Here is a 144,179-nt window from a genome sequence, read left to right as displayed (position 1 = left end):
CACAGCAATTTTTTCCTTCACAGCAGCAGTATTAACATTATTAAGTTTCTATTTACACATGGAAACAGGAAAATATCGCTTTTTACACTGACAAACAAAAATTGAATTTTTACGAATTTTTTGCTCGGCAAAAAATCAACCACAAACCATTTAAGGTCACAAATACTGCCTGAATGTTTTGTGGTTGATTTTTCAACCACAATCTTTAGACTCATGTATTTAACTCATATATTAATAAAATGTCATGTTTTGAAGTAGGTAAACAATTTTATTCCTGGGTTTGACATTAAAACAAAAACTTTGAACGATATCTACCTTTCAAAATTATTTTGATGACTAAGCAAAGTGCATCCAGTAACACTCAGTCATTTCATACTGTGAAATGGTGCAAAGCATTACTTGTAAAGTGCTACCTTGCAGGAACTTCTTTTCGGTTTGGCTCGGGTACTGCACATTGCGCACTTCCTTGAAGTACCTTTCATAGACATGTGTGCTGCAGTAGTGGAAGACAAACTGACCTTGGAAGTGATGTGTGATTTATTCTTACTAATAAGGACTCTTGGGTGTGGTACAGTTGCCATCCTTGATTTGAAACGAGAACTACCTATTAGATCATTCATCAGTATGCTCTGGATTGTTAAATATAACTGCTGTTTGCTGTGCATGGCTGGTTTGCTGGTTTCTTTGTGCAGAACATAGGCATTCACTATTGCTGCATCTATAAACTAACAAAAAATTTTCATTCATCCCTGTCTGGACTTCTCTGCTACATTGTAGAATGCGTGATGCTGGTCAAATCTGTCTACACCACCCATATAGCAGTTGTAAATCAGTAATGGCTCGAGGGCAAGGGATCATTTGCTTCCTCCCCTTCTTGTCACGACATGTAACAAATGTTTTCTCTGTAGGACTGTGCATACTGCTTGCAACAATTACTGATTTAGTACCCTGTCTTTCCATTTTGTTACACATCTCCTAAGATTGGTTGAAAGACTTCCCTTTGGGATATACCTCCTCGAAGATAAAATCGTTCCAAACTCGAAAATACCTTTCTGCAACAATTTAGATAGGAGACGGAAGCTGGAGAAAAAAAAGATCGTAAAACAAACAGTATCCATGATGTTGGAATGATGATGAAAGTGACAATACAACTTTTTCACCCAAGGGTGTATCATGTTCATAAGTCTTTCCTTCATAAATCTGAATGTTCAACACGTATCCTGTTACAGAGCAGCATTAAGCAAAAACTTTGTAGCCATGCTTTATTAGTTTGAGTGGCATGTACTGGTTGAGAGGGGTCCTGCCTTTGAATGCTACCATACTTTCATCTACTGAAAGGAATCTATTTGGACTGAATGATGCTCTGAAAACTTCATTCACATGATTCAAAAGTGGTCTTACTTTATAAAGTTTGTCACAGCCTGGAGTGCCTTTACTGGCCATCTTTTCACTGTCATTCAGATGCAAATAACAAACAATTTTTGGAAATTTTCATTGACATTACATTTGCAATTCTTGGTACATGAAAGTTTTGGTCAGTTGACCAATACTGGCGGATGCTCAGAAGAGAATGGAATCCCATTATAATTAGTATACCAATAAAGGTTTTCAGCTCCTCTAAGTTCAGACTAAGAATTGCTCTTCTCTGAATAGCATACATGTTGGACTGAGCAACTATGAAATTGGAAAAAGTGTCAGGGGGGGAAAAACGGTGAAAATATCTCAGATGGGGAACTTAAATTTACTGGAACATTTGGCCCAAAATATTCACTATAAACACTGCCACTGAATTTTCTTGGTTCACTTCCACATTTAGTGAACTGATAGTGCCCCTGTGTTACTGCTGTGCCATCAGTCTCTGAGTCACTATCCGAATGAGTTGCAGAACTTGTCAAGGAATGTGGAGGGTGAGTAATAACTACAGGTTCTTCATGTTCATCACAGATACTGTCATTGAAGTCTAATTCCTCTGTCGAACTGCCACCCTGCACAGGATGAACTGTATCAGGGAGGCACTGACTGGCCCTGGGTTCAGGATGAATCTGTGAATCTTCTGCATTTGTCTCACCCCCCATACTCAGAATCATCTGAAGAAACATCAGAACATGAATCTTCAAGAATGTGCAGTATCTCTGCTTCATTCAGTCTTTGTCTAGCCGTTTCACTACAAAAGAAATTATGCTGATGTACCCATTATTGACCACAAAAGAAAATAATAACCATAAAAAACATTGAATGCTCTTATAGTACATAGTACAAACAGCTACGATAGATATTTAGTAAATAAGAATTACTTCAAAGCAAATCGTCTTGACGCCAAGCAGAAGAAAATGTAGGATGTCCAACTCTGTACTGCAGCATGCCAAATGTGCATACAACCTGAAAATAACATCTCAGCAGAAAAGTTACTGGCTGTATGTCAAGTTCTGTGTTGTTCTTTCAACATTTCACTTATCAATAAGCATGTGTGAAAATGACTACACCTTCCTGGGTCACAGTTTACAAAAGCAGACAGCCCTGTATTTCGGCAGAATAGCTTGCTCAACAATGTAATTGCAGATCGTTTATTTGAAGATTAATAACTTTAGATTTCAAGGCACTATTGATGCTTTTCCAAAGATAGCACTTCAGAGGATGACTACAATGGGTAAAATGCATGTAACAATAATAATATGCTTGCCTCTAAAGTAACAAAGGTGATAAATGCCTCTGATGTGGTTGGCAGCATTATGTGGTCGATTTTTCAACCACAAGCAAATGTGCCCCTGCCATCTGTTGAGAACTTAGTGAACTGCATTGTGGCTATTTTTCCAACCACAAAACGTTCTCACTGATGTGCCAGAACCATAAGGTTTAAATCACAACGTAAATCAGTGAGAAAATGTGCCCTACGTGACTTCGAAAAATCGCCACAAACCTATAAAGGGCTAAATCCCATTAGGCATGTGTAAGATGCATTTGGGAGTCAATCTGCATAATATACTCGTTCACCAACGATCATCCAGCAGTTGTCAATTGTGCTGGTGGAGGAATGGAATGCCATACCACAATAGCTCCTTACTAACTTCATAGCCAGTATGAGCGCACATTGCAGAGCACCCTATTGAGAAATATGTCTTTTGTAATGTTCAGGGAACCATCATAAATTGCGGTGGCTGCAGTGTAATTATTGTCTCTGAATAAAAGTGTCATTTCTTCCACTTACTTTCTATACTGTACAGTACTGTGGCAATGGTTAAAGTTTTACTGAGCTGAGGTACCTGAGAGAGACAAATTAAGCAAAAGTTATTTTCAATACTAATGTAGTTTGGAGGTGAATTATTTTCATTTTGAAGTTTTAGTGGCAGATTTCTGTATGCAGAAGAAAAGTTGCAGCTGACACAGTGAAGACGTTCTTATATGGTGCGTAGCAGTTTTCTTCTTCAAATTGACTTGTCAGCAGTATAATGACTAGCATTGTTGCTGAATTCCTGATAAGGAAAGCTCACTGAATAGTGAAGGATACATTGGCAGAGGTGTTGATGACTCACTATAGAGGTTTTCATGCAGACACACAAACTAGTAACGAACCGTCGGAAGGCTATAATAGTGATTACTAGTGATGAAACCTTGCTTCATCATTGCAAGTCATAAAAGAACCCTTATACTCAATTATTACGTCTGTATTACTTTGAAAAGCTTTCAGTGTAAAGTCCCTCCTGCATAGGAAACTTGCCATTGCATATCACAAACAAGTGCTTGCTTAACTCATCTGAGAAAAGTCCATAGAGCTTTATCCATTTGTCGGGTTCCTACAATATGAAAATCGACAGACTTACATTGCTGCCTGTTGTTGGTCCACAGTTAACCAGAAACAACACTGAATGTGCCATACCCTTACACAAAGCTTTGTGCAAGTTTTTTCTTTCATTTGAAGAATCTGCTTCATAAAGGTAGTACTGTCAGGGGCAAAGCTGGAAAACAAGTGTGGTGCAGAAAGTTGTACCCAAGTACTTGTACACTCATTGGATGTAATAAGTGAACTTCCATCTTACTTCTTGCTTGATAAGTTTCTGTGTACGGCTTCCAGCATATTGCTGATTTGCTGATGAGAACACATTTGTCTCTCTCTCTCTCTCTCTCTCTCTCTCTCTCTCTCTCTCTCACACACACACACACACACACACACACACACACACACACACACACAGAGAGAGAGAGAGAGAGAGAGAGAGAGAGAGAGAGAGAGAGAGAGTTTATGAATTGCCTCTTTCATTGTTAGATTTGTTAATTTTCTGCCTCCCTCCTTTCCCAGTCTCTTCACATCAGTATGGGTCACATCTTATCCTACCTCCGTAATTACTTTTATCCTTGCTATACTTATTTTCTTGTGCTTATTTATATTGCCCCTGCCCCCTCCCCCCTGAATAACGTGCACACGCTTCTTTGTCTTTGTCTTTAGATATGCTCATCAATCACAAGACATACAGTGTTTAGTCTGGCAAAATCTTCCTGTAGTGGCACCTCTTTTTTTCTTTAAGTGTAGTAGGCGTGTTTTGGTTGCAGTCTATTGCTTCATTAACATTTATCATTATAAATTGTGCATAACTTTAGAGTCATTATTTTCACAATGTGTAAACTGAGTGGTTAGATATTTTATTAATCTAAAATAGTTTGTTTCCATAATATTTAAACCTTCCATAAGCTTGCATTATGTACTAAGCTTTCTAAAAACACCTGTCCCCCATTTCTGCTTGTAAAATATTATTCTTCTTCCATTGTAAATTCCTTCAGAAATTAGTATGTTTTTATAGTCATGGTTTGTTTACCTGTCAAGTTACTAATGTAATGTATATCTAAAAACAAAGATGATGTAACTTACCAAACGAAAGCGTTGGTATTTTGATAGACACACAAATAAACACAAACACACACAAAATTCAAGCTTTCGCAACCCACAGTTGCTTCATCAGGAAAGAGGGAAGGAGAGGGAAAGACGAAAGGATGTGGGCTTTAAGGGAGAGGGTAAGGAGTCATTCCAATCCCGGGAGCGGAAAGACATACTTTAGGGGGGAAAAAAGGACAGGTATACACTTGCGCACGCGCACACTAACACATATCCATCTGCATATATACAGACACAAGCAGACATTTGTAAAGGCAAAGAGTTTGGGCAGAGATGTCAGTCGAGGCGGAAGTACAGAGGCAAAGATGTTGTTGACAGGTGAGGTATGAGCGGCGGCAACTTGAAATTAGCGGAGATTGAGGCCTGGTGGGTAACGGGAAGAGAGGATATACTGAAGGGCAAGTTCCCATCTCCGGAGTTGTGATAGGTTGGGAAGTATCCAGATAACCCGGATGGTGTAACAATGTGCCAAGATGTGCTGGCCGTGCACCAAGGCATGTTTAGCCACAGAGGGATCCTCATTACCAACAAACACTGTCTGCCTCTGTCCATTCATGCGAATGGACAGCTTGTTGCTGGTCATTCCCACATAGAAAGCTTCACAGTGTAGGCAGGTCAGTTGGTAAATCACGTGGGTGCTTTCACACGTGGCTCTGCCTTTGATCGTGTACACCTTCCGGGTTACAGGACTGGAGTAGGTGGTGGAGGGAGGGTGCATGGGACAGGTTTTACACCGGGGGCGGTTACAAGGGTAGGAGCCAGAGGGTAGGGAAGGTGGTTTGGGGATTTCATAGGGATGAACCAAGAGGTTACGAAGGTTAGGTGGACGGCGGAAAGACACTCTTCGTGGAGTGGGGAGGATTTCATGAAGGATGGATCTCATTTCAGGGCAGAATTTGAGCAAGTCATATCCCTACTGGAGAGCCACATTCAGAGTCTGATCCAATCCCGGAAAGCGCGTGAGTGTATACCTGTCCTTTTTTCCCCCTAAGGTAAGTCTTTCTGCTCCCGGGATTGGAGTGACTCCTTACCCTCTCCCTTAAAACCCACATCCTTTCGTCTTTCCCTCTCCTTCCCTCTTTCCTGATGAAGCAACCGTTGGTTGCGAAAGCTTGAATTTTGTGTGTGCGTTTGTGTTTGTGTGTCTATCGACATACCAACGCTTTCGTTTGGTAAGTTACATCATCTTTGTTTTTAGATATATTTTTCCCATGTGGAATGTTCCCCTCTATTATATTTACTAATGTAATGATTTATATAAATGTAATGTGTATGTGTAATTTTCAGTGTTATTTAATGTGCATTATTTCTTAATGTAGTGTTGTGTATTGCAGACATTGCAATTTTTTTGTTTGTGATAATTTGATTACTTTAAAATGCCCATATACATCCATTTCTTTATACTCATTTGCAAATTGTGATATTCAGAGTAGTGTAATGAGCTGCCCGGATTTCGTAGGATAGTTCTTCCAGCTCCAGCCGATCTGAAGTGGGCCAAACAAGATGTGTGCAGCGCGATAGTGACTGTAGTGGGACCCATTCACAGGATGGCTCTTGCCCACCCATGCCTCCAGCTCCTGCTTCAGCCCCCCCTGTGGTATCTTTACTCAAACTGCAGCAACAGCACCATCACCACAATCATCACCATCAGCAACAACAACAACAACAGCAGCAGCAGCAGCAGCCACAACCAGTAGTGCCTCTTCAGACATGTGATGATAGTAGTTTAGGCCCACAGTTTCGACAGTTACCAACCCCTTCAGCACATGTGATGTATGGAACACCTGTCTTCTTTAACCATCCTCACCACCATCAGCAACAACGTACACAGCCAGCCCCACCTGTACCCTATAGGCAACCCCGTATGCGCCGCCCCCAGTATCGTCGAGAACCTCCGTCACTACCATCTACACCAATACGCCCAAACAGTGTTGCAGCAGGAGCTGGGCCACCTGGACCCCGGTATGGGTTTCCAGCTGGTAGGCGTGGGCCAGGTGCAAGTTCATCTGCACATCGCCGGGCTCAGTCCCCACCCTCTGCTCATACTCCACCACCCTTGCCATATTCACCTCTCATTCGTTCCCGGGCTCCCTTCCCTCAGCCTGTTCCTACCCCTTCAAACCAGTTCCAGGGTGCGCCTCCTCGTCCAGCGACAACATACTTCCAGTCAACTACGTCAGCATCTGGCACTGATGGTCCACGCCGCTACGGGCCTCGCAAGTCTGGTCCGAATAATGGTGGACGTTATGCCGGGGGAGGAGGTGGTCCAAAACCAGCAGCAACGGTGGCGGGAGCAGCCACAGCTCGTTTACCTGCTCCAGCAAATTCATCAAGCCCTGATGATAGAGCTGGAGGTGATGGTCCAGCAGTTGTATCATTACCACCCTCGTGCACTGCTGTCAGGGCCTCGTCACCTTGTGAATCTGAGACAACTGTAATTACAGCTGCTGCAGCTGTGGCAGCTGACTCAACTCATGAAGTCTGCCGTGAACTACAAGCTCTTACAGTCTAGGATATAAATATTAGTTGCCTTTTCTGTGAACAATTTCTAATATAGGATCCTGTGCTGGATAATATAGATTAGTATATAGCTTAAGGAATAAGATTACTGGGGATATTGCTATAAAGTCATACAAGGTGAATTTGCTGAAGCTCAGTGAATTAACATCACTGAGCTGCTGTGCTCTTCAGCACTATGAGCAACCAGTAAAAGTGATATTGTACAGCAAGGCACATGAATTAGCATATTAGTTTTGATAATTGTGTGTTTGTTTGATAAGTTTACTTATGTATGTATTTCTCTGGGTGATTGTTGTTTAGTAGTATGTTTGGAAAATTTCAAAGAGAAGAGAACTTTATTTGAAACAAACAAGTAATAGCAAAATTGTTCATTCTGTTATATTTGTGAGCCTGTGTGTGGTGTGTGTTGGTGGCCAGAACTGTGTTCAGCTGGATAGTGCCAGCAAAAATGAATATATGTAGTTAATATTCAAGATATAATAATATATTATATTAATGTAAATGTATATGTATATACATAATTGTACGTATGTATATATGTAGAATGTAAAGGCATTGTGTGTACATGTGGAAGTAGATTTATATTTAAATTATAAGAGGATATACAAACAGTTTAATTAAAATAGCTTTTTTAAAATAAAATATGTTGCCTGAATGTGTTTAACTTGCAATAGAAATTTGCAAGTTAATCTTCTGGAAAGTGAAACATATTGTATGCCAAACAATTTTTGTTGAGTAATGTTATCTGGCCTTGAGATGTTGTCCCTATAGTTTCCCAAGCTCACTGTAATATACAAGACATAAGTCACATACAGACAATAGTGACATGCAAGACACCACGTATTCTGCTAAGTCGTTTTTCTTTTGAAAATATGTGCTTCCACTGGGAAACTACATTCGAAGACTGGAAAACAATAAACAATTACATTAGAGTCCAAAACATTAAACTAATATTTTCGCTAATATCCGTTTAAAAATGAAAGCAGAGTAACAGAACAATTATCAGTGTTACGTTATTATGTGATTTATCGACTGACGTTGGGTCTAAGACAGTGTTAGTGTATCATAAAGATTTGTTTATAATGTGAGAAGTGTAGAGATTGTACTCAGAATCTTGAGGAACTGCGTTGTTGAAACTAGTAAGAGCTTGTGTGTCAAATGCTAATAGTCTTGTATTTGTCTCGGTGGCAGCATGTCAACACAAAGCAGTTTTGAGTTGCACAGTGAGAGAAATGTGAAAAATATTTTAGTGGAATTTTTGTTTTATGTTGAGCTGCCCTTGCGTATAGAGACTGGTGTGCAGATAATTTGCTCATGACTGAAAGCATGTGTTCTGTGTTCGCAGATTTTTCCCTTTCTTTAAGGAGAAAACATCCAGCATTGCTCAAATGTCATTGCCAAATTATTCTTTATATTTATTATATTTGCATATTTCAAGATAATATTCAGCAGGTTCTGGAAGTTCCTATTGATATACTGTTGAAATTAACAAATTCGTTTACGGCATCTGCACATTTTGTGCCTCCAGCCTAATACTAAGTCTTAGGTGAAGTTTAAATGAATAATCGTTATTTCCTTCACAGTACTGCTGTCCTCAGTTTTAACTACAATTATTCAGTTTCCCCAGTTCTGACTCAGTTTTAGCATGATTTTAATTGGCACTAACACTAATGGCAATTAAGTTAGTTGGCTATTAACAGTGCACCTGTGACAGACTTACTGAAATGGAAAAAAAGCAAAGCAAACTGTAAAAAATTAAATTGTTTTATAAAAATGATTTTATTACTGTTGTGTAAGAATACTTCTAACATCTAAATATTTTATGTGATGGACAGTGGTAGACTGGTGCCAAAAGTTTAATAGTAATGTATGTAGGTGCCAAAAGTTTCAGAGAAAAGTGTGCAGCATTGTGCTTCTGCAATATGACATCCAATTTACACATTAAGCTTTTGTATTAGAAATATTTGGCTCCTCACATTACTTTTCGGCCTAAATTATTATGATGGGACAGAAATTCTCAGGATTATTTTAATGATACCTAGTCATGCAATATTGCCATTGTTGTGCTGACAATAATGATGTGTGTTCTGATACACATTATAAGAACTTGATCAGGGCTGAGGTGATCATAGAGACAGCACTGTTGAAATTTTAACTTTGTTTTTCATCTTATTCCCTACCAAAATAGTGTTTCACTACCCACATTAAGCTTGTGAGGCTATTGCCTCTTAATAACTGTACATTATTAAAGTTAAACCACTACTATGATCTTCTCAGCCCTATCTTACCTTAAGTAAGGCTGTGAGTATCCTATAAAAGAAGAAATAACTAGATGGATTAAAACTAGTGCCTTTTGTATGTTATGAAAAGCCTAAATGCTAAGACAGAGTTAATGTTAAGGTTAACTTATTTAAAATCTGAACTGCAAAGTGTGAGTGAATCAACATGTTTTTGTCATTGTGTATGTGTGAGTATTGTCATTACGAGTACCTGTGTAAAGTATATTGTGTGTGTCCTGAAATGTCGTCATTGATGTTACTATGTATAGTAGAATAAATAAAATTTTGTGATGTAAAAAAGTCAAATCTGTGAAGCCCATGACAGAAAAATTTTTGAGCCAGCTCCCCAGCCTTCCAGTAATGGTGCTGTTGTTAGGTGTGTGGAATTTAGCTAAGAAAAGAGCTTAAGTCATTTATGAAGATTGTTGAAAATTTCATCTGTGAAAGTATACAACAAATGGATATTAATGAAAGTGATAAACCTAACTAGTGCCTGTGAGTCACTAAGCATATTGGAGCAATTTAGTAGTACCTTACGATAATTGTCGCAAAATGTTCAGCTGAATGTATTGAGTATAAAATGCCATTTCTGTGTCATTTATAGTACAAATGTGTGCAATAAATTCATGCTCTTTGCATAGTAAAAACATAGAGCACAATAAAAGAGCTCATATGCAGACATTGTCATGGTACTAAATTGTCTGTGATTGTTTATTTATTTTTTTAAGCATACCTCCAGTTGTACCTCAAAATTTGAGATGTTAAATTACAGTTGCAAGTAATGTAGCAGCTGATTGATCAGAATGTGTAATACTTGTTTCTGTAAGAAATAAAACTAATTTTTTTCATTGTACTATATGTAAAATATATGGTTATTTATATGTGTAAACTGATGGTAAAATAAAGCTCACAGGGAAAAAAAATTTGTTTTTGTTTTTAGCTGTAGTGTGTTTGACTTCTGAATGATATCCTGCTTAATTTCAGTGGTGATGTTAATGAAAATGCCACTCTTGTAATTAATCTCTTGGAAATGTAGAAAAGATTGGAGGATACTATAGCTGTGACTATAAAATCTGGTTAAATATATTTTTGGAAGATCAAATATCAGTGAAGAAAATTGCAAATAATTATAGAGTACAATATTTTTTTTTTTAGATAACTCTTTAAGTTGATCAAAAATGTTGCCTATAAGCAATGGGACCAATAAAAGTACTCTCAACAATGGTAAATATACATGACCCTTGCTTTGAAGGGTTGAGGGTCAATATTGTATGTCTGGAAGGTATTTGATGAGTAAAAATGATATTTGGTAATTCAGTATGAAGAAGGAAACACTGCTTTCCCATTTAATCAATACGATTGTAAAGGACCAGGAATGAAATGTCGCTGATTAGTTTAGTCCTTGTTTCACATGAAGAAAGGGATTTTATTGAACTCTATGAACAAACAGGCACCAAACATGGGGATAAGTGAAAAAGCTTTTTCAGAATATAATAAATGAAGCTCATCAAGTCTTGTCTCTATGATCTCACTGTTCTAACTGACTATGTTGTTTGTATTAGTGAGCATTATGCTAACAGGTAAAAACGTTTGTTCTGAAATAATGCAACTGTATTGCTGGAAGTTTAATTACTTACAGTGCATTTAAAATTAGTTGTGACTTTCGACGTTTGGCTCGCCAGAGGGGACGTGACGCCATTGTCCAGGTAACACTAATGGCGAGACGGCTTTCCCTCCCGAATTTCGCTTGGTGAAGTGCCGCAGTTGCCACACCATGCATAAACTACCACAATATGTCAAACGTTGGATGCAACTATGTTCTTCAGCTCTCGTTGTGAAATAGCATTTTATGGCATTGAAATTTTCTGCAGCTATTGTGAAAAAGCGTTTTGTGTTTACATTGCACCAATAACGACAGTCCAGTACGTCTGAATACCCCCGCAATAAAATTTTTGGCCGAGAATACGTTCACCGGCTGTGAAGATAATGTTCTGCTGCAAAATATTGCTGTAAATTTGGCAATAGTAATGGTCAATAAGCCATACCATTCTGTTGTGATGGATAAAGCTCCAACAGTGCAATGGAAGACCGCAGGTAGTTTCCTCTGGGTACAAAGATATGTTCTACGAGATAAAAGTTGAACGTAGCATTTATGAGGCCAAGTTACTGGAACTTGTAGTGCTGTACAAGCCAAAAACTCCACGCTACAAAGTCAACGAAAACTTAACGTGTTCATTTAAATCTGGCTGAGAAAGTGTAAGACTAGTTGAAAAGTAATGTGGCAGAGAACAAGTAGTAGTTTACACTCACTAAGGTTGAAATGCTGACAAGAGAAACCATTGCAAATGTTACACCACAGGACTATGCTCAAGTTGTCAGCCATAGCATGAAGGTAGTTGAGGAGGCATGGATTCATGAAGGACTGTGGTGAGTTTTGAGGACTACGTAACTTCACTTGTTGTCATGTTAAAATATGTTTCTTTCGCCAAAACACACCAACGTTTAAAAATATTCATCTCGCTAACATTCTAATGCAGTTGAAATTGAGAAAGAATGCTGAAATTGTGTATTATTAAACTAGCAAGAGAGGGCAAGACAGGTGAATAGTTCATGAAAAAGTTCATTGTCAGTATATAAACAAAATTGTAACTCATTAACTATGTTGTTGCAAAACCCACAGCAATTCTCGTTTCACAAGCTATTGCTGGACCTTAAAAACTACATTACTTCATGGGAAACTGTAGCTGCTTGAATATCGCAGTAGATGTGGATGTTTCGCATATTAATCATATGGAAAAATACTCTTCTCTTTGTGTGCTGTTATTTGCCAAAATCTTGTTTTGATCTCTTAGACCGTTTATGAGATAAGAGATTTATAAGTATTTTACTCTGGCTTTTTTACTGATGCACGAGTTTGCCATGGAGCGCTTTACACACACACACACATTTCATTTTCTAGAGAGAGAGAGAGAGAGAGAGAGAGAGAGAGAGAGAGAGAGAGAGAGAGAGAGAGAGATCACTCCACGTTAGAACGACAATTTAATACATTATCTACATTTTATACGCAGCAAAGCAACATATGACTTAACATACACCAAACGCTAATTCATTGCGACCCCTACTTTCCACTGAAAATTTTAAGAATGTCTTGTAGTAGTTGACCTTATATTGAAATATCACAATAACTATGACAATTAATGCAATGATAGGCAGTTTGTCATGAAGTTGACGAATGAAGCTATAAAATGTGCGACAATCAAACTTTATTAGTGAGTAGTTTCTTTAAAATCGTTTGATAAAGACTGCAGATCAGCCGGCTTGTGCGACTTGCATTTCGTGCAGTCAAGCTAGCTTGCCAGGTAGGCGTGGCATTATCATCACCTGCTGACGCGCCCAGTGCACACTGGCAACTGCAGTTACCTCCACTAGTGCTCTGCACTGAACTGTCAAATGTTGCAACTAATTTTAAACACACTGTAGTGAGCTGTTTTTAGGATGGGTGGGGATAAGTAGTGATTTGTGTGACAGAGAAATATTACTGTTGCTCGTGTCTGAGGTAAATTATTGGAAGAGACTGGTGCACAGTTGGGCTGCTGGTTTAAAAGAGATTTGTATTGGAGAACACATTTTACTCAAGACACAAACCATCAAGCAAAAGAAATTCAGACGTTATGTGTTTCGGGGAAATAGACAGATCTCTGCAAATGTTAGCAACTAGCTGTCACAACTGCACTGAAATATCAGCAGTTTTGTTATGTCCTCATGCCTGTTTGTGTAAGCATAACTGCCCCCTCCCCCAACCTGAGCTGCCCAATACTATACAACATGCATCTTACCTTATGCAACAAATAGTGTGGAAGTACAGATTACACACACTGAAAATAGTATAAGCATTGTCTTCATTACCTTGAATCATATTGCATAGCACATATCAATTAATAAAAGCATTTTCACATATATGTTAAAGAAAAAAAACTCAAAGAGTAAATATTTTCCCCAATTCATGTAATATTCTTAAAAGCAACAAATATCTTTGCATTACACACTGTCTAAAGTAGCCTGTGTTGTTCTTCAGGGTTCAAGCTATGTCCCCACCAAATTTAAATGAAATTGGTTCAGCAGATTAGTTGTCAAAATGTAACAGTCAGTTTCTTTTGCATTTATATTATTAGTATGGATAAAACTTCCAATTATGATATATGTCTTTTCTGTGGTTAGATTTTGATGAGTTAAAGCCTATACGGTACTCCAAGTTATGCACATGCTAAAACCACCATGAAATTTTGGCTAGCAGTATTGGAGAAGCGTGTTCAGACACGACAGTTTTACACATTTAATGTTAGTATAAGTATCCATTATGAAACAAAATGGTCATTAATAATGTATAATTGTATAGCAGTTTAAATAACTATGTATTGTCTGGAGAGTCAGGCTCAAATGTTGTCAGTACATTTTGCCCCACCCCCACCCTGCTCTTCTTCATGACATACTTTTTTCCCTTCAATTGCTTCCCACTTTTGGTCAGTTTATGTTGTATTATCTCTCTCATATTTTTTCAAATTACCATTGAAGGAAGTAGTCCCTTTATTTTCATTCTATATTCACACAGCATACATTTACCTGAGTATTTGTAGTACAGATAAGGCCATTTGAAAAGTAGCATGTCAGTTACAAGGAAGAACAGTTCTTTAAGCCAGCAATCGGTTTTCTGTTCACATAAATATTATGATAGTATCTGGTCCTCAGTCTGACATCTTTGTTGTATTTGACAATTGGTAGCAGTTTTGAGATGGTTCGCAAACTTGAATTTGGCAATTGTGCCATAAGATCATGAAATTCTGTGGAAATGTAACTAACCTCTCATCTATCTTTCCATTTTCCAATAACTGTGTCTTGCATATAGCAAGTTTTTGTATTTCATTTTCAAAGTTATGTTCCTAAGGGGTCTTCTGTCTATTTAACCTTACTCTGTCAGAGCACTCCATTTGAGATTAAATAAGGTTTTAGCTACTGCAAAGCTGCTGTAATAATTGTCCATGTAAATATGATACCCAACATTCAGCTTTTCCTCAACATCCTTTCAGCATGTGATTTTCCGTCCTATTGTGAAGCATCCCAGTGCATTTGATTATAAAACTATCCGCATATCCATCTCCAAAGAATTTGTCAAAAGGTAGACATCATTGTGTTGATACATTTGTCACATTCTGTTTCAAATAATCTAGTACAGGTTATTTTAGCAAAAGTAATGTGTCAGATGATGATATATCTGCATCTTCATAATCACTTTTCATCTATTTTGAAACAGAGAATCTTTCTTCCAGTAGTTTTGTAAGTGGATTGATATCTAACAAAATACCTATCATCTGTATTTTAATTCAGAAATATATTCAGTGGTGTCATCCATCTCATCCGCTATACTGTGAAGTATGGCAACTGTAAGTATTAGCCTAAAGAAATCCATTTGTGTACTTAGTAGGATGAACAAGTAAATGTTCTTGTTTTGTAAGTGAATGATACTGCAAGTCATGTGGTACGTTACGCTATGTCCCACCTCATTTATTAAATTCTGCAATTGTGGGATCATCATCGATGTCATCAGTATCTTCAGATTCTGCACGGTCACAAAACTGTCCACACTATCAGCACTATGGTACATTTCCTCAAGAAACTAGACTGTGAAATTGATCTAATCTTTGCAATAATACATATTTTCAGATGCAGTGTGGCATATCTCCTAGTTTTTTGTTCATTAGTACATCCCCCAAAAGTTTCAACTTGTATGTGTCAAATGTATATATTTTAAGAACTACAACTTGTGGATAAAGTGCCCAACTCACCAAAAACTACCTGTCGGTCCCATTTTGAACTATGCCAACTACACAGCTTTGCTCAGACAAACATGCATGCTAAATTTGCATCAAAAGCAATTCAAGGATGAGTATCTGCTGATCAATGAATGGCTAGGTGTAAATAAAGGACATCCATTAGACAGCTACTTTTTGTGTATGCTTCTCCATAAAACCCTGGGGCCTGGTGCCATTTGCAGAAGCGAGAGCAATAGTGTAGTACACCCTATACTCCAATTTGCATGCAAATCTTCACAGTTGCTTGATGATAAACAATAATAATAATAATAATAATAATGGATGTTTCTCTGCCAGACATTAGGGATGAGGTTATGCTGTAGTCACCGGTGAGCACATGGCATCAGGCAACAGGCCTTGCTGTAGCTGATGGCAGCCTTGTAGAAGTCACTACGGTAATAATGCAAGAGTGTTTTATAGTTATGTTTTATCAAGTATCAGATCTAGTAAGGCTGTGGAGTAGAACAAAAAACTCGGACAGTTTTGTGTGTAAGGCCCAGTGACAGGTAGGTGGTAATTTTAATAGGTGAGGTATTTGATAAATGCCTCACAAACTGAGGAAGTTATCTTAGTATTAGTGCACATTTTCTGAGATAGTATGGCTTGACAGAACTATACAAGCCGGACGATGCATAAAACAAAATACATGTTCAAAGTTAACTGCAGCATTAGTGTCACACAGGTTATTGACTTAATAGTAAATAACAGAAGAGGAAGATGTATATATGCAGACTGCAGCGATGAGTGAAAATTTGTACCACAGCTGGGATTTGAACACTAGTCTTCTGCTCAGTAGGCAAATGCACTAACCTCTATGCAACCCTGGCAAGGCGACTGCACTGAACTGCCATAGCACACATCCCTCCTCAATCCAAATTCCCATTCCCACCTCAGCTCGTTTGGTATTCCCACTAAACTTGAACAGCATCCTGCTAGGCTCTCCAACTGTATTGGAATAGCACCTAGGCATCGAACAAAACTGCATCAGGATCCAGTCATGCAAAGCCACTGTACCAGGGTAGGGTAGTTGTTAGTGCATCTGCCTAGTGGGCAGGAGAGACAAGTTTGAATCCTGGTCTTGGTACAAATTGTCGCTTGAGTCTGCACATGTATACATCACAGATGTTTGAAAGTTGAAAATACCTCTGGAAGCTAATAGTTTCATTTGATCAGAAGAGCAAGAGTTGGTATTTGATAAAGCAAAAACAAGTTTAAAAGGAAATGGACAAACTTTCTTCTTAGACGTTGCAGTTGGTCCCAAAATGCCTTACCTCCAGTTTGGACTTGGCAAAAGTACAATGGCTACCTTTAAAGTTTTTACAAAAACAATGAAAGAAGAAAATTTTGGGTACAGGCCAGGCCAATCACATGGCATTAGGCAAGAGTATTATTATTATTCGCATTTACACCCTGTGGGGACGATGCATAGCATTCTGCCTCATTTGTGCATTCTTTCTGATCTTCCACGATGCTCACATTTTTACTCCATAACATCTCTTTCTGTCCTCAGTCCTCTTTGTCCCTGGTTTCTTTGGGACTGCATTCTCTGACCTAACATTCCATTTGTATATATTGTCTCTGTATATGTTTATGTCTTGAACTATTGGATCAAGTTGTGCTTTTTCTATGTCAAGTTTGACTTGTGTGATCAACGGTATTGTTGTCTTGACCCCTTGTATGTACTTCAGAATTCTGTCATTGAATCTTGTTGGTGGTAGCCTCCTGATGTGCCCATAAAACTTAAACCTTCTTTTTCTGACACCTGCTGCTAGGTTTGACATCATCTTCTCTGTGGTTCTCCCTGTAGTGTAATTTGTATCCCTCTTCTGTCAGTTCTGGGCCGAGAATGTTTCTCATGATTTTACATTCTTCTTTCAGTATATTTTCCATGTCACTTTTCATATGGAATGTTAGTGTCTCACTCGAATACAGTATTTTGGGCTTGATTACTGTGTTGTAGTGTCAGATCTTTGTTTGAATGTATAGCAGTTCCACCTGCTTAATTTTATTTCGTTTGTTGTCCTTGGTGTCGACCTATTGCGTTGCTACACTGGCTGAAAAATGGAGTTTGTAATGTGGACACTGACTACTGTAAATAATGTAGCCGACAGATCCACAGTTGCGTTTCACTATCTTTTACTTTCACTTTTCACAACCACAAACCCCCTCCCCCCCCCCCCCCCCACAGATATTACACAATTATATGGCCAGTGCACTATTATTTAACTTTTGATAAGCCTCACTGCATAAGCAGTAAAGGAAACAAAAGAAAAATTTGGAGTAGGTATTAAAATTCATGTAGGAGAATTAAAACCTTGAGGTTCGCCGATGACATTGTAATTCTGTCAGAGACGGCAAAGGACTTGGAAGAGCAGTTGAACGGAATGGACAGTGTCTTGAAAGGAGGATATAAGATGAACATCAACAAAAGCAAAACAAGGATAATGGAATGTCGTCAAATTAAGTCGGGTGATGCTGAGGGAATTAGATTAGGAAATGAGACACTTAAAGTAGTAAAGGAGTTTTGCTATTTTGGGAGTAAAATAACTGATGATGGTCGAAGTAGAGAGGATATAAAATGTAGACTGGCAATGGCAAGGAAAGCGTTTCTCAAGAAGAGAAATTTGTTAACATCGAGTATAGATTTAAGTGTCAGGAAGTCGTTTCTGAAAGTATTTGTATGGAGTGTAGCCATGTATGGAAGTGAAACATGGACGATAACTAGTTTGGACAAGAAGAGAATAGAAGCTTTCGAAATGTGGTGCTACAGAAGAATGCTGAAGATAAGGTGGGTAGATCACGTAACTAATGAGGAGGTATTGAATAGGATTGGGGAGAAGAGAAGTTTGTGGCACAACTTGACTAGAAGAAGGGATCGGTTGGTAGGACATGTTTTGAGGCATCAAGGGATCACAAATTTAGCATTGGAGGGCACCGTGGAGGGTAAAAATCCTAGAGGGAGACCAAGAGATGAATACACTAAGCAGATTCAGAAGGATGTAGGTTGCAGTAGGTACTGGGAGATGAAGAAGCTTGCACAGGATAGAGTAGCATGGAGAGCTGCATCAAACCAGTCTCAGGACTGAAGACCACAACAACAACAACATCAACAAGCCTCATTAATAGTTAGCAGGCAAACCTCCACATACTGCTACAATAGTTTACTATTGAACATCTACAACAAATAAAAAACAACCACACAGTTCACAGTTCTTGAAGAATAGAAAGGTACGTATAGAGCATACACTGTCATTGTTTTTGCACACGGTCTAATTGTTTAGCACACACATATATTTATTGTTGTGGCGTAACAAGCTAGTTACGCCACACTGTGAAGGGAGCCGAAAGGCACGCGTACACACACGCCGACTGGCGTCAAGTCTGGAACAGGATACGTTATGACTGCTATAAAGAAAATACGTAGCTTTGGAATATACTTAACTTTTAATCTTTGTTGGTTTACAACGTTCTTCTTGAGACATTTATTCGATAACTCTCAAACTAGGTAAGGCTAATGGCGCCTTGCTAGGTCGTAGCCATGGACTTAGCAGAAGGCTATTCTAACTGTCTCTCGGCAAATGAGAGGAAGGCTTCGTCCGTATTGTCGCTAGCAATGTCGTCCGTACAACTGGGACGAGTGCTAGCCCGTATCTCGAGACCTGCCTTGTGGTGGCGCTCGGTCTGCGATCACTCAGTGGCGACACGCGAGTCCGACATGTACTAGTGGACCGCGGCCGATTTAAGCTACCACCTAGCAAGTGTGGTGTCTGACGGTGACACCACATTTATTTATTTTACACACAAATGTTGGCTGGTGGGAATGATTCTTGGTGAGTGGAGATGCAGTTCTGTGTTGGGAATATTGTTTCAGATTCAGGGCAGTTAAGGAGATCAGAGAATAATGTGGCAGTCCTTGAAACTTCCTGGCAGATTAAAACTGTGTGCCGGACTGAGACTCGAACTCAGGACCTTTGCCTTTCGCGGGCAAGTGCTCTACCAACTGAGCTACCCAAAAGAAGTAAAGCTGTGAGGATGGGGCGTGGGTCGTGCTGGGGTAGCTCAGTTGGTAGAGCACTTGCCCACGAAAGGCCAAGGTCCCGAGTTCGAGTCTCGGTCTGGCACACAGTTTTAATCAGGTACTTGTATTTTGAATTTAAATACTTTTAATAAACTATTTTGGACATCTCTGTATACAGGTTTTTAACAAGGTCGGACAAGAACTTTTTCTATGAGTACTTAGAAGTTGCCATTCATCTTCCAAAATATTAAAAACACTCCATACTCCCAGGTCTTGGTTCTCTCGTCCCCTCCCCCCAAATACACAAACTATTGTATGGGTGAGATTTGTCAACTTCAACCAAAAAAATCCCCCCCTTCCAACTATTGGGTTTGGCAAATTTTTTACAACATGTGAAACCAGGAAACACTACCAAGAAGAAGGAACAAGATAATGGGGATTAACTTGCGTGGTATTAGTAGTAGCTGTAGTGGACAAAAAATGTAGGGGAAGACAGAGATTGGAATATATCCACCAAATAATGTAGGATATTGGATGCAACTGCTACTCTGAGATGAAGTAGTTGGCCCAGGAGATAGTTATAGTGGGTTTAGTTATAGTGGATTGCACCAAACCAGTCAGAAGACTGAAGGTGGGGGAATAAATAAGTAAGGCAGATCTCCCATCTATTAGAAAGGTAGCAGAAATAATAAATAAAACTACCACCCAATTTCACTGGTGTTCACCTGTTGTAGAATCTTTTAACATAGTTTGAGCTCAAAACACAATAAGGTATCTTGAACATAAGACCTCCTTCGTACCAACCAGTATGGATTTAAAAAAGATCACTCATGCAAAACCAAACTTGCACTGTTCTCACATGACATCCTGAAACCCATGGACCAAGGTAATCAAGTGGTTCAGTATTTCTTGATCTCCAGGAAGTATGTGACTTACTGTCATGGCAACGTTTATCCTCTTCAGAAATACACGTATTTTCTGAATTTTTTTCAGTGATGCTTAAACATTTGATACACATATTAATGGGAATGTTATTTTTTCAGAATTTTTTTCAAAATTTGATGTGTCATGTATGACACACTGGTCTCGAAGGTACACAAGTTCCAAAATTAAATATGCCACTATATACAATTAATTCAATTATTTTTATGGTATGACTTGAAAGTAGATACAGCGATATTGGTCTTTGGATTTAAACACATTTGGGGGGCGGGGGGAAGAGAGAGAGAAAAAACAATTTTTTTATAGATTCTCATGAAAATTATATTGTAAAAAGGAATTATTTACATCATATGATAGGCTTTAAGCAATTTTTGTCCTTTACAAGACACAAATGGATATTACAAAGAGTGCAGAACACCCTTGCCCTCACACTTTTACATCCAGGCATTCTGCATCTGCGAGTTTTATCATCACATAGGATCTCTGACATGTGCATTGGTCCTGCTGTCCTCTTTAGTGTGCTTGGATGTGGTGTTGGAATTTTCTTCCTTTTGCTTGGAGGGTTGTCCATTGTTTCTTCATCTTCTTCTGCTGATTCTTCCATATTATGTGACCCTTTTCCTGCAGCAACCATTCTGATATCTCAGTCTTGAATTTGAGATAATCCATAATATTTTTACTCTTCAAATTCAGGGCTGCGCAGTCCCTCTTGTATTCCACCCATGAAGCAGCACAGGCAAAGTCAAAAAAATGCAGTATTGTACATTTTCATGTCTTTGCTGTTTGCCTGTATGCAGCAATGATATGGTCTAACAGATCCACACCGCCCATTTCCTCTTTGTAATTTCTGATGATAAGAGGTCTATCGACGTAAATGTACTTTCTGTCCTGCTTTGACCAACACTTGCACTGTGTCACAGGTAGTTTTCCTTCTACAGAAGATACAAGGAGTACTGGTTTATTATCAAACCATTTCACAATACTGATCTGTCCATCTCCGCGCACTGACTGAACAATGGAACCACGACCTCTCTTCCCAATTTCTGTATCTGATACCATTTTGCTTTCACTTGGAATTCTGTTACTTTGTATTGTGCCAGATGCCTGACAATATCGCTCTGAATGGAGGCAGTCTAGCAACTGAATTGACGTAAAAAAACAGTCCATGTAAATAATGGAACCTGGAGGTAATGTTGCTGTCAGCCTCATTACCACTTTGCCACCAATATTTAATGTATCATATTCTTCCAGGATAGTGTCACCTTTCCCTTCATTAAAAGAAAAAAAAAAAAAAATAAATAAATAAAAAATAAAGACAAACCATCAGGTGACGTGCAAATGAAGTTTTTTAGACCACATGGGTTTGGTTTGCCACCGATGTATTGCCTCATACATTTTGACCCCAGAAGGGCACAATTTTGTTCATCAACATACACTTTTTGTGTCCTGGGATTGTTCAAACAACCTGCTCATACAGTATCCAATAATGCACGTATCTTCCAGAACTTGTCACTAGAGCGAACACTATCTGGAACATCACTGTCAATTACAACTTTCAAGTTGCTTCTTAACGAGAAGAAACGCTTTCTTGACATTTTTTCTACTATGCCCTGAACTCTGGTACCCACAGAGCAATACATACCCTGGGATAACCAAGATAAAACGTCTTCATACTTATTCCAAAAAATATTTTTATTTCTTCTGCTGAAGTGCTCAAAGATTTTCCAGAGCGAGTAAATGACATGTGGTTGGTACATTTGGCCATAAGCTCAAACATCTCTGGTGGAACATAGTTCAGAAAATATTCTTGAGGTTGAATGCCTTTGCCTTTCCAAACGCCTACTTCAAATGCTGGGGCAGGAGACAATGGCTCAAATACATCTGTATGGCACCATGGAGGCACACTTCTTTGTTATGCTGGGATGTCTTCTGTGTCAGCCTCACTTGACACTTCAGACGAAGACAAATCTTCCACAGTATCAGCTGCTGGTGCTACAAAAATCATATCATCTTCTTCATCACTTGACAATTCTTCGAGTTCTGACAAATTTCCATCCAATTCGAATGGCTTCTCCAATTCTTGAATAATCTTCGCTTCTGACACTAAATCAAGAATATTTATTTATGTTAGTATCTACTAAAAGTCTATTATTACTTTTACTATTATTATTATTTTATGCTGTTACTTCACCTTTTAACATTCAACACTGATAGTAAAATCACAGCTGGTAAGAAACACCCAGAAAATAATTCTGAACATCGTGATCATTTTACAAGATGAAAGTCCGGTGTGTCATATTTGACACACATACGAAAATTACTCTGTAAATCAGTCCGAACTATAGCACGGATGGTATAAAACATATATATTATTTCAACAATCTAACATTAGTATCAGACCTATCAGAAATGTTTACAACACTAAAAACAATACTTACAACCCCTCGGCATCATTTTTTTTGTACTTTCAGCGCAGAGCCTTAGTAAACAATGGTTGCTTACCACCCCTGTTGTGAGAGCGCACTGAAAAGAGCCACAGTAGTTGCTGACGCCTAGTGGAACATGCAAGAAATACTCAGAGCTCATATCCTTGACAATACATAGGTTTTAAATGCAGTAAAGTATAGTGGATTTTGTGTGTCGTATGAAACAAACGGCACCCAAAGAGGTTATCATCAAAAGTATGACCATATGAGGTATCAAATAAAATTTGTTACTGGAACGAGGACTTACTAGTAGGTGGAACAAATCTATCTCAGATGGAGAATCATTGACAGAAGTAAATAAATGGTAATGAGGGTTGTAGACTTCGTTTCATTGGTAGGATACTGACCAGGAGAAGTTTGTGCTCAACATTTTGAAACCAGCTGTATGTTGATATAGTTTAAGGTCCCATGTATCACAATTTGCAGCCATTCATTCTGGTGGGCTCTCATTTGCAAGTAATCGATGAAATGAAAAAAAAAAAAAAAAAAAAATTGGAATCTCATTTGACACTCAGCAGCTATAAAAAGTATTGTAGTGTAGATTATGTTGCAAAGTGTAACAGCTAGGTTTAGGGCCTCACATGCAGAAGCTTGCGGGCTCAGACCTCATCAGCTGCATAAAATTTTTTTAAAATCTTTATCAAAATGACTTTTATCGTTATTCTTATTCAATTAATTGGTTTAAATATAATTTTTAAAAATTTCTATTAATCACATTTTGCTCACCTTATGAACTCTTTCATTGTTCTCATTTTTCTTTATATAATTCTTTTCCCCCTCAGAATTTTCATGAATGTGAAGTTTATTATATTTATTTATCTATAATAATCTTCAAACATTTGAAAATGCTGACTTATCAGTTAAAAAACAACAGATGGTACTGACTGTGCAATAGAGTTGAAAATGTATTTTTCATTACAAGATGTGCATTTAGATGGTAATCTTCATATAAACATTTAAAACATAAATTCCTATAGCACTGTGGAAAAACACAGAGTCCGAAGTGGGTCACCCGTGTTGAATGTCACGGCAGCTGGTGGCTGCTGCAGCAGTAATGGTTGTGACTGGGCGTCTTGGTCAGGAAAGTGCTGATGTATCTGTTGGGTACTGTACGGTGATGCCTCTTGAAAAATCTACAGGGGTTTGACTCTGTTTAGAGAAATTCTTGTCGACTTGCCGTTCACCAAGCTGCCCATTGTGTGCCATACTTCCCAAGGTATGTCTCAGTGTATGGAGGTTGTAAGGGTGGTTTTACGCCACCAGTATGGAGCATGATGTGTGTGCAATGATCCAGGTCCTGCGTAACAAAACGGTATGCCATGACGTAAAGCCTGTAATGAGGCATCCTCCTCTAGCATTACTTTTCCTTAACAGTAGTCAATTTTGGACAGGTCAGTATTATCTCAGATGTTTTTCTGAAAACTTTTGTATAATTTTATACACAATATGTCATATTTCAAGCTCAAATTTATGAAAAGGAATTACTTTATTTTCGATGTTACAATCGATAAGTACTAGCTCTGAATGTACAGTTGATTTTTTTAAAAACATTTGAAATTGCAAACTATGTGGCACACTTAAAATTTCTATTATTAATTATACAATCTAGTACTGTTTACAACATTTATTTCTGGATTCATTGATGAAATAATCGAAATTAATTTGTCAAGAAAAATTGTAAACTCTTTGGAATATGGTTATTAGTGCAGAGGGCTCTGGCTCTGAGCACTATGGGACTTAACATCTATGGTCATCAGTCTTAGTGCAGAGGGAAGTAGCAGTAGTAGTAGTAGTAGTAGTAGTAAGCATGCCTCTGGTGTGATTGGATGCATTTTTGTATTTTAGGCGAACAATGTAATTTTGGCTTTGTCAATGTGAAAATTCAAAAGACTGTAATATACTAAAATGTGACAAAATATATTAACGTAACAACAAAAATTCTGCAACAACAATCTTCAAATTTATTTATATCAATTCAATCATGAGGAACTAAAATGTGAGATCTTCATCTTCAAGAATCAAACCCCTAGACAAGAAGAACTGGATCTGACTCTACACGAAAAGCTAAGTAAACTAGAAAGTTGGGTGTAATCTTCACTCCTCTCAAATTTTTCGTAAAAGACTTTGCTTATTATGGACAATAACTGGAGTTAGGAAGGAGGGGGGAGATTACAAGCCTTTGGAAGATGAAACTGTGCAACATGGTTCCACAGGTGATTTAAGAAATATGACTGGTCTTGGGAGGAAGTTTGCAGTGTATTGGTGTCGACAAATTTTCCAGGCAACTCTGTGACTGAAGAATTGATGTCAGGTTTATAAGTTGTTCATAGGCCAAGTAGAACTAGTGGAAGAGCCAAGTAGAACCAGTGAAAGAGCCGAAGTCCATGTGTTTTTATGGCACATGAGGGCCGCCTTCAAAGAACGATGCCAGTATTCGTTCAACCATGCCAATGCTAGAGCGATGGTAACTGGTGGTCTAGTGGTGGACATACCCGCAAAACTTGGCAATCTGTATGAACAGGTCTGACTCAAGCTGCCATCCACAATTGGTGGTGGCAAGCTGTGGGCACCCAAACCTCACTAGCCAAGCCGACACAAAGGTAGAGGCTGTTTCAGTGATAATATTATCAACTGGCACTCCCTCTGATCTCCAGGTAAAACAATTGATCATAGTGAAAAGGTAGCATTGCCCATTAAATGGAGGAAGTGGTCCTACAGCATCCAGATGTACAAGGTCGAAACATACAGTTATACATGGAAAGTCGCCGATCGAGGCATGTACATGGTGTTGCAAACATGTCCTTGTCCATTCTCGACAGTCCTTTTCATTCCCAAACACAAAATGTTGGGAGATGAGTCAAAAAGTGGGATGTACTCCTGGATCGCACAAGTTATCCACTTTCTTTGAGATGATGACAATTTTTGAGAAAAGTATGCCAATGGTTGCCATGAACCATCTGACCATTGCTGTAGCGCTGCACCAATATCTGTCTGTTTTGCATCCACCACTAATGCAAGAGGTGCTTTGAGCTAAGGATGAGCTAGAAGTGCTACATCAGCTATGCTCTGTTTTGTGGCCTCAAATGTGGAACACACAGCTTCAGTCCACTGCGCTGGGGAGTTGCCTTTCATCTTAGGACTAAGTGCCACAGTCAATGGTTCCCGCATTTCTGCTGAGTGAGGCAGGAGGGATGATAAACATTTAGCATACCAGGAATCAATGCATTTCCTTGACTGTGAGTGGCCTCGGTAACTGCAAAATCATGTCAACCTTCTTTGTCAGAGATAGAGAGCTTGAAGCTGAGATTCTATGTACCAAGAGTTATTTCAGATTGTCCGAAAACACACTTGGCGACATTTGACATGACTCCACAATGCTCCAAACACTTGAACACCTCCTGTAGTTGGTGTCAGTGTTGTTCCTCTGTCTCCGAGAACACAAGCAGGTCATACAACTATGCAAAACAGAATGGGAGGTCTTGAAAAAACAGAGTCAATGAATCTCTGACATACCTGCACTACGTTTTGTAATCCGAAGGTCTTATACATACTCTCAAACAGGACAAATGGTGTCATAATTTTGGTCTTTGGAATGTCCTTTTTAATCACAGGTATCTGAGTATAGGCTATAGTACAGTTTAAGACGGTGAATATCTTCGCACCATGTAATGCATAGTTTTAGTCTCTTAGTCAACAGAACAGGGTACTGGTCCAGCACTGTTCTTGTGTTCAGTGCTTGATAATCTCCATATGGGTGCCAGGCCTACTTTTTTTTGGCACCAGATGTAAGGCAGAGGACCATAGACTGTTCGATGGTATTATAATGCCCTCTTCCAGCAGGGTGTCAAATTCATGGCGTTAAACATCTAGGTCACTATGATGCTGGTGCTCCATCCATAGTCCTAATGTGATCCACTGTATTGTGTGGAATCTGTTTGTGTGCACCGGGTGGTCTGGTCAAACTCGGAACTGCTTTAACAGCAAGGCAAATTCACCCTCAGGTGCCTACAACAAGCTTTGCATTGTGGATGGTTGTGTAATGAAAACCAGTAACAGTTAGACCAGTAATGCTGTCCACCAATCAGGTGTTTGCCACATCCGGAAAGAGGTTGTAATGTGCCAGGAGACTGCACCGAAGATCGCTTCTGTGACATCTGCAACAGTGACATTCTATGTGAACCAACAACACAGATCTAAGTTCAGCTCCAGTCACTGGGTTCCGCAAGTCACAATGGTTGTATTATTGGCAGTTGGTGGCCTACAGTGGTGCAACAAGTACCCTGGCAGGATATCGATGTCTGAAACAGTGTTTATGAGAAATTTCAGGCCAGAACCTCTGTCGCTGATGAACAGCTGACCAGATGGTAACAGGCAGTCAGTTGCGCCTACGATCAACTGCTGGCAGCGTTTGGGTGGAAGCACAGTGACACATTTTCACACACACTCACCAAATCTGCAGTTGTTCCAACACACAGGCTGCTCATCTTTTGAAGATGCAGCATTGCTCGAAGACCAGCTCCTCAAATGTCTGCAGTAATGCCCTCTGCCTCTGTTGTTTCTGGCACTGCCTTGCAATGACAGTGTGCCAACCTGTGTGTATAACATGCCTATTTTTTATGCGGGTGAGTTGTAATCAGTGTGTGTGGTGTACCTGAAGCTGTTGTACTGCTGCTTTGTGCTGCGACCATGCAATTTTGGGCAGGAGTGTGAGCTTCCTGTGTATGGTCTGCCAACTCTGCCACTGCATCCAATGACACGTCAGTTTTTAATGCCACTACTGCCTTAATCTGTGGGGGTAATCTACTGCTCCACAGTGTACACAATACATTGTCTTGCACAACGACAGTACTTACTTTACTGCTTGTGATAGCTTACAATCACTGATGTTTTCCTGTCAGTATCTGTCTGATCCACACTTCATGCAACACAGTTATTCTCTCTATCAATTCAGATTTGAGCTTTTCATATGAATTTTCATGCAGTGGTGCCATGATCACATCTTGTACCTCTCCAGCATAGCAGTGGTCAAGTTAGCTCACGACAAGGATGAATTTTGTGGAGTCGGCCATAATTGCAGTACCTAAAATTGGTTTCAACTTAGCAAACCATAAGATTGGAATGATCTGCCAGAACGGATGTAAATGGACCACTAGTCTAGACACTGTTAGGATGTCTGTATCTTGCATTATATTTAAATTCCGTAGCAGTTGCTCAACCTTCTTCTTTGGCCCAGAACACATTGGGTCACCAGTTGTTAGAATCAATGGAATTAGAACCGATCAACCTAATATTACTGATAAAATAGATGCCAAAGGATTTTGCTTAGTGGGAAACTGTTTGTTCAATGAGAGCAAGAGGCTAATTGAATTGTAACCCAGAGTGACAGTACAGAACATGAAACACTACAAAATATTGAACATAAAACATAGGAATAAACATCGCGCACGGACAGTGCACACACACACACATTAAAAATAAAAATTCTGCACCACTGGTGGCCAGGCGCATAACTCTTTGACACAGAGATTCCCTTATTGCACATGAAATACAGCACCTACAGAACTACCTTGACAGCTGCAGTTCAGCAGTTACAGCACACGACACTACATGTACACACACAACAGGAATACTTCACTTCTCTGCACTAGTGCGTAACAGCTGTCGTGTTGCATGTTATAGGATAATAAGCAAAATGAAAGTCGAGCAAAATGAGGAACAGAAATAATGAATGCAATAACATGGACAAAAATTTAGTATGATAAAAGAAATGCATTCTAAATTAATATATAAAATTAATTAAAATCACATGAAGAGAGATTCCAAGTGGAAAAAGAATGACAGAAAGAAAAATCAAAAGCAAAAATTGATGTTGTTGTTGTTGTTGTGGTCTTCAAAAAAATGGCTCTGAGCACTATGGGACTTAACATCTATGGTCATCAGTCCCCTAGAACTTAGAACTACTTAAACCTAACTAACCTAAGGACATCACACACATCCATGCCCGAGGCAGGATTCGAACCTGCGACCGGAGCGGTCACGCGGTTCCAGACTGAAGCGCCTAGAACCGCACGGCCACACCGGCCGGCTTGTGGTCTTCAGTCCTGAGACTGGTTTGATGCAGCTCTCCATGCTACTCTATCCTGTGCAAGCTTTTTCATCTCCCAGTACCTACTGCAACCTACATCCTTCTGAATCTGCTTTGTGTATTCATCTCTTGGTCTCCCTCTACGATTTTTACCCTCCACGCTGCCCTCCAATACTAAATTGGTGATCCCTTGATGCCTCAGAACATGTCCTACCAACCGATCCCTTCTTCTGGTCAAGTTGTGCCACAAACTTCTCTTCTCCCCAATCCTATTCAATACTTCCTCATTAGTTATGTGATCTACCCATCTAATCTTCAGCATTCTTCTGTAGCACCACATTTCGAAAGCTTCTAGTCTCTTCTTGTCCAAACTATTTATCGTCCATGTTTCACTTCCATACGTAGCTACACTCCATACGAATACTTTCAGAAATGACTTCCTGACACTTAAATCAATACTGGATGTTAACAAATTTCTCTTCTTCAGAAACGCTTTCCTTGCCATTGCCAGCCTACATTTTATATCCTCTCTACTTTGACCATCATCAGTTATTTTGCTCCCCAAATAGCAAAACTCCTTTACTACTTTGAGTGCCTCATTTCCTAATCTAATTCCCTCAGCATCACCCGACTTAATTAGACTACACTCCATTAGCCTTGTTTTGCTTTTGTTGATGTTCATCTTATATCCTCCTTTCAAGACACTGTCCATTCCATTCAACTGCTCTTCCAAGTCCTTTGCTGTCTCTGACAGAATTACAATGTCATCGGCGAACCTCAAAGTTTTTATTTCTTCTCCATGAATTTTAATACCTACTCCGAATTTTTCTTTTGTTTCCTTTACTGCTTGCTCAATATACAGATTGAACAACATCGGGGAGAGGCTACAACCCTGTCTTACTCCATTCCCAACCACTGCTTCCCTTTCATGTCCCTCGACACTTATAACTGCCATCTGGTTTCTGTACAAATTGTAAATAGCCTTTCGCTCCCTGTATTTTACCCCTGCCACCTTTAGAATTTGAAAGAGAGTATTCCAGTCAACATTGTCAAAAGCTTTCTCTAAGTCTACAAATGCTAGAAACGTAGGTTTGCCTTTCCTTAATCTTTCTTCTAAGATAAGTCGTAAGGTCAGTATTGCCTCACGTGTTCCAGTGTTTCTACGGAATCCAAACTGATCTTCCCCGAGGTTGGCTTCTACTAGTTTTTCCATTCGTCTGTAAAGAATTCGTGTTAGTATTTTGCAGCTGTGACTTATTAAGCTGATAGTTCGGTAATTTTCACATCTGTCAACACCTGCTTTCTTTGGGATTGGAATTATTATATTCTTCTTGAAGTCTGAGGGTATTTCGCCTGTCTCATACATCTTCCTCACCAGATGGTAGAGTTTTGTCAGGACTGGCTCTCCCACGGCCGTCAGTAGTTCCAATGGGATATTGTCTACTCCGGGGGCTTTGTTTCGACTCAGGTCTTTCAGTGCTCTGTCAAACTCTTCACGCAGTATCATATCTCCCATTTCATCTTCATCTACATCCTCTTCCATTTCCATAATATTGTCCTCAAGTACATCGCCCTTGTATAGACCCTCTATATACTCCTTCCACCTTTCTGCTTTCCCTTCTTTGCTTAGAACTGCGTTTCCATCTGAGCTCTTGATATTCATACAAGTCGTTCTCTTATCTCCAAAGGTCTCTTTAATTTTGCTGTAGGCGGTATCTATCTTACCCCTAGTGAGATAGGCCTCTACATCCTTACATTTGTCCTCTAGCCATCCCTGCTTAGCCATTTTGCACTTCCTGTCAATCTCATTTTTGAGACGTTTGTATTCCTTTTTGCCTGCTTCATTTACTGCATTTTTATATTTTCTCCTTTCATCAATTAAATTCAATATTTATATATAAAAACAAAGATGAGGTGACTTACCGAACAAAAGCGCTGGCAGGTCGATAGACACACAAACAAACACAAACATACACACAAAACTCAAGCTTTCGCAACAAACTGTTGCCTCATCAGGAAAGAGGGAAGGAGAGGGGAAGACGAAAGGAAGTGGGTTTTAAGGGAGAGGGTAAGGAGTCATTCCAATCCCGGGAGCGGAAAGACTTACCTTAGGGGGAAAAAAGGACAGGTATACACTCGCACACACGCACATATCCATCCACACATACAGACACAAGCAGACAATATTTCTTCTGTTACCCAAGGATTTCTACTAGCCCTCGTCTTTTTACCTACTTGATCCTCTGCTGCCTTCACTACTTCATCCCTCAAAGCTACCCATTCTTCTTCTACTGTATTTATTTCCCCCATTCCTGTCAATTGCGCCCTTATGCTCTCCCTGAATCTCTGTACAACCTCTGGTTCTTTTAGTTTACCCAGGTCCCATCTCCTTAAATTCCCACCTTTTTGCAGTTTCTTCAGTTTTAATCTACAGGTCATAACCAATAGATTGTGGTCAGAGTCCACATCTGCCCCTGGAAACGTCTTACAATTTAAAACCTGGTTCCTAAATCTCTGTCTTACCATTATATAATCTATCTGATACCTTTTAGTATCTCCAGGGTTCTTCCATGTATACAACCTTCTTTCATGATTCTTAAACCAAGTTTTAGTTATGATTATATTGTGCTCTGTGCAAAATTCTACCAGGCGGCTTCCTCTTTCATTTCTGTCCCCCAATCCATATTCACCTACTATGTTTCCTTCTCTCCCTTTTCCTACACTCGAATTCCAGTCACGCATGACTATTAAATTTTCGTCTCCCTTCACAATCTGAATAATTTCTTTTATTTCATCATACATTTCTTCAATTTCTTCGTCATCAGCAGAGCTAGTTGGCATATAAACTTGTACTACTGTAGTAGGTGTGGGCTTCGTATCTATCTTGCCCACAATAATGCGTTCACTATGCTGTTTGTAGTAGCTTACCCGCATTCCTATTTTCCTATTCATTATTAAACCTACTCCTGCATTACCCCTATTTGATTCTGTGTTTATAACCCTGTAGTCACCTGACCAGAAGTCTTGTTCCTGCTGCCACCAAACTTCACTAATTCCCACTATATCTAACTTCAACCTATCCATTTCCCTTTTTAAATTTTCTAACCTACCTGCCCGATTAAGGGATCTGACATTCCACGCTCCGATCCGTAGAACGCCAGTTTTCTTTCTCCTGATAACGACATCCTCTTGAGTAGTCCCCGCCCGGAGATCCGAATGGGGGACTATTTTACCTCCGGAATATTTTACCCAAGAGGACGCCATCATCATGTAATCATACAGTAAAGCTGCATGCCCTCGGGAAAAATTACGGCTGTAGTTTCCCCTTGCTTTCAGCCGTTCGCAGTACCGGCACGGCAAGGCCGTTTTGGTTATTGTTACAAGGCCAGATCAGTCAATCATCCAGACTGTTGCCCTTGCAACTACTGAAAAGGCTGCTGCCCCTCTTCAGGAACCACACGTTTGTCTGGCCTCTCAACAGATACCCCTCCGTTGTGGTTGCACCTACGGTACGGCTATCTGTATCGCTGAGGCACGCAAGCCTCCCCACCAACGACAAGGTCCATGGTTCATGGGGGGGGGCAAAAATTGATATGATGACTAAAATGATGTGACAAAGGAATAGAAGTAAAAAAAAAATTCCATCTAAACCATTTAACTTAATTGAAAATAATGATCAAAATCATTATGATAATGATTTTAAAATAAAAAAATTAATTCATCTGGCAATATTCAAACTCACAAGCTTCTGCTTGTAAGGCCTTCATCCTATATATTATGCTACGCAACCAGTCTACACAACACCACTTTTTTACAGTGATTAAATGCCATGAAAACTTCCAAATTATTTATTTGCTGATTACTCGCAAATGGGGGCCCACCAGTGTTAATGGCTGCAGGATGTGATACCTGGGATCTTAACCTATACCAGCGTATAGTAGTGTACAATCGTGGTATCACGAGACAACCGAGGAGCCATCACCACCAGCCATAGGGGGCCAAAAATTCTGAAGATGGCATTTATATATGCCGAAACGACTTCTTACTAAACGCTTGTATGTCACATCACTCGCAAATGGGGGCGAATACTGTTCAAGTGTGTGGGACCTATACCAAATAGGATTAACAGGGGCCATTGGAGGTGTACAAAGAAATGGGCACAGGTTGGTTTAACTCATGGGAGAGCATCACAGAAATGTTGAAAAACCTAAATTGCCAGACACTAGAAGGTAAATGCCAATTATCCTGGAAAAGTCAACTTACAAAGCTTCATGAACCAGTATTAAGTGAAAAATGTACAAATGTACTTCACCTCCTTACACGTCATTCTTGCAGGGTTCAGGAGGACAAGATTAAACAAATTGCAGTGCACACAAAGGGATTTTAGCAGTTTTATGCATATGTGAATGAAACAGGAAGAAAACTTAGCAGTAGTACAATGGGAAGTACCTTCTGCCATGCACTTAAAAGTGGTGTGATGAGTATGTATATAGAAGTAGATATGTACTGAACAGAATGCTATGATTCTACCTAGCAATAACGAATAAGTGAGCAAGCTGTTGTCTTGACATTCATAGCACAATATAATACACCTAAAAAATTTACTCTGCAGTTCCATCTCACGCATCAGTTTCTCAAGAAAGAGACTTTAGGTATTTTCTTAGTATACTGGTCCAAAAACAATTAAGAGCCAGAAATATTGAAGATTCTCCTACAGATAGAGTTACATTCACAGTCTGCCAAATTCTCAGGTAATGCTACCTTCAAGGCCAAGCTCTCTGTAGGCAACACACCACGTAAAGCGTATCACATGGGTCGTACCTGTCAAGAGACATGACACGAGTATCAGCCAATCAAAGCAATGAACCACTTGGTCATGTGAGCGTGTCCAATTAATGTCCCATAAACATTGATTAGCTGCAGTCTTGAACTTTTAACTTAATTATGCAAACAGGAATTTATTGCATTGTGTTGGTAACAGTAATTGGCTATTACTACAATCTGCATGGAATTCTGACCAACAAGAGTTTGTTCTTAATCCACACAACCTAGAAGATCATGGTTGTCTTCTCAGCTGATACTGGTTTACTTTTACTGTGATTTTGACACTCTGCAAATAAAGCATAGCACCTGTATGACAGACGGAAAACTTATCTGCAGTGAGGATAAAATATGAAAATCTCTTCACTATTGCTAGTATCTTCATCTGTAGCAGAGTTTTGTATAGCAGTGGTCACAGTTCTCCATATGACACTATAAAAAAGTCTAGCTTTTGTAAAATCATGTGTTCAACCACCACCATTCTAGGAGACGCTGCTAATTTTACAGTATAGCCCACAGCAAGACTGAATGAAATATTGAACAGGACTGAAAGAATGTAAATAGGTTGAAGGGACAAGGGTTGTAATGGATAGTAGACTTATTCAAACATTTTATGGAAACTCAAACACACATCGTGTTTACAACCTGGTGCATATTCACATCAGTTATTTTAAAACAATATGTCACACTGAACTCAATCTCACTATGTACACTGATCTGTAGTCACTTCTGATGACTATTTCATCTATTTTAATGAAAGTTTAATCTTTATTAATAAATATGCAACTGAAAAATAAACACCAGTACAAAAATAGATACTTATGAAAGTCACAAAGACTTAACAAATTTGTGATCAGCTGCATCCACTTTCGTGTACTGCACAGCCACTCGGAACTACTGATCACTATATTAGGCCTATGAAATAAGTAAATGTGGGCACAGAATTTACAGAAAACAGCCAACATGGACAGTCCAGAAAAACATCATTTTTTTCCACCAGCCGACTTAATCTTGTTGATATGCTCCTCTAACTCATGATCAGACTCCAAATCATCCATGGTGAATGTTGTTCTGATAGGGCACCCTACCACTGGACACCTATAAAGGCACATATTTGTAATATTAGGCTGAGTCTATAATGTTATTACAAATTAAAAGTACTAATTTCTTAAGCATCAGAAGAGTCATATTATTAAAAAGACAGATTTTTTATACAAATTAAAAGTACTAATTTCTTAAGCATCAGAAGAGTCATATTATTAAAGAGACACATTTTTTAAAAGTATAAGTCATCATTTTTAAAGTATAAGTCATCATCATATTTATTACACTACCAGACATGTTAATTCACTAATTCTTATGCCAAGAATGTTAACCTAACACCGAAAATTAAACATCACAAATAAAACAAACACCAGAGCTATTGCAATAATTCTGATGGACATGAACAAAAATAGCCAATCACAAAGTGGCACTTGCTAGAAATCTTCAAAAATGAAGATGCAGAAAATTTTGTGAACAGGCAAATGTAATTTTTACGTAAGGCCACATAAGTTATAATGCACATGAGAGTGAATCAAAAAGCATTTCCAGGACACAGACAGCCACTACTGTTCATTGTCGTATTGCTGGGATATGAGCTGTTGCACTATAAACAGCAAATTCAGGTAGACCCAGACTGATTATGTCCCTGACCAAGAAGAATGCATTTTGTAGACCGCCGAGAAAATCCACATTGTTGTAGCACGTGATACATCTCATACTACCATATGGAGAGTACTTTATAAAAAGTTCTTGTATTTATATAATCTTCAACTACTGCGGGCCTTTCACTGGCCAATAACAAGCCATGGAATAATATTTCCCAATGGTTTGTTGCACAAATTGCCAAAGGATAGTTTGTATCTTCAGTCTTGCTTACACAAAAGACGTCATTTTCTCAAACATTCTGTGTGGGTGAGCTAGTCCTCATGCTGCCAGATTGAAAAGATGTTGGGTAGCCCTACCAGTGTGTTGCAGAATGTTTTAATTCCATATCAACATACTGAGCAGTGTAGCTACCACTTTTGAATTGGAGAATATCAACTTCTACTGCAGGGAATGACATGTTTAACATCTGAAACGTGCCACAGATGAAAGTAAGATTGTTTCATAAAATGAAACTTTCAGCATGTGCCAAAATAGCTCTGCCGCGTAAAACAAATCTATAGTCTGATTTAAAGTAGTTGTCACTTGACGTCTGCGCTGCGAAGTTGCGGCGTTGTCACGTCAAGCACTGGCTGGAGGCAGCCGCCTCAGCGCATCGCTACCCCCGGCGATAGAAAATAGTTTTAAAGCCTGTATCTTCTACAAAAAATCAGTAAAAAATTTCAAACCCACATACGATGTATATCTCTACAATGTCTCTCAATCTGTCAAATATCTATTCTTAATTTTAATTAGGACAAGGGTTACGTTAATTTGTTTGAAACCATTTAAATTCTCGATTTCACAAACAGCTTCTAACTTATCACGTCATTACTGAAAAACTATTGGTGTCACAGCAAAATATTTTTTTCCATTCATTACCAAAATAATACACTCGGCAAAGAATCCTTAAAAGTTTTCGTAGTGCATCACGTTTCCTGTATATAAATTTCTAAAAACAGCGTTTTTAAGCAACCCTGTCAGTACTGAACTCGAAACAAGTATGACGTTTAAAATCTCTATCTCCTATAAATATTATGTAAATATTTTGAAATTTACGTACAGTATCGGTATCAGTGGTATCTATAAGCATATCAAATATATTTTCTTAATTTTAATTTGGGCTGTTAATACATTAACTATTGAAGTGTGAGAAATTTTCGCGTCCGGAAAAGTTTTCTTCTTTAGATTGCAAATCTCGAAAAGTATTACACACATTGAATAACATCTTGGTGTATATACAAAATGAAATAGAATTAAAATTCAGTCTAACTTACCGTAAGGAGATGACGAGAGCTGGCCAAACAGTGTTTCTTAGTCTCACAACAAAAATAAGAATTAATCGAAATAAATTCACAAACACAATATTTAATGGCAGTAAGTACACTACACACTAATCAGACAATGCGAAAACACCGCTTAATTCAGAGTCAGAGTCAGTGGAACTGTCCATCTCGCTGCTCGTATTGACAGATATAATCAAGTCTTCGACACTTTGTTGTAAGATAACTTCATTGTTCCATGCATCCTGTATCACTCCTTTCACGTGATGTACTGCCTTCTGCCAGTCTTCCGAGGTCACAATTTCAACTGCCTCTTTTAAAAGGCGTTCCACTTCGGTTAAGGTGAATTTCTTATTTTCTGCAGCAATATGCCGTTTAACCTTAGCCCAAATCAGCTCTATTGCGCTGAAATGGCAATGGTAAGGAGGCAATCTGAGCACTTGATGCCCATATTTTTTTGCTACTTCATCCACAATGTAAATCGGGTTCTTTGGCTTGTGTTGCGATACAAGTTCTAATAATTCTTCCCTTGTAAAATTACTGTCGAACTGCACCTTATGTTTCTGTAACCAGCTAACAATGTCGTTTTTCCTCGTTGCCTTTGTGGGTGCTTTGTCTTGTATTACTGAATGATAAGGAGCGTATCCATAACAATGATAGAGTTTTTTGTTAGGTTCTGGAGCACACAGTCTTCAAACCATTTCACAAAAGTATTGTGGTTCATCTCTTCGTGGTAGTCGGAGGTCTTATTTGAACTGAATAGCAGCAGACAATTTGGAATGAAACATTTTGAATTTCCGGCATGTGCTACAATTATCCTTTTTCCTCTGCCGATCGGAGCTGCCATACTTCTGCTGATGGTACCGTCTGTCCAGCCTTTTTTTAAACTGTGTCCTGCATTCACCCATGTTTCATCAACCCAAACGATATCATCAAAATTTGTCCCCACTAATTCTCTAAGAAAGCGGCATCGCCAGGCTGCAATATCTTGGCGTTCCATTAGTAACTTTCTGCCAGAGATGGATTTATAGCGGAATCCTAACATTTTCACGACACGTAACAAAGACGATTTACTACCCTGAAACAGGTCAGTTGCTGTGAGGGTAGCATGTAGTTTTTCGAGTGTTGGATACTCCTTCCTCGAATAAAATGCGTATATTTGACGATGAATGGCATCTTCCTGAAAAGAGTCAAGTTTTGTGACCCTCTTCTCTAGTCGCCTCTTTTTCCCAGGTGTATCCAATTTAGATGATTCACTTGACCCTTCTTTCGTAAATTTCTCCTTGCAGATTCTTATTACTGATCGCTCGCTAACTTGTAGAGCAGCTGCGGTTCGCTCCACCACCTTATCCAAAGGAACGAGAGGCCCTCCTGCATCCCTCTCTCTCTCTCTCAAAATACTCCCTTAAGGAACACACGTATTCACGCGCCTAACTGCGTATAACGACGCCATGTCTGCCACTTTTTGGAGCTTTCCGAGGAGTGTGCAGCCTCGGCCTCCCTCTCTTGTGACCGCTTTCATCAGACATCGTAAACACGTGAAGCTACAAGTCACTCAAATCTCTCACCCGCACGTCTACAACGGCTCGCTGAGGACTGGCTGGCACAATGCCTTAGTCGGCTCAGCAGAGCGAAGTGGCAACGCAGTGGCAGCCGACAGCGCCGGCTGCCATTGGTTTATTGGTGGCGGGAGCCCCGCAGCCCGTTGCCTGTCAAGTGACAACTACTTTAAATCAGACTATAGTCTCAAGCAAGCTGCAACACATCTAAGAAAGTGTATGGACAAAAGTTAAACTGCTGCGCTGATTAGCAGGTGCAGAATGGGGGGTGTGGGTGCCCTTTTAAGGGATATGGCAGTGGATATCATTGACCTATACTACGGCCATACTTATGTTGGGCTGTTGAGGAAAGAGAGAGGTCTGAAGGGAATTGGTGACTATTTTCAGGAGCCAGCTTGATAAGGCCATGTAAAAGGCAGTGACAGAGCAGTTCACACCTGGCTTCACTCTAGGGCGGCACTGACATCACTGTTAAGCCAAAGGAAACGGCAGAGTTTGCACGGACTTCAAGACCAGTAACAAACTTTCAATGACTACAAAGAACACTATATTTTCCAATCACTGCGAGTATACCCTAAAGCTGCAGTATTATTTAATTATATGAATATAATAGAGGGAAACATTCCACGTGGGAAAAATATATCCAAAAAGAAAGATGATGAAACTTACCAAACAAAAGCGCTGGCAGGCCGATAGACACACAAACAAACACAAACATACACACAAAATTCTGCTTTCGCAACCAATGGTTGCCTCGTCAGGAAAGAGGGAAGGAGCCTCTTTCCTGACGAGGCAACCATTAGAATTTTGTGTGTATGTTTGTGTTTGTTTGTGTGTCTATCGGCCTGCCAGCGCTTTTGTTTGGTAAGTTTCATCATCTTTCTTTTTGGATGTATTATTTAATTAGATAGATAAAAAAATCTATTCACCAAGTGGTGGCAGAACACACACCTACAACACTGTTGTGATAGGCAAGCTTTCGGAGCCAGTGGCTCCTTCTTCAGGTAGAAGGGTTGAAGGGGAAAGAAGAAGGGTGAAGGAAAAGGACTGAAGAGGTCTAGGAAAAGGGTTAGATTTTGTGAAAGTCACCCAGAACCATGAACCACGGACCTTGCCGTTGGTGGGGAGGCTTGCGTGCCTCAGCGATACAGATAGCCGTACCGTAGGTGCAACCACAACGGAGGGGTATCTGTTGAGAGGCCAGACAAACATGTGGTTCCTGAAGAGGGGCAGCAGCCTTTTCAGTAGTTGCAAGGGCAACAGTCTGGATGATTGACTGATCTGGCCTTGTAACAATAACCAAAACGGCCTTGCTGTGCTGGTACTGCGTGAAAGCAAGGGGAAACTACAGCCGTAATTTTTCCCGAGGGCATGCAGCTTTACTGTATGATTACATGATGATGGCGTCCTCTTGGGTAAAATATTCCGGAGGTAAAATAGTCCCCCATTCGGATCTCCGGGCGGGGACTACTCAAGAGGATGTCATTATCAGGAGAAAGAAAACTGGCGTTCTACGGATCGGAGCGTGGAATGTCAGATCCCTTAATCGGGCAGGTAGGTTAGAAAATTTAAAAAGGGAAATGGATAGGTTGAAGTTAGATAGTGGGAATTAGTGAAGTTCGGTGGCAGCAGGAACGAGACTTCTGGTCAGGTGACTACAGGGTTATAAACACAAAATCAAATAGGGGTAATGCAGGAGTAGGTTTAATAATGAATAGGAAAATAGGAATGCGGGTAAGCTACTACAAACAGCATAGTGAACGCATTATTGTGGCCAAGATAGATACGAAGCCCACACCTACTACAGTAGTACACGTTTATATGCCAACTAGCTCTGCAGATGACGAAGAAATTGAAGAAATGTATGATGAAATAAAAGAAGTTATTCAGGTAGTGAAGGGAGACGAAAATTTAATAGTCATGGGTGACTGGAATTCGAGTGTAGGAAAAGGGAGAGAAGGAAACATAGTAGGTGAATATGGATTGGGGCTAAGAAATGAAAGAGGAAGCCGCCTGGTAGAATTTTGCACAGAGCACAACATAATCATAACTAACACTTGGTTTAAGAATCATGAAAGAAGGTTGTATACATGGAAGAACCCTGGAGATACTAAAAGGTATCAGATAGATTATATAATGGTAAGACAGAGATTTAGGAACCAGGTTTTAAATTGTAAGACATTTCCAGGGGCAGATGTGGACTCTGACCACAATCTATTGGTTATGACCTGTAGATTAAAACTGAAGAAACTGCAAAAAGGTGGGAATTTAAGGAGATGGGACCTGGGTAAACTAAAAGAACCAGAGGTTGTACAGAGATTCAGGGAGAGCATAAGGGAGCAATTGACAGGAATGGGGGAAATAAATACAGTAGAAGAAGAATGGGTAGCTTTGAGGGATGAAGTAGTGAAGGCAGCAGAGGATCAAGTAGGTAAAAAGACGAGGGCTAGTAGAAATCCTTGGGTAACAGAAGAAATATTGAATTTAATTGATGAAAGGAGAAAATATAAAAATGCAGTAAGTGAAGCAGGCAAAAAGGAATACAAACGTCTCAAAAATGAGATCGACAGGAAATGCAAAATGGCTAAGCAGGGATGGCTAGAGAACAAATGTAAGGATGTAGAGGCCTATCTCACTAGGGGTAAGATAGATACCGCCTACAGCAAAATTAAAGAAACCTTTGGAGATAAGAGAATGACTTGTATGAATATCAAGAGCTCAGATGGAAACGCAGTTCTAAGCAAAGAAGGGAAAGCAGAAAGGTGGAAGGAGTATATAGAGGGTCTATACAAGGGCGATGTACTTGAGGACAATATTATGGAAATGGAAGAGGATGTAGATGAAGATGAAATGGCAGATATGATACTGCGTGAAGAGTTTGACAGAGCACTGAAAGACCCGAGTCGAAACAAGGCCCCCGGAGTAGACAATATTCCATTGGAACTACTGACGGCCGTGGGAGAGCCAGTCCTGACAAAACTCTACCATCTGGTGAGGAAGATGTATGAGACAGGCGAAATACCCTCAGACTTCAAGAAGAATATAATAATTCCAATCCCGAAGAAAGCAGGTGTTGACAGATGTGAAAATTACCGAACTATCAGTTTAATAGGTCACAGCTGCAAAATACTAACACGAATTCTTTACAGACGAATGGAAAAACTAGTAGAAGCCAACCTCGGGGAAGATCAGTTTGGATTCCGTAGAAACACTGGAACACGTGAGGCAATACTGACCTTACGACTTATCTTAGAAGAAAGATTAAGGAAAGGCAAACCTACGTTTCTAGCATTTGTAGACTTAGAGAAAGCTTTTGACAATGTTGACTGGAATACTCTCTTTCAAATTCTGAAGGTGGCAGGGGTAAAATACAGGGAGCGACAGGCTATTTACAATTTGTACAGAAACCAGATGGCAGTTATAAGAGTCGAGGGACATGAAAGGGAAGCAGTGGTTGGGAAGGGAGTAAGACAGGGTTGTAGCCTCTCCCCGATGTTGTTCAATCTGTATATGGAGCAAGCAGTAAAGGAAACAAAAGAAAAATTCGGAGTAGGTATTAAAATTCATGGAGAAGAAATAAAAACTTTAAGGTTCGCCGATGACATTGTAATTCTGTCAGAGACAGCAAAGGACTTGGAAGAGCAGTTGAATGGAATGGACAGTGTCTTGAAAGGAGGATATAAGATGAACATCAACAAAAGCAAAACAAGGCTAATGGAATGTAGTCTAATTAAGTCGGGTGATGCTGAGGGAATTAGATTAGGAAATGAGGCACTCAAAGTAGTAAAGGAGTTTTGCTATTTGGGGAGCAAAATAACTGATGATGGTCAAAGTAGAGAGGATATAAAATGTAGGCTGGCAATGGCAAGGAAAGCGTTTCTGAAGAAGAGAAATTTGTTAACATCCAGTATTGATTTAAGTGTCAGGAAGTCATTTCTGAAAGTATTCGTATGGAGTGTAGCTACGTATGGAAGTGAAACATGGACGATAAATAGTTTGGACAAGAAGAGACTAGAAGCTTTCGAAATGTGGTGCTACAGAAGAATGCTGAAGATTAGATGGGTAGATCACATAACTAATGAGGAAGTATTGAATAGGATTGGGGAGAAGAGAAGTTTGTGGCACAACTTGACCAGAAGAAGGGATCGGTTGGTAGGACATGTTCTGAGGCATCAAGGGATCACCAATTTAGTATTGGAGGGCAGCGTGGAGGGTAAAAATCGTAGAGGGAGACCAAGAGATGAATACACTAAGCAGATTCAGAAGGATGTAGGTTGCAGTAGGTACTGGGAGATGAAAAAACTTGCACAGGATAGAGTAGCATGGAGAGCTGCATCAGACCAGTCTCAGGACTGAAGACCACAACAACAACAACAACAACAACACCCAGAACCGCGGATAAGGGGAGTCTTACTGTACGGGATGAGAAGGAAAGACTCTTTCCGCTTAGTGGGTAGATTTTTTTATCCATACAATTAAATAATTTTATCAATAATTGATTGGTTTTGTTGTTACCTGAAGTATGGTAGAATCACAGATCATCATTTCAACAATTTTATTCTATAAATGAATCAAAAGTGTATGTTCCATTCTATGTGCACAGATACTTATGTGTATTATCCAACTTGCATGACACAAAAGTACTAATACAACTGCAACCTAGTAAGAGTACAAACTTGCGATTGTTTCTCTTCTCAGATAGTGTTTTGCATCAATGTGAGCTCATTTGCAGTGGACCACAAGATCAGTTGCACAAAGACTACAAAAGAAACTGCGTATGATTTTGTTGAAAAAATCTTGGCACCTGGTTCACAAGTGGTGCTGAAAACATGCATCAAATCTAATAAAAACAGCCAGTCAGAGATTTAAATTCCATCTTTCCCAAATAAACTGGGAGCTGATTCCATTAATCCTCACTAACATGTGATTTGGGGCTCTCTCCTAGTTCTTAGTAGTCATCTTATTACTAATACAGGGCGTATACATGGACAAGGAAAAAAAATTCCTGGATTTCCCGGTTAAAAAAAAAAATACAATTTCTCCTGGGTGAAAATACGCAAAAAAAAAAGAGGTTTTGGAAGGATCTTTGATTTGCAGCAACATGTACACTGCATATTTTCATATTACAAAAGTATATAGTCGAACCACCAAACAAAGAACGTTAAATTTCTGAAGCATTGAAATCATGATCATCATGCGCTTTTGTAAGCCTAGTCATAGCTCATGTCATGTTATATCGCGAGCCGATGATAGCAGGTATTCATTGTGTTTACATGGGGCTCCCAAAACCGGATTCTGTAAGCCGATGTCTCAATACCTCTCCTGGGTGGTCACGTAAACACTTCAAAATCGATTCTGGAAATACGTTTCTGGTTGCCAGTTTTCCAGTCCCTCAATCGATTTTCACTGCATGTAAACACAGCTGGTGCTTGGGCTGTCATGTTTCGTCTTGTTTTTAAAAATTTTAGCTAGTACTGACGGAGTGGCTTTTTGTACAGTGAAGGATACGTAGAAATATTAGACTGAAGCTGTCTGCACCTCGTCTAACTACAGAGAAATAGCGACTGTCCTGACTAAATCAAATTACATCTGCTGTTTTCCAGGCTCAAATTACATCTGCTGTTTTCCAGGCGCCGTAGTTAACTGGGCTAGCAAATCCGCTTCAGACCTTGACCTGTAAACATGACAGCGAAAAACTTTTTCAGAAATTCAGTTTCCGTCTTTCGGAAAGATGTGTCGCATGTAAAAGTAGTGATTCAGAGCATAGGGCACATGATGTAGTCAGCCTATAATAACATCACTGTTATGTAGCACAAACACACAAATAGGAAAATTAATGTATGAGGGTCACTCCAAAAGAAATGCACACTTTTTTTAAAAATCCGTCTTTTATTCTACATGTTTGAAAGTTTTACAGTGTGTAGATACATCCTTTAGGAACAATATTTTCATTTCTCCACATAATTTCCATCCCTCTCAACTGTCTTACGCCATCTTGGAGCTATGAGTACAGGGCGTGAGTCATGCTTGGGTAGCTCAGTTGATAGAGCACTTGCCCGCGAAAGGCAAAGGTCCCGAATTCGAGTCTCGGTCCGGCACACAGTTTTAATCTGCCAGGAAGTTTCATATCAGCACACACTCCACTGCAGAATGAAAATCTCATTCTGGTATTCAAAACTTGTTTGGCTCATCTTTTTACCCATCCCCCAATGACTTTTAAACAACAAATGTTGAAATCAGTGGGCACATCTACCACGGCAGTGGCACTCATAATGTTCTTGAGCACCTACAGCACCGTTCCTGTTCAGACTGCTGCCTGGCAGAGCTCCTCCGTGAGCAACAGCCATGTACGCTCCTCCACCTCCTGGTACCACCACAGCCCTTGGAACGTAGGATCCGACATGCTGGAAAATACTCCCCAGGCTCAGTGGTCCGGGCATGTTCCTATGGAGCAAAACTTTCATGGATGCTGGCTATGATGGTGGCCACCCATGGGCGGCATCTTATGACAGTTGATACTCCTCGGAGTTTGTAGCATCAACACACCTATCAACTCCGCTCGTATCTACTGACAGGAGTGCCGACCCTTGCAAACCCCTCAACCACATGGGAGGGGGAGGGGGGGGGGGGAATCTGGTATACCCTGCTCCAACAAGTTCAAAAGCCATCGGGATGCATGGGCCTGGATGACAGCTGCTAGGCAGTGCTACCAATACTTGCAAATGCTGTTATCACTGCCTCAGCACTATGCGTGGGCCATACCCCAATCGCCATCTGATCGGTGCCCGCAGCCACACTGTAAAACTAGCACTGCAGAGGTGCAAACCTCAGTCGTGTTTCTACTACACTCTCATATCATTCCTTGTACAAATTAGTATCAGATTTCAGCCAGATTTCTGCCTTAATATTATGTGCGCATTGTTAATGTTTATAAGTGAGACTAGTTCTGGGACATTTCCTGCAGTTAACTAATACTGTATAAACATTTTCTTTCTCTGATCTACTATGATGAATGCTACCCTGTCTGTAATCAGGAAGTATCTTATCAGGCTTGTGGGGAGATGTCTGTATTCTAACACACACACACATGAACACCACATGTACTCCGCGACCCTAGTAGATACTTCCTGTGTGAAGTGCATTTGTGACCTATTAACGGTGGGGAGGAGTCCTACATTTCTCCACCCGATAGCGGAGATAGAGAAATCTGTGTCCAAGATCATCACAGAATCATCTGAGCTTCCAGTTTAATGCTTCCACTCAGCTCCAAATTAGAGGACTGTGATCGATTCTGGGAACAATGTTTCAAGATACTAGTTCTGGTTCCACCCTGTGAACACAGCTAGCAGTCTTCACCAAATCAGCCAGTTGCTTACAGGATGTGAGAGTGGCATCTGTAACCAGGTAGCAGGCATCATCTGTGCCAACATGAGCTATGATTTTCAGCTAGATGCAGCCAGTGTGCTCAATCGCTGCCGAAAGAGCCCCCTCCACATCTCAGATGAGATGCCCCTGACAAGCAAACGGAGTGGACATTGCCCTTCTTTCCCGACCTACCCGCCATTTCCCTGTGGGGTTGCATAACTTGCCTAATTTTGGAGGTCCTAATGTCAAGTAATCATATCCTCTGTGTTCGGCTGGCCTTCTCACACGATCAGCCACAGCTCCCAAAGGAGAGTCTGGCTCGTGTGAACTATCAGCAGTATGTAATACCTCAAACCTGTTTTTGAGGAGTAAGGAGGAGCCATGTGGTTGATACCCACCTTTGCCTACTACCCAGAGATCCACGAACCCACCACTGTTCCCCAATCACAATCAGGTAAGTGTCAATCGACCGAGTACTGATGGACTAAAAATGTCACAAAAAACTTAAAAGTAAGTTAGTAAACACTAGACTACATAGAAAAATACATAGGTACAATTCACTTCTTTGCATTACATGAAAACAAATTAAACTGAATTATTGCGTATAAAAAGAAACTGCTACAGCTCCAGATGTATCCACTAGGCTATGTAACAGGTGCCATGCATATACAGTAATATGCAGTGCAATTCTTAGTTAGTTATTAACATTTAAACCCCAGAACCATTTAAAAATCTATCTCAGAAGTAATGTAGATGATGATGAAACAATTAATTTAATGAAAGACACATGGGGCCATAAATGTTGGGAAATACTCCAATAGTGGATGATGAATACTGAACATGTGACATCACCAGATGACATACCTTTCCACATGTGCAGCAGTTGGACTTGTTGATCCTTTCGTGCCAGTAGGGGAAGTAATGCACATTGCTTCTGTTAGGTTGTAGTGCTCATGGTAGTGGCAATACAAGACTATGATGAATCTGTTTACATTTGCAAAAGCGGAGTAGCTAGCAGAGCGATGTGTAGCTTCTACCCCTTACCAGCGAGAGTAGGATCGACAAGCCCAGCAGCTGCATGCGCAACGAGGTACGTCATCTGCTGATGTCACAGGTTCAACATTTGTCATTCACTTTTGCAGTATCTCCCAACATTTGTGGCCCCATGTATCTTATATTAAAATTACATGTCTCAGTGTCATCTACATCACTTTGGAGATTTTTTAAAAAATGTTAATAAGAATCATCCTGTAGATTACAACCCACAAATATGAAAAAGGGTGATGCCACAATGTAGAGTTTTGTGAAAGTAGGGCAAAGAAAATATAGCAGATGCAGATGATTGTCACCAAGAGAGAAAGACACTTGTCGACATCCATGTCCAGGTATGGTTCGATCAAGTAATGACAAAATAAAGTTCATCAAAATACGGCTTTGAAACTCATTTTGCGAAATACACATTCTCGTCAAGAACAGTTGAGTTTTTCAGGTGTGTCATACAGTGTGATAAAAGCCTTTCAAAACTTTCCAGAACAAATTTACTACACCCATACAAAGTTTCCTAGGGTACTTTAACAAGCTTATATTATATTACTCTACAATTACAAAACTAAGTGATTAACTGAGGGATAATCAGGAGCATAAATTTGAAGAAGTGCAGAAGCAAAACTTCAAGATCTACAAATATATCTCTTCCTCAGATCCTGTTTTAAAAACCTAGCATAAAAGACAGAAGGCTGAATTAACACAAAGATGCAAGCAAAGAGAGCTTTGAAACTGTGTTATTACAAAAATCATCAGATGATGGCAAGTTACATCCAGTCTGTTACATGGGTAAAGAAATAACATCTCAAGAAGAAAACTGCAGTAGCTTCAACTGATGTTGGAGGAAGGCTTTCATGTACACAGATGATGATCTTGAGGCAATAAAATGAACACAAACTGAATCAAAATTAAAGCTGAAGACCAAGAATCTTGGTCTCTACCAAGTTTGAAAGTTAAAACTAATGATATGTATGACATTTACTGAGAAGGTGATAAACATGAGGATCCCAGAACTATGAGAATGTGTTCCAAATTTATGCAATCCTTGCCAAGTGACTACGCCTACTCATCATTCAAGCTAGATGATTGTCAGGACAGCTGGATGTGGGATTTGGAGGGCGGATTTGAATGTTTTTCTGTCAAAAAGAATAGTGAGACACCAGAGAAGCCAAATACTGCTGAGTAGTTTTGTACATGCTTAAAAAAGTTATGTTAATGGAGAAGAGACAAGCTGTATTGTTATATACTGGTATTACATACAAAATTCTGACACGTTTCCTGCATTTGCATTGAAGTAATGGAAAGTGGACCTGCAAGCCCAAAAACCACTACGCAATGATGAAGAATTCCAAGGTTGACTAGTGTGCTGCAGGCATTCCCTTGTGTGATGACTTACAAATAGTTGTTCTCCAAAGCAGAATTTTGTGGAGTGAACTGTAACAAAATAACTCAATACATACCAATCTTACCCATCAAACAATTGAAAATCCCATGCAGACTTTTAGACGTCTCTGAGACTTCCTAGCCATTTCAAGTAACTTACATTTCTCAACACTGTTGAAAGATTTTTCACAGGAATAAATGAAGATAGAAGTGAACAGATGAAAGATAGAATGCAAGATAAATTGTTACGAAACATCATGACCACTGTTGCCCCCAATAAGGATTATAGTGATGCTCTAAGAGAAGAAAGAATAAATATGTATACTGAAGTTCATGGTGGAAATTTCTTGTGAACTGTTTAAAACTGGTAACTGCTGTAAATATAATGCACAGATTTCAAAAAGTATTATGAACTGCTCTGAATTTGAAATATGTCAAAGAATTAGTAACAACATACAAACCTATGTGAGAAAATAAATTCATAATGACATTACACACCTGCAAATGCTTATCTATCTAATCATTAGAAACTCCAGGTAGGAATATCAACAATGTAGGAAACACAGAGTGCTACTTACTGTAAAGAAAACAAATTATGTTGCAGGAAGGCACAATTTAGGCATGTTTTTGCTTCAATCAACAATTTTTATAATTTCCTACAATAATGATCTTTCTTTCAATAGCTATTTTAAAAATTGAATGGACCAATGCAGTAAGAAACACAGATGTGCTAGAAAGAATAAGGATGACCTACAATCTATGGAAAAGCATTACCAGAAGAAGGGCTAAATTAGTGGAAGATCTTCTGCAGCTTCCAGAAACCACAAACCTGAATTAGCAAATCGTAGAGAGGAAAGGAGAAAGCATTGCAAGAGCAGAAATGGATTAAAATAAGCAAATAGATTATGCAGAATCTTGGGTGTAATCGATATGCACAGATGAAAAGATCAGCACAGAATAGAAGAGATGAAGGATTGCACCCACTCATTTTGAAGTAGCAGAAATAATATTTCATCCACTTGTAGAATAAGTACTTCTAGTGACAATATAAATGAGCTGTGCAGCACACTTACTTGAGTTGTTTGGGTTTTTTCAACAAACTTTGGATGCTCTTCTTACTATATACATGATTACACAGACGGTTGCGAACTGGATTCTCAAGCACTGTCATTGTTATAGGATCTATGATGTTGATCTGTGCATCTGTCATGACTATATCATCCTTTTCACTCACTGAAAGGAAAAAAAGAAAGGAAATTTAACAGTGATAAGAATTCCTAACTGCAGTGTGATATACTATATCAATCATGAAATAGTCCATACATAGTGTACAATCTACTGCTGAGCATTTAGAAGTTTGGTGATATCTTGTGGTAAGAACAACCTACTAACTACAATTTACATAAAATTTCACATTTGACGCTTTCAGATCATCATCCAGGAAAAAAACACAGATGTGGTCAGTCTTTCTGGAAGTTCACTGCAACGTGATTTCACAGGCCATTACCTTAATGTTTATTCTGTGTGTATTATAATGCTTCAAACACAACAGTGACTCTTAGTAGACACTGTATCGCAAGTATAGATCACTGGACGGTGCGAGCACGTTTAAGAGATGCATGTATTTTTTCTTTTTGTGGATCTTTGGAGTGCACTGTTTCTGTCATGAAATTAATCAGAGTCATATCTTGATTTAGAGTATTCTGCCACTGATTTTTCAGAATATGATGTTGTAGACGACTCTGGGGATGATGTGAACTATAAAGAAATTCCAGAGAGTTGTTGCAAAGAATGTTTGGAATGAAGCACATGGCATGCTTTTTCAGATTTCAGTTAAAGGTACTTTCAGAATGTAATTCCAACATGGTATTATTTATAAATGAGGATTTTTGTGGTAGAATCATTTGATAAAGATGGACATCATGCCACATCAAGGGTAAGCGGTGGCATTATTCCCCTGGATATCATACCTCAAGAGAGCAGAAGACAAAAGTGAGGACAGGATATGAAGAAATTTGGAAACTGCCACTGATTCAGGACAATAAGGACAGCGTAAAATAAAGATTTTTTTGTGAATTCTAATAAATGCTTTGGCAAAACAGGAAGAAACCAACTAATTTGCATGCCCCACAGAGTGCAAGGAAGTTATAAAACATGAACTCCTTTTCTTCTTTCAGTGTGCTATCAAAATAGAAGTGTGTGATCTGAGGTTTTCCCAGCATACAGAAATTTTGAAAATTTCTCAGGTATTCAGCCGGGGTAGCGTCGTCCAAAAGGCCCGATATTTCGGCAAGCCGACTTCTTGCCATCTTCAGGCATTCTCGGTGTCTGATTGATCTCTGATGGATGCCGACTTTATATAACCTCCACCCCTCTCCCGCAGCCTCCGTCTGGGCAGTTCCGACTGGTCCGCAGCTGGTGGTGGGGGAAGGGTGGCACTGGGTGGTGGGGGAAATGCGGTGCCCCACGACAGATTATGGGCCGCAGTGCTTCCCCGGCTGCGGCCACTTGCAGAACTCTGCCGTCGTGGTGACAATGCTGCTGCTGCTGCTGCTGCTTCTGCTTCTTCTTCTTCTTCTTCTTCTTCAGGTGTCCTGACAGGAGCGCATTTCCATGTAGACTGTCATTGTGTTTTAATCATACTCAGAGCTGGATCCCAGGCTTTTTTTAAACTAGAAATCACTGTCTTTATTTATTAATTCGTCATGCAGGCGGATCTTTAATGCCTCTTTGAGGAGACAATCCCAGAAGGTGTTCAACTGCTGTAACTGCAGTTCATGTCATGTCCATGTGAGATGCAGTGCTCTGCCACAGCAGATTTGGTCGGCTGTGTGATTTTTTTTTTTTTTTTTAAGTGGCGTTTTAGCGCGCAGAACATCTAAGGTCATAACGCCCAGTACAGAACCATAGAACGCTGGGACTGCGAGGGCAAAAAGCCTTTTCGAGGTCCAATACAGAAAGGAAGAAAAAACAAATCTAAAATGGCAATGTTGTAACCGCGACTGGGATGGTCGCGGGACTGAAATGACGGAAAGCGCGGCGGGACCCGTGGAGAGGCCCGCGAACAACAAGACAACGGGAGAGGATGGACACAACCAACGAACGACAGAACAAACAACAACAAGTTTGAACAATGGAGTCACAGGAAACCTAACAAACACGTCCACTCGTACAGAACAAGTAAGTAAGCTGTCTAACACAAGGCGATGTGTCCACAGACGTACACAAGATTAGACTGACTGGCTGAGCGAGAGGCAGGCGCTTAAGTACTCTATTGGGGGCGCCACTATTGGCCGCTGGAACCACGTGTTCCACTGTGGCGCCCTCACACTAAAAGCGGGCCAGGAGGTGCACGTCACCACAGCTTACGGCGCAATGAGACCTCTAGGGTCTTCGACGTCCGTGACGTCTGGCGCGGATTCAAATTCCGCGGTACGTGGTACCAGAGGCAAGACATTAAGAAAGAGTATCTAAAAGACAGCGACAAGACACTGGAGTCACCAGGTAGAAATCAAATCTCTTTGTCATATTACTGCTTTTAAAAAAACTTAAAACGCGAGCCACAGCTCTCACGTCATCTGCTAAAATGTCAAAGCGGGTGGCAGCCCTGAGACATAAGTGGCTAAAATAGGGGCAGAGGATCAGGAAATGCCTGACTGTTCATGGCTGGCTACAGTAAGAACAGCTGGGTGCAGGGTTACCATTCAACAAGTGGCGGTGACTGAAGCGTCAGTGCCCTATTCGCAAACGAGCTAACATTACTTCCTCACGGTGAGACGGCTGGGAGGAAGTCGACCAGGCTGTGGGGAGAGGTTTGACTTCTCTGAGTTTGTTCCCATGAAGGGAGTACCAATCGTCACGCCAAAGTGATGTAATATGATGATAGAGAAAAGTACGAATATCTTGCAAGGGAATAGAAGACTGAGATGGACTGCGGCCTTGGCTGCAGCATCATTCCCAGGCACACCAACATGGCCAGGAACCCACATGAACATCACTTGGGCTCCCCCATCCATGAACAAATGGAGGCAGTCCTGGATCTGTCAAATGATGGGGTGGACTGGATCTGGATCATTCAGACGTTGAAGGGCACTGAGGGAGTCAGAGCTTATCACACAGCGAGTGAGCTGGTGCCTCCGGATGTAGTGAACAGCCTGATAGAGTGCATAAAGCCCTGCGGTAAAAAGTGTGCACTGGTCGAAAAGCCGGTATTGAAACTTATCATCCCCGACGACAAAAGCACAGCCAACACTGTGGGTGGACTTGGAACCATCAGTTTACAAAAATATGCTATCGGCAAGTTGTGAGCAAAGTTCGAGAAATTTGCAGTGATAGGTCAGCTCGGGAGTCAAATCCTTCAGGAACGAGCTGAGGTCAAAATGAACACAAACCTTTGCCTGAAGCCAAGGTGGTGAAGGGCTTTCACTCATTCGGAAAGTGGCAGGAAGTGTGAACTGCAGCTGCTGAAGCAGGTGACGAAAGCGGATGCTGGGAGGCCACAGAGAAGAGACGTACATCTCGTATTGGCAGTCAAGAATGTCATCAAGAAAAGGGTGGCCTGGCATGGAAGAATGCCGTCATGCATACCTACTGAGTAGGATGTCGTGCCAGTATGACAGTCGTAGTTCACCGGTTTCTGTGTAGAGACTCTGAACTGGGCTAGTATGGAAGGCACCAGTGGCGAGACGGATCCCCAAATGGTGTATTGAATTTAGACAGCATAAGATAGACCGCTGTGCAGAGGAGTAGACAATTCAGCTTGGGGCATACAAGAGATAGATAGAGGCAGAGGACAGTCCAGTCAGACCCCAAGAGGTACCACTCAATACTCGAAGGACATTGAGGAACCGGGTGCAGCGTGCAGCCGGGTAGGACACGTGGGGAGACCAACTGAGTTTCCTATCGAACGTAAGCTCTAAAAACTTCGTTGTATCCACGAATGGGAGAGCATTTTGGCTCAATCACAAGGATGGTGGAAGAAACGCCTTGTACTGTTAGAAGTTGACACAAATGGATTTGGTAGCAGAAAAGCGTAAACCATTTGTGACACTCCACGAACAGAGACAATCCAGACAATGCTGAAGACAGTGTTGCAGGAGACACATCTGCTGGGTGCTGCAATAAATAGCAAAGTTGTCAACTAAAAGAGAGCCCGAAATGCCAGCTGGAAGGCAGTCCATAATTGGGTTGATGGCTATGGCGAAGAGGATGACACTCACTACGGAGCCCTGAGGCACCCCGTTCTCCTGTGAAAAGGTGAGGGATAAGGAGGAACCCACACATACCTGGAAAACTCGGTCTGTTAAAAATTCCTGGATGAAAGTGGGAAGAAGACCGCGAAGGCCCCATGTGTGCATAGTACGCAGAATGTCTGCCAACAGATATCATAGGCTTTGTCCACATCAAAAAGGCCGGCCACTTTTTGTCGCTTCTGCAGAAAATTATTCATGATGAACATCGACAGGGTGACGAGATGATCAACCGCTGAGCAGTGCGTTCGGAACCCACACTGACCATTAGTGAGAAGATGGTGTAACTCCAGCCACCACAATAATCGACCATTGATCATGCATTCCATCACCTTACAAACGGCGCTGGTAAGGGAAATTGGATGGTAGTTGGAAGTAAAAGATTTATCTTTACCAGGCTTAGGTGGGGAACAATAATAGCTTCACGTCAAAGTGTGGGAAATACACCGTCAGTCCAAATATGGTTGTAGGTATCAAGGAGAAAGCGTTTTCCCACAGGAGGAAGTTTCTGCAGCATGAGGATGTTGACTGTATTGGGCCCAGGAGCAGAAGACCTGGATGAGGAGAGCTCCCTCATAGTAAAAGGAGTATTCTAGCATTCTCGATTCAATGAGAGAAAAGAAATTGCACGAGGAAAGAGGGCAGGATGGTAGTGGGTGGAGCCTGAAACCTCAGCAAAGTACCGGCCCAAAGCGTTGGAAACATCGACAGGGTCGGCTATGATGTTTCCTGCCACAGTCAGACCAGGGATCGGGGAATGGGCGGTAGTTCCGGAAATCCGGTGCAGGCCAAATGAGAGAGGACAGAGTAAAAGTGTTGAACGAGCTGATGATGGGAACCCAGTATGCTTTCTTGCTTTCCTTAGTAGTGCGAAGATCACAGAAGGAATTCTGTTGTTAAACACAGAGGAGAGGGTAGATAGGTGGAAAGAATACTCTGAACATCACTACGAGGGGGAGGAACAGTCTTCAGACTTGATAGAAGAGGTAATGGGAGGTGGCACGGAAGACATAGGGGAACTAATATTACAGTCACAGTTCAACAAAGCTTTGGAAGACTTGAAATAAAATAAGGCAGAAAGCATAGATAACATTCCTCTGGAATTTCTACTATCACTGGGGGGGAGGGGGGGGGGGATGGCAACTACATGATTATTCAAGTTGTTGTATAGAATCTGTGAGAGTGGAACGTACCATTGAACTTTTGCAAAAATATCATCCACACAATTCTGCAGATACTAAGGCCAGGTAAGAATTATTGCATAATCAGCCTAACAGTTCAAGCACTCATGCTGCTGACAAAAACAATATACAAAGCAACGGAAAAGAAAACTGAAGATCTCTTAGGTGTTGATCAGTGTGGTTTTAGGAATGTTAAAGGCACCAAAGAGGCAGTTCTGATGTTGCATTTGATAATGAAAGCAGATGTGATCTTTCTAAGGACGCCTCATTGGATCCATCGACCCAGAAAAAGTGTTCAACAATGTAAAATTATGCAAGATGTTAAAAATTATTATGTACGAAAATAGTTGTGAGTTATAGGGAAAGATGAGAGGTCTACAATACGTATATAAATCAAGAAAGAGCAATAAGAATGAAAGATCAAGAACAAAGTACTTGGATTAAAAAGGGTGTAAGACAGCGATGTAGTCTTTCACCCTTAACGTTCAATCTGTACATCAAAGGAACAATGACAAAAATAAAGGAAAGGTTTAGGAGTGGAGTTAAAATTCAGGGTGAATGAATGTCAACAATAAGATTCTTCGATAACACTGCTATCCTCAGAGAAATTGAGGAAGAATTAAAGAACATACTGAATAGAATGAACAGTCTACTGAGCACAGAATATGGATTGAGGATAAATTGATCGAAGACAAAAGTAATGAGGGCTACCTTGTATGAGATTGTGATAAACTTACCACCATCAAAACTGGAAACCATGAAATAGAAGAAAAGAAGAAATTCTGCTACCTTGGGAGCAAAATAAAGCATCAAGGACGAAGCATGGAGGTGATAAAAAGCAACTAGCGCTGGAAAAAGAGGACATTCTGGGTCAAAAGAAGTCTACTAATGTAAAACACCAGCCTTCATTTGAGGAAGTAATTTCTGAGAATGAATGTTTTGAGTACAGCATTGTACGGAAGTGAATCATGGACTGCGGGAAACTGAAGAGCAAGATAAGCGAAGCATTTGAGATGTGATATTATAGAAGACTGTTGAAAGTTAGGTGGAAGTGTTTGAGGCATGATATTATAGAAGGATGCTGAAAACTGGGTGGACTGACAAGATAGGAAATAAGGAGGTTCTCCACAGAATCGGTGTGGAAAACACCGACAAAAAGGAGGAACAGGATGATACAACAAGTGTTAAGACATCAGGAAATAACTTACATGGTATTACAGGAAGCTGTAGAGGTTAAAGACTGTTCAGTACGACAGAGACTGGAAAATATGCAATAAATAATGAAGAATGTTTGGTGCAAGTGCTACTCTGATATGAAGTGGTTGGCACAAGAGGGAAAATCATACTGGGCCATATCAGACCTGTCAGTGGGCTGGTGGTGGTGGTGGTGGTGGTGGTGGTGATGATGATGAAGAGGGAGGATGAGGAAAAAAAGACCATGTTGTGAATCAGAATAATATACATAGGACTTATTAATCTTCCAGATTAAATTAACACTTAATGTACAGAATGAAATACACAGTTATATTCAAGCCCTCTACATCATAAATAGTTACACAAAAGTATATCAGTTTCTATTGCACAAACTTAAAAAATTACATATTTACATCAAAATATGAAGTCACATGGAAACTGATCTGCTCTTATTAATACATTCAATTTGACACAACTACAATGAAATACACACATAAAAATAAAAAATATAAATTAGTTACATGCCTCTGTCCACAGAATCCTTAATGGTTTTTTCTAACCTGGAATACATCTGATGTCTTTTAGGATTTTGTCTGTTAGCTGCTTCTTCATTTAGAAGTCTTTCATACAACTGGAAACAAAATCAGAATATTTTATTTTTCTGTGTTAACTAGTAACACTTATACCACAGAGATAGTCACTTTGTAAATTGAATTTATTTTCCAATCACATCACATCATCAAATGCTCAAATAGTGAGCAGAGTAAAGTAAGTGGAAGGGGGTGTGTGATGTGTTTGGAAAAGGGGGAGGGGCAAGAACAATGGAAAAAGAAGCCCATAGCTTGCTATAATGGTGCCACTTTATCAAATTAAGCTATTGCTCGACATCAAAAAAGTTGAAAGTGCTCATTTCTAGGCCATCTCACCCTATACAAAACAGAGGATGAGTGATATCAAGTTGAAGATTTATAACAATTCTCAAGGATGTAAAAGAAATTAAAAAAAGAGACAGTTACTATGACTGTAAATGTTTTACTGAAGATTACATTTACCTATGAAAGTAATGTTTGTCTTGCTCCTAAAATCACATAATTTGTCCGTCTCCTACAAGATGTGTTAGAGGAAACTTCACTGTAGTCCAAAATGTATCGGAGTGGTACAGAGTATGATCAATACTGATCTGATACTTGCAAACAGTCAGGATACTCTATGGTTAAAAATGTGCAAACTGGCATGAATGGTAAAACAATATTTTTTTAATTCAAGCTCATATTGTAGTGAATGTTCTATCTTTGTTTCCATATGACAATGCATGAGCTACTTTTGAAGCACTGGAGGAACTGTGTAACTCTGTCACTGGTAAACCTAAGTGTCTTAATTTGCAAAGATTTCAGTGCCTTGCCAGAGTCCAGTCAGTGCTTGTGGCAATAAAATGTTGCTGGTTGAAAAATAGACTATATTATTTGGCAACAGTAAACAGCACATTACTGCACCAATAGTGTAATGATGATGACATCAATATGATAGACATAAAAGCCTCAATAGTTATCATGCACCCTTCTCTCCGAAGCAAACCACAAAGACTCAATAATATTGAGATCTCAATGATATTGAGATTGTGGTGGCCAGGAGAGATGTGACAATTCATTATCATGCTCAAAAAACTAGCCCTGGACAATGGGAGCTGTGTGAACACGGATACTGGTCATCTTGGAACACAGCATCACAACTGGGAAACAAACATTGAACCATGGGATGCACTCGATCAGCTTAAAATGGTCACATTGGGAATAATGTGACATTACAGAGTAACCATTTGGCCCACAGAATGCTGTGGTACAGCTGCCCAAACCATCACCAAACACCTGTCATATTTCAGTCTTAGAATGTAAATGCGGCCAGAAGTTAGAAACAGTGTGAACAAGACTCATCCAATCAAATTCTTCCACTGCTCCATAGTCCAGGTTTTATGGCTTTGGCACCACGTTTTCCAGTTCTCCAATTATGAACATTTGCAACACTCATGGGTGGTTTTGGAATTCCAGCGCACCCTGTAATTCCCTGCTTGTGGAACTCTCTTTATGCTGCTCTGGTGCTGACAGGGCTAGTAAATGTCACATTCAGGTCTGCAGTGACTTTTGCAACTGTTGTCCCCTTTATTTTCTGTCACAATACTCTTCAATAACTGTCCACCACAATCACTCCACACAAACTTTCATCCGGGTTGTAACTGTGCAGATGATGTTTTTCCACTTTCCCAGTATGTGGTACAAATCTTTGATAGGTGCCTCTTGAAACACCAAACACTTCAACTCCCTTGGTTATGTAAGCACCCACCATACAGGCACCATCAATTTGCCCACATTTGAATTCGCTTAGCTTTGATACAATGCTCTCACAACCACACAGAATACTATTTGGACCGAACAGACACTTGCAACGTATTGAGGACATTGTGAAAGTGCCATTTGTGGTTAAATACAACAGTGCAACCTGCAGGCTTGGCTAGCATCAACATTTATGTTCAAGCATGCATATTTTGTGGTGTTTCCACATTTGTGCCCAGACCTTGTAAGTAAGTCTGGTAAACAATATGATTCAAGCAAAACTGAAGTTAAGCCTTTGTCTATAGGAGGAGATAAAGATATGCCTGCAAATTTTACTTTTGCTGGCGAAAATTTTAGTGAAGAGAAATATACAATTGGTTTATTAATAATATCATTGGAAATAATATGTTACCAAAGTCACAGTTCAGACCTCTAGGGTTCTGATATTGAGGAGCCTTATAATGTATGCAGCGAGAACTTATTTAATTCATTACATAACAAGTTGCACACTATTTGTATATTCTGTGGCCTGTCAAGGGCAATTTACTTTGTAAATCACAACATCCTTTTAACTAAATTAGATGAAACAATGATAATGATTAGTGGTTTAGAGTACTAGGCCGCGAGGTCATCGGCACCCGAGTAAAATTAGAATAGTAAGGTACTTTTATGATGCACCCTCGCTCCTCGTCAAGAGTAATTACCCTGCAACTGTTACATGGCACTGTTTCAGTGACCTTGAAGCAGCCAATCAAGATTCAAGTCTCAGGAGATATGTGATGGTCAGGGTACAAAAAACAAACAAGACAGAGATAATCATCTAGCAAGGATCGGAGCAAGCAACAGGGGAAGCAGTGATGGTGCAGGTTAAATGGTCCAGTAAGACTCAGTGGCTTTGTTTCATCACTGCTCGGCCATGGTGGTGAGAAGAGAGCAGTGAGGTAGCAGCACAAATGCACCCTGTATCACTTTTCCCCCATAACGTTACCAGAAGCCAGGATTGTTTTGTCTGCAGGTGATACAAACATCGGAATAAATAGCAAATCCAGTATAGTTTTAGAAAGAGTAGTTACTGAAATTTTCTTTGACTTTAATAAATGGTTGCTAACCAATTCCTTGATTTAAACTTTGAAAATATGCATCTGCATACATGCTCCACAAGACATTGTATGGTGCATGGCAGAGAGTTTTGTATGCTTGCTGTAGTGTCCGTTCTTGTCACACAACTGAATATTAGCATCCCAGCAGAGCTTGTTCTTGAAAAAACTTGTTCTTTAGTTGAAGTCTCGATAATCGCAATATAATCCGAAATTTTGCATGACATAAACACAAAAAATTCTAATCAGGTTTTCTTGATAGTGTAAAATTTGTTTAAAAAAAGACAGCTAAAAGTTTCATCAGTGTCTACTGTTGCAATAAAAGTGTAATTAAAAGTTTCTAAATTGTATTTAACTAACACATTTCGCATTGTTTACTAGTTAGATATGTGTGATCTAGGCCTAAATTTTCCGAGTTATAAACATTTAAAAACTTGACCAAATACTGCTGATAACATAAATTGTCTAAAAGCAAAGTAATTATGAATTCATTCTTCTGTCATCATATCTCTAAAACAGTACAAAAACAACAACCACCGTACATAAGGCCTTTGTGTGGTTTTTTGTTTACACACAGCCAATCTTGCTTCCTTGACAAATTTAAAACATTCTTTAAACTTAATTATTCCTTCCAAACTGATCATGAGTGAGAAATGTGGGAGCTGTTATAGAGTAGTGAGTAGAGGGATTTGTTGCCAGTCTTGTAGGGAACATTTTCACTGGGGGGGGGGGGGGGGGTGGATGCAGTGGGGAGAATGTTGGGAGAACAGAAGAGGCTCTCTCCTGGAACTGCAAAGTAATATGCAGTAGGAACCTCTGTACTCTTCAGGCACAGTTGGAGGAAGCAAGGAAGGAATTCATAAGGATCAAGGGAAATAGGGGGGAGGAGGTGGCTGGGAACTGGGAACTCGTAAGAGGATAGGAAGAAAGAGAATGCGATCTGACAGTTTTATCATCAACACCAAAAACAGGTATCTACCACTGCCAGAGTTAAGTGCAGAAGAGCTTCAGGTAGAACGAGGAGCAGGAAATGTGCAGCACACTTCAACCACGGCCAAGAAGCTAGGAATGTACGAAGTGTTAGGAAGAAGAAAGTGCTGCTGCTAGGTAGTAGCCATGGGCGAGGTGTAGCCCCTCAGTTACAGGAAAGTTTAGGGGCAGCATACCAGACCACCAGTATCTTCAAGCCAAATGCAGGGCTAAGTCATGTGATAGAGGACCTAGGGTCTTTATGTAAGGACTTTACAAAAGAAGACCATGTAGTGATAGTGGGTGGGGCAGGAAACAGTTTGGACACGGATGGGGCATATGATATAGGTGGTGACCTGGACAAGATAGCTTTCCTGACTCATGGCACCAATGTACACTTTGTTGAGCTGTTCCGGTGTCATTATGGACCACACCTTGATGGAGCTGTGAGGCAAATCAATGTGGGGTTAGGGATTGGTCTGAGGATAGCCAACTTTGCTCATGTTTATCTGGTGCCCGTCGGGACTATCAACAGATGGGGTTTCACTAGGCATGGCCTACACCTAAACAGGACTAGGAAGGGAAGACTGGTACAGCTGATTCATGAAAGTATAGGGCCACATATGGTCAAATACCTGTTGTCATATGTAGGTAAAGTAGGTCTTTTTTGGGATAAATCCAGACAACAGGTTCCCCTACTTAAAAAGTATCTCCAGTAGTTTAAAAAATACTGAAACAATCACTCACAAGACAGATTTTAACACTGCAGATATCACACATACCAGATGCCACTAAGAAAAACAAACCATTGGAAAGAGTAACATGGGACATTTCACAACAGAGTTAACAATCCTCCCTCAAAACATGCAATCAATAAAAAATAAAATACAACTATTAGAAGTTGAGGTCCATTCTTTGAACCGCACAGTAGTTTGTATTACTGAGCACTGGTGTAGAGACACAGAAATCCAACATATAGTATTATCATTATATGAAAGGGCAAACTCTTACTGCAGAACTACTTCAAGGGGTGAAGGACCATGCATTTATTTCAGAAAAGGAACACAGTTCAAATCAAGACATGACCTCAGTTCAGTAAGTGAAGACAAACACTTTGAAATATCAGCTATTGAATTAACAGGGCTTGATATCACCAAGAAATTAATCATTTTGTGTATGTATAGATCTCCCAGTGGTAGTGTGGGCACTTTTTGCAATAAATTAACAGAAGTTTTAGATAAAGTCTCAAGTACAAAGGTCAACATAATTCTGTGTGGGGACATTAACATCAACACTAATATCATAAATGAATCCAGCAGCACCTTCATAAACATCCTTCAAAGTTTTGTCATGTCCCTACTGGTCAATAGCGCAACAAGGATTACTACAATGACTGCATCAGTAATTGACCATGTGGCCACAAATATGGACAGGCAAAAATATGATGCAGCTGTAAAAGATCTCAGCCTATCAGACCATCTCTGTCAAATAACAAAAGTAAAATCAGGCACTGAATCATTCCCTAAACTACAAGCCTTCAAACGACACCTATCAGAAATGAAGATAAAAGATTTTTCAAAATAACTAGAATAACAAAGCTTGGATGAAGTGTATAAGGAAATCAATGAGAATATGAAAGTCTCTAAATTCTCCACATTGTTTAAATTGAACTTCGAAAAGGCATTTCCAAAAGCATGCATGTCTGTATCAACATCTCACAAAAACAGATGGATAACAGCAGGTATTAAGAAGTCCTCCCAAACACTTAAACACTTCAGTTCCATGAAAAAGATTCGTAATGATCCACAATTCTTAAATTTCTATCATAGATCCAAAAAGATCTATAGGAAGGTGCTGATTGCTGCAAAAAAGTCATTTAATGACAAAATAATATATAATGCAGACAATAAAAGCAAAGCAGTCTGGTACGTTATACAAAAGGAAACGGCGAGAGGCAAACACAGAATAACATACTGCTAAGGGGGAGGGGGATAAGGAAATAAATGATCCTCAACACTTAGCAAACTATGTAAACGAGCATTTTTCAAGTATTGCAGAGAAGTTACAGCAAAAATTCCCCAAAACAAATATAACACCTATAAATAATGTTGCACTAAATACAATGATGTTACTTCCAACCACAGAAAATGAAGTCAATAAAAATGTTCAAAATCTAAAAAATAAAAAGTCAGTAGGCTTAGATGAAGTACTGTGTGTACTGAATCAATGCATAAGGATTATACAAGCCCCCTTAACAAATATAATAAATTAATCCTTCACATAGGGGACATTTCAAGAGCAGTTAAAACAGGCAAGAGTTGTACCTTTGTTTAAGAAAGGTAATGCAAAAGACATAGAAAATTACCAGCCCATTTCCCTGCTGTCACCATTCTCAAACATAATAGAAGCAATTATGAAAGACAGATTAACAAATTAACTGAATAAATACAATCTTTTAAGCGAATCACAGTTCAGTTTCCAAAGTGGCAAAAATACGGAATCAGCCACAGTAGAATTCACAAAAGTTGTACTTGATGCTCTTGATAAAGATGAGTGTGTCACAGGCATACTTTTAGATCTTTCTAAGGCCTTTGATACAGTTGACCACATGATTCTATTAAATAAATTAGAAGCATTACGAATAAGAGGGGTAGCTAATGACTGGTTTCAATCATACCTAGCAGATAGGGTACAAACAGTAGAGATAACACATACTTCAAATAGATCTAAACATTTAGTAAAACACTTATCAGAACCAAAATACATCAATATAGGGGATCCGCAAGGTCGCATATTAGGACCAATACTATTCCTGATATACATCAATGACTTTCCCAGTAATGTTACCCATGGTGAAAAAATTCTCTTCGCTGATGACAGCAATATTATAGTCCCTGAGGAAACAAGAGAACCCCTTGCTGAGACAGCAAATGAAACTCTCAAGGAAGTTTATGATTGGTCAATAAGCAATAAAGTGACCTTGAATATAAAGAAAACTGATGCCACGAATTTCAGTTTGAAGAGTAAAAATGACAATGTTAAATTAAATGTAGATGACACCTCTATAGGCAGTATAACAAATGCAAAATTTCTAGGAATGAACATTGTTTCTCAGCTGAAGTGGTGTGAACACACAAAGGTACGTGCAAACAGAATGTCATCACCATGTTATGCCCTTAGAATCCTATCATCAGTGTGTAACATGCAATGTCTTTTAGTTACATATTATTCATATGTACACTCAAATTCTTAGCTCTGGCATTCTTTTTTGGGGAACAAACGCACAAAATATGAACACAATTTTCAAACCCCAGGAAAGAGCCTTAAGAATAATAACCAAAAATACTAGTCGAGCTCATTGTAAAGATCTGTTCAGAACACTGGGGATTTTAACTGCTCCATGTGAATACATTTACCAGTCAGTAGTACACACCAAAAATAACATTGGTAATTACTACACAAACAGCTCTGTCCATGACCATGCAACAAGAGATAGACTCAACTTATATTTACCAAGGAAAAATAAACATAAAACTCAAAACAGCATTTTCTACCACAGAATAAAACTGTACAATAAATTACCACAAGAGATTAAAGAAATTGCAAAAATACACTTATTTAAAAAGGCAGCTAAAAAGTACCTGTTATGCAATACATTTTATACATTGATGTATTACTTACATAAAACAGAGTAGGGGTTTGATAAGAAAATGTTATACAAATAAATAATAATAATAATAATGATTATAAAACATCCAACATTCCACATAACACCTTCACTTTATGTTTTTTTCCTTTTTAGAAATACTTACCCCCAAGCTACGCATAGCACAATACTAACACCTCTTCCACTTTCTGAGCTCAACAACTCACTCATTATGGAGGAATGCTGACTCAGTTTTTCAGGATGGCAAATGGGAAGTTGCGGTACAGAAAATGGCCCAGAGATCACCAGTGTGTGTGTAGTGTGTGCAGTGACTGATAGTGAGATATGAGTGAAAAGTGTGGCAATACATTATTTAACAAGTTATCTGTAAAAAAGTATTGTATACCAGGAGTAAATCTAATGATTGTCTCTAACTCGAAGTCTGTAAATAAATGTGTATACAAATTAGGTTATTTTAAATTGGTCTAAATTTGTAAATACTTTGAAATGTCCTATATCCTTGTAAAAAGAGATCCACGGATGAATAAAGTTGTTGTTGCTGCTGCTGCTACAACTACTACTATCAGTGCAACAATTTTTGCTTCCTCAGCATTTTCTGAATTTTGTTATCAAACCATGGTGGATCTTTTCCAGTCTTAATCCATTGACTCAGTACATACTGCTCCTGAGCAGGGTTCACAATCTGTTTAAATTTTTTCCACAATTCCTCTACTTTCATCACACTGGAACTTCATGATGTCCATTCATTGTCAAAGTGGGATGCTTGCACCTGCTTATTTGCTCTTTGGGCAAAAATACTCTCCTAACCTTCTTGACCGATTTGCTAACTTTAGTACCCATTGTCACTATAAAGACATCATGCTCACTCATTCCTGTCGCTATACTGATACCATCAGCAAGGTCAGGACTGTTTGTAGCTAGAAGGTCTAAAATATTTGCACTGCATGTGCATTGTTGACTTAGGTGCCAAGACAGTTTTCAGACAACTGTGTTCAGAAGCACTTCGCAAGACTGCCTGTCCATACCTGCTGCAATGAATCCATTGATGTCTCAGTCTATAATCAGTAGGTTAATGTCAGCTCCAACTAATATTGCATGATCTGGATATTTCCACACTATTGTGTATAGACTTTCTTCGAATGACTTTAAAACTGTCATGGAAGAATTGTTATACATGCCCAGTGGCATTCTACGGATCGGAGGGTGGAATGTCAGAGCCCTTAATCGGGCAGGTAGGTTAGAAAATTTAAAAAGGGAAATGGATAGGTTAAAGTTAGATATAGTGGGAATTAGGGAAGTTCGGTGGCAGGAGGAACAAGACTTCTGGTCAGGTGACTACAGGGTTATAAATACAAAATCAAATAGGGGTAATGCAGGAGTAGGTTTAACAATGAATAAAAAAATAGGAGTGCGGGTAAGCTACTACAAACAGATTAATGAACACATTATTGTGGCCAAGATAGACACGAAGCCCACGCCTACTACAGTAGTACAAGTTTATATGCCAACTAGCTCTGCAGATGACGAAGAAATTGAAGAAATGTATGATGAGATAAAAGAAATTATTCAGGTAGTGAAGGGAGACGAAAATTTAATAGTCATGGGTGACTGAAATTCGAAAGTAGGAAAAGGGAGAGAAGGAAACATAGTAGGTGAATATGGATTGGGGCTAAGAAATGAAAGAGGAAGCCGTCTAGTAGAATTTGCACAGAGCATAACTTAATCATAGCTAACACTTGGTTCAAAAATCATAAAAGAAGGTTGTATACATGGAAGAATCCTGGAGATACTAAAAGGTATCAGATAGATTATATAATGGTAAGACAGAGATTTAGGAACCAGGTTTTAAATTGTAGGACATTTCCAGGGGCAGATGTGGACTCTGACCACAGTCTATTGGTTATGAACTGTAGATTAAAACTGAAGAAATTGCAAAAAGGTGGGAATTTAAGGAGATGGGACCTGGATAAACTGACTAAACCAGAGCTTGTACAGAGTTTCAGGGACAGTATAAGGGAACAATTGACAGGAATGGGGGAAAGAAATACAGTACAAGACGAATGGGTAGCTCTGAGGGATGAAGTAGTGAAGGCAGGTAAAAAGACGAGGGCTAGTAGAAATCCTTGGGTAACAGAAGAAATATTGAATTTAATTGATGAAAGGAGAAAATATAAAAATGCAGTAAATGAAGCAGGCAAAAAGGAATACAAACGTCTCAAAAATGATATCGACAGGAAGTGCAAAATGGCTAAGCAGGCATGGCTAGAGGACAAATGTAAGGATGTAGAGGCTTATCTCACTAGGGGTAAGATAGATACAGCCTACAGGAAAATTAAAGAGACCTTTGGAGAAAAGAGAGTCACTTGTATAAATATCAAGAGCTCACATGGAAACCCAGTTCTGAGCATAGAGGGAAAAGCAGAAAGGTGGAAGGAGTATATAGAGGGTCTATACAAGGGTGATGTACTTGAGGACAATATTATTGAAATGGAAGAGGATGTAGATGAAGATGAAATGGGAGATATGATACTGCGTGAAGAGTTTGACAGAGCACTGAAAGACCCGAGTCGAAACAAGGCCCCCAGAGTAGACAACATTCCGTTAGAACAACTGACGGCCTTGAGAGAGCCAATCCTAACAAAGCTCTACCATCTGGTGAGCAAGATGTACGAGACAGGCGAAATACCCTCCGACTTCAAGAAGAATATAATAATTCCAATCCCAAAGAAAACAGGTGTTGACAGATGTGAAAATTACCGAACAATCAGTTTAATAATTCACAGCTGCAAAATACTAACACGAATTATTTACAGACAAATGGAAAAACTGGTAGGAGCCGACCTCGGGGAAGATCAGTTTGGATTGCGTAGAAATGTTGGAACATGTGAAGCAATATTGATGTTACGACTTATCTTAGAAGAAAGATTAAGGAAAGGCAAACCTACGTTTCTAGCATTTGTAGACTTAGAGAAAGCTTTTGACAATGTTGACTGGAATACTCTCTTTCAAATTCTAAAGGTGGCACGGGTAAAATACAGGAAGCGAAAGGCTATTTACAATTTGTACAGAAACCAGATGGTAGTTATGAGAGTCGAGGGACATGAAAGGGAAGCAGTGGTTGTGAAGGGAGTGAGACAGGGTTGTAGCCTCTCCCCGATGTTATTCGATCTGTATATTGAGCAAGCAGTTAAGGAAGCAAAAGAAAAATTCTGAGTAGGTATTAAAATCCAGGGAGAAGAAATAAAAACTTTGAGGTCCGCTGATGACATTGTAATTCTGTCAGAGACAGCAAAGCACTTGGAAGAGCAGTTGAACGGAATGGACAGTGTCTTGAAAAGAGGATATAAGATGAACATCAACAAAAGCAAACAGACGATAATGGAACGTAGTCGAATTAAGTCGGGTGATGCTGAGGGAATTAGATTAGGAAATGAGACACTTAAAGTAGTAAAGGAGTTTGCTATTTGGGGAGCAAAATAACTGATGATGGTCGAAGTAGAGAGGATATAAAATGTAGACTGGCAATGGCAAGGAAAGCGTTTCTGAAGAAGAGAAACTTGTTAACATCGAGTATAGATTTAAGTGTCAGGAAGTCGTTTCTGAAGGTATTTGTATGGAGTGTAGCCATGTATGGAAGTGAAACATGGATAATAAATAGTTTGGACAAGAAGAGAATAGAAGCTTTCGAAATGTGGTGCTACAGAAGAATGTTGAAGATTAGGTGGGTATATCACGGAACTAATGAGGAGGTATTGAATAGGATTGGGGAGAAGATGGGTTTGTGGCACAACTTGACTAGAAGAGGGGATCGGTTGGTAGGACATGTCCTGAGGCATCAAGGGATCACAAATTTAGTATTGGAGGGCAGCATGGAGGGTAAAACTCATAGAGGGAGACCAAGAGATGAATACACTAAGCAGATTCAGAAGGACACTCTGATTCTTCCTTGTTTACATTGCGTACTGAGTGTTTAAGATGCCTCCAATAATCGTGAGTCCCGCCGACTGTGAAGTACGGGCTGTTATAAGATTTCTTAGTGCTAAAGGCCTAAAAGCGATCAACATTCATCGTGAGATGTGTGCAGTTTACGGAAAAAAACATTATGAGTGATGGAATGGTAAGAAGTGGGTGAGAGGATATAAAGATGGCCGCACAAATGTGCACGATGAACGACGGAGTGGGTGTCCTTCGGTCGTTAATGAAAGTTTGGTGCAGGAAGTGGACAATAAGGTGAAAGAAAACAGACGTTTTACGATTTCCTCTTTATGGGATGACTTTCCTAATGATCCTCATAGTGTTTTGTATGGCTCTGTGACTGAGTACTTGAATGACCAAAAATTGTGTGCACGTTGGGTACCGAAAATGTTGACGAATGTGCACCAAACCAAACATTTAGACAGTGCATTGACTTTCCTTGAGCAGTACCACAACAACGGTGATGATTTCTTATGCCGAATTGCTACGGGCGATGAAACATGGGTGGCCTACGTCACACCAGAATCAAAGCAACAGTCCACGGAAGTTGAGCAAGGGCATAATTTTGCTGCAAGACAATGCCCGTCCACATGTGGTGAATCAGACCAAAGATCTCATCACATCTTTTCCATGGGAAACTGATCTTGCGTCCAGTGACTACCATCTGTTCCTGCACTTGGAGAAACACCTGGGCGGTCAGCATCTTCAAGACGATGACAAAGTCAAAAAAGTGGTGATGCAGTGGTTAACAAGTCAGGCGCCAGACTTCTGCGAGGAGGGTATTCAAAAACTGGTACAACGTTATGACAAGTGCCTCAATATTGACAGAAATTATGTATGAAAGTAGATTAAGGTACAGGCTTTCATGTAAAAATAAAATTATTGAGATATCTTAGCACGTCTTTTTCTAATTTCAAAACGGTACTTACTTAAAAAACACGCCTCGTATTAAGAATCGTTCTGTATATTTGAGCTAATCTCAAGTACTAATGTGAAGATTTTGATATGGATTTCACAAATAGATGGACTCATTCATGAGGCAGGTTCGTGTATATAATTTGTAAATATTTCATGCAAATTGGCTGAACTGTGATGAATGTCATGTCGGGCTGGCACAAGCTACCCCAACCTGGAAGCTGGTGTAAGTTACCACTGACTTCTAAAAGGACATGTGATACAAAACATATAAGTGGCACATATACAAAATCCACTATATGCACTATTAAGAAAGTTTTGGGTGCTGATTAAAAACTTGCACAAACTATCAGAAACGTAGTTGACAACTGATTACTTTTAATAAAAATAGTTTATTAATCTATGTAGCAGCCCATAATCACATGAACATTGGTAATCAAACACTGGAAAATCCAGGACAGTGAGTAACATTGGTAATCAGCTATTCAAACATTTCTTGAACACACAGTGGGTTTTGTTAATGCACAATGCATTTACTGGGTTTTGCTTGACAATGGGTAGCCATTTTTTCGTTTTTATTTTTATTATTATTTTAATGAAATGTTCCTGCCAGCTTAACATCCATCTATAGGTAAACTACTAACAGTTCACAAGTACTAACTGAAAAATCAAATAATATTGTACTATTATAGTATGACCCACCAACGTGGAGACATATAAGTCACCTGATATCCTTCAGTTTTGGTGTCCTTATTTGAAACCCCTTTTCAACACTTTCAATGCAACTATTTTGCCCAAAGGAGATGCTTAGTCACAGATAGGCACAGAAAAAAGGCTGTCACAAAAAAGCTTCCAGAGAGTGTGGTTTCAGTTGCCTGAGACTGCAGTCGTGTGTGTGAGTTGTGTTTGCATGAGTGTGTCTGTCTCTGTCTTTGTTCCGTATTTTTTATGAAGGCTGTACTGGCCTAAAGTTTTTTTGTGACAGTCTTTTTGTTGTGCCTATGTGCAGCTCAGTGTCTCCACTGTATGACGAGTAGTAACTTTCCTTTTCATAACATTGTTACATTCCATCCTGGATTTTCCATAGTGTGATTGTTCTGCCCAAAGGTTTTTTTTTCTTTTTTTGAACAGACTTTTAGGTTCACTTATGCCAATGTTGATCACCTCGAACTAAAGTCACCTCCTTGTTATTGCTACACCTGATTGTAGCTTTCTTTGACTTCTGGAATTTGACATGCCATTGGCCTGGCTGTTTGAGGACTCCATTGGAACAGGATTTCTTGGCTGCACAGCTTTGCACAAGTAGATTACCATACTGTACCTTTATATCAGATTTCTGTACTCTTCTGGGCACTCAATCAGATCCCTGTGCTTGAACTGTCTTTCCAGTTTACCGAAAATGCTGTCTGGTGGAATGAATGAGTGTCCTACAATGGGAAACCACATTTCAACAGTTTTAACATTTTGAGTAGCTTCGGAAAATAGCCAGTGAGACAATGTTCCCAACATGCCTTCCATATTCTTACTCTGACCACCAAAACATTCTAAAAGAAACATACTATTAACAGATCCTCTAAAGCAAATCTGCATAACTGTTACTGCACCCTTTGGTACACTAAATTTTTCTTCTTCTAATACTACTGAAGGTTCTTCTGCTTCTGCAAGTGGCTTTTCATTCTACCACAAACCATATCTCTAGCAAATAAAATCAGATAAACAACTCTATCAACACCAGAGCAGAATGGCTGCATTGTCAAGCATGTGTATCGGTGGACTCTGCAGAAAACAAATTACAACCTGACAAGCTATTTCCTTGACAGAGTAAAGAAAAATTCCATCTTCTCTTTCCTGCCTACTGCCCTTGCTGACTACAGCATAAAGATTAATTTTTATTTCCAGATAGAAGAGATCAATAGAGTGATAGGAAAATTAGCTGATTTTGCATCAGTTAAACTCAGTGACAAGGCTGTGGCAATATAGGTACGGTAAATACAATGGCTTTTGCACTTCTGCAGGAATATAGCAGGCTTTGCAAGTGCATGACTGAGCCACATAGCACACTTAAACTCAGATTACAGCAAAATCTGTTGGTCAAAGGTAAAGAAGGCTGCGGGATGAAAACCCTAAAATAGAATTTTCTATCATATAGTGTGTTTTGTGATGGGCTACTCATGTCAGGTATTAACCTGACAAGAAATTTTTTTTGTATAGAATTAATGTTTAAATGATGTGAAAGGAAAAGTAGGCAAAGGACACACAGAAAACGTGGCTTGCGCAATCTAGTGCTGGAGTTGGAAGGCCAACCTAGGCAGTATGACATATTGCAGCTCCCGTCACTGCCACAAAATGTCACTTCAGTGCCACTTAAATATGGAACAGATAACATTCGTCCCACCTGAAAAAGTTTCTGGAGTGTGCTGCTTAAATTGTTTAAGTTAACTGGAAGTGATTATAAAATTACAATAACTATTGAGATTTAAACTATTCTATTTTATCAATTGCACTTTCTTATCAGAAACCCAGGTCATTCCAATGCTTCAGTGGTGAGGTCATGGACATCTTGTAACCTCTTTGGCTTCACACTGGGTGCACTCTAAATCTCTCCACTGAGTGAGACTCTCATTGCAGGTACTGTGGTTTGTGAGAAACCTATTGATGTTGTACCACTGTCTTCTGGGAAGAGAAAATCCTTGTATCTTGAAAGTTAGATTTGTCATGACGTTCTTGACATTCTGATCTTGCCAATGGAATGTACAGTGATTGCTGATATTGAAACTGTTGAGTTAGTTGGCAATTGCTACTGGTTGATGTCTTGACTTCACTCTCTGTTGCTGCCATTTAACACTTCTGACGCCACGCCCAAGCATAGCTTAACTATAGGTCGGGCCGTGATTTTCTCAGCACATGAGCCACCTGTCACTCAATAACTGGATTCATTTCATACGACAACAACATACGGGTGTCTTGCTATCGAATAGTTGAACCAATATGATCACACTGGCAATTTTGTGTGTGTACTCCTTAATTTTGCAGTTTTCTGTGATTCTGCAACAAATACATCACTTTTTTTGTGAGCAAGAAATTGCTCAGCAGCTCATATCACACTTTTTTCTGGGAAGGATAATTATACTTTCTGTAATCATTATTTTAAAATTTGTAATCTATCAAAGAACTACAGAAAATATGAAAAATAAATCTTGAACCTTGGTCCTATTTTGGTATGTATTGCCCTGGAAGATATCAATTAAATATATGCTACTAATACTTTAAATAATGGCATAAATGTCGTTTTCCTAGGTGCGATATACTTCTAAGTGGACAGTTTCCAAAGTCTTAAGCAACTGTGCATTGACATGTGTAGGAAGGGGTGGGATGGCATAACATTTCTCCAATTGTGATTTGAGGGTTGCCAGTCATCTAGTTTGGGAAGGTGTTATATTACTCAGTACTAGAAATACTGCAGTGGAGTTTTTCCAATAATTCCAGTTAAGGTTTGCATTGCTGGTTTAGCTGTGTGTGTGTGTGTTTTTTGGCAGACACACACACACACACATACACACACACACACATATACACTCTTTTTACAGTATTTATTTATAGACTAAGGATTTTGTGCGATACTACAGTTGCTTCGCAATTGCTAAGTATATACTGGAATTGGACATACATCCTAAACTCCTCCACCTCCCTCTCTGACCATCTCTTCCTCGTTTCTCCTCCCTCTCTGTTCATCACCACCTTTACCCCTCTCTCAGCCCTTGAGCTTTGTTTATTGTTACTGCAAACAGAACTGAAGTCACTTAAAATGAATGGGTAAGTTTGTTGGGATAATTGGTACATAGGGTATGACTGAGACCTCTCATGCTGATGCATCTGTGAGGATAGTAGCTTCAATAAAAGTATTTTGCATAGTTTTATTCCGTGAATGTGAAGGATTACAAAGTTTTGGATGATTCAGATTCTGTAGTAGTATTCTAATCGTAACCAAACGTAAGTAAATAAGCCATAAATACACCATTCCTGTTTTCTGTAAAACTGACAGCAAGGAAGAAAACAAAGCAGCCATTTTTGCCAAATAGGGTCATGCGTAACAACTTCAATTCCTCTTCTTTCCTTGTTGTTTTTCTATTTTTCCAGCACACTTTCATCTTCTCCCTGTGCTGTCTTTTCCTTTCTTCTGTTCATGTTGTTCGCAATTTCTTATTTCTTTTACACTGAAAGCCTTCTAAATTTAATATTTTATTCTTCAAAAGATTTCTGTCTGTTATTTCTGATTCATTGATGTTGTTTCTTGCGAGACCTTTCCTTATTTCTGTAATCCAAGCTATTGTCGAGTTCTTCTTCGAGAAGTACAGAAATATTTGCTTTATGAGCCTGTTATCATTCATTCGGCAGAGGAGTTCAAAAAAATATTAAGCTTTTTTAAGTGATTACTTCTGATACTTTCTCTATATTTTTGTAGATCCCCTCATTACTTCTCATTTTCCAACCATCTGTAGTTTGCATTCAACCACCTGTAGTTTGCATTGCACCCATTATTTTTCTAACTATCCATCCTTCAAGTATCTCTATTCTGTCCAGCTTATACTTCATTGTTAGGCATTCACAGGCATGTAAAAGTTCTGGTCATACTGCTGTGGTATAGTGTTTCAGTTTGGTTTTTCTAGATATGCATTTCTTGTTGTAAATAATCTTTTTTTCAAACTATATGCTCTCTCTATTTTGATAAATCTTACATCTACTGCAAATTTTTCTAGTCCACTCTGTTGTATAGTTTCTATAAGATATCTGAATTTACTTACTCACTCTATTTTTACCTATTTGTGTTTCTATGAATTTTGGTGCAATTTTTTTTCAGCTGAAATTTTGAGACTAGTTCTATATGCCATTTCTTTGAGAAGATTCATTTGAATAACTGCTGTCAGATTTTCCAAAAGTACTGATTGCAAAATAGTTTGCAAAAGCCAGGCAGTTTACCTTAATTCCATTTGCTTTCCTCCCTAGAATTATTGGTTCAAGTTTGTGATTCTTTAGCTCCAAATTACACCATCCCCTTGTCTAACACCAGTTTTTATTTAAAATGCCTGAGACAGTTCTCTGATAAATTTAACTTTAGATATTGTCTTTGTTAGAGTTTCATGAATTATATTTGCTAATTTTGCTTTAACACCAAATTCTCTAATGATTTTATCTACTGCCTCTCTGTCTACCTAATCAAATGCTTTTTGAAATCAATAAACGATGCCTACTGTAGTGAATTATTGATTTTAGGTTAAAAACTGTTCTGTGCAGGATCTTCCCTTTAGAAAACCTCTGTGATATTCTCCCAACTGGTTGTCTAAAGTTTCTACCTCTCTGACCAGGAGAATTTCTGGCAATGTTTTGCATGCCGCTTGGAGAAGTGACGCTCCTCCGTAACTGTTAACACTTTGTTTGTCTCCCTTTTTGTATAGTGGGTGGTAATGCTAGTTTCCACTCTGCTGGAATCTTTTCAGTTTTCAAAATGTTCTCAAAAAGTAGTTGTAGACCTATAGTTCTGACTAATTTAATAATTTGCAGTAATGGAGTCTCCACCATTTGATTTGTTGTTTTTGAGTGATTTTATGAATTTCTTGCTTTGTTGGTGGTAAATCTTCCTCCAAATTTTGTGGTATTGCTTGAAATTCCAATTTAAATGTTGCAACTGGACAGTTAAGAGCCTGTCAAAAAATTTTGGTAGTATTTCTCAATTGTCTTTGTTATTTAATTTTATTTTGGCATTTTCATCTTTGAAACAAGTACTTGCTCCTTGATACACTTTAAGTACATGTTTAAAAGTCTGGTAAAAATTTCTAGTGTGATGTTTGGTAAAATTTTCTTGTATTTCTATAAGCTAAGTTTTTCAAATGTTCTTTTGATTTTCCAGATTATTTTTGATGTTTCTTACATATTATGTGTGAACGATTTCTGTTTGAAATTATATATAAGGAGAAACAATAAATATATCTGAGAAACAATTTGTCTAATGATTCACGTCTTGCTGTTGTAGCCGAAAGTGACTGCGAGGAAAACAAAAAACTGCACATTTTCACAATGCAGTGTTTTCTTTCTTACAGTCGGTATTAACAGAAAATCCACGTTGTTGTTTAAAAAAGCTGCAGCCTTTGTCCAGCTGAATTTTTATTACTGTACCATGTAAAAATCTGAAGCAAATAGGCCAAAAACTTTTGAGACTTGTGGTAACAACATTTCTCTGTTGTATATTACACATATATTTATTTATTACATTTATTTAAAAAAATATACGGCCTTTGTGTGTCTGAATGTTCATTATTGTGTAAAAATCTGTAGAAAAATGGTGAATCGCTTTCTGAGATTTTTGGTAACAATTTTAAACAATGACCTGTCTTTATACAGTAGTATAGATACTGATATACAGATACTTTGCTTTGTTTTTTGTGTGAACAGTAATACTTCCTAAGGCTTTTGGGATGATTTACCACAATCTATGAATATTTACAAATTATGTAACTAACTATTCTGAAAGTCTAGAAGAATATTTTTGGTTTTCTGTTTTTAAATATATTTTATACCAAAAAATTAAAATTTCTGCTAGGGGAGATGTAAAATATGTAATATCCATAATTGTAATATAGCACTGGACAGCATATTCACTTGTATCAACAATGTAAGAAGTAACTGTTGCATGTCAACAAAGCAAGAGTTTGTAGGTGGCAAGTGGTACTGCATGTCAGCGTCACTTCTCTTTGGGCTGCCTTATGTGAATTTCTGCTGACTGTTGTCTTGGGCTGGCACGCTCGAGTTCTAGCATTAGAATCACTCTCCCTCTAGTGTTCTCCTTCTAAATATACATAGAAAAGTTGCTTTGCCTTAAGCATTTGTTTAGAGGCACACAATGTGGAACTGTGTGATGAAAAAGTGCTAATAAATGTAACAAGTTTTTGCAGTTGTTAGTCAACCAAGGAGTCCTCAAAATTCAAGTGATAGATACTACACATCAACTTGCCGTGGTACCCCTCTCAATGAGCTCAATATATTTTGTAGGATAAGGATGTGTTGTATTGTCAACAACTTTTCTGGCGTTATCTAAGTTCACATCAAAATACAGCGATCTTCTCCTCCTGTGACATTATCATGGTATCTATTACACTGGCAAATGGCCTTGATGCAGTGATAACACTGGTTCTCATCAGATCATTGAAGTTAACTGTTATCAGGTTTGGCTTGCACTTGGATGGGTGACCGTTCGGGTCTACTGAGTGCTGTTGGAAACTGGTGTTTACTCAGCCCTTGTGAAGTCAACTGAGGAGCTATGTGACTGAGTAGTAGTGGCTCCATTCATAAAACCTGGCAGCAGCTGGGAGAACAGTGTGCTGACCATACGCACCTCCCTATCCTCACCCAATGACACCTATTGGCTGAGAACGACAAGGTGGTCGGTCTGTACTGTGGGTCTTCCACGGCCTGTTTGGATGGAGCACATCACATTGTCTATAAAACCACATATGAGCTTCATTTTTCTTTTTCCCATTATCCAACCCTACACACACACACACACACACACACACACACACACACACACACACACACACACACCTCAATTTAAAAAAAAAAAAAAAAAAAAAAAAAACACCTATAATAACTATCACATCAAAAGTAGAGCCCAGTATCTTACAATAAGTCGAGCACTTCCCATTCATGGTACACTATATTAATGTCCAATAATAAATTAATGAATTACTGCCTAAATACAAGAACTTGCTTTCAAAATTATGCCTAAACTCTTGAGCAAATTTGTTGAATTAGAAGAATGATACCTCTTGGCAGATTAAAACTGTGTGCCGGACCAAGACTCGAACTCGGGACCTTTGCCTTTCGCGGGCAAGTGCTCTACCAGGTAGAGCAGTTGCCCGCAAAAGGCAAAGGTCCCAAGTTCGAGTCTCGGTCCGACACACAGTTTTAATCTAACATGAAGTTTCATACCAGCGCACACTCCGCTGCAGAGAGAAAATTTCATTCCAGAAAAATGATGTTCACATTATCTCCTGTAAATATGTACAATATAATATAGGAATATACAGCATGATTGCCTTGATCCTAAGCTTTCAATATGTCATGTGAGAAGAGTGCGAGTTAGGTTTCACATGATCGATGCTTCCAGAATTCATGCTGGTTAGCATGGTGAAAGCCATTCTGTTTGAGATATCTCATGATGTTTGAGCTTAGAATACAAGGTGCGATTCAGAAGTTTCAAGACCGATTCATTTCTGAGTAGGGGAGCGCGCGCGAACCGGTTCCGGCGGGAGGGGGACGTAGTGGGGGGGTCTCAGGGTATGAACTGACACTGCGGCAGTTGCCTCCGGAATCCTGGAGAGTGCGCATCCCTTGCAGCACGAGTGCACGTCATTGACCTCGGTCGAAAAGTGAGAGAGGCGAAAATGGAGCAGCACTTGGAGCAGTGTTATGTGATTAAGTTTTGCATGCGACTGAACAAAACCACCACGGAGACTCTCGGTATGATTCAAGAGGCCTTTAAGGAAGAAACCATGTCCTGTGCAATGGTTTTCATGTAGCACAAACGTTTCAAAGATGGACACGGAAACGTTGAAGATGACGACCGCTCTGGGAGACCATCATCAAGCCACATGAATCAAAATGTGGCGGGAGTGCAGGAACTTTTAAACAATGACCGTCGTCTTAGTAATAGATTAACTGCCGATGAACTGGGACTCAGTCAGGTCTTGGAGCTTTGTTCAATTTCAATGATTTCACCTGTTTCTCAATACCACTGACACTAACACTCATTTCTCTCGTTGGGGCAATTCTCCTACGTTTTCTTTTGTAAAGGAACATTTCAAAACGGAATTAAGTATTTCAGCTTTTGCTTTGCTACCCTCAATTCAGTTCCTGTCTCATTCGCTAGAGACTGGACACTAACTTTGATGTCACTACCAGCCTTAACATAAGACCAGAATTTCTTTGGGTTTTGTGAATGATCATTTGACAATATTCTGCTATGAATGTCACTGCCCTCTTGACTGCCAAACTCAGCATCTCTCTGTCAATAGTCCTACACTTGGTTTTACACCTATTATGCAATAATCTCTATTTCTTTTCTGTGACTGTGTACCATGGAGGGTCCCTCCCATTATGAACTGTTCTATCAGGTAAGATATCAATCCATGGTCAACTATTCTTTTAAATTTGAGCCATAGTTCCTCTACATGCTCCTGCCCTGTGCTGAAGGTTTCAAGTTCCTCACTGAGATATGACTCTACTGATTTTTTTATCTAGTTTACTGAACATATATATTTTTTTCTCGTTTTAGTTGTCCTTTGTATTTTGGTAATCACTGTTGCCACAACTGCATTATGGTCGCTGTCACTAGTTTCAATGTTGAGATCCTCAAAGAGGTTACGTCTCTTTGTTGCCATTAGGTTCAATATATTTCTACCATGAGTGGGGTTTGGAACTATCTGATCTACGTAGATAGTTTTCAGAGAAAGCATTTCGTAATGTTTCACAGGATGTCTTATCACACTCAACACTAACAGAAATGTAATTTTCACAATTGATTGTTGGATGATTAAACTCTCCACTGATGGTTACAGTATGATTGGGGATCTTATGTACAAGTGAACTGAAAGGTTATTTAAGGTTTTCAGTTACATTGGAGACGAGTCTGGTGCATGACAGAAGGACCCAGTTATCATTTTATGTCCACCCCTGGTACTGTGTCTTGCCCAAACAGTCTCACATGCAACTTCATTCAAACTCTGGTTCTTCGTTGCAAATGTTTCGGCAATTAACTACTAGTGGGAGGCACTTCTTTTGATCATACACCGATACTTCTGGGTTTCCTAAAGCTATTGTTACCTGGATTGGATGGAGAGTCGCCTAATATAAAAAGCCCTTGTGTGCACCCCACAATCACAGTCAGCTACCTGATTAGCAGCCTCTTACATATAGTGCACACCTATGGTTCTCAACCCTATAGCGTAAGTTCAGGAACTTGCAGGCTACCTTGTCACAGAACCTTCTAAGTCTCTGGTTCAATCCTTCCACTGAACTCAGAACCAAAGGGCCACGATTCGTTCTGGGGAAATATTGCAAATTGTGGGCTTGGTTGAAACTCCACATGCAAGGCTGGTCTTCTCTGCCTTCTCTGCCAATTGCTGGAATGACCCTACTATGACATTGGAGTGCAAACAACAGACATCATTTGTTCCAGCATGTGCCACAATCTGCAGCTGGTTGCAACTCATTTCCTCAATGGTTGCTGGAGTAGCTTCTTCAATATGTTGAATAAGGCCCCAAGGCATACACACTGAGTACACCTGGTGTCCTTTCCTGTTACTTGCTGCCATTTCCCTAAGGGCATCATCCACTGTATGTTTAACTTGTCGACGATTAATAGACCCCTACCTGTTTGAGTTTACCTTCTCTTGACACCGGACAAAACGGTTTCCCCCAAAATAGGGGAAGTGAGTCCCACTGGCTTAGTTTCAGGTTCAGTGAAAGACAGCGCCTCGAACTTCTGGTTTAGGAAGATCAGTATAATACCCCAAGTCCTCCCCAGTCCCTGACGAACCTGTAAAGGATACCTAACTCTTCCACTGAAATGCCACTCACAGTCAAGTGAACGTGTAGCAACAGATCTCATACTTTCTGCAGAGGAGTTAGGTTTACAGGAGCAGATAGTACTCGAGTTACCTTTGGTACCAGTACCACAGGTACATTACTCTCAGTAGCTCTTCCAACACGATGACTTGCAGCAGCTGACAATCATTTGACAGCAGTCAGGTTGATTTCCAGCTGCTTACAAATGTCGACCAATTCATTCTGTGTTTTCGCGAACAGAATTCACATTGGGGCTGCATTTTAGCTTGTGTGATGTAATTCCATCAATGATTTACAATAAATAACTTCTCTCTCTCTCTCTCTCTCTCTCTCTCTCTCTTTCTCTCTCTGTGCGTGTGTGTGTGTGACAGAGAGAGAGAGAGAGAGAGAGAGAGAGAGAGAGAGAGGGGGGGGGGGGAGCAGACACACACACACACACACACACACACACACACACACACACACACACACAGAGAGAGAGAGAGAGAGAGAGAGAGAGTGGAGGGGGGGGGGGGGTCAAAAAATACAATTAATGCAGTGAAACAGTTAGCCAGTAAACAACAATAATTAGGCACAAGCTAGAAAATTACTAAGTCAGTAAGACAAAACAGCAAAATATAAGAATTATACAAATGAATTTATAAGGAGACCATATACTTAATTTGAAATACTGACTTTCTTGAAAGATTCTACTTCAGAAGAGTCTCCTGTAGTAGCTTTCTTCTTCTTACTTTCAATTCTCTTAGTAGTTCGAATCATTTCATCATGCCTTATATCTAATTCGCAAGTGTCCTCCACCATTTGTCGCATTTTATTCAGTAGTTCATCTCTCTCTTCCCCTGTAAGTAGATTTGAGTTTATGTTTAAACAGGTTACTTGAGAAGTTTTACATATTAGAGAAATTTAAGTACTTAATAATGTAACTGGATAGTTTTAAACAATCTTTTAACCAAGCAGTGGCAGGAACAAACACATAGAAAAGTTAAGGAAATGTGCAAGCTTTTGTAGTTCGTGACTTATTCTTTTACCAGAAAGGCCTAAGTGAAGGAAAAGGGATGAAAGAAGTGACCTGGTGAGGTTTAGGAAATAAGGAGATTGATGGAAAAGTCGCCTACAGCCCCGAGTCAGGGAAGACTCAATGGACAGATTGAGAAGGACAGACTGATTGTTGGGACTGCACAAAAGCTAAGTACATTATACGTGGTAGAGGTAGGGGGGGGATAGACAGGTGAAAAAATAAGGATGTAGAAAACTAAGAGAGATTGAAGAAAGGAACAGCTACAGAGAAGGAATGCTGAGTGCGAAGAAATTAACATAAACTTAGGCCAGGTGGGTGGTGAGAACAGAGGACATGTAATGCCAGTTCACACTTGTGGAGTTCTGGGAAACTGGAGTCAGGTAGGAGAATCCAGGATTCATGTGTGGTGAAACAAGCACTGAGATCAAGACTAATGTTACCGAGCATGCACATGTTACCACTAAGTTAGTTAGGATGAATGGACAGAGTGTACACTGGCAACACAATATCCCGTTGTACCACATGCTCTACCACAAGACAGTTGTGACTTCAATGCCCGTTTCACCACACGTGCTATCTGGATTCTTCCTCCTGACACAAGTTTCTCAGAACTCTGCAGGTGAGAACTAGCATTACAACATGTCCTTGATTCTTGCCACCTACGTGGTCTTAATTTATATTATTTTCTTCAGACTCAGGACTTCTTCTCAGTGACTGTTCCTTTCACCGCTCCCTTTCAATTTTCTATATCTTTTATTTTCTTGCCTCTCTCTCTTTTCTCATCCCCTATCCCTACCATGAATAATGTACTTAGCTTTCCACTCTTATTGACTGTTGCACGATGCTTGGTCAGTAATCTCTGTCTTGCTTACTACCCTATCTTCCACCTTTAAGATATAGGGTTTTCAAATTTCTTCCAGTCCAGTCTCCAACAATCTGTTTTCCTTCTCATCCTGTCCAGTAAGTCTTCCCTATCACTGGGTTGTGGGTAACTTTTCCATAAATTTCCCCATTTCCTAAACTTCACCAATCCTTTTCCTTCACCCCTCTTTCTAATACCTTCCGCCGCGGAAGTCGAACACGCACCAGAACAAATGTCAGCCCATAGAGGGCTCCGCCTCCGCTATTCCGTGCAGCAGCTCTCGCGCAGCGAGGGCGCCACAGCTACGCCATGTGCAGACAGCGGCCAATAGCCACTCCCTCTGGTTTCGTATATAGGGACCCGCTCTGCCCTAGTCCAGTCAGTCTGGTACTCACTCTGGATTTCGTTTCTATCTCGGCGGTACTGCGTTCTGGTCGTTGCTCGTTGTTGACATTTGCCTGGCTCTGGTTTTTTTTATATATATATATATATATATATATACACACACACCAGCTTAGAAACTATGCTATGAACAGAGTGACAGAGATTGTAATTCAGCTGCTAGAGTATTTGAAAATTTGCTTTTAGGTATGGTACTGTTCGAAGTTTCTACCTGCTCACTGCCACTAGTGTAGTTTTCATGTAACCCAATCCCTATAACTCACATTAGGCACATCCATCACTCATCCATAAACACTGTTCTGCAGGTATCATTATGAAGCAGAATTCTCAGGGATGTGAAAGACTACACATATACTCAGTCCTTTTTTAAAAAAAAAAAAAAAAAAAGAACTGAAGTCCCATAGTTGCTGCTCACTGTTATTTAAACAGATTTATTAGGTTTGATATGTGCAGATTTTTTTTTGGTCAATACCAATGTTAAAATTTTAACATTTATATTTTGTTACAGTGAAGCTGTAAGATCAGACATACAAAGGTGTAAGCGCAGCTTTGTGCTCCTGTCATCCATTCTCAGTATTCTAAGCATAAATGAACAAATGTTTCATTCGTTGATGACAAGTATGAAGAAAAAGTTGGAGGATAAAGGCTGGGACAGATGGCACCAAAGTATAAAATATTTTCCGTTCTTGCTACATCACATTAGAGATTTTGACAGTCACCCCCACTGTCTTTATCAAGAACAGTTGGCCGCTGTCATGCTGCCCAAGATCATCTTGATACCTGTTGGACATGTGAATTTTCCTGTTGTTTCTTAAAGCTGAGAGCTCAATTTGTGAGGCTGTGGTTAGCAACCATAGATTTTTCTAAATTATGATTTTTAGTGCACAGTTGGTGTTCTGCACAATGTTAGGGAACTGTACAGACAATGTGAACAATGTAGTCACTTCTGGACTGAGAAGGGATTATGTAAATTATGTGGACCCTGAAGTAAAGATTGCCTTTAACAAGGTGCAGGTCCTCTTTAACCTTCTTTGGTGGTAGTAAAATAGGAATAATGTCTTGTCTGCCCAGCAACGTATCTATTTTGCTAGAGGCAATCCACAGAGAGGAAGAAGTACAACTGGTGGATATTTTTGTAATTTCTGAAGATCTTCATGTGTGTTTCTTGAAAAGGATTAACTTAGTATCTTGATCTCTTCAGTGGTATTTTATGATAGCATACTTTAATTATTTTATCTCATAATCCACATTGCCTTTCTCAGAATTAGTTATAGATCGCCCTTTTCTGAGATGTATGGTGGAAGCTCTGGGCACTGAGATATAAGTCAGTGTTCACTGACTTGTGATATACCGAGTGGCCGAGTTGCCTGGATCTCGTTTATATTCTACCAAAATCTCTAATTGCAGCAGCTTGCCTTCTATCTCCATTACAATGTGAAGTGGATGTTAGTGTGCATGCTACTCATATGAGTGAGAAACTGAAGAGCTTTAACAGCGTGTGGCGATCAACAGAATTATACAATGAAGACGAGCAAAGGGGACCAGAATTAGGTCACATTCCTCAAAATGTTCCATAACGAGAATAGACACTTTTGAAAACACTGTAGGGCCCGTGGGCATTTCATAATTCATTTCCTAAAATTTAGCACTACACAGACAGCAAACCAGGTTGGATCCTAGGCAGATAAAAGATAAAACTTGCTTCCCATTTACCCAAGAAGAAAGACATTCTGCATCTGATTATCTTTTATTGGTTACGCAGTCTTGAAAGCAGCGTTCCTTAAAAGAGTAGAAACAATAATAATGAATCAATGCATACCGTTTCTTAACTTTATGTAGAGTACCAATGGCGCATTAATAAAAATCATGATACAGAAAAATACTTGGTTGCTGAAATCAGCCTATTGAATAAACATAAAACTACATTTGATGAAACAAAAAAATAGTGTTCCATGTAGAAATCTGAATGCATGATAACAACTTTAAATGGGGCAGGTGCACAGAATGGCTCTCAACTGTTCTGATGCCAGACAAATTAAAGGAAACAGATCACCTAGGAAGAACATGTGGCAAAAAAAAATAATGACACTTCAAGGAGTTGCTGGCATGGGAAACTAATAGAATAACCTCAAAAGAGGTGTAGTAAATGCAGCAGAAAAAGTATAAGGACCAATAAGGAAAGCCATTCAAAGTAGATGCCAACAAGGAATTAACAAACAACTAAAATTCAATAATGCTGTAAGTGAACAGCAATAATATAAATCACGAGAAGTGAAATTATTGAGAAATAAATATTGTGCACATTGTGTCAGAATCATGACCAGTGACTGACATGTGTTCCCTTTGCTAAAGTGGAAACAAAACAGCAGTGAATGGTTAGGGTTGTTGTTGTTGTTGTTGTGGTCTTCAGTCCTGAGACTGGTTTGATGCAGCTCTCCATGCTACTGTATCCTGTGCAAGCTTCTTCATCTCCCAGAACCTACTGCAACCTACATCCTTCTGAATCTGCTTAGTGTATTGATCTCTTGGTCTCCCTCTACGATTTTTACCCTCCACGCTGCCCTCCAATGCTAAATTTGTGATCCCTTGATGCCTCAAAACATGTCCTACCAACCGATCCCTTCTTCTAATCAAGTTGTGCCACAAACTTCTCTTCTCCCCAATCCTATTCAATACCTCCTCATTAGTTACGTGATCTACCCACCTTATCTTCAGCATTCTTCTGTAGCACCACATTTCGAAAGCTTCTATTCTCTTCTTGTCCAAACTGGTTACCGTCCATGTTTCACTTCCATACATGGCTACACTCCATACAAATACTTTCAGAAACGACTTCCTGACACTTAAATCTATACTCGATGTTAACAAATTTCTCTTCTTCAGAAACGCTTTTCTTGCCATTGCCAGTCTACATTTTATATCCTCTCTACTTCGACCATCCTCAGTTATTTTGCTCCCCAAATAGCAAAACTCCTTTACTACTTTAAGTGTCTCATTTCCTAATCTAATCCCCTCAGCATCACCCGATTTAATTTGACTACATTATCCTCGTTTTGCTTTTGTTGATTTTCATCTTATATCCTCCTTTCAAGACACTGTCCATTCCGTTCAACTGCTCTTCCAAGTCCTTTGCTGTCTCTGACAGAATTACAATGTCATCGGCGAACCTCAAAGTTTTTACTTCTTCTCCATGAATTTTAATACCTACTCCGAATTTTTCTTTTGTTTCCTTTACTGCTTGCTCAATATACAGATTGAATAACATCGGGGAGAGGCTACAACCCTGTCTCACTCCCTTCCCAACCACTGCTTCCCTTTCATGCCCCTCGACTCTTATAACTGCCATCTGGTTTCTGTACAAATTGTAAATAGCCTTTCGCTCCCTGTATTTTACCCCTGCCACCTTCAGAATTTGAAAGAGAGTATTCCAGTTAACGTTGTCAAAAGCTTTCTCTAAGTCTACAAATGCCAGAAACGTAGGTTTGTCTTTTCTTAATCTTTCTTCTAAGATAAGTCGTAAGGTTAGTATTGCCTCACGAGTTCCAACATTTCTACGGAATCCAAACTGATCTTCCCCGAGGTCCGCTTCTACCAGTTTTTCCATTCGTCTGTAAAGAATTCGTGTTAGTATTTTGCAGCTGTGACTTATTAAACTGATAGTTCGGTAATTTTCACATCTGTCAACACCTGCTTTCTTTGGGGTTGGAATTATTATATTCTTCTTGAAGTCTGTGGGTATTTCGCCTGTCTCATACATCTTGCTCACCAGATGGTAGAGTTTTGTCATGACTGGCTCTCCCAAGGCCATCAGTAGTTCTAATGGAATGTTGTCTACTCCCGGGGCCTTGTTTCGACTCAGGTATTTCAGTGCTCTGTCAAACTCTTCACGCAGTATCTTATCTCCCATTTCATCTTCATCTAAATCCTCTTCCATTTCCATAATATTGTCCTCAAGTACATCGCCCTTGTATAAACCCTCTATATACTCCTTCCACCTTTCTGCCTTCTCTTCTTTGCTTAGAACTGGGTTGCCATCTGAGCTCTTGATATTCATACAAGTGGTTCTCTTCTCTCCAAAGGTCTCTTTAATTTTCCTGTAGGCAGTATCTATCTTACCCCTAGTGAGACAAGCCTCTACACCCTTACATTTGTCCTCTAGCCATCCCTGATTAGCCATTTTGCACTTCCTGTCGATCTCATTTTTGAGACGTTTGTATTCCTTTTTGCCTGCTTCACTTACTGCATTCTTATATTTTCTCCTTTCATCAATTAAATTCAATATTTATTCTGTTACCCCAAGGATTTCTATTAGCCCTCGTCTTTTTACCTACTTGATCCTCTGCTGCCGTCACTACTTCATCCCTCAGAGCTACCCATTCTTCTTCTACTGTATTTCTTTCCCCCATGCCTGTCAATTGTTCCCTTATGCTCTCCCTGAAACTCTCTACAACCTCTGGTTCTTCCAGTTTATCCAGGTCCCATCTCCTTAAATTCCCACCTTTTTGCAGTTTCTTCAGTTTCAATCTGCAGTTCATAACCAATAGATTGTGGTCAGAATCCACATCTGCCCCTGGAAATGTCTTACAATTTAAAACCTGGTTCCTAAATCTCTGTCTTACCATTATATAATCTATCTGATACCTTTTAGTATCTCCAGGATTCTTCCATGTATACAACCTTCTTTTATGATTCTTGAACCACGTGTTAGCTATGATTAAGTTATGCTCTGTGCAAAATTCTACAAGGCGGCTTCCTCTTTCATTTCTTCCCCCCAATCCATATTCACCTACTATGTTTCCTTCTCTCCCTTTTCCTACTGACGAATTCCAGTCACCCATGACTATTAAATTTTCGTCTCCCTTCACTACCTGAATAATTTCTTTTATCTCATCATACATTTCATCAATTTCTTCATTATCTGCAGAGCTAGTTGGCATATAAACTTGTACTACTGTAGTAGGCATGGGCTTTGTGTCTATCTTGGCCACAATAATGCGTTCACTATGCTGTTTGTAGTAGCTAACCCGCACTCCTATTTTTTTATTCATTATTAAACCTACTCCTGCATTACCCCTATTTGATTTTGTATTTATAACCCTGTAATCACCTGACCAAAAGTCTTGTTCCTCCTGCCACCGAACTTCACTAATTAGGGTTGTACTACCTTAATATATCACAGAAGTATGCCAAACTCTGCCAACCATAAAGGTTGGCAACTATTTTTTGGGACAATAAGGGAACCTTGTTTGTGGGTGTTGTGCTGTGGAAGGATAATTAATTCTCAAGCCTACTATGAGACATTCAGAAAAAAGAGAGAATCCACTCAAAACAAGTGCCATGGTTTCTCAACTACTGGTGGGTTGTTTTGCAAGACACTATATGGCGAGCACTAAAGTATTGTGCCAATTCAAATGACATGTTTTTGGACATATGCCCTACAGATCCTACCAGTGATTTCCACTTTCTTATGCGCATGAGAAAATGGCTTGGCTCATAACACTTTGGCTCCGAGGAACAATTCCTAGGTTTTTCATGGGTTGGCTGCAATTTCAAGTGCCACAATTTTATGCAGAGAAAATTTGTCAACTAATTAAAAAGGTATGGCAAAAGTTTAAATCCAAATGGTGACATTGTACTAAAATGATATACAGAAATAAAGGCATTGTTTTCAGATTTTTATAATACATTTCCTTCAACTATTGTTATTTTTCATTCATAGCCTAACAAAGATTACTTTCTGGATGGCCTCCCTAGAATAGCTAATAATGAAAAGCTGGAAATACATCATGAGATGAAAAAAAAAATTGAAACACTGTAACCCAGATGCTGTACACAGACTTATGAACAAACATTTTTAGAAGCACAGCAATTAAAAATAAGAAAGATGAAACAGAAACGAAATAGCATAAAGTGTGAGAAAATGGAAAAAGTGTCCACAAAAGATTCATAGTTGCCCAGGGGAAATTATTACACTGCACTAGAGGATGACAGAGGCAGTGAATTCATATTTATGAATTTCAAAAATCTTTGCACTAAATATGAAGTTATAGAGCTTCAAGTTTTGATGAACCACAATCAGCACTCTCATGGACACTAGAGCAAGAATTACACAAGCTCATGAAGGGAAGAGTTCCAGCATGTTTTGGGGGAGTAGAGGCTTAATACACTTCCTAAGAAAGCAACAGCAGATATATGCGAAAACTATCCCAGAATTAACCTGGTACAACATGCGTCAAGAACGATTACCAGAGTACTTTATCAAAGACAGGAATATGATACTGAAAGTAAATAAAGAGGGGAATAACTTTGGTCCAGTAGAAGTATGAGCATTCAAGATATAATTTCAGTACTATGGCTAACAATAACGGGCAGATTTAGAGAAACACAGAAACAAACACTGTATTCATATATATGGAGCTGGCTTTTGAAAATGTGGACTGGAATAAAATGATTCCCATTCTTGGGCACTGCAGCATCATCTACAGAGAAAGAAGGTGGATCCATCCTCTGCAAATGGAGCAAATCAAAATAGTATCTCCGAGATGGTCAAGAGACCTATTCAATTCTAGTCATTGGCTTTGGCCACTGATGTTAATGGCTGCTTTGATGTCACCTGTTGATACATATTTTCAGTCTGGTTGTTAGTTGGCGAAGCCATTAAATATAAAAGGAAAAAAACCTTGTGGTGAGAGACTTATCTGTAATTAACCCTTAAGTCTATTTTAGGTAGGAAAGTGCCTGTTTGGCAGTGAGTTGGCAAAGCTAATGGACGCGAAAGCAAAAAGCCTGTTGCGGTGATAGGCTGATTTGTACCTTAGCCCAATATCAATATTGGGTTGAGGGTGAAAATTTCATTGCAAGTTGGCGAAGCCAACAAAAAGCAGACAACTTGGTTGTTGTGACAGACTGATCTGTAGCTTAGCCTGCTTGGGGAGGGAGGGGGATCACCTTTTAATCACATTATAGTCCCCACTTTCTTTACAATGTTTGTCATGTTGCTTTGTCACTGGTCAAAGCCAACGACTAGTACTAAATAATCCTCTTTATCTCTCTAACAAAGGGGTGCAACATGACACTATTAGGGAAGGAGTAAGGCTGGAGCACTTAACACCACCACTGATATTTAACTTGCATACTGAAGAAGCAACAACTGAAGAACTAATTCAATTAAAGAATTGTTTGTCACAGGCAGCAAAACTGCACGACATAACGGACTGATAATATGACATGTTCAAAAGTGAAAAGGAATCAAGTTGATTGGTTGAATTAAATCGAATGTGTGCTAGCAGAAGTTTATAATACGCACATAAAGAAAAAGCAAACTACTCTCATGGTGCACTCTGCAGATGGACATGCCGAATGGCTAAATGTTAAATTTATGCACAAGAGGATACACAAAAGATGTAATAGCTAGGTTTTCCTCAAACGAAACCAGTTGCTAAAATCCAATAATGCTGCTTGTCCACCAATAAAATGGGGGCACAAAAGAAAATGATGCAGCATTGTGGATTATTAATCTTTTTGAAGACACCAGGTGCTTTAAAGAAATACATAAATCAGAAGGGAGGAGGAAGATGTATATATTTTAATAAGTTTATGTGAGACGCTTCTATGATTTCAGAAGTTGTTAACTTTTAACTGGAAACATGTACCATATAATGATGAGTGAATGTAAAAAAACTTACTTTACACATACATATTTGAGAAGGTGTGAAAGAGGAAAATTACAGGGCAGAACTTGTTGACAAGTTAGTAAACAGGTTGTATGCCATTGCCACTAAAAAAATGAATATGTGACATGAGGGTTTAACCTTCTTAAGCTGTTACTAATCTGAGAGAAGAGATTTGTTAACACTTTTATGGAATCATTGACTTGGAATGTATGTTTTACAGCAACTAATGAGTTAACTTGAAAAAAAGTACCCAACAGATCTTGCAAAAGGGATACAGAATATGGATGGGAGCTACTGATTGTATATAAAAAAAAATAAAAAAAAAACACATGGCACGGAATGTTATGTGCATGGTGTTACAAAAATCATAACACTTAAATCTTATGCTGTCACAGAATGTGTTGTGTGATTTCATCAATGATTTTCGCTGCTAATTACACCTAATACAAAAACTGACGCGTATAAAGATGTAGAACTATACCATATTGGTCTGATGATTGCTGACTTTTATTTTTGTTGTTGGTCTTCCACTTACACATACGCAACCTACATAGTGTATGTGGAGAGGGGGGGGGGGGGGGGGGGGCGCGCTAGTTCGTTAACTCGCATTTGGACTGGTATAATTTTCAAGAACGCAGGAGGAATTGCGAAAATGTTCCACGACTACGTTTCGACTGGTATTTTAACCTATGTGAAGATCTGAGTTCCTGAGACGAATCTACTAGCATGATTATCTCGACTAAAACCGTGTATTGGAGCAATACACTATGCCGGTGTCATACATTTAGGGCAGACCGTAAACACAAGGTATAATTAGCAACTGACAGCCCACATGCTTGTTTCACACCAGATTCTCAATTTTATATACCGCAAGGGCTTATGACACTTGAAACAATGGGTTTCCGAAAAATGAGTAACATTACCTTGAAAGTAAACAGGGACGGGTTCGCTTAAAGTAATCAAATATTCCATAAACCGATTCTTGTGTGTCTGCCATTCTTCTTCGAATTCCTTCAAGTATGCCGCCATTATTAGCTTATGCCTTATTGCTTCCTTATCCTTTGTTTACATACTGAGCGCTTGCATTCAAAACACGAAACTCGCCATAGATATTGCACCAAATCGTAACATTTCTTCCGTATTTGTAGATTCGTAATGGTAGCCCTGGAAAGCTTTCTAGTACTCAACAGTTAACAACACTGTAGCGACGTGATAGCAAACAAGAGAAGATGAGACAGAATATGGCAGGAGTGAATGAATGGTTCGGTATTGGGAGTATAGTGGTCTGTAAAACATGTTACAACAAAGAAATAGAAGGAGAAGTGCTGGCATTTGATCCAACAACAAAAATGTTAATTCTGAGTATCCTTTTAGTGATTTAAGAGCGCGTTAATTGAGAATGATAGTTTTTCTCATACTGTTACTGTTCTCTGCAGTTGATCGCGCGTGTTTATTTAAAGTTTGTAGGCTAGTTTGTATTGTACACAAAACGGAAATGTTTGTTACTGTGCGCCAGATAGTTGTGCTGTGGATAGTGTCGAAATCTGTGGGTTCCCTCTTTTGTTGCTTGCTGCTGCTGTGTTTATTACGGTGCGATTTAATCAGAGTAATAGCAGAAGATAATATTCTCGAATAACAAAAGAAATAAAATCAGCCCTGCAGCAAAATCACTGGTAAATACAGACATAGTAACAGGATTTGATAAAAGAATATGTTTTTGTTTGTCTGCTGATGCTTTACGAACCACTTTATATGTTGATTTGTATTTTTTCCTTGTGTCTTTAAAGGAGAAGTCATATGAAACATTAATTTTTATCGTTAATCATACAGTAACTCATCAGAGACACGACACGCGTCGTTCCTGTAGTCGCTTCAGAATAAGACAAGTCAAGGTTTAGTTTGTATTTGGCTAGAGTGCTGTATAAACACGGATGCCTTTTATGAATGGATGAATTGAAATGGGAATTACTTTTCTGTAAACTCTGGTAAACTGCTGTAAGCTGTTGGTAGTGGTACCTGTAGGTGTTCAGATGTTGCAGAGTAATGTTTCAGTAGAAATAGTAGTGTTTTTATCTTAGTACATACATCTTTCGGGCTACTTTAAAGCATTTGATTTAATGACTTCATAATTAAGTCCTAGATAATAGAATTAGCCAAATTATATTACGACCTCTGTCGTTTTAACATCTCACAGAATAATATTATAATAGTTAGAAGTGGGTGTATATTCTCATTTTCTGAATGTAGTATTATTTCATTTACATTTTTACTTTGGTTGGTGAAATGTATACTGTTATCAAGCTTTCAAGTTTACCTGTACATTATCTCAGTAACATTTAATACTGATAATGTTCTGCTGTCTTAATATGGGGTCAGTTGGGTCTAGTGTAGCAGGGGATACAAGCCGTCGGCTTTGGACAATGACGTCACAAGTCGCCAGAGAGCAGTTTACCATTTTCGCTTTTGCTGTTATGTTTCAGTTTCGCTTTTTTACTGATTGCTTAATAAAGTGGATCTGTTTATTCTATCTCGTGAGATTTTTTTTTAAAAAGCCAAAAAACACTTATCAGCCACTGAAGGGGGCTACAACACTAAGAAGAATCGCTTCTCGATTGGCGACTTGTGACGTCATTGTCCAAAGCCGACGGGTTGTATCCCCTGCTACACTAGTCCCGGTCAGTTCATCCCCATACTTTTATTCTGCATTCCTCATATCCTACCCAGTGATCTCTGTCATTATTTTAGACCATTTCCTCCCTCAGTCTTATGTTGCCATGGATTTCATTCTTATTTCTGTACTTTGTGTGTACATTGTATTTGTATACACACACACATATTGGCTATTTATATGAGGTGGCTTCTGTGATTAGTCTGTACTTTTTATTTTTGTTGTAATCTTCTCATTTGTATGCCTGTTGGGCTATATTTTTTGCTATTTTGACAAGCAGTTAGGTGAATGTGTGTAAGCCTACCTTGAATCCACATACTATTATGATGTGGAACATGCCAGTTGAGTCACAAAAACTACATATTTTTGTAATCTTTGTGGCATATTTGGATTGCAGGTAACATTTTCATGTGATACATTTGCTTTCCCTCAAGCCATTTTCTCAGTATAAGAAACAGAACTATATCAACATGAGAGGAAATAGTGGCTGGTGAAATGTTTAGGAGTACTTACAATGCACTTTTACTTTGCATTAGTCTTTATGTGAGAGGTATAGTGTCATTGTGTAAGAACACAGTTTTTTTTTACATTCATCTTCAGCAACAGCACACAATGTGAATGGTACTGTAATATTGTCTTATAAGACTTTATTGTATTGCCACTATTCAAATAGTAAAATATGATGAAACACTTATCTGACTTATCAGCTATCAACACTATTCCTCTTATACAGTACTGTATATGTGCACTCCCTGTGTAGCCGCCATTCTGCTTTAACTGCAGTTGTGTTTCTCAATGGGAAGGTTATTTTTGAATTATTTATTTGCACAGTAAAATAGCATTGCTGGAGAAACACTATTTAATGAGTGCACAGCTGAACAAATATTTTTGTTTGCGGACAGCAATCTTGAACACACCACCACCTCAAAGCACTATGCATGGAACTTTATTTTGTTAAGTCATTCAGTTTCTGGAATTTATTTTTAATGAGAGACTTGTTCGATAAACATTTATTCAGTACACAAATAGTTTACCGTAATGTCCTCTTGTTTTATATGGTACCTAATAAAATGGTGCCTCATATTAATGAACTTGGATTGCACACTTGTTATTTGGTTCTGAACTAATTTCGTAGTGCTCTTGTTGTTGTAAAATACATGGGTCAGCACAATAATTGTATGTGGCTCAGTTTCACCTATTGGAGTCCTTGAAAATAGCACTTTTTGTATGGTGAAAGACAATGCATATACTCAGTGTCATCAGGAATCAAATGCACTATTCTTTGCTCCTTGCAAGACTAGGGTATTGGTATTCCCATCAACTTGAAACCGGTATTTGTAATAGAATGCCAGTTATACAGTTAATTTCCCAATCTGCACCACTGTAACACTCCAGATTCTAGGTTCTTGTCTTACATTACCTTAATTTGTAATCAACCATTCCTTTTAAATATCTGAATGTTCTTTTAACAGCAACCCAATGTTTAATTTTAGGGTCTTTGTAAAATTTGCTGACAATATTAGTTGCAAAGGCAGTATCTGACCTGGAAGTTTGAGCTAATTATAAAAGACTTCTCACTGCCTCAAAGTAAGATACTGGACTGCCTTTGTACACCTTTTATCATCTCTACTACTGACATCTTCACTGTCAGTTCCACAGGTGTGGAAACTGGCTTACAATTCTTCATTCCAAATTTTTGTCACGCAGTCTCTTTGTGTAGGCTACATTGATTGGTCAATTGACAATACTTCTCCATTGTCACTTCTTATGTTCTTCATAGAGAGATACTGTTTCACTTCACCTAAAACATGCATATCGAATTCAGACTGAAGTTGTTTCTGGAAACAGGTTATTGAGCTTCCACTTTTTGTCAGAATAAAAATATCATGAACCAATATGGCCAAAAGTACAGTTTGTTTTCCATTTCTTCTGTGATACGCACCAGGATCAGCTGCTCACTGATTGTTGTTCATCGTTGCTAATGTTTTATGTAAGCACTGATTGCAACAGTATTCTCTCTGTTGAAGATCTTACATGCTCCTTTTCAGACGCCAAATTTTATTCTCTTCTTGAGGAGTTTTTTTGGCTTCCTCAGGTGGAATCATAAAAAATTTCTTCCTCCAGTTCTCCATCAAGAAATGCGGTCTTGGCGTCCATGTGGTGGATTAATAAATTTTATTTTACAGCAGCAGGAGATATGTTACAAAGCATATTTCACTGCAAGTGAGAATGTTTCTTTATAGCCTATGCCTTCTGTCTGAGACTAGCATTAAACTAACAGACGAGCTTTAAAATGTGGTTTTACTTCTGGGATTTTAGTACTAAAGACCCATCTCACACAGAATGGTTTCTTTCCTTGTGGTACATCAACCAATTCAGAAATATCATTTTGGGAAAAAAGAGTTTAATTCCTTTTCTATGGCTTTCTTCCAGTTACATGCATTTGGGCAGGCCAAGGCTTCTTCAACAGTAAGAGGTTCATTGTTGAATGTTTTAGCGGCCTTGTACATCTCATAACCTGAATACAGCTTAAGTTTTATTATTTGTGATAAAGACCATAAAGTTACCTCCTCTGCTGCTGGAGTTTCCTGGATCTCATTATCCATTTCAGTGTTGATAAGCATATCTAATTGTTCTTGAACAACTTCTTCAGTTTCTCCAGTTTCTAAATTTAGTGGTTCCTTTGCATGTTCATGCATATCTTCATCTGTAACCTTTGGAAACTTCACAGTGTCCAAAATATATGATTTAGAGACTTTTTCTTCCAAGTTTTACAGCAACTTGTACATGGCCATATATCAGAAAAATCCTTTAGATTGTCAAGGTCAGGGTTCTTTCCAGTCCAAACTTCGTATGTAGTCTAGTTTTGGAACAGCTTTAGCAGATGATCTGTTACTTAGAAACACTGCAGTTGATACTGCTTCTGCCCAAGAACATTTTGGTAAAGCTGCATCCTTTAACACACTCTTTGCTCCCTCTGCAGTTGTTCTGTTATCCTGTTCTGCTACTCTGTTTTGAGCAGAATTACAGCAAATTATAGATTGCTGTCAGATTTCATATTCATTCAATTGTTGCCTGAACTGTTTATTGATATGTTCGGTATCAGTGACTGATCTGATAACTTTTATCTTCTTACCAGTCTGTCTTTCAACCATAGTGCAAAAACTGGCAAATATTTTGCTCAATTTGTGGTTCTAAGAATATGAGTGTGGGTGTATCTCAAAAAGTTGCCAATCAAGGTAAGGAAATAACAACTGTATCCTATAGATTCTTCTTCCATGTGCCCACAAACATCTGTCTGTATTAGCTGTTAAAGCTTGGCAGATCTATTTTTAATTATTTTTAAACAGTAATCTTACTTGAAGCCATGTCTCCGCAATATTCTTTCTTTCAGGAGTGCTAGTTCTGCAAGGTTCGCAGGAGAGCTTCTGTAAAGTTTGGAGGGTAGGAGACGAGGTACTGGCAGAAGTAAAGCTGTGAGGACGGGGTGTGAGTCGTGCTTGGGTAGCTCAGTTGTTAGAGCACTTGCCCGCGAAAGGCAAAGGTCCCGTGTTCGAGTCTCGGTCCGGCACACAGTTTTAATCTGCCAGGAAGTTTCAGTAATCTTACTTGTTTTCCTTGTACGCAAATTTCACAAGGTAAGTTAACAACTGTTACATTCCTTTACCCCCATTGCCATACTTTTTAACAAGGTCATACTTTTCCCATTAAGATGTCGGAGTCTTCAGTGCCATAAAAAGTTTTTGTTGAATATACTGAATAACTATTTCCAACTCGAAGAATGTTTAATTTATGTATACCCCTTTCTTTACTTGCTGTGGCTATCCTGCTGCTGCTCTGATCGATTATTTTTGCACCATTTAAATCAGACGTTACCTTGTTGCCCTTATTCACTATTTCACTAACTGAAAGCAAATTTGTAGCAACATTTTTCACATAATGTGCATCAAGTGCTGCAACATCTTGTGATTCTCCTTTGACTTTTCAGTTAAAGTTTACCTTTCCTGCCAGTTTACATTGTAACAGAGAACCATCCACTGCTGAAACACCAATATTTGTTTTTGGGAATCCAGGGACCAGACTGTACTCTTAATTTCAGTTTTACCATAAGAAAAATATGCAGTATGTGCCTTACCTTTATTGCTTGGATTGCTTGCCTTCCCTTCTGGGTTTTTTGAAAACTCACTTTTTTCTTGTGTAGCCTACTTATTTTTTCTATGCAGTACAATGCAAAATGTCCCAGTCCTTGGCATTTATAACATCAAGTACATATCTTCTGTTTGTACTTTCAACATAAAGTGGTTTCCTTGTCCTGGATAGGATATTCTTGTACATTTGTAACTTCTTGTAATTCTTGACTATTATACTGTCACCTGTATTTGGTAGCCCTGAACTGTCTAAGCCCATTATCATGGGGGAATGCATATCAGTTAATCCCACTAGAAACAAGGTACTAGTCTTTTTTAGCAATATCGAATCCAATATTTCTTACACTACTTGAAGTATAGATGATTTTTTTTACGTAATCAACAACATTTTTATATTCATCTAAATGCGTGGTAGTGAGCTCTCTTAGCAAACCCACTGTCCTAATTAAACCTCAGCCTTCAAAAGCTCTTCTTAGATTGTCTCACACTTCCTCTGCTGTGCTGTCCATTTCCATATGAACGTAATTTACAGGATCGACTAGAATAATTAATTTGCATTTTGCCTTGTGATCTTTGTCTGGAAATCTAAATCTGTGACTTTAAGGATTCATCAATGATATCTCAAAGATCATCCAACTGTAGGTAAGCTTCTACTGCGCAAACATCCAAATCGCATAATTCTCTCAACCCATGAGCTTCTCAATCTGCGGTATTTGGGCAGAAGCCATGTATGCAATTGCAATATAATTACTGTAAATTTCAAGCTACTCACAAACAATATTAAGTTTTCACCATTTACTAGTCAAACGTTTTCAACTCAATCTTTCCGGACCCATAACTTGTTGAATTTGATCAGTAACATAATGTTGATCAAGAAAAACTATTCAGGAACATATCTTTTATAATATTTAATGTGTTCTCAGCAGTACTCAAAGGCATATTACACAGAAAATGTAGCATATATACCTGAGAATGCATGTAATAGGTGAAGAGATTGTACACGATAGCTCATTGCTGACATAACAAGTATTTCACTATTAAGTGCCAACATTTGTGCTTCAACTTTTTAAAACCCGAGTTCGCAGATTCCTCAAAGGTAAACACCCACTGTGTACTCAATTTTTTTTTTATAATGTGCGGAAGGTAAATCAGAATATAAGTTATCCAATTATGTAACTTGCCTACCATTTCACCAATCCTTTGAATCTTAACGTCATACAGCCACACTTAATTTATTTTGTTGAACAGAAAGGTCTTGTGTGGGTGCAATACCCCCCCCCCCCCCACCCTGAATTAACTTGTTACATATCAGTTTGCATCTCGGACACACTGTAATATTTTTTAAAATACAATTGCTTTTATCATTTCATAATACTAGTCTGTATCCATCTCAGTTACCTATGTGACACTGACAACCTGATTCAGCCATTATAAGTATTTTATTGTTTGTAAGGTGGATTGGGGTTGAGGAATTTGATAAGAGTTATCATCTGTGATCACTGACACAATGTTAATGGCTGCTGTGACATCACTTTTTGGTTGTTTATATTCACAGTTTTGTTGTTACTTGACAAAGCCAATAGGGGGGGGGGGGGGGGCTGACTCATCAGTAGCTTAGCCCATTTGAAAAAATTTCCACCAATATAGCATTGTAATCACCACGTTGTTTATGACGTTCTTCGCGTGTTTCCTACGGCAGTTGTCAGCGGTGGTGACTTATATCGAATATTGCTGTTTATCTTCAGTTTGAGTGTTAGTTTCTGTTCATGCTGTGATTAGGTCAGTAAACAGTGATGTGGAAATGGAACAGCTGGTAAACATTCTGCGGGTGATGTAGGCAATAACGTAGTGATTAGAAATATGTACATTTAGTATTAAGATTTAGAAATACAAAATAAAATGTGAAGTGAGAAAGAATTTTGAAATAAAATAAGAGCATAGGCGTCAAAGTAAAATTAAAAGAGAGGAAGGAAAAAAGAAAAGAAAAGAAAGCGCCAACAAATAATGATAAATATATTGTTAGTTAGCTAACTTTTTTATTTATTACAAATGGTTCAAGTGGCTCTGAGCACTATGGGACTTAACATCTGAGGTCATCAGTCCCCTAGATTTAGAACTACTTAAACCTAACTACCCTAAAGACATCACACACATCCATGCCCGAGGCAGGATTCGAACCTGCGACCGTAGCAGCAGCGCGGTTCCGGACTGAAGCACCTAGAACGGCTCGGCAACAGCGGCCAGCTATTACAAATGGAGCATAAAGACTGTGATGCGTAGTATCTACAGTACAGAGGATAAATTTATATAAAAAATTTTGGGCTGCGCATTTAATTATATTACTTTTGTTTTCACTGTGTCATAAAGTAGCAGTACGCTTGATTTTTTAGAATTTACCTGCCCACACATTCTTTCTCCCCATAATATTAGTTTTCTTCTTTGAATTTTCCTTTTGGAACAAAAGTTGTTTGAATGCCAAAAGTGAAATTAGGGTGTCAAAAGATATTGCATCATGTGCCAGTGTTTGTAACATCATGCATGTTGAACAATGGGAACTGAATACAGTGAATTGTGAGGTGGTTGTCGGTAGCCAATCAGAATGCTCATTCACAATTTCCTGTGGTTTGTAAATAAATTTAGCTGGTGTTGTGTTCCATTAGGTTACAATTTAACCAGTTTGTTGAAATTTTTGGTAAAATTGCAAATAAGACGTACAGGTAAGTATAGCAACGATGAATGTATGTCTTGCGGCTGTACTACACATCATTTTGTTATGGCAGTAGTATTTTTATGTTGAGATTTGTTGGCTGTGCCATCTCCCAACCAAACTGTCACATTCCAACCTAACGCAGGGCTCAGTCTTCATTACATGTCAGTTGTCCCACCTCATCTAGTTTTCTTCCAGTCAGCAATAAAATATGAAAATAAGTAACCAACCTTAACATGTATAATAACCAGATCAGTGTTCTGGCACCCTCCATATCAGAAACAGATATAATCAACTCATTATCTTCTGTCGAAAGGAATCATTAGATTCAACGATTCTTATTGACTAGTGTATACCATCACCTGATTGACTATGACCAGCGTCGGTGAATTGCCATCAGAACACCACACAAGAGCTGCTAACACCGTAATTGCACTTTAACCATGTAAAATCTCACATGAAAGAAATGTAGGTAAATTTCAGTAGAATATACATTATAGATGAGCATGCAAACTCAGTTAATTTTATACTAAACAGTTTTAGTTTTCCTTAACACAGTATTTAGAATGTCCTGCTTCAAGTGGACGTGCGTCATTGAATGATGTTCATATTGTGAACTTGGCTCTTGTCAGTGATGTTCAAGTGAAGAAAGAAGTGAACTCGGTACCAGAAGCTCCAGCTTCACTTAATTTGCAAAGAGTAAGTGTTTTTGTTAAATTAATATAACTATATTTTTACAGAATGAGATTTTCACTCTGCAGCGGAGTGTGCGCCGATATGAAACTTCCAGGCAGATTAAAACTGTGTGCCCGACCGAGACTCGAACTCGGGACCTTTGCCTTTCGCGGGCAAGTGCTCTACCAACTGAGCTACCGAAGCACGACTCACGCCCGGTACTCACAGCTTTACTTCTGCCAGTACCTCGTCTCCTACCTTCCAAACTTTACAGAAGCTCTCCTGCGAACCTTGCAGAACTGCAAGGTTCGCAGGAGAGCTTCTGTAAAGTTTGGAAGGTAGGAGACGAGGTACTGGCAGAAGTAAAGCTGTGAGTACCGGGCGTGAGTCGTGCTTCGGTAGCTCAGTTGGTAGAGCACTTGCCCGCGAAAGGCAAAGGTCCCGAGTTCGAGTCTCGGTCGGGCACACAGTTTTAATCTGCCAGGAAGTTTTATATTTTTACAGCTTGTTGAATGAAAACAAGTATCTAATTACAGAAGTACCTTTTTTCTTCTATTAATAAACTAAAATTTGGTTTGTTTAATATTCTAAATATGACTTAAATTGATACATACTGTTTTAAGCTGCTTTTCACACTGGATCATCAGTACTCAAATATGTGATTTTACCTAGCTAAATTCGAGGGTACGGAAGCAGATAGAAGAGAAGAGAAGGCTTGTAGCATCACTAGCAGCAGGTGTATCTCCAGAGGGACAAAAGCTTTTTCTGGCAATCTCAAGGACGTAAGTTTTAGAAGTATAAAATGAAACAATGGAAAGTCCAGTAAATAGAAGTATAAGATGAATATTTAAGTACTAATGATGAGCTACCTTCATTTTTTAAAAGTTTAAAATAATCAAGCTGTGTTAAGATGGAGATCTTAGAATACACAAAATGTAGTATTTGCAACACTGAATAATTTTGACCGCTGGTATCCTTTAATTAAATGATTAAAACGAGAGAAATTCACCAGTACCTTAAATTTTATAAGTAGCAATCACAATAAGAGCTACATAGTGACATCCCCACCCCAAACCCAGCTGTCTTGCATTTTTCATATTTGATGTACGATATTTTTAGATAATATGCACCAAAATATCTGTTGGAACTTTGTCCGTTAAGTAAAAAAGCTTTCTGAATTTACCTCACAGTTTATCAGATATGGAGCAGACATAGATCTCAGGCTGTGCTATAGACAAATATTTCTCCGCAGCCTAAATGGGCAAAAACATCTGACATTGTTGACAGTTAGATCACTGATCTATCATGGGATATAGTCTTACCCATCATATGTAAGGCACTGATTGAGAAGGATTTAGGACAGAGAGACAATATAATTGTGGGCATGGCAAATAGCAGATTGTGATTCATTGAAAGAAATAAGGACATGGAAGTCTTCCATGAAGGTGATAATATACAAAATTGTCACCTAATGGCTTTGTGTGTATTGTGGCACCTGAGTTTCTCTTAATGTGTACAGGTTACAGTTATTGAACTATATGAAAAAAAGTAAATTAATTACAAACTACAGCATGCACACACTCTATTCAACATGTAAACATCACTACAGATACTCGGATTTAGGTTATGACATGTTCTATCTGCATGACCCGCTGAAGTGTCAAAACATTGATGCTGTTGATGACCTGAGTGGCTGTTTTCAGCTCAGCAGTAGTTTTGTGGTTATTGCTGTACATATTGCTTTAATATAGCCCCACAAAAAGAAGTTGTATGTGTTTAGATCTGGAGAATGTGGCATCCCATCAAGGCCCATGCCAGTGGCCCTTAGGTACCCAAGAGCCAGAATGTGGTCCCTAAAGTGCTCCTCCAGGACCTCAAACATTCTCCTGCTTCAATGGGCTCAAGCTCCGCCTTGCATGAACCACATCATGTCAAAATCATGGTCACTTTGGATAATGGGTATGAAATCGTATTCCAGAACCTTCATGTCCCGTTCGGTAGTCACTGTGCCATCAAGGAACCTCACACAGATTATTACATGACTGGAAATTGCACACCACACAGTCACTCATTGAGGTGAAGAGACTTCTTGGTGACAAAATGCAGGTTCTCAGTCCCCAAATGCTCCAATTTTGCTTATTGATGAACCCATCCAAATGAAAGTGGGCTTCATCTCTAAACCATGGTGAAACACAACCACTGTTCTATGGCCTTGGGACTGTACAAATTGCAAATAGCCTTTCACTCCCTGTATTTTACCCCTGCCACCTTCAGAATTTGAAAGAGAACATTCCACTCAACATTGTCAAAAGCTTTCTCTAAGAAACGTAGGTTTGCTTTTCCTTAATCTATTTTCTAAGGTAAGTCGTAGGGTCAGTATTGTCTCACGTGTTCCAACATTTCTGCGGAATCCAAACTGATCTTCCCTGAGCTCGGCTTCTACCAGTTTTTCCATTCGTCTGTAAAGGATTAGTGTTAGTATTTTGCAGCTGTGGCTTATTAAACTGATAGTTCGGCAATTTTCGCATCTGTCAACACCTGCTTACTTTGGGATTGGAATTATTATATTCTTCTTGAAGTCTGAGGGTATTTTGCCTGTCTTATACATCTTGCTCACTAAATGGTAGAGTTTTGTTAGGCATGGTTCTCCCAAGGCAGTCATTAGTTCTAACGGGATCTTGTCTACTCCTGGGGCCTTGTTTCGACTTAGATCTTTCAGTGCTTTGTCAAACTCTTCAAGCAGTATCATATCTCCCATTTCATCTTCATCTACATTCTCTTCCACTTCTATAATAGTGTCCTCAAGAACATCACCCTTGTATAGACCCTCTATATACTCCTTCCACCTTTCTGCTTTCCCTTCTTTGCTTAGAACTGGGTTCCATCAAAGCTCTTGATATTCATGCAAGTGGTTCTCCTTTCTCCAAATGTCTCTTTTAATTTTCTTGTAGGCAGTATCTATCTTACCCTTAGTGATATGTGCGTCTACATCCTTACGTTTGTCTTCTAGCCATCCTTTTGAGACGTTTGTATTCCTTTTTGCCTGCTTCATTTAGTGCATTTTTGTATTTTCTCCTTTTATCAGTTAAATTCATTATCTCTTCTGTTACCCAAGGATTTCTGTTAGCCCTCGTCTTTTTACCTACTTGATCCTCTGCTCACTATTTCATCTCTCAAAGCTACCCATTCTTCTTCTACTGTATTTCTTTCCCCCATTCTTGTCAATCGTTCCCCAATGCTCTCCCTGAAGCTCTCTACAACTTCTGGTTCTTTCAGTTTATCCAGGTCCCATCTCCTCAATTTCCAACCTTTTTGCAAATTCTTCAGTTTTAATCTACAGTTCATAACCAATAGATTGTGGTCAGAGTCCACATCTGCCCCTGGAAATGTCTTACAATTTAAAACCTGGTTCCTGAATCTCGGTCTTATTATATAATCTATCTGATACCTTCCAGTATCTCCAGGCTTCTTCCATGTATACAACCTTCTTTTATGATTCTTGAACGAAGTGTTAGCTATGATTAAGTTATGCTCATTCTACCAGGTGGCTTCCTCTTTCATTTCTTAGCCCAATCCATATTCACCTACTATATTTCCTTCTCTCCCTTCTCCTACAACGAATTCCAGTCAACCATGACTATTAAATTTTCGTCTCCCTTCACTATCTGAATAATTTCTTTTATCTCTTCATACATTTCATCAATTTCATCATCATCTGCAGAGCTAGTTGGCATATAAACTTGTACTATTGTGGTAGGTGTGGGCTTCGTATCTATCTTGCCCACAATAATGCGTTCACTGTGCTGTTTGTAGTAGCTTACCCTCATTCCTATTTTCCTATTCATTATTAAACCTACTCCTGCATTACCCCTATTGGATTTTGTATTTATAACCCTGTATTCACCTGACCAAAAGTCTTGTTACTCCTGCCACCGAACTTCACTAATTCCCACTATATCTAACTTTAACCTATCCACTTCCCTTTTTAAATTTTCTAACCTACCTGCCCGATTAATGGATCTGACATTCCACGCTCCGATCCGTAGAACACCAGTTTTCTTTCTCCTGATAATAACGTCCTCCTGAATAGTCCCCGCCCGGAGATCCAAATGGGGGCTATTTTACCTCCGGAATATTTTACCCAAGAGGATGCCATCATCATTTAACCGTACAGTAAAGCTGCGTGCCTTCGGGAAAAAATTACGGGCGTAGTTTCCCCTTGCTTTCAGCCATTTGCAGTACCAGCACAGCAAGACCGTTTTGGTTAGTGTTACAAGACCAGATCTGTCAATCATCCAGACTGTTGCCCCTGCAACTACTGAAAAGGCTGCTGCCCCTTTTCAGGAACCACACGTTTGTCTGGCCTCTCAACAGATGCCCCTCCGTTGTGGTTGCACCTACGGTATGGCTATCTGTATCGCTGAGGCATGCAAGCCTCCCCACCACTGGCAAGGTCCGTGGTTCATGGGGGGAAATTAAACTAGCAAGTGATTTTATACATAGAGATGGAGGTTTCGCTTGCTTATTCTCTGTGGAATTCTGCTCTCTCATTGTCAGAGGGATGGAGTTAATGCTATTTCATCTTCTGGCTATTAATTTTCAATATTGATAACATCTGACATTAGTCATCTTTGGTTTGGGGTGGCACTATTGTTTACAGTGTGTGTGTGTGTGTGTGTGTGTGTGTGTGTGTGTGTGTGTGTGTGTTTGTATGCACTTGTCCTCATCATTTCATCATCATTCATGAAAGTGGCGATATTGGACTGAGCAAAGGTTGGGAATTTGTACGGGTGCTGATAACCGTGCTGTTGAGTGCCCCACAAACCATTAGTCATCGTCATCATCATCATCATCAATTATACTACATGTTGGAAAATATTGTTGCAACTTCTCCGTAATAACAGATAAGTGACCTTTTACAAAATTTACCAGTTCCTGCTGATACCTACGCATGGGCAATGTGGACTGCACATTTCCTGGTCCTACGCCATCTTGAGACTTGTTTCCCTTCAACTCTGGCAGCTGGAACCTGTTGTTAATAGCGTTCCTGCCAGGTGCGAACCATTCTTCCTCATCATTGCCTTCTCTTGTCATCACTAGCTCTCTCCAACCTGCCTACAGATGTGTCTGAAGGGCACAAATCTCTTTCCTGATTCGCTGTTTGCCTTTTTTGCTGCAGATTTTACATTATTATTTGTATTAGTAACACTGTCACAGGAGTATTCCACAAACTACATTGGGAAACTCTACAAGCAAGACATTACACATTCTTATTTGAATGTGTACTGGTGTGCCGGTGGGGCATTAATGTCTGGCAATATTCTTTACATACTTTGTACAGTTTGTCGGTTTCCAGTATATCAGGTGATTTTATTTTTGATCTCTCAGATGTTGACTGAAGTTACTGTTGTGTTTCATGGAACAATTTAGCTCTGCCCAGCATTTTTAACTCATGTATTTGCAGAAAATTTTGTTAAATAAAGTGTTTAATACAGCTTTTTGGATATATTTTCAGAATTAAGGATGTTACCTGGCAAGGCCCCAATATTTTGGTGTTTGAGCAAATAACCATCACTCCACCATATAAATTAGAAAATATTCGGGGTGATTCAGAGAGTAAAGCTTTTCTCCACATCCGAAAAGTGGTAAGCAAATGCATAATAACATTATAGTTGCTTAAGCTAGGTGCCTTTGCTTCTTTGTTATTATTTACTTCTTTAGGAAAGTATTGATAACCTAAAATGAATAATACTTATTTTGTATGAATGGTTTATATTTACGCATAAGTTTGATACATGTTTTCTATGTGAATATATGGCAGCTGAATGAAATTTGTTAAATGAAGCCATCAACATCCAGTTTTTTAAGCTCTCAGTTTTAGTATGTATGTCTCTTTATCATCATTTCTCTAGCTAAATGTGAAACGGGAAGTAATTTCAGTATTTTTCCTCTCTTGCATTTTGGAAAACAAGTAGCTTTCGTTGGTGGTATTGGCAACTAAGAATAGTGAGTTTGGAAACACAAGTTTTGGGAAGTCCAGGTCTTTATTGTTGAAACATAAATTTTTATTTATGCACTGTCAGTGCATGGACACTGAATGCCGCGTGAGAATTACCTTAAAATATGGCTACTATTTGAAGAATAAATCTGCATCTACATCTACATGGATACTCTGCAAATCACATTCAAGGGGCAGCGGGTTCATTGAACCACCTTCATAATTATCTATTATTCCAATCTCGTATAGTGCGCAGAAAGAATGAACACCTATTTCTTCCCGTACAAGCTCTGATTTCCCTTATTTTATCTTGGTGATCATTCCTCCCTATGTAGGTTCATGTCAACAAAATATTTTCGCATTCGGAGGAGGAAGTTGGTGATTTGAATTTCATGAGAAGATTCCATAGCAACGAAAAATGCCTTTCTTTTACTTATTTCCAGCCCAAATCCTGTATCATTTCTGTGACTCTCTCTCCCATATTTCACGATAATATAAAAGATGCTGCCTTTCTTTGAACTTTTTCGATTTACTCCGTCAGTCCTATCTGGTAAGGATCCCACACCGCGCAGCAGTATTCTAAAAGAGGACAGACAAGCATAGTGTAGGCAGTCTCCTTAGTAGGTCTGTTACATTTTCTAAGTGTCCTGCCAATAAAATGCAGTCTTTGATTAGCCTTCCCCACAACATTTTCTGTGTTCCTTCCAATTTAAGTTGTTCGTAATTGTAATACATAGGTATTTAGTTGAATTTACGGCTTTTAGATTAGACTGATTTATTGTGTAACTGAAATTTAACGAGTTCCTTTTAGCACTCATGTGGATGACCTCACACTTTTCATTATTTAGGGTCAACTGCCACTTTTTGCATCATTCAGATATCTTTTCTAAATCATTTTGCAGTTTGTTTTGATCTTCTGATGACTTTATTAGTCGATAAACGACAGCATCATCTGCAAACAACTGAAGATGGCTGCTCAGATTGTCTCCAAAATCGTTAATATAGATTAGGAACAGCAAAAGGCCTATAACACTACCTTGGGGAACGCCAGAAATCACTTCTGTTTTACTCGATGACTTTCTGTCAATTACTACGAACTGTGTCCTCTCTGACAGGAAATCACAAATCCAGTCACATAACTGAGACAATATTCCATAAGCATGCAATTTCACTACGAGCCGCTTGTGTGGTACAGTGTCAAAAGCCTTCCAGAAATACGGAATTGATCTGAAATCCCTTGTCAATAGCAGAAGTGAACATTGATTACAGAGCTTCCAAAAATTTTGTCTCACTGCATTTGACACTCCTGAAGCAGGAAAAAAGGAAACGGGTTGTGGCAACATTAGCTGCATACCCATTAAGAAACCTACAAAGAGCACCAGGGAAAAATTCTTGATGCACACAGTACATATTTTTGTCCTTTGAAACCAGTTCTCATATTGTTTTTGCAAGTTTTTTGAAAAAGCATATCTGTGACATTAGCTGTGCAATTGTATATTTATTCTCTGCTGCTTTCTGTTGTAACAACCATCTTCACAGGAAAAAAATAGTGTGCATCAGTTGGTCAAAAACACGTTTTCGTCAAGTGCGATGTGTGCTTGATCTGTTGATGTATACTGCTTTTCTGCTATGAAGATGGTTGTTATGACTGAAACCAGCCTCAGCTTATACATATTTCCTTTGGACAATAAAATCTGTGTGTGGAATGAAACTTCTTGAAGGTCATTCTGCAGCATTATTGGTCCTTCTCCTCATACTTGCAGTTTGTGATTTGTCATGATGAAACATCATCAATCAACAGTTCACCTTCAGGAAACGACAAGAATTGGCTGCAACATCTCAGATTGATCCTTAAAATGCTGTGCTCTCCTCAGAATTACACAAGGGTCACTCCAAAAGAAATGCACACTATTTTTGTAAAAATACAGTTTTCATTCAGCATGTGTGAAAGTTTTACAGTGTGTAGATACATCCTTCCCGCTTGTTTTCAAACTTAGTTCAACTTGTTCCCGTTAGTGGCACTGTCAGAGCATGTCTTCAAGATGGCTGCTACACTTGACTTTCATCAGAAGCAATGTGCTGTTGTAGAATTCCTGTGCTGTGAAAACGAGACAGTGGAAAACATCCACAAGAGGTTGAAAAAGGTGTATGGATATGCTGCTGTCGATCGCAGTACAGTTAGTCGTCGGGCAAGCAGGTTACGTGATGAAAGCGGGCACGGCAATATTGAGGATTGTCCTCGCAGCGGCATGCCTCGTACTGCACACAGTCCAGACACTGTGCAGAGAGTTAACAAATTGGTGACTGCCGACAGACGCATCACAGTGAACGAATTATCACGCTACGTTGGGACAGGGGAAGGAAGTGTTTGCAGAATACTGAAAGTGTTGGCGTTAGAAAAGGTTTGTGCCAGTTGGGTTCCCAGGATGTTGACAGTGGCTCACAAAGAAACAAAAAAACAGTATGCAGGGAACTTTTGGAACAGTATGAGAATGGTGGTCATGAATTTCTTGGACGAATTGTGACAGGTGATGAAACATGGCTCCATCATTTTTCACCAGAGACGAAGAGGCAATCAGTGGAGCGGCATCATGCAAATTCACCCAAGGAAAAAAAAAAAAAATTCAAAACCACACCTTCTGCTGGAAAAGTTATGGCTACGGTGTTTTCCGATTCCGAAGGACTCTTGCTTGTGGACATTATGCCAAGTGGAACCACCATAAATTCTGATGCATATGTGACGACACTGAAGAAACTTAAAGCTCGACTGAGTCGTGTTCGACTACCGTATTTACTCGAATCTAAGCCGCACTTTTTTTTCGGTTTTTGTAATCCAAAAAACCACCTGCGGCTTAGAATCGAGTGCAAAGCAAGCGGAAGTTCTTAAAAATGTCAGTGGGTGCCGCCACAACTTAGTTCTGCCGTCGAATATATGTAGCGCTACACAGGCATGCTTTGTAGACACAAAGATAAATACTGGCGCCAAAACCTCTGCGTCAGTAAATAAATTAAAAAAAAAGAAAGGTGGAAGACAAGCTTTTTTTCTCCGCGCCGAGTTTCGACCACTGCATTTTCATACATTATCCAACGAAGTAAATACAAATTCCGTATTGTTCATCTTCGAATGTAGCAGCATTTCAATGTACTACGAAAACCCGACTGGCAAGAATGTTTAGGATGTTTGTCAATATGGCCGACTCTACGTTCTGAATTTTTTCCTATCTGTGAGAAGAGATGGTTGCTAATAGGAACTTTTATAAATTGTGAATCACATGCAGTATTCTCATCACCATAAGAATAATATGAATATGAGCATTTTGTCATGAATTGTTTCGTATTTGCTGCTATCTCATTTAAATCCTGTGTGCGTAATAAACCACAAAACTAGAATGAGACAACAGCAAACGCGGAAGAATATACATATTATGTCATGAGACCTGAGTTTCTCCTGGCGTATACAACTTTCAAATAACTTCCGGGAATTCAGCCAGGTAACACTTTCAGCGACCGCCGATATTTCGGCGGGAGAACACCCCGCCATTTTCAAGGCAAACTGCAACGGACAGGCGGCGTACATGCAAATTTAATACCTCGGTTCTCGGACCCAAGCAGGAAAGATAACACACACACACTGAACACTAGTGCCACCAAAGATGGCCAAAGTCAGAGCTATCGATAGTGAGACTATGAATTCGCAGGTGAGGTAGCGTTGAGTCTGTCCCTCTGTTTCTTGACAAGGGAGAGAGCCGGATTCCAAACAGAGTTTAAACAGAAACCTCCATCCCTGTTAACAAGGTTGCTCGCTAATTTAATCTCAACTGCCTCCCGAATCACACTGTCCCAATAGCTGGACGTGCATGCCAATATCTCGGTGTTATTATATAACATGGGGTGACCAGTATCCAAGCAATGTTCGGCAATAGCAGATCTATTTGGCTGCTGTAATTGTGTGTGCCGTTTATGCTCAGTACATCTGTCCTCCACGGTCCTGATAGTTTGACCAATATATGCCATGCCGCAGCTACAAGGGACACGATATACACCCGCCTTACACAGTCCAAGATCATCCTTAACGGAACTCAAAAGTACTCTAATTTTAGATGGAGGTCAGAAAACACATTTCGCATCGTATTTCCGTAAAATACGACCGATCTTATTGGACGTGTTTCCTACGTAAGGCAAGAAGGCAGTAGACTTAGGTGTTGACTCAGAATTATCATCCATCACCTGATGTACACTTGGTCGATAGCGCAACACACGTTCAATCTGTCTATCACTGTAACCATTTTGACGAAATGTAACTTCAAGATGGGACAGCTCAGCTGGCAAAGTCTCAGCATCAGAAACGATATGTGCCCTGTGTACCAAGGTACGAAGTACCCCTTCACGCTGAGCCGGATGGTGACAACTATTAGCTTGTAAGTACAAGTCGGTGTGAGTACGTTTCCTGTAGACTGCATGTCCCAATGATCCATCATCCTTCCTCCTAACCAACACGTCGAGAAAGGGAAGGCAACCATCCTTTTCCACCTCCATCGTAAAACGAATGTTCGGGTGGATCGAGTTCAGATGTTCTAGAAAGACATCCAAATTCTCCCTACCGTGAGGCCAAACAACGAAGGTATCGTCAACGTATCTATAGAAACAGGCTATTGGGACAGTGTGATTCGGGAGGCAGTTGAGATTAAATTAGCGAGCAACCTTGTTAACAGGGATGGAGGTTTCTGTTTAAACTCTGTTTGGAATCCGGCTCTCTCCCTTGTCAAGAAACAGAGGGACAGACTCAACGCTACCTCACCTGCGAATTCATAGTCTCACTATCGATAGCTCTGACTTTGGCCACCTTTGGTGGCACTAGTGTTCAGTGTGTGTGTGTTATCTTTCCTGCTTGGGTCCGAGAACCGAGGTATTAAATTTGCATGTACGCCGCCTGTCCGTTGCAGTTTGCCTTGAAAATGGCGGGGTGTTCTCCCGCCGAAATATCGGCGGTCGCTGAAAGTGTTACCTGGCTGAATTCCCGGAAGTTATTTGAAATATTATGTCATGTTTGTATTCGTATTATTCTTATGCTAAACAGTGATACAGTCAGAAATGAAGCACGACAAGTCACTAGATTTTTAAATCTAAAATGACTTTAATTTCTGTGCAGAATGTAATGTACTCTTTAGTACATTACAGGCGTCTGCAAAGATTTTCAAACGAAGAAAAATTTTCGCTAAACTCTCATTCACAACATCTTCTATCACACGCAGTCTATTATTTGGTTCTTGTTGATTATTATCAAAGAAAGCAGCAGTGTAAGTAACAACAAATAGCAGTCTCTTGCCATTGTTTCGCTAATGAGACGATTCCTCTTCTTTTTTTTAAATTGGAAGCGGCGGTAGCTCGCACAAAAGCAAGACATGCCGCGAGCGGCGACAGGTCGTAAACACTCATTATCAAAATGCGACAAACAACGCATGACATAGTACAATAATGCATTTTCAGCTTAGAGTGACGTTAACACCTATAACAAAGAGAACGGCACTTATCAGATCAAAGAAAAACAAGCAATCAATTCAAACCAGACGAAGCACGTGAAAAAGGAAGGGTACCCATATAAATACGGACGGAGCAACTGACGCATAGCAATGGCTACCTGGTAAAGCTTAACTGCTAAGCTTACGACTCGAACCAAACTACTGTAGCTATATCGTCATTCATTCGACCTAAATTGTCTCATATTACAGTGGACCAACTTTGTTTCGATTTGGAGATGCGGCCTAAAACTTTTCTCTCCCCTTGAAATTCGAGTCTCAAATTTCAGGTGCGGCTTAGTTTCGGGAAATTTTTTTTCCTTGATTTCGAGCCTCATTTTTCAGGTGCAGCTTAGATTCGAGTGCGACTTAGACTCGAGTAAATACGGTACATCTGCAAAAGCAGGACGTTTTGCTGTTGCACGACAATGCACGGCCACATGTCAGTCAAAAAACCATGGAAGCGATCACAAAACTCAGATGGACAACACTGAAACACCCGCCTTACAGTCCTGACCTGGCTCCATGTAACTATCATCTCTTTGGGAAACTGAAAGACTCTCTTCGTGGAACAAGGTTTGAAGATTATGACTCCCTTGTGCACGCTGCCAAACAGTGGCTCCCAACAGGTTGGTCCAGAATTTTACTGTGCGGGTATACAGGCGCTGGTTGCAAGACGGCGTAATACAGTTGAGAGGGATGGAAATTATGTGGAGAAATGAAAATATTGTTCATAAAGGATGTATCTACACACTGTAAAACTTTCAAACATGTAGAATAAAAGATGGATTTAAAAAAAATAGTGTGCATTTCTTTTCGAGTGACCCTCGTACCATAAACATCTGCCCAAAAGGTCATCTACATCCTTAATCGTAATTCACTTTTGATTCATTGGTCTTTTACACCAGGCCTGCTCAGGAGGCAGGTTGTGTAAGCCGAAAACACTTGTTTGTAGTTTGGTAACAAGAAACTTGTCTTGTAATCTCTGATCATGTGTTCCTGTTGTTGTAACCAGTATAAAAAGAAAGCCTATTCTCAGTGCAGTGATGGCAGCACAAATTTTCTATTTTATGTTAAGGACAAGTGACACAATTCCTCTGTCAGACAACTCATTGGAAAGATTCGTATCCATTAATGACATGACTTTTGAAGATACATAACAGGTTTCAAAATTTTAAGTATCACACATTTCAGTTTTCATTGGTGTTAAAAATTCTTATAATTAGATTACCAGTCCTTAGAGCGTGAAGAGTAGGATGCTGGTAAGGAGACATTAAATAAAACTTTGTTCAGCAACATCAATATGTAAAAGATGCATTGAGAGGCAGACAGGCACAATGAAAACCAAGACTGATAGACATTATTAGCTATCAGACTAAGTCCAAAACAAACACACACACACACACACACACACACACACACACACACACACACACCAAACACAAATGCGCATGTCGTGTGGGGCAGCTAAGACAGGCCACCCAAAATATACCCATAATGAGTAAATGTACTGAGGTGCAGTTTTCACTAAGTCTTAACAGGCAGTGTGACTAATTTTCTGATACATATAGCTGCTGAATTATGACACTAATTTTTTTTATGAAACTAATTAACTTTTTATGTGAAATTCGAAAGAGTCTACAGAGGACATGTTTGTGTAGTTTCATACACGAAGTGCAAGTTTGTGTGGCAGGGATGTGAGCCAGACCTGGATTAAATCCAACAGTCATTGGTCTGTTATATCGTCCATTCTGAATGTAAATTTTAGGTTGTTTCCCATGCTTGTTTTGGCAAATGCTGGAATGGTCCGCTATTTCTGCCTTAGGAAATACACTGTGTGAACTGTTAAAACAAGAGTACACAAAGAACTAAGTTCCCATGATTCATAAATGGATGACACAACCTCTCTCCTTAATTTAATTGGTAAGAGTGGTGACAAGAAGAGTATCTGGCCACAAAATTGAAATAAAAATTTGCCATATCATTAAAAGCATCATACATTGCACATGAATATGAGGAAAGAGAGTTTGGAAAGAGACTTCAAAGAGTACTTCTCCAATGTAATATGGGTGGAACTTGATAAAATAGTAACAAGGTAACAGTACCTCAAATCACTGTTCCGCTATCAGGAGAAGAGGTTCCTGATTAACCTATCTGTATGGAATGGACCTGACATCTGCCGTGCTGATAGCACATTGATTGCTTTACTTACAGCGCACTGTCTTTCAACAACTATGGCAAGATGTGTCAGAAGCTGTTGGTATTTGTGGTTTCACGAGTCCCAGCAGTAAAATGGGTAGCCATGGTGAGCCTTGAAAACTCCGCAGTACTTGTTGCAGAAAATGATCTGTGTTTATCCAGTTCTCTTTGATTTTCAACTGAATAGTAGTGCATATTTTAAAAATTGATTATACACTTCTCCCTACCAGAATGGGTTTTCAACTGATTAGTACTGCGTATTTTGAAGATTGATTTTGTAAATGATGCTTCTCCCATAAACAAAACCTGATGTAGAAATACCATTTACCTTTGCAGTTTTTGTAGGTGTTAATTGGAGATCTGCAATCAGTGTTGTATGTCATTGTCATCAAGTTATTGGAGTAACATATGTATAGAATGAAATATGTAGGAATGTAGTGCTCACAAAACACTACTTTGATTGATTCCACCTGCACAGCTGCCTTGTAATGAAATAGGGGTTGTTTTTTTATCACTGTTAAAACAATAGCTACATTTCTCTCATCATTTGCTGTTCTTTTTCATTGGCTTATTTTATTGTTCACATTTCCAGTTTCTTGAAAATTTTTTGTAGTGTTTACAAAGACAGAGTGTGAGTACTTGGTACAATCTGGACACCTTTCATTGTACAACCCCACCGCTACTCTAACAGTTTGGCAACATTTCCCCAAAACAAAAACCACATCAGCGAATTCATCTGTTTCTGTTTTTTATATTATAAAAGTGTGATTGCTCCAACTTCCGAGAAAATACTGATGGCGTTCAGTCACACAGGTGAATAGTGCTATAGTTACTTGATTCCTTACTTTTACTATAGTACAGCAAATGTTTGTGGGATTCATTTTCTTCACAGCGGAACACTAGATTGTGAGACTGTTAACTTATTATTTTGTCTAGTTCCGTGTACGTTTTGTCATTGAAATCCTCTTCAAATTTTTGTTTCAGTGCCACAGAAAAATTACATAATTCGATTTAAAACAAACACAGTCAGTATCATTAGAAATTATTTTCATGTGAGGTGCATTAAAAAAAAACACAATTTTTTGTTATGAATTTTATTTACTCGCCTACATCAAGAGTATCCCCTTCAAATTAGTTCTCATTAGATATTATACATTAATTTTCCAATCTCAGAACCACTCTTGAACTCAATCTGTGAGATGGCTTTTAGCCACAAATCTGTTTCCACAATTCCATCAGTTGATGACGTGCTGGGGAATGCAGGGTGCTGATATCTTCAAATTCATCATGGCCTTCTTCAAAATACTTATAACAATCCCAAATCCTATAGTTTTAATCATAGTGGGCTCACCAAAAGCAGTATGTAACTTTTCTAAAAATTTGCGCTGATCTTTATATTGTTCTTACAGCAAAATATACTAAAAATTCTCTGATCCATTTTTATATGCAATACCAAAAAATAAGTAATCTTTTTGATAATTTATGATGGACTACATGTTTGCTAATGCTGTACATATACTTCCCAGACATGTTACGAACTCAACAATGAAAAAATCACGCCAATTAGACTAATATGTAGGCAGTATTACAAAATTCCCGTTACTATCTGAACACATCTCGTATGTCAGATTATTTGTCACATTGTCCGCTATAACTTAGCAAAAAATGTACCTCTGTATAATTACTTTTTCTTGATATATTTGTAGTGATTGTGTGTGTGTGTGTGTGTGTGTGTGTGTGTGTGTGTGTGAGAGAGAGAGAGAGAGAGAGAGAGAGAGAGAGAGAGAGAGAGTGAGTGTTTGTGTCCATAAACCAGCTGTTGGTTTGCCACTGTAGATGTGTGAGCCAGCTGGCATGAGCAGATCAGTGTCTGCTTTCCAAAGCTTCATAGGTGAATTTACTTCTTTTACGTCTGAGTCACATAAGGTAACCTTAATTGCACTAACACTAACAAAATATCCTAACTTCACACTACTTAATCTTTCTTGCATCTGTTCTCATGTTACTGCCTCTTCCTTGCACTTCCAGTTCCTTGGATTTCCATTTCCTTTCATCTGTTCCAGTGCAAAGATTTTTCTAGAATTAGGTAACACATGCTGTCACCTGATAAATAAATGAACTATTAGCTCGGTGCTCTCAAAACATTATGCAATAACTGCAGGCAGTAAAACACACAAACATTACTATCTCTTCACATACACATGTAGAAAACAGACTGCTGCTTTCTTTTTCTTCTTTGATACCTTGTAATATTGCTTCCAACAACCTTTTACTTTTTCTTTCATTATAATACCAGCAAATTACTTGGTGTTGCCAAGTTAAAATCTCATATCGTCTTCTCACCCTCCAGTGGTTTTCCAACAGTAACATTTGAACCAAGTGTGTTTGAAATTGCACAATACATATCTAATTATACTTTCTATTTCACCCTGTGCTCACACATACCCCTAGGGGTCAATTGTTTTCAGGGTTGTTGGTAATCAGCTTAGCAACACGGAATTCAGTAATAACAATCTTGTTTGATTGTTCTTAAATCATCTCCTTTCATCCCGTGTTCCCATTCCTCTCACCGTACTCTGCAGAACAATTCTGCTGCAACCATCATACATTTTGCTTAAGGACCACAAAGGCAAGATTAGAGAAATTAGCACTTGTATGGAGGCTTAGAGAGAGTTTTTTTCCCTTGCACAAATTGTGAGGGAAACAGGAAAGGGAATTACTGGTAGTGGTACCAAGTACCCTCCGCCATGCAACTTATGGTGGCTTGCCAGGACTGTTATGAATCATCTTAACAATGGCAAAAACTGGTTATTTGACACTAATATTTTTAAATTATTAACTTGTGTCTTCTTCTCATGCCCACAAATAAGAGTGCTAGCAGTGTCTTACACACTGTATTTTTTCCTAGATAGTAAGCTGCATTTGTATTAAGTTTGGTTGAAATTTCTCGTTGTGTTCTGGGATTATGTTTCAGATCAAGTCACTCCCTCCTCACAACCAAATCCACAACTAGGGATTATATATGATTGGAGCTCTCTCCATTCACCCTGGCATCTCTAGAAGATGTGGATTCAGCATTGATATAGTTTGCTTTCAAATAGCGTATAATCCAGGATGAATTAACAGTAATATGACAGGGGTTAGGTTCCTAATAGCTACATACAGAAGGCATTGAATGGCAGACTGACACATTTAATGTACATTTAAGAGTGGGCTAAGCTACTGGACAAAATCCTCCTCCTTAGGACACACACACACACACACACACACACACACACACACACACACACACACACACAGTCATCTCCTGATATTAGGGCCTAACTGCGGTGAGCTGAGGAATCTCTGTTGGGATGGGTGGTTATGGTATAGATGATGTGTGAGGAAGGGATCGGGAGGGTAGGAGTGGTGGAAAATACTGTAGTACTGCTTGTGGGGGTGTGGCTGGACGTCGTGAGGATGGATAATGTTTTTTTTTCCCAGGGTTAATTTCAGTCATCAGTTGCAAATAACTTTTATTACCTTTACCAGTATCGACAAATTAATTTGTCCTCCTCAAAAGCTTACTTTAGGAGTCAGTCAATATTTTCTTCATGTACGTGTTATTGTTGTTGTTGTCTTCAGTCCTGAGACTGGTTTGATGCAGCTGTCCATGCTACTCTATCCTGTGCGAGCTTCTTCATCTGCCAATACGTACTGCAGCCTACATCCTTCTGAATCTGTTTAGTGTATTCATCTCTTGGTCTCCCTCTACGATTTTTACCCTCCACGCTGCCCTTCAATACTAAATTGGTGATCCCTTGATGCCTCAGAACATGTCCTACCAACCGATCCCTTCTTCTTGTCAAGTTGTGCTACAAACTCCTCTTCTCCCCAATCCTATTCAATACCTCCTTATTAGTTATGTGACCTACCCATTTAATCTTCAGCATTCTTCTGTAGCACCACATTTCAGAAGCTTCTATTCTCTTCTTGTCTAAACTATTTATCGCCTATGTTTCACTTCCGTACATGGCTACACTCCCTACAAATACTTTCAGAAACGACTTCCTGACACCTAAGTCTATACTCAATGTTAACAAGTTTCTCTTCTTAAGAAACGCTTTCCTTACCATTGCCAGTCTACATTTTATATCCTCCCTACTTCGACCATCGTCAGTTATTTTGCTCCCCAAATAGCAAAACTCATTTACTACTTTAAGTGTCTCATTTCCTAATCTAATTCCCTCAGCATCACCCGACTTAATTCAACTACATTCCATTATCCTTGTTTTGCTTTTGTTCATTTATCCTCCCTTCAAGACACTAAAACTGACATTTTACAATAACTGAATCACATCTATGTATCTGTTGTACTAGCACAACAGATATGTGGATGTGCTTCAGTTACCGCAAATTGTCGAATTGTTGAATTGAACTAGCACAGCAGATACATTGATGTGATTCAGTTATTGTAAATTGTCAAATAGTGTTTAAAATAACCACATACAATATGTAAATTTCTGAACATACCATAGTATTATCCTTTTATGAAGACGTTGACTGTCTACTAAACTAAGCTTCTGAAGATGAGAAATTAATGTGTCGAAACTGATAAAGATAATAAAATTTATTTGCAACTGATCACTGAAATTAATCCTGTAAAAGGTGATATTAAAGTTGCTGAAAATTACAGCCATGCATAAAGTGATAAGTAGCAGCTATGTGTGAGGCTGCAATGGTATATTCATTTTATTCATGGCTGTAACTTTCAGCAACTGTAATATTACCTGCATAGTCCTATTTCTTTCTGTGCTTCTTTCTTCTCCATGCCCCCCCCCCCCCACCCCACCCATCCCGCCCCCTTTCCCTGAGCACAGTTTGCTGCTCCTAACAGCTCACTATCTTATTCCCATTCCCACAGGCAGTACTACAGAATATTCTCCTACACACCCCATGCTATCCCTTTCCCTCCCCACTCCACTCCATACTTCTTCTGTACCTCCACTACCCATCTCAGCCAAGATCACTGCTCACAGCAGTTGGGCCTTTGTGTCCGGAAAACAGTGGCTGCTTGTTGTGTTTGTGAGTTGTACTTTTTTGCTTTTGTGTGTGTGTGTGTGTGTGTTTGTGTGTGTGTGTGTGTGTGTGTGTGTGTGAGTGTGAATATGGGGGGGGGGGGGGGAGGGGGGGTGCGTCTGCCTCTAGAGAAGTACTTTTTCCAGTAGCTTAGTCTACTTTTAAATGTGCCTGTATGCCCCTTGATGCTTCCTCTATGTGGTGAATAGAAATTCGTCTCATTTAATATTATAGCTAGTTTTCATTTGTTTTGGTGTCACCCTCTTTGGATCCACTATCTGTACCTATTGTGTTTTGGATTGTCATTCCAAAACTATAGATATATATAGTTAAGTGAGTCCTGTATGTACAGAGTTTGATTGAAATTGTTCTGGGAACTAATCATAAATACGAGGTGCATTCAAGTTCTAAGGCCTCCGATTTTTTTTTTCTCCGGATTGGAAAGAGATAGAAACATGCGCATTGTTTTAAAATGAGGCCGCGTTCATTGTCAATACGTCCCAGAGATGGCAGCACCATACGGCAGATGGAATTTTACCGCCAGCGGCGAGAATGAGAACTGTTTTAAATCCTTAAAATGGCGACGTTTTCCTTGCTTGAACAGCGTGCAATCATTCGTTTTCTGAATTTGCGTGGTGTGAAACCAATTGAAATTCATCGACAGTTCGAGATATGTGGTGATGGAGTTATGTATGTGTCGAAAGTGCGTTCGTGGGTGCGACAGTTTAATAAAGGGAGAACATCGTGTGACAACAAACCGAAACAACCTCGGGCTGGCACAAGCCGGTCTGACGACATGATCAAGAAAGTGGAGAGAATTGTTTTGGGGGATCGCCGAATGACTGTTGAACAGATCGTCTCCAGAGTTGGCATTTCTGTGGGTTCTGTGCACACAATCCTGCATGATGACCTGAAAATGTGAAAAGTGTCATCCAGGTGGGTGCCACGAATGCTGATGGACGACCACATGGCTGCCCGTGTGGCATGTTGCCAAGCAATGTTGACGCGCAACGACCGCATGAATGGGACTTTCTTTTCTTCGGTTGTGACAATGGATGAGACGTGGATGCCATTTTTCAATCCAGAAACAAAGCGCCAGTCAGCTCAATGGAAGCACACAGATTCACCGCCACCAAAAAAATTTCGGGCAACTGCCAGTGCTGAAAAAATGATGGTGTCCATGTTCTGGGACAGCGTGGGTGTAATCCTTACCCATTGCGTTCCAAAGGGCACTACGGTAACAGGTGCATCCTACGAAAATGTTTTGAAGAACAAATTCCTTCCTGCACTGCAACAAAAACGTCCGGGAAGGGCTGCGCGTGTGCTGTTTCACCAAGACAACGCACCCGCACATCGAGCTAACGTTATGCAACAGTTTCTTCGTGATAACAACTTTGAAGTGATTCCTCATGCTTCCTACTCACCTGACCTGGCTCCTAGTGACTTTTGGCTTTTTCCAACAATGAAAGACACTCTCGATGGCCGCACATTCACTAGCCGTGCTGCTATTGCCTCAGTGATTTTCCAGTGGTCAAAACAGACTCCTAAAGAAGCCTTCGCCGCTGGCATGGAATCATGGCGTCAGCGTTGTGAAAAATGTGTACGTCTGAAGGACGTTAATGTGAGAAGTAACGCCAGTTTCATCTATTTCAGGTGAGTAGTTAATTAAAAAAAAAATCGGAGGCCTTGGAACTTGAATGCACCTCGTATTACCACATTCTTACCTCCCACGTCTGCTACAGTCATATTCATGAAAAAGTTCAACTGAAATTGCTCCAGGTGTTTCAGAATTATTGCAATACTATAAACCTTAACAGCTGAACCAAGCAAAGAAAATGTCCTTAAACAGCATGCACTGTTCCTTCAGAAGAGGGAAAAAAAGTTAATTTTCTCTCGAGTTATAGTATCTCAGTATATCACTCTCACGCCTCTGCTGGGTGTCACTTTTCGATGACTAATCAGTGGAACTATTGTTACTTTTCCTCCTGTTACGTAGACATTTCCATTCCTTTCTTCTGTGTCAGTAAACATCACTGATGTGATAAAAACCAAAATAATGTTTACGCAGACCTTAATACATTGCTCAAAATAATTAGGGGGACATGACTTTGAGTGTCTACCATACTCCATTGAGCAATAATTGAGGAATGGATATATTAGCAAATTATGCCTCCATGTTTCACAAATTAAGCACACAAAAAACATTATATCCTCATTCATTTACATAACAAGGACTGAAATGTCTGACAGGTGTCGAAAAAAGAAAAGTGAAAACATTCGTCCTGTCATCCTGGGTGGTTTTCATTGGACTTGGGAGTTTCAATAATGTGTATGCTCTCCATGAACGTTTTATCACCACATGAGACCTATGTGGCATGCTCCATAGGTCTACAAAGGTCACCCAGTGGCATCTGTTTCTATTCCTCAGATCTGTGGAGAGTTCTTGAGGAGTCTGTGGTGGAATTGGATGACCACGAACACATCTGTGAAGCATGTCCCACACATTTGATGTGGTTTAGGTCGGGACACACTGCTGGCCACTTCATTACATCAGCATCCACACCCCTTGTACGTGAGATGGGATTCAGGGCCACCATCATATGCAGCAGCCACCATGTGGTCCAACAGGATCTGTACCATGTACTTCCTGGCAGTAAGATGACAGAATCTGTACAGCTACCTACGCAGATGTCTCCCTACACCACCACAGAATGTGGGTTGAATCTGTCAATTTCCTTTACAACAGTTGGCAGACAGTGCTCACTGTGGCATCTTTGCATCCAAACATGGCTGTCAGCTTTCATCAGAGTAAGTCTGGACTTGTTTTGCCAGCGATGAAGTTGCCAATTGACATGGGAACTGCAGACTTGAAGGTGAACTGCGAGGTGTTTTCGTATCAGGTGGTGTACTCAAACTGGGGCTTCTAGGCTCATCTCTGTCCATTACTAGAAAACACTGGTACACAAGTACTCACTTCCTTCTGAAGGGTCATAGTACAACCGATAGATGGCGAATGATTTTAGTTGTTGCATACATTTAAAGTGAAGATCTCAAGCTGCTCAGTCAGAAGGTATTGTACGTATCAAAATAGATTTAGCATACTAGATGTGATACACTTGAGCAGTATCATATAAGCCTTTCTCATGTTCCACCTACTGTACATTATGCCATTAGCTACTTGATATATAACTAATTACTGATAATGCCACAAGTAATCCCCCTGTAGAAAATATGACCAATGTAACATTGTAAATACCAGGTGATCAAAAATCAGTATAAATTTGGAAACTTAATAAACCAAGGAATAATGTAGATAGAGAGGTAAAAATTGACACACATGCTTGGAATGAAATGGGTTTTATTAGAACAAAAAACAAAACAAAAAAAAAATTCACAAAATGTCCAACAGATGGCGCTGGACAGCAAAACGTCAGTGACTGCCCATGAAAATCATGTATAAAAGAAGCTGTAAAGAGAGAGAGAATCAGATGTGCCAGCAGTCGTAGCATGTTGACATTACCTGAAAAGGCACTTTTAGTGAAGCTGTATTATCAGAATGGGGAATGTGCTAGTTCAGTGTTACGATCCTATCGCCATAGGAAGGGGATTCGAACGGGTAAAGGTCCGTTAACAAATGCAGCTGTGGCGAGAATGATTTCGAAGTTCGAAGCCACGGGTTGTTTAGACGATGGACCCTGTAGTGGCCGACCGAGCACAAGGCGTAATGCTGCTGAGACAGTTCAGAAAGAAATGGAGACTGTAGTGGGTTCGTCTATACACGGGGAAGTCGGCACTCGTGCAGTCGCATGTCGCACAGGCATTCCATACACTACTATTTGGTTGGCAGTTAGGCGTACCGTCCAATGCTATCTGTACAAAATCCATCGGCATCGTGAACTGTTACATGGCGATTTAGTGAAGGGGAGGGCATTTGCGATGTGGGCGTTTCAAAAGATGGCGGAAGATGACGATTGGTTGAGTAACCTTTTGTGGACTGACAAAGCTCATTTCACTCTCCGAGGGTCTGTCAATGCCCACAACTGCAGAATTAAGGCTACTGAAAATCCTAGAACTGTTGTGGAAACTCCATTGCACGACAACAAAGTCACGGTGTGGATTGGATTTACCACATCTACCATTATCGGGCCTTTTTTCTTCGAGGAAATGCGTGATTCTGGTTTTGTAACTGCTGCCGTGACAGGTGAGAGGTACGCCGATATGTTACAGAGTCGCATCGTCCCCAGCCTGGCTGATAAACACCTGCTGGAACGTACGATGTTTATGCAGGATGGCGCTCTACCCCATATTTCTAGACGCATGAAAGATCTCTTGTGCGCGTCGTTTGGTGATGATTGTGTGCTTAGCGGCCACTTTCGTCATGCTTGGCCTCCCAGGTCCCCAGACCTCAGTCCGTGCGATTATTGGCTTTGGGGTTACCTGAAGTCGCATGTGTATCATGATCGACCGACATCTCTATGGATGCTGAAAGACAACATTTGACGCCAATGCCTCACCATAACTTTGGAACATGCTTTACAATGCTGTTCACAACATTATTCCTCGACTACAGCTATTGTTGAGGAATAATGGTGGACATATTGAGCATTTCCTGTAAAGAACATCATCTTTGCTTTGTCTTACTTTGTTATGCTAATTATTGCTATTCTGATCAGATGAAGTGCCATCTGTCAAACATTTTTTTTCTAATAAAACCCCATGTCATTCCAAGCATGTGTGTCAATTTGTACCTCTCTATCTACATTATTCCATGATTTATTCAATTTTCAAATTTATACTAACTTTTTGATCACCCGGTACTTATAAATTTACGGTACACCTTCCTTGCCTCCTCTGGCAACCACAAATTGTGAGTTGAAATTTCTCAGTTGTTAGTTAACTGCTTCCTGCTGCAGATTGTTGTGATTATTGGCCAATTGCTCATGGGATGTTTTCTATTCTTCATTATTCATTTATGTCTCTGTTTCCATTTCATCATGTGTGCTGTTATTGTGACTATCTGGAGTAGTAATAAACTTCTTTACAAGGTTCTTTGTGTACACTCATAACATGAAAATTAGCCACCATTTCCATGTACAAAACCGCAGTCTTTACCTGTTATTTTATTTGTTGTTATTGGGATTGTTGTATGCTCTACCAAATTGCTCATGCTGTATTGTTCATGATATAGGGTGAAATGGTCCTCTGCAGAATGATTGTATGTACTTTCCTCACTGACATTACTGAACTGAAAGCAGTTTATTCCCAGTATATCTTTTCTATTCTGCTGCTGCACTAACTCGTTATAGATGATGTCGGTCTAGCTTTTCCTCTGCTAACCTTAACAGGGGTACACATCTACACTTAAAATATTTTCTCCTCAGTCTCAAACTAATTTATCCATAACCCCCCTTAAAAGCATGACTTGTGTAATTAAATAACGATTCCATATGGATGCTCAAAGCATTGTTTGTGTCACGTTTAATCCATAGTGTACCTTAATAGTACTGCTTTTAATGAATCAAAATTAAATGTAGATGATAAAAAAAATATGGACATGGTTGCCTTTGGATAAGATGTCAGTCTCCACTACAGTCACTGCTTTGAAAATTAATTATTAAGGAAAATCTTCTTTTTGTTGTAAGCAAAAAGAAATTCTGGAAAAATTATTTCTTTTTACACTATCTATCCAGAGTCATGACTTGAAATCCACCACCTCCTTAATTATACACCAGACAAACTGCATCCTTACACAAACTGCTGCTCCTTTGAGAGGAAGATGTACAAACAAATCTGTTTCATGGTCAAGGGGACCTACATGACACCTTCCTAAGTGGCTGTTTATGGGTCAACTCGAGGAAACTTTGCAGGGCACCCAAGATTTCAAACCTTGTCTTGTGTTTTTGTAATCTAATTGCTGGGCCAAAAGTACACTGCTGAAAGCTTAGCAACATTTTGAGTCTTCTTTATGCTCATATTGACTAGTTAACACTTCAACCATACAATGTTTTGATACCTTTGCTGTTCTTACTCAGTTTGGTACGACCTGGTGTCTTACCTGTTCCCCAATAATTTTATTCTTCAAGCCTGTAATCTTCTTCTTCCTTCCTACTTAAGCTATTGTCCACAATTAGTAAAGTCTTTTCTGAAGATTTGAGAAGAGTGAAGATTATAATATACTTTCTGGTTTACTTAGCTTCTTATGTAGAGTAGTCTCCAGGTCTTCTTGTCTAGGGGGTCTGAGTCTTGAAGCTGAAAATGTAACATTTTAGGTCCTCACTGTTGGATTGATCTAAATAAATTTGGAGATTGTTGTTGCAGAATTTTAGTTTTTACATTAATATATTTTATCACATTTTAGTATATCATACAGCTTTTTGATTTCTCACATTAACAAAGCCAAAATTACATTGTTCGCACAAAATGCAAAAAATATCCAGTCACATCGAGGGAATGCCTACTACTGGCTCACTCAGCAAAAATAACAATATCCCAAAGGGCTTATCAATTTTTCTTGACAAATGAATTTCTATTAGTTTCTGTTACATTAATATTTTTGATTATTATTTCATAAGTGAAGTCAGAAATAAACATAGTAACCAGACAGTATTGCGTAACTAATAGTAGAAATTTTAAATGTGCCAGTAGTCTGCAATTTCAAATGTTTCTGAAAAATAATTTTAACTGTACATTCAGAACTAGTGCTTATTGATTGTAACATCGAAAATAAAGTGATTCCTTTTCATAAATTTTGTTGAGGAAAAGTAATGTTAGAGGAAGATATCCCGGTACAAGCTGCATACATAAACCTACTTTAGCAGTAATTTGACAACCATACTTCCAACGACCTTCTCCAAAGTTAAAATAAATAAATAAATAAAAAATGAAATTCAATACACTCACTAATTGTGGCATTACTGGCTTGCTGTTGTTTACTGGATGTGGCTGTGTGATGTGAATGCGGAGGAGGAGCAATATGAATGTGAATGTTGTTTGTGGGTAAACTCAGTTACAGTGGCTTCAGTCTTGGACAACATTCCTTCTGGCAGATTACTGGTCCTTATTCTTCAGACAAGTGACCGTACATTTCAGTACACTACTTCGCTGTCTTTGGGATGTTTATATGCTGACTGAAGTGATGAATGAAAATTTGTACCAAAGCTGGTATTGAAACCCGGATCTCCTTCTCACTATGCAGATGCGCTAACTAGTAAGCCACCCTGGCGCAGTAGCTTTGCACAACTGCGTGGACTATCCAAGCACACCTCCCTCCTCAATCCAAATTTCCATTCATGCCTCACCCCACTTGGTATTCCCCCTAAACTCGAACAGCATTGCCGGGACTCTCCAACTGTATTCAGGGTGTATACGACCCGGGACATCCGGGAGATCTGGGAAAAACCCGGGAATTTTTTCGTCCGGGAGAAAACCGGGAATTTTTTAGAATTCTGGGAACTTTTCCTTGTCTTAGTTACCAGTTAATTTTTTGTGATTTTGACCGATAAGAACCAATACTATAATGAAGGATATTACTGTATCCCACTTTTGCATAATAATGTTGCAGCAAAAAAACATGAACGAGAGAAAAAAAACGAAAATAAAACTTAAGTCACAAAGGAAATGCGCCATATACAACAACAAAACACAGTGCTCATACAAGCGTCTGCCAACCAAAGTGTGTCAAAGGCTGTGGGAAGAATATGCAGTGCTTCCTAACAACAAATTGCCTCCGATGAGCGTGACATGTCAGCTGTTTACATTTGATTCATTTGAGCAGTTGCGGGCGGGCTCTTGCGCATCCGCAGTTGAGTCGCCTATGAGTAGTACCTTCTCCCGTTTCTGGCTACAGATGTGTGGCTGGGTGCCACTATCTAAATTGCTCCGGTTTGTAAATGTCGTAGATCCAGGGCTGATGCACAGAGCAGTCTGAGTTGTAGTGGGGAGTTGGTTAGTCTCCATGTGACCTGTGCTTACGTTTAGTGATTTTGCTGTTTCCTCTTCGTTTATTGCTCTCACATTAAATGAAAACAAAATGGATTTCTGTGGCCGGGAGCTACCAAATGAATTAAAATACGTTCGCATAATTACGGAAGGCTAAAATATGTTGTTAGTTTCAGGTTTTATTTCCACCTTTCTGACAGTCAAGCATTAATCACCTTGCAGAATGATGAAGTTATTTTTGTCGGTTTGCTAAAGAGATTTGGCTTTTATTAATATTTTGCGCTGAGGCAGTCAATTTTTTTGAAACGAAGTGTTTAATTTCACACTGTTGGCTAGTTTACACTGTTCGCAGCATTTCAAGTGCACGTTTTCCATCTTCTAGCTTGTATGGCATTATGCCATAATAAAGAACCAAACATGAGACAATACAGTACTGGTACTCAAGAAAACTTACATCCGAATCTGGACATACGATTGTGCACTTTAAGCCGAGTTATGCATTTTAGTATAGTTCACGAAATTCCGATGCTCCTGAAGTATCCTTTGATGTCTTGTTTCTTTTACGACATAATGAAAGATCTTTTAATATTTTACACGTACGAACATGCGGGCCTCCTGCGTCATCGTAGCTGCGCAGGCGCAGTGACGTCTGTTATGTGGCGCTATCTGGCAACTGCTGAAACGAACCAATTTCTAATGCGAGAATGTACGATGAATTTCTCAAATCACAGAGCGTTTGACTCTTATTTAAAAATCAACTCTTTGAGGACGACCATCTAGAAGAATTTCGAGCCCATAAGATCAGACATTTACGTTGTTATTAAAAATTTTAGTGGCACATTTGTGTGATGTATCTTAAAGTGTAACACGTGCAAAATGATCAGCATTATATGTGAAAGCTTAGCTTCTCTTGCAGCTTATGTCAGTTACTGATGGGAAAAATTTTTGTATACGAACTTAAGAGTTATAAAAGCTATTCTGTACAAATTTGTAAGGTATATGGTATTCAAATTCTCAGTAATTCTAATTGTAAAACATGCTATAAACACAGACACACCACCACCACCACCACCACCACCACCCAAATGCTTGTTAGAGCTATGAATTCATCTCCAGCATGTATAATTTTTGTGGTAAGACTGCTGTTGTGAGCAGTGTGAGCAGGAAACATGCACACGCCCAACTATGTGCATGCATGCCCACCCCCACCCCATTCCTCGTTCTCTCTCTCTCTCTCTCTCTCTCTCTCTCTCTCTCTCTCTCTCTCTCTCTCTCTCTCTCTCTCACACACACACACACACACACACACACACACAAACACAAACTGCACACATGCATATGGGGAGAAGGGGGTTGGGGTTCTATAAAATGGAGCAAATCAATTATGGGATGTTACTTGTTTATGCTAATCTCATGCTTTCATATGTTTCATCGCCATGTTTTTCTCTGTTTGTTGGCGAAGTATCTTGATTTACTTACAGTTCAGGTGCTTGAATCTATGGAAAGCCGAATATGTTACAAGTAATATAAACTACTTCGTTTACGTGCTAGTTGATCATTGGTTTGGGAACCTGCACAATGACTTGTTGGTTAGGTAATCACTCAGAGTGTGCATTAATTTAACATCCTTTCCCCAACAGTAGGATTGTAATTTTAAGTGTTCTGTATTACAGATTTCTTTCTTGTTTCAGATGGAGAAACATGCGAAAGACCAGGCAGCTGTTGCAGCAGCCGAAGCTGCGGGGGCTCACTCGTCACCGCAGTAGCAACTATTGGCGTACTGCAGAGAAACACACACACACACACACACACACACACACACACACACACACACACACACACACACTTGTTTACCTGTTTCTGTGTTTTGAGTCCCTCCTCAGCTGGCACAAATCATTCTTTCATTTCTTTTGCATCATTTTGTGAACTGTTTTTTGTTTTTTCTTTACTGCCGAGGAACAGTGGAGAAGAAATGCCTTTCTCCCATGAATGATGTGTACAATCCGGTAAATGTATTACATTCAGTGTTCCCTACAATAAGCGTAAGCATTTTTGTCAAAAAGTGCAACTTGTTTATTGAATTTTACACTACTTTTACAGTGGCAAACATGTTTGAAAGTTGAATATTCAGTTTTTTACAATTTTTGAAATTGTCATATTGAAGAAGTCAGTTTACAGTTGTACACGGTGGACGCCAAATAGTATCTGAAAGTACCGAGTACCAAATGTATTTAGTTTGGAAATATATAATATATTGCTGTATGATCCTGTTATGTACTAAATTTGTTGTAGTTTTCTCATATAACATTCCATTAGTGAATGTACAGCAATACACCATTCTTGTTATGTTGTCTGGCTGCCTTTATTTTTTCTATCCCTCCCATTTTCCATGCCAGATTAAATCAGGCAGTTTAACAAACCATGTTGAACATTAATGACATAGAAAAGATTTTGATATGCAGTAGCTTTTCATACAAAATTCTTGTATTACACAAAAGTGCGTTTGTCTTTAAAAGCTTAAGACATTGATAATTTTACCTTGCGCAGGGAGAATGTACAGTATGGTGGAAAAGAGAGAAGAAAGAAACTGTGAATAGGGGTTTTTTAGTAAGAATTTTTTATGGTTAATAAATTTGAAAAGAAATGCACAATAATATTAGGGTATGTTTCTTTTGTTTTAATAACTCTAGAATTTGCAGAACTTCTATATGACTTGAAAGTAAATCACAGATTCGTGGGTCACCATAGATCAGTTACTGCTGCTATAATGGCAGTTTATCGAGATTTAAGTGAGTTTGAACATGGTGCTATAGTCGGCACACGAGCGATGGGACACAGAGTCTCCGAGGTAGCGATGAAGGGGGGCTTTCCTATATGATCATCTAGCGTGTGTATCGTGAGTATCAGGAATCTGGCAAAATATCAAATCTCCAACATTGCTGTGGCCAGAAAAAGATCTTACAAGAATGGTACCAATGAAAACTGAAGAGAAATGCTCAACGTGACTGAAGTGCAACCCGTCTTCAAATTGCTGCAGATTTCAGTGCTGCACCATCAACAAGTATCAGTGTGTGAACAATTCAACAAAACATCATCAATATGGGCTTTCGGAGCTGAAGGCCCGCTCATGTACCCTTAATCACTGCATGACACCCAGTTTTGTGCCTCACCAGAATCCATCAGCACTGACATTGGACTTTTGATGCCTGGAAACATGTTACTTGCTCGGATGAATCACATTTAAAATTGTATCGAGCAGATGGACCTGTACAGATATGAGACAGCCTCATGAATCCATGTACCCTGTATGTCAGCAGGGGACTGTTCAAGCCAGTGAAAGCTCTGTAATGGTGTGGGCCATGAGCAATTGGAGTGATATGGGACTCCTGATACGTCTAGATTCAACTCTGACATGTGACACGTACGTAAGCATCCTTTCTGATCACCTGCATCCATTCATGTCCATTGTGCATTTCGACGGACTTTGGCAATTCCAGCAGGACCAAGTGATACCTAACACATCCAGAATTGTTATAGAGTGGCTCCAGGAACACTGGTCTGAGTTTAAACACTTCCGCCGCTGGCCACCAAACTCCCCAGTCATGAACATTATTCAGCATATATGTGATGCATGGCAACATAATGTTCAGAAGACATCTCTCCCCCTTCATACTCTTACGGATTTATAGATGACCCTGCAGGATTAATGGCGTCAATTCCCTCCAGAACTACTTGAGACATTAGTCAAGTCCATGCCACGTTGTGTTGCGGCATTTCTGCATGCTCGCGGAGCCCTACACGATATTAGGCAGGTGTACCAGTTTCTTTGCCTCTTCAGTGTATAACCTGATAGAAAGAAGATAAAAAGTCTGAAGACCTCCTGCTTTTGACTTTCATAATCCACTATGGCACATGGATTGCAATCTTAATTGATTTGGGAGATGTGCTTAAATGGAGTGGGGATGGGGGACACTCAGATTATTACTACCTAGTTCATGGTGTGCTTGTGGCATAAGTGTGTGTGAACTATTCCAGATCTATTGGGTAAAAGAGTAATAGTAATTTACCAAGAATGTGGTTATTTCTACATTTGTATTTGCAATTAACTAATTGGTAGCAGTGTTCACTGATCAGGTTCATGCAAGAAGCAAGATATTCTCATTTTGCATTACGCCATAGATACCTCATTCCGTTAGGCTATCACAGTAATGGTCATGAATGGGCTTGTTACACATTGTTAGTTTGTTGTAAATGTACTGATTACGTGAGCCAGTAAATTACTATTACTCTTCCACCTAGAAGATTTGAGAGGGGACCACATATCATTATGTGTGCATTTGTAGTACAGATATTACACATCTTTAGACAGGAGGTTGCTATCAGATTGTAATTTAACTAGCACACACTAATTTCCAGGGAGTTTTTGAAAGGAATTGAAAAAAAATCTTTTGTCTCTTAATAAAGTATTTAGTAATGTATATATTGGCAGAGAAGAATCTATGTTTCAGCTTCAGAAACAGGAACTGCTGCAATATATTTAAAACCATAGTTGAATTTTATACTTACATACTTCTGGAATTTTTATGTGGCTATAGAGATGTAGAGGCCACCTCAGTGGTTGAATGGCCAGCATAGGTGGCTGCCATGTGAAGAGCCTGGGGTCGAGTCCTGGTAACGCTAAGGATTTTTCCGTGGTGAGAGGACTGGTATAAGTGCGCTCAACCTCATGATACCTCATGGAGCTAGTTGGAGATGGTAGTTCATGGCTGGAGATGCAACCCTCAGTGTTAGTTAAGGCCTGAAGATGCTGCACTGAAGCACTGAAACTAGTAGCCATATAATAAATAACATTGTAAGGACAGCTATAGGTGTTCTGTTTTCTTACATAAGGGGTAAGGGGCCCAAAGTCTGCAAAGCCAGCCCAACACCTGGCCGAGCAATGTGCTGACCACGCACCTCCGCATACCGCATCGCCATGATGCTGAATGGTGAGGCCAGGACAAGGAGCTCTGTACGGAGATGTAGCAAAGCTGATCTCTTTAACGTAAAATTATGTTGTGACAGCTTATCAAATAGTAAGGCCAATTCAAGAAGCTTCAATAGAGTCGAATGAGTGTTGGAATGTTTCTTCAGACAATAGTTCAAAACGTGACTTGCTGACGTAGCTTTCTTGATTTTAAAATTTTGAGGATAAATGGAATTAGAATTGTTTTGTATGGGAGTTGTTGTTATTTGAAAGAGGAATTGGAATATGTTCCAAAATTTAGATTAATGAAGGTGTGCAAGTACAGAAGGACATTAGGAACGGTTGCAGTAATAGTACATATTAGACATTTAAATATTTTGCCATCTGTTAACCCTTTGTAAGTTTTTCTATGGTTCTTAGAGAGAAAACTGTATGCTTTGACACTGAATTTCAGTAATATATTACTTCTTCTTGTCTTGAAGTTGTGCTTCAGTATTGACTTTATGAACTGCACATTTAAACCTGTACAGTGATAGTCATTGTGAAGAGCATGAGAGAGGACACTTTTGTAGTGTGAAATGGGCTATGAGGTTGTGCTTAAATTAAAAATGTGTATGTGTAAAACAAGTGAAGGCAGCTACTTGCCTGTAGTGGACTGCTGTGTCAAGAACAGAATCTTGTAACGGGAAGTGGTATTTACACTAGCTTTTGAGCTCTTGTTCTTTATCTTGTAAGAGTACAGACATTCACATACACAACCACACCGGCATAAAAACACACACACACACACACACACACACACACACACACACACACACACACACACACGCCTGCAATGGTGTGTGTGTGTGTGTGTGTGTGTGTGTGTGTGTGTGTGTTTTATTACTAGAACAAGAGCAAGAACTTGGAAGTTAGTATACACACTGTCTTGTGTTACGTATTTCTGTGCTCCACAAATCAGTCTGCTATGGATGAGTTTGCTTATTCCTTATTTTATGTTTTGTTTCATCCAGGAATTTCCATTATTTTTAATACCAAGTTTTTAAATTTCCAATTTAAAATGTTATTTGAGTACTGCCTGAGCTGTGTTGAGATGAAAGCTGAGCTTGAATAATCTTTATGTTGGCAGAATGAATCCCTCAGAGACTGAAATGAAAGAGAGCTTTGTATCCATTACAAACCATACCTGTTGAAGTTTCTAAAAATATTTCATAACGTTTCATTTGACCTTAAAGAAGCATCCCACAGTGTGGAAGAGTTCTTAAAGCATACTTCACTACTGATTGTGATTGAAGGTTGAGTATCCATGTGGTATGAGGGTATCAGACTCGTTGTTTTTGGAAAATGTACTCACTGATGGTAACGTAATGACTGGTTAATTGAGCTCTTATGCCACAGCATCATTGGAAGAAATACAAGGTAAGGAAGACAATTTGTGTGTTTGATTAACTTGGAAAGCTGTTTTTCTTATCCTACATCTAGATGTAGACAAAAATAAAGAAACTTTCAATTTTTTGTCTGCTCTATGCTATATCATGGTTAGTAGCACTGTTACAGATTTGGTACAAAGATTAGGTCTCAGCAGTATTAACAATGGAAAATGAGGTGTCAGATTCATCACCACTTTAACTCCTCTGCCAGGTTTACAAATTATAGAAGAGGTTGATCTGTTGTTGTATCTCTAAACATGATGAGCAGACTATTATAAAGTAATAGTATAGGTTTCGTCAAGGGAGATTCTGTTTGTGTCATATCATTGAGCTGACCCAGGGTGTTGGATAAACTTGAAACAGGCTATAATATGCTAGTGATCAAAGGGCAGTGTGTGACACATTCAGCCATAGAACGTTAGTTAGAAAATACTGTACCACAAGAAAGAAACTGTAAATTAAGTGATTCTGCATCACATGGTACAAAAAAGGAGGCAATGCATATACCGGAAAAATTTTCCCAGAGGAGTGTGCTGTGTGCTGGCACTGTACTTGTACAACGTGGAAATGGATAACCAACCAGTTAGACACAATATAAGAATTTAGATTGATATAGATGATGCAGGACTTGCTGTCAAAGCTGAAACTTTTTAAGTGAAATTGAAGCAGTAAACAGTACTAGAAGTCAAGCCAAACTGAGGTGGAACTTTATCAAAAGTGAAGAGTATTGCTGATATAAGCAAACTAATAAAATCTCTAGAAAACTGAATTGAAAAAGTAAGTAATTTTAACCTTTGCATTAATTAAGACCATTAAATCTTTAAATAAGTTAATTTTTAAGCTGTTCAAAATCAAAGAAGAATCAGACGTCAGTATTTTCTTGCTTTACTTGTAAATCAGAAGGTGTTGAGCATTGAAGGTAGGATGTTATACCTTGGATAGTCATTTTCAGAAGTGAAGATTGATGAAGTCTTCAGTGTATTATCTGTAAATAACGGGATGAAAAATAAAATGTGTACTGAAATTTATCCATTAGCTAATTTAATTAACTTGTGTAGAAGACTGGATGATGATGATGTAGATGATGATGACGATGACAATGACGATGATGATGATGACAATGACGATGATGATGATGATGATGACGATGATGTAGAACCTTAAGTGTGTTCTCCAAAAGAGTAATGATAAACATTGAAGAGATAAAAATTGAAGATTCTAACTAAAAAAAAAAGGGGGGGGGGGATCAAAGTGAAGCATAATTCTGACAACATTCACTTGATCAATGTAAATTTTCCCTGCCATTTTTTGACACTTAAGTCATTTAGTGATACCAGTGGATACTGACTTAGAAGGTGAATCTCAGACTTAAGGAGACAGGATTTGTGATCAATTGCAAATACTTGTTTTTGCCAAAAAATTAACACCTTGGCAAGATTTTGTATTCAACTTGATAAAGGGCTTATGAGGGGAGGGGGGGGGGGGGGAGGGTAGTCATAAAGTTGTAATTAGCTTCTATTATCCCCTCCTCCCCCTCTGGGCACACGCACATGCGCGCACGTCACTCACTCACTTTCAAAACCCATGAGACTTGGCGGAGGTATTGGTTCATATTTAGAAATTCATTTTTCAGTGTGGCATATTTCTCCTAAAGGTGAATGATTCGGTGGAGACCTCGGTTGTAGAAGGCTGCACTTTGGCCTCTCATGAGATGTTCCGCCTTGAAAATAACAATTGTTCCTATGAAAATCCCCCCCCCCCTCCCTCCCCCACCCATGAACCATGGACCTCTAGATACTCTATGCTTACAGGTAATACACTTTTTAAACTCCTCTCTGTCGAACACCAGCATCTCGTCAGTAGAGGTAAAATAGTCCCCCATTCGGATCTCCGGGCGGGGACTACTCAAGAGGACGTCGTTATCAGGAGAAAGAAAAGTGGCATTCTACGTATCAGAGCGTGGAATGTCAGATCGCTTAATCAGGCAGGTAGGTTAGAAAATTTAAAAAGGGAAGTGAATAGGTTAAAGTTAGATATAGTGGGAATTAGTGAAGTTCGGTGGCAGGAGGAACAAGACTTTTGGTCAGGTGAATACAGGGTTATAAATACAAAATCCAATAGGGGTAATGCAGGAGTAGGTTTAATAATGAATAGGAAAGTAGGAATGAGGGTAAGCTACTACAAACAGCACAGTGAACGCATTATTGTGGCCAAGATAGATACGAAGCCCACACCTACCACAATAGTACAAGTTTATATGCCAACTAGCTCTGCAGATGACGAAGAAATTGATGAAATGTATGAAGAGATAAAAGAAATTATTCAGATAGTGAAGGGAGATGAAAATTTAATAGTCATGGTTGACTGGAATTCGTTGTAGGAGAAGGGAGAGAAGGAAATATAGTAGGTGAATATGGATTGGGGCTAAGAAATGAAAGAGGAAGCCGCTTAGTAGAATGAGCATAACTTAATCATAGCTAACACTTAGTTCAAGAATCATAAAAGAAGGTTGTATACATGGAAAAAGCCTGGAGATACTGGAAGGTATCAGATAGATTATATAATAAGACAGAGATTCAGGAACCAGGTTTTAAATTGTAAGACATTTCCAGGGCCAGATGTGGACTCTGACCCCAATCTATTGGTTCTGAACTGTAGGTTAAAACTGAAGAAACTGCAAAAAAGGTGGGAATTTGAGGAGATGGACCTGGATAAACTGACAGAATCAGAGGTTGTAGAGAGTTTCAGGGAGAGCATTAGGGAACGATTGACAAGAATGGGGAAAGAAATACAGTAGGAGAAGAATGGGTAGCTTTGAGGGATGAAATAGTGAAGGCAGCAGAGGATCAAGTAGGTAAAAAGAAGAGGGCTAGTAGAAATCCTTGGGTAACAGAAGAAATATTAAATTTAATGGATGAAAGGAGAAAATATAAAAATGCAGTAAATGAAGCAGGCAAAAAGGAATAAATGTCTCAAAAATGAGATCGACAGGAAGTGCAAAATGGCTAACAGGGATGGATAGAGGACAAATGTAAGGATGTAGAGGCATATATCACTAGGGGTGAGATAGATACTGCCCACAGGGAAACCTATGAGGGTGTATTATTGTTGTATGCTTTCAGCAGCTCAGCATGGATTATTGCAGCTTTGTTCCATTTCAAATGCAGGAAACAAAGTAACACTTTGACAGTGGACTGCACCATATTGTTTTATGCCACTAGTGGTGTGATGAAGTATTATGACTGGAAGATTTCTGTGTGTACCATGGAAAAAAGAAAAAGGCACTACAGGAACATTTCATTTAGTAAGCATTAGAGAATCGTGGATGTGCTCCTCAAACACCAATGAAAGGGACTACAAGAGAAGGTTTGTGCATCAAGGAGAAATTTTCTTTTTATGTTCTGAAAGTGAACATTGCAAGAAGAGTGAGGTAACATAATGCATGTCTCAAAATGATTTACAGGACAACTGGAGAAATTAGAGCTCATACATAGTCCTATAAGCAGTCATTCTTTCCTTGCAGTGTTCGTTGTTCGAACAGGAAAGGGAGTAAAGGATAGAGGTTTCCAAAGTTCCCTCCTCCATACACTGTAAGCTGGCTTGCGGAATGTGTATGTATCTCCTTGGGATGTATACCGTAAAAGAGTTATGCACAAGTTTAAGTGGTTGTGGCCTTGCAGAATAAAATGCCTGCTACACCTAAAAATTAATAAATTCTTTGACTGATAGTGTTTTCTTCCATCTATGTCCATGGTTCCTAATCCTGTTTGCTTTCTTGCTTATGCTATCATTACTATTATAATGGAAATTAGTGGATAATCTACTTGAATGTGAACATTTTGTGACAAATGAAATTAGTAGTCTTAAGGCTTTTGTGATAATGTAATCTTGTCCACAATCATTCACAAGCTGTAAATATGCCATAATGATGGCTATTACTAGTGAATTTTCCAAAATGTTTGCCTATAGAATTTGCTACTTCCCAAAAATACCAACTGCTATAACTGGAAGGACAGTTAAAGAAATGTAAAGGATAAAAATAGCCAGCGATGTTTTTGGTGAACTGAATGAAGTCTTCGAAACATACCTTACAATGTGTGTGGAACTGAAAGTTTCACTATCAGTCGGTATTACTAATTTTTTCTTATATCAGCGAGACATGGACTTCAAATAAACTTGAAAACCATTCAAAAATGTATATGGATCAGCAGGCAATGGTGAGACGTGTGCTGTTAGCTACTAGAAGAAACAAAAAAATAAATAAGGGAGAGATTTGAATTTAAGACTTATTTATGATTGTAATGAAAATGAAAGGGATGTGAGCAAGACAATTAGTCAGGTGATGAGCTGAGGAAGTTCTTTGCTGAATTCCAAGAGATAAGAAATGACTGGGACAACAGCACTATGGAAGGTGTATAGATCACAGTAAAAAAAATATACAAGGACACCATGGGTGCATATCAGTGAAGTTTGGAAAAGTCTAGTAGAGTCAGTTACGTAGCAGTGGAGGTCATGTATATGTTTATTGGCAGGTCTAATAAATATTTGTCATTACAGAAAGACTGGATTTTAAAAATAATTTAAAGTGATGACTAAACCACGATGAAGCTATTTTTCTCTTTACCCTTCAGAAATTTTCATTTGACCCACAATGAGTAATTAGCCCCAGGTTGGTAACCACTACTCTAAGTGATTTATGCACTGTCATTCTTGTGTTCTGTGGTTTCTGAACTGGCCGTTCTTTCACTGACTGCTGTGATGACAGTTGTTTGTGATATTCACTGAGAATGTCCAACAGTTGCTTTGTACAGCACACTTTATTGATTGTTGATCCTTATTGGCAAAATTCTTAGCCCTACCACAGTGACAATTAGGTCTGGATACTCCCGTAACATTAACATTGCTGAAATGGATAAGAGTATGTTGAATTGTGTTGATATCTGTAAGAGAGTTTATGAACTTTGAACTGCTGCAGTCCTGGCTCACTTGAAATCAACTGGAGCCCAGTAATCCTGTTTAAATTCTCCTGTTCTCTTGACCACTGCAGATAGAAAACTTACTACATCTCTGTCGACACCATGACCAATTGGCATCACCATTTTTTCTTTGTGCTGTGTCCTTCCTAATTCAGCTGGGCATGATGGCCTAAATATTAATGTTTTGAAATCCTGTAGCCAAAATGTCTCTGTACCTCTGTCTGTGGCAGTCAAAAATATAATAGAATCAGGTGCCTTTCCAGACAGACTAAAAATAGCACAGGTAACACCCATTTTTAAGAAAGGTGACAACAACAAAATAGAAAACTACAGACCAGTCTCAATCCTTCCTGTCTTTTCCAAAATATTTGAAAAATTTGTATACAACAGGATTATACATTTTCTTAACAAACACAACCTGATGTTTGAAAATCAAAATGGATTCCTAAAAGGTAAATCAACTAGCACTGCAGCTGCTCAACTAATTGAAGATGTGTTAGGGGGTATAAAAAGCAAGGAACATGTGGCAGGTGTATAACTAGACCTGGAAAAAGCCTTTGATTGTGTGAATGTTGACATCCTATGAGACAAGCTATGGAACATGGGCATTAGAGGCTCTGCTTATGACCTAATAAAGTGTTATATGAGCAATAGAAAACAGTTTGTTCTTCTTAAAATGGAAAGTGGTGTCTACAAATCAGAGATCACTTGCATAAAATATGGTGTGCCCCAGGGCACGGTGTTGGGCACCCTTCTGTTCTTGATATATGTAAATGATATTAAATACTGTACTATAAATTCCAAAATTGTTCTGTATGCTGATGACACGTCCATTGTGTGTAAAAAGCAATCATGTAATGAACTAGAGGCTGAGTGTAATAATGTGACAAAACAAATTGCTCAGTTTTTTAATGAAAGCCACTTAAATGTAAGCACCAGTTAAACATGTTTGATGGAGTTTAACAAAAGTAGTTTAAATAATTAAATTAAATTATACATTGGCAACGAGTTGGTAAAGAAAGAGTCTAGTGTAAAATTCCTTGGCATAACAATCCAAAACAACCTGAAATGGGACACACATATTGACTCCCTAGCAACTAAGTTGTCAAAAAATATATTTGAAATCAGCACTATTAGTAAGTTCTGTAAAGCACTGTAGTCCTAAAGACTGCATACTATGCTCTTCTCTCCTCTCAAACAACTTGAACTACAGTATAGAAATTGGGGTGGGGGGGGGGGGGGGGGGGCAACAACCAAAACTAATCTAGATAAGCTACTCATTCTTCAAAAAGGGGGTGTGAGAATAATCTGTGGAGCAAAATATAGGGAATCTTGTTGCAACTTGTTTCCAAAAACATAGGTGTTAACTGTTATAAACACATACATTCTAAAAGCCATATTGCTTGTGAAAAGATTGCACCCAAACACTTATTCAGATTTCCACCAGTACAATACTAGAAATAAAGAAAGATTTTACATTGGCAGCCACAGAACAGCACTTTACGAAAAGGGGCCTCAGTACGCAGGTATAAAACTAGCTAATGCACTGCCTAGTGGAATCATGGCTCTTCCTACAATTAAACTGAAACATCAGCTTAAGAAATTTTTAGTAAAACACCCTTTCTACATATTAGAGGAGTACCATACTTATATGAAGAACAACAAATGCTTTGTGAAATTATATGAATAGAAATCAGTAAACATCGTATTGTAATTTTGTTGTAAATTAATGACATATTCAGAAGAATGTGTCTTGCGTATTGTACAAATAACTTTAATCATTACTGTTTCTTTGTACATGTGCAGTGTACCATTCGTTGTTGAATAAAGCTATTATTATTATTATTATTATTATTATTATTATGATTACTACTATTACTGACTGACTTGATGTTTTGTTGCTGATGCACTAGATGCTCACAATAGGTTGAAAATAACCTGCCCTCACAAGTAGTAGCAGTAGCAGCAGCAGTAGTGTATTTGTCCAAGAAGTATATGTCACATCAGAAACACAATCATACCCAAATCCGAAGGCAGGATCATCAATGAAGTACAGCACTTAACAACTGAAAGCACCAACACACAGGCAGAACAGAACTGACCTCCTGGATGGAGAGTACAGCTATTTACTTAGATGTCAACTATTACAGATCATATTTATAAACGCCGAATATTCCAGAATATACAAACATAAAATATTTCAAGAACGTCCCAGAATTGATAAATACTAAACGACAAATAACTACTAGTGATCAGGTTTGAATTGGCAATGTATCGGTGCCAAGCAGTGGTTATAACATCTGTGCTACTCTGCGTGCACCATTGCTTGTGTTATTGTCCCCTCTCTTGGAGAAACAGTGACATGCTGAAATTCTCATTGTAGCCAACTACAGCTCCCTGGATTTAGGTCTTGACAGTAGTTTTCTGTATGGTGGCTGTTCATATCGTTCCATCTTCTTCAGTATGACTAGCATTGAAGGTATCTCCTCATGCCGGAGCTTTGCAATTATTGAGTGTGTCTTCAGTTTCTTTGAACTTCCCATCATCAATGTGCGTCTCTAGACTGCAGCAGAACTTCTGCGGAGGACATGGACAACATCTGTGTTTTTGGCTTTCTGATGAAGGATCATAATTCTCAACATCATATGCAATAAAGGATATAAAATGGTCCAAAGTAGTAAGTTTTTGTGTAGTCCTACTTTTCTTAAGGGCATACAAATTTATACAAAGTCTCCTGGACTGTATCTCACTGGTCAGTGCTTGGCTTTGTAGCAGTCTTAGTCCTTCTACTGGGCATCCAGAGTGTGGTATGTGAGCAAGGTGTCTTGCATATTTGGTCCTGGCGATGAAGTCTTTCACATAATCAGCACAAGTATCGTCTGGTTGAAGTGGGAACAGTGTATTGGAGTGTAACAGCCAAGTGTGTAACTGGACTGAGCCAGAGTGAGCTGTCACCGTATGGACCTGCTGTGCAGGGCCACAAGCTGCAATGCCAAAGTCTAAGTGACCCTGCCACTGAAGATGGAGACGCTCGATCACCATCGCTCCTTGATAATGTTCTGTGGTCGCACTTCTTGCGCATCAACTGTACATACATTAAAGCACAGCCCTCACAGAGGGAAGTTCTTTTCTTAAATAGTACATAAACAGAGTTTTTACATGCACATCTTTTGTCAGCTTGAGAGGAAGAAGTGTAACATGTTGTTCTGAATGATCAACATGTCCCACTGAAGAATCCATTTTCATTTCGTTTTCACAACTGTGGAACAGAAAATGTGAAGCTTGTCATGTCTTGCTTCGCTATCTTGTAACCCAGTCCCCCTGTTCAATATCAGTATACATTGAGAGCATATGTACCAGAATCTTCTTAAGGTGTTCTGTGAGGCTATTCGTCTACAACTGGTAGGCAATTGTCATCGTGTCGGTGATGCCACAGTGTGAAATTATGTCTGCTACTAGTCTCACCTGGAAAACTTTTCCATTATCAGAGATCATTGCATGAGATGTTCTGTACTTCAAGATGATATCTTCTGCAAAAAACTTTGAAATTTCTTTAGTTTTGGCAGTTAACACAGCTTCAATGCCAGCATAGCAGGTGGGGTAGTCAGTGCAGACTATTATTCACTGGTTTCCATTTGTCAGCTGTTCAGTGTAAAGGCGCTGCTGCAGGTAGGATTGGTACTAGATGCCCCGGAGGTAATTGGAGCATATGGTTCTGATGTTGGCATTTCTTACGGTGACCACATAGTGTCTTAACAGATCATTAGAGAACTTGCATCTGATTGGTTCTAGAGTTTTCACAAATCCCAGGTGACCAAATGGTGGAATGTTGTGGAAAACCTTCAAGATAGATGGGATGGGATGACAAGCAATGACTTTTGCCCCGTTGGATCATAGTTCCTCTTATACATTGCTCTGTTAATTAACTGGGGTTCTCCTTTGGTCAGTTCCTCTTTCTTCAAGGGTTCTATGGTTTTACAGCAATGCTGGACCTTCCGTCTTTTCAGCAACAATGTCATGTAATATAGCAATAGCTGAGATTTCATACACATTGCTATGTTCTGCAAAAGGCTAAAAGGATCTGGTCGTAAATTAAACCGAAATAAACACATCTCTCATGCATTGTTCGTGTACATAAGGTGGCTAGGCCAAGTGCCTGTTTGTTTACATAAGGAGAACAATGGACCCACTAAGGTAGTATGCCTGTAAATATAATATACTTGCTGCTTTACAAAGACTGTAAAATTTAAACAGGTTTGTGTACACAGGTGTGATTTGAACTTACATACCTGGTAACATAATTTTCTGGAAAATATATTTAGCTTCCACACATATAAATTGCTGAATGAGTATTTAATAAATGCTAGATTCAAATCATTTGTAATTAATGGGCATTATTATCACACCTTTTCAGTAAAATGAATGCAATAAGTTGCTAAAATTTGGCAATGTTCCTTTCTTCTTCACATATCCCTAAGAGAACTGTTATGCTCAACTTTGTACGTCCAACAATGCATCAGCTTAATTAGTTTTATGTTAACTGTGTCTGGTTGAACATAGTCCACAGCAGTATAATAGTCAGTTTTAAATTATGGGAAGACTGGTTTTGCTTATAAGAATGAGTGGATAGTTCAGTCAACTGAAACACTACAGTTGGTTCCGGTTGAAAAAATGAATACATAGAAAAACCACAGACTGGTTACACTTGAAAAGAATGAATGAGTAATTCAGTCAATAAGCGAAATGACAACATACTTAATCGACTATTTTCATTTGATTGTCACCATCCCTACAATTGACATCAGCTGCTACATAAAAGCTTCACTAGACTTTTCCATGCATTGTGGTCTTCAACAGTACATACACATACCATGGCCTATTTTTTAATGTTACCCACCCAATTTCCATAGGTCATTGTGTTGATCAGTTCTTGTCTTCTGAAATCCACTAAAGAACTTCTATGGTCCATCCACTACCAATTTGCCTTTTCTAAATACCTGCCACCTCCACTTTATTTTCATTAGGATCATAGTTACATCTTCCACTTCAATCTGCTGGTCCATGTGTTTGTAACCCTGTTTCTCCTTGTAGCGAACAGCAATCTTATTGTTTGCGGAGTAACCCTATGTTTTTGTATGGTACTTCTGCTGTAAAGCTCGATATCTCATTGTAATAAGTCAAAGCCAGCATTTTGCGTTTATTGTAAACTTTCCTTTACAGGCCCATCAGAAGCTAAGTTTTGAGAAATCCTATTTACACTGCTGGCCGTTAAAATTGCTACACCAAGAATAAATGCAAATGATAAACGGGTATTCATTGGACAAATATATTATACTAGAACGGACATGTGATTACATTTTCACGCAATTTGGGTGCATAGATCCTGAGAAATCAGTACCCAGAACAACCACCTCTGGCCGTAATAACGGCCTTGATACGCCTGGGCATTGAGTCAAACAGAGCTTGGATGGTGTGTACAGGTACAGCTGTCCATGCAGCTTCAACACAGTACCACAGTTCTCAAGAGTAGTGACTGGCGTATTGCGACGAGCCAGTTGCTCGACCACCATTGACCAGCCGTTTTCAATTGGTGAGAGATCTGGAGAATGTGCTGGCCAGGGCAGCAGTTGAACATCTTCTGTATCCAGATAGGCCCATACAGAACCTGCAACATGCGGTCGTGCATTATCCTGCTGAAATGTAGGGTAGAGCCACAGGTCGTAACACATCTGAAATGTAATGTCCACTGTTCAAAGTGCTGTCAATGCGAACAAGAGATGACGGAGACCTGTAAGCAAAGGCACCCCATACCATCACGCCGGGTGATACGCCAGTATGGTGATGACGAATACATGCTACCAATGTGCGTTCACCACGATGTCGCCAAACACAGATGCGACCATCATGATGCTGTAAACAGAACCTGGATTCATCCAAAAAAATGATGTTTTGCCATTCGTGCACCCAGGTTCGTCATTGAGTGCACCATATCATGCGCTCCTGTCTGTGATGCAGCATCAAGGGTAGTCACAGCCATGGTCTCTGAGCTGATAGTCCATGCTGCTGCAAACATCGTCGTACTGTTGGTGCAGATGGTTGTTGTCTTGCAAACGTCCCCATCTGTTGACTCAGGGATCGAGACGTGGCCGCATGATCTGTTACAGCCATGCGGATAAGATGCTTGTCATCTCGACTGCTAGTGATACGAGGCCGTTTAGATCCAGCACAGCGTTCCGTATTACCCTCCTGAACCCACTGATTCCATATTCTGCTAACAGTCATTGGATCTCAACCAACGCGAACAGCAATGTCGCGATACGATAAACCGCAGTCGCAATAGGCTACAATCCAACATTTATCGAAGTCGGAAACGTGATGGTATGCATTGACCTTCCTTACACGAAGCATCATAACAACGTTTCACCAGGTAATGCCGGTCAACTGCTGTTTGTGTATGAGAAATCGGTTGGAAACTTTCCTCATGTCAGCATGTTGTAGTTGTCACCACCGGCACCAACCTTGTGTGAA

General features: G+C 39.3%; 3 protein-coding genes across 3 annotated transcripts in view; 2 read left to right on the top strand and 1 right to left on the bottom strand.

The window, feature by feature from the left end:
• LOC124605552 (atrophin-1) overlaps positions 1–10,594 on the top strand; it is a 174,224-nt gene extending 163,630 nt beyond the window's left edge. The window contains exon 11 of the mRNA XM_047137310.1: positions 6,345–10,594. Coding sequence (XP_046993266.1) covers positions 6,345–7,397 — 1,053 coding nt within the window. The 3' untranslated portion in view covers positions 7,398–10,594. The remainder of the gene's footprint in view (positions 1–6,344) is intronic.
• Positions 10,595–34,483: 23,889 nt separating this feature from the next.
• On the bottom strand, positions 34,484–90,497 carry LOC124607093 (E3 SUMO-protein ligase NSE2-like). The gene is made up of 5 exons (XM_047139287.1): positions 90,296–90,497; positions 80,093–80,256; positions 56,373–56,478; positions 49,297–49,456; positions 34,484–35,001 (listed from the first exon to the last, which is right to left on the bottom strand). Exons 1-5 carry the CDS (start codon positions 90,399–90,401, stop codon positions 34,887–34,889), a joined length of 651 nt encoding a protein of 216 aa, XP_046995243.1. The 5' UTR covers positions 90,402–90,497; the 3' UTR covers positions 34,484–34,886.
• Positions 90,498–90,576: 79 nt separating this feature from the next.
• LOC124607095 (protein LSM12 homolog) lies at positions 90,577–128,632 on the top strand. The gene is made up of 5 exons (XM_047139288.1): positions 90,577–90,734; positions 99,461–99,594; positions 100,243–100,352; positions 105,086–105,215; positions 127,971–128,632. Exons 1-5 carry the CDS (start codon positions 90,602–90,604, stop codon positions 128,043–128,045), a joined length of 582 nt encoding a protein of 193 aa, XP_046995244.1. The 5' UTR covers positions 90,577–90,601; the 3' UTR covers positions 128,046–128,632.
• The last annotated feature ends 15,547 nt before the right edge of the window (positions 128,633–144,179 follow it).

Source organism: Schistocerca americana, chromosome 3 (genome assembly GCF_021461395.2).
Source record: "Schistocerca americana isolate TAMUIC-IGC-003095 chromosome 3, iqSchAmer2.1, whole genome shotgun sequence".
In the NCBI taxonomy this organism is placed as follows: Eukaryota; Metazoa; Arthropoda; class Insecta; order Orthoptera; family Acrididae; genus Schistocerca; species Schistocerca americana.
Note: the sequence above shows the minus strand (reverse complement) of the source record. Positions and strands in the feature narration are given on the sequence as shown.

What these genes read in the sequence shown, in the direction of transcription:
- LOC124607093 (XM_047139287.1), bottom strand. Translation starts at nt 90,401, where the DNA reads ATGGCGGCATACTTGAAGGAATTCGAAGAAGAATGGCAGACACACAAG. An exon ending in AAGTAGAATCTTTCAAGAAA is followed by an intron (nt 56,479 to 80,092) that starts GTCAGTATTTCA and finishes TTTTGTTTCCAG; the next exon opens with TTGTATGAAAGACTTCTAAA. An exon ending in AAAAAACCCAAACAACTCAA is followed by an intron (nt 35,002 to 49,296) that starts GTAAGTGTGCTG and finishes GTGCCTTTATAG; the next exon opens with GTGTCCAGTGGTAGGGTGCC.
- LOC124607095 (XM_047139288.1), top strand. Translation starts at nt 90,602, where the DNA reads ATGAGACAGAATATGGCAGGAGTGAATGAATGGTTCGGTATTGGGAGT. An exon ending in CTTCACTTAATTTGCAAAGA is followed by an intron (nt 99,595 to 100,242) that starts GTAAGTGTTTTT and finishes GATTTTACCTAG; the next exon opens with CTAAATTCGAGGGTACGGAA. An exon ending in TTCTCCACATCCGAAAAGTG is followed by an intron (nt 105,216 to 127,970) that starts GTAAGCAAATGC and finishes TTCTTGTTTCAG; the next exon opens with ATGGAGAAACATGCGAAAGA.